At 39.6% G+C, this 144,179-nt stretch overlaps 2 protein-coding genes across 4 annotated transcripts; one reads left to right on the top strand and one right to left on the bottom strand.

The window, feature by feature from the left end:
* Positions 1-46,948: 46,948 nt before the first annotated feature.
* On the top strand, positions 46,949-60,539 carry LOC149289760 (pyruvate dehydrogenase E1 component subunit alpha, mitochondrial-like). The gene is made up of 12 exons (XM_089490269.1): positions 46,949-47,011; positions 50,847-50,861; positions 51,723-51,791; positions 52,414-52,587; positions 53,905-54,031; positions 57,817-57,908; positions 58,119-58,211; positions 58,700-58,855; positions 59,260-59,331; positions 59,415-59,482; positions 59,954-60,062; positions 60,375-60,539. The coding sequence occupies exons 1-12, from the start codon at positions 46,949-46,951 to the stop codon at positions 60,537-60,539; spliced, it is 1,203 nt and encodes a 400-aa protein (XP_089346395.1).
* A 6,321-nt stretch (positions 60,540-66,860) lies between these two features.
* LOC149289759 (mitogen-activated protein kinase kinase kinase 15-like) lies at positions 66,861-122,972 on the bottom strand. Of its 3 annotated transcripts, XM_089490193.1 has the most exons (30): positions 122,786-122,972; positions 105,026-105,165; positions 104,183-104,206; positions 96,141-96,334; positions 93,880-94,048; positions 93,487-93,593; positions 89,958-90,128; positions 89,374-89,486; positions 88,813-88,972; positions 88,239-88,389; positions 85,866-85,973; positions 85,250-85,299; positions 84,521-84,616; positions 83,102-83,189; positions 81,738-81,871; positions 79,844-79,971; positions 79,293-79,423; positions 78,007-78,112; positions 76,558-76,715; positions 76,070-76,253; positions 72,230-72,410; positions 71,670-71,844; positions 70,798-70,983; positions 70,214-70,319; positions 69,609-69,816; positions 68,259-68,398; positions 67,924-67,932; positions 67,619-67,683; positions 67,451-67,527; positions 66,861-66,939 (listed from the first exon to the last, which is right to left on the bottom strand). In XM_089490193.1, exons 2-30 carry the CDS (start codon positions 105,146-105,148, stop codon positions 66,861-66,863), a joined length of 3,621 nt encoding a protein of 1,206 aa, XP_089346319.1. In that variant the 5' UTR covers positions 105,149-105,165; positions 122,786-122,972. The 3 variants fall into 3 exon arrangements, with proteins under 3 accessions (XP_089346319.1, XP_089346318.1, XP_089346317.1); XM_089490192.1 differs by lacking the exon at positions 67,924-67,932 and having other exon boundaries at positions 67,619-67,725; positions 68,286-68,398; XM_089490191.1 differs by lacking the exon at positions 67,924-67,932 and having other exon boundaries at positions 67,619-67,725; positions 68,286-68,398; positions 72,230-72,408; positions 76,059-76,253; positions 122,786-122,969.
* Between the last annotated feature and the right edge of the window lie 21,207 nt (positions 122,973-144,179).

The raw sequence follows: 144,179 nt of genomic DNA, 5'->3' as shown, positions 1-144,179 counted from the left end.
TATTGAGCGCCAGCTCAGCCATTCTTGCTTTAGAAATTTTCCAGTGTTGGCTCTTCATAAGGCATGAAGAAGTGAAGGAGCTGAAACTCCAACCAGATTCCTAAACAGACTCCAGAGTCACCAAAAAATCTGGGTAAAATCTGGGCAATCCTTAGCCACATCTCCAACACACCCTATAGCAAGTGTTCATCTTTGGGAATTTGAACTGCTGGGAGGTAATTACCTGTATCAGTTTCTTCCTAACATCACTAACCCAGCTGCTGATAATTCAGCAATTATACACACATGTGAACAATTTCCCTAATGATTTATTCTCACCAGACCATTCTATCCTGACATAATGGGTACTACACCAGTATATATTATTACCACATGTGAGGATGCAATTCAAAATCCAACCAAAAAAAAAAATGAATGCTAAGCCTGAAAGGATTTTCCAAGGCAACTGAAGACCTCCCTGCTTACTTGAACATCGGGTTGTCCCTCCAAGCCCAATTATTTTTTAATTAATATTTCCATTAACTGTAATTTTGAAAATTATCAATGCAATTAAATTCTAGCCCAGAAAACACAAATTAGTGACTTTTATAACTAAGCCTTCAATGATAGCATGTCATCCATATTTGGGATAATTTTACTTCGCAGGACAAATTACCGGTATTTCATTAGGAGAAAATTCCATATTCACCTAATATTTTGATACAAAGAAATTAAAATACCCTTCATTAATCATCCTTTAATATGTATCTAGATCATCTTATTTATGAATATGTTTTATTTAGCTTTCCACTTCTACTTTCTAATGCAAAACCCCCATTATAACAACATTTACTTACAAACAGAACCCTATAATTTGAAGGACTAATTTGTCCAATTAGTCAAAACAACCAGATAAATGAGTGCTGGAACAAATCCTAGTGTTTGTATTTAAAACATTCATATACCTTAATGCTTTTCCACTGCTAAAAAGTGTAAACTTAAAACACATTGGGCTGGTGTGTAAATATTTCCATCTATGAGAAATGTTTCCAGCATATAAAATATTATAGCATCACTAATAGTTATTCTTTACATTCCATGTATTGCAATTCAGATTTTATTAATACAGAGCTCAATTAACTCATGATATCAGTTCATCTGGATAAACTAACCTGTGAATTAGCAGGTACGTCTCCCACGTTGCGGCCGCTCAGATCATCCTTCCTCGGTCTGCTCGTGAAACCCTATCCAAATAATCCCGGCTATAATGTTAAGGTATGTGTGTTCTGTTCCAGCCTGTAAAATCACACAATAAAGGAGTTCTTGAGGTCTGATTTTACATCGATTACTCTGCTTTGTGTATGATTGCCCTAAAGTTGTGTTAAGCCTGTGTCTGATATTACATGTGTGTCTTGTTCTAATAGCTGCCTTGAAAATGTTTCTCAATACCAGTTAACCTGACTTCAGTATGTCCCAATAGTTGCCTGATGACAGGTTTCCGTACTTGTGATCAGCCAGGTATAGATGGTGGGGATCGTCCCAGTTTGTGTGTGTGTGTGTGTGTATGTGTGTGTGGCTGGCGGTGCTGGTCTGTCTGCACTACCCAGATCGCTGGAAGGACACTCGCAGGCTGATAGTCCAAAGAGCTGCAGCAGCTGGAGGGAGCACGGAAAGGAGGGGAAGGGTGTGTCTGCCACACTCCAGTCTGCTTCAGTCATTATTGGCTCCAGCTGACACTACTCTAATGCTGTAGAGGGCACCTCTGCTCTCTGCACATCTGACAAACGTCCAGGTTCTCCTATGTGGAGTAAGATAACTTTACAGTGAAGTCATAGTGGTTCCCAGGGGTCTCCTTTTGGAAGAAATGTAACACTCACTTGGAAACAGTCATCTTCATGAAGAATTAGTGTGTCATTCATCATAAGGGGAAATACGATTTATTAGCAAGCAGAGCAGCAACATTTAGTTGTTTTTTTATATACCATATTTCCATGCAGAAAAATATCTAAATATGCTAAATATCACTTAAAATGATAAAGCATTTTTGTAAAGCATTAGAACCACAGTGCTTCTTTATACTTGCAGTGACTACTTTTTCAAACTTTACTTCACTTTTCATACATTTCTCACACTTAACACACAGTAGTAGGTTTTTCTTCATTTTTTGGGAATGCAGGTGAATAGGCTACTAATGAAGTCTAATCATAGCCGCCTTTCTCCATCTTTACACATCCTCAGACCAGGTTAGTGGACTGAAAATCCATGACCATGTTTCATGTGTTTGCTAGTAATCCTAGCCAAGTTGATGGCCCACATCAGCTTGCTCAGTATTAGCCCTCTTGAGGGATTCTGCTCTGTAAGATTGCTTTAAAGAGTCTCAGTCTCTGTTAGTGAAACAGGATGATATGATGTGGAGGTACCCAAAATGGATGTCCTTTCTAGCCATGACTTTGACCTTGCCCTCTATTTTGGGTAACACTTTTACTTCACTGTTTGACGTCTCCCTCTAACACGTCCAATATAAACTGGCAGACTTTGTGAGACGTTTGATATTTGCCAAGGCTGAGAAAGGAGGGAAATCTAGTGGTCTTTTTGCCCAGGTCTAGTCGGTGGCTATTCCAAATTACTTCCAAATTAGTATTTACCAAAACCATTAGTTACCAGATGCTACCGTTAGTGGCCAGATGTTTTACTAGGTCTTGGCTTTTGAAGACAGCTGGCCTAGCTGACCTATTTGAGAAGTATTCAGACTTTCTTAATTTATATACCTCCCACCTGTTTTACCTAGATTTTATTGCCAAAGGGAAAGTATGCCACAAGATGACAATGTAATTGTTGGAATTTGGAGGGTTGAGAAAATACAAGAAGACTTAATGAAGGGGGCACCACCTGGTATTGGACCTAGCAGACACTGGTCACTCCAGTATGATCCATAGGATAGGCCCTTGGTCTGAAAAGGCTTCTTAGACTTGGACAGTTGCGTTATAACCTAACATAAGTGGGTTTTGTTGTGGGTAAAAAAGGCTGTCCTTGCTTCTCCAAAAATATATTGTTAAGATTTCTCGGGCAGATTGGAGGAGGCATATTTTTTTCAATTCAAAAAATGGGACAACTCTGTCCAATCTTAAACATAAAACTGCTTTATTGATCCAAAGAATTCCACAAAAGCCTTTGTGATCTTCCGAACATTTAGTCTCAGAATTTTAGGCCAGGGGGCAACAAGACAATTTATTCTATAACATGTTGAAAGGAAAATACCAATTCCCTTCTGAAACATAATTTACCCTTAGTCTAATGAGTGTTTTAAGGAACAACTCCGGGGAAAAATAGAAACCATGTATATAGGTATCAATCATCTGACTGCCCTGTTCAAACAGGAACATCAGGCCATCTTACTTTAGTGTGACGTTGTCATTAGTCACACATAAGAACCCCTCTAAAACTTAGGATCTCATTGGGCTGGTGAACAGTAAAGTGAACAATATACATTGCATAACAATGCAAACTGGTGGAGTTGGTTAAATTTTATCTGAATGGGTCACATGTATAATACAATGGCTTGGTATTATTTTCCACAATGTTATTACACGTCACAGGGTTATAACAATCTGTGAGAAAATATTGTGTTTGCTTATAAAGTATTACATAGTCTTTATTAAATGTAAATTAATACAGTCCTTGTTGACAAGTGATTTGGATTATCTCTTTGAATTGCTGTTAGGGAAGTTTTATATTTGGGAGTGTTGTCTTATAATTATAGCATATTTTGTGTTTTGTAAATTTTTTTGACCACTCCTGAATATTTATTTTATACATAAGTTTGATATCATTGTATTTTTGCAACAAAACAGTGTTAAAAGGAAACTAGGAGGAGTGCTCTTAAGATAAGAATAGTAAACATAATTTAAACGTGCAGATACAAAGATGTACGTAGAATATAAACGGAAAACACACAGGTTTATCATTTAATTGAGCAATATGAGAGCATGTTACTTGTGGGCTTAAATGCATATAGCTTTTGCTGGATACACACGGGCAGGAGCTGCACAGTTATTAAGAGCTTAGTCATGTTATTAATCAGCCACTGGCCTCTACATGCCTGGTCAGATAAATGCTCAATAAGAATAAGGAAGACATGGAAAAAAATCTTACTAATAGAAAAATTGGGGTCTAAAAACTGGGTGCGTCTTATACAGTGGTGGTAGATTTTTTTTTCCTTTTTTGTTTTTTAACCGGAAAGGGGACTTGCTGCTTACATCACATTACATGACTCTGCTCCGTTCCTGTTCCTGTTCCTGTTCGAGCAACGCAGAGGGCAACAGCGGCTCCCACGGCAGCAGAAGATCTGCAGTTCAGGTAAGGGTGGGGGAGTAAATGAATGAATGTATGTATGTATGTATATGTGTGTTTGTGTTAGCATGGATCAGGGAGGCGCATGTACTGGCTGCCTGAGCATGATAGGAGTGTGATTGCTAACAATTGCTAGCAGAAAAAATCAATCACACTCATATCATGCCCAGGCAGCCAGTACAATAACTTTATGTAATATTTTTTTTTTTTATTTCAGCCCCCAAAATTAAGGTGTGTCTTATACATAGGAGCATCTTATACTTGGGGAAATACGGCACATTGTATCATAAATTATGGGGCATAATTACAATCTTTTTGTTTTCTAAAGTAAGTAAGAAGTTACAGAAAAATGGGTAACAACAAGAGTTTTAGGAGGAACTTCCATCCCTACAGTAATTGATTTCCAAGTTCATAAATACACTGCTCAAAATAATAAAGGGAACACTTAAACAACAAAATGTAACTCGAAGTCAATTACACATCTGTGAAATCACACTGTCCACTCAGGAAGCAACACTGATGAACAATCAATTTCACATGCTGTTGTGCAAATGGAACAGACAACAGGTGGAAATTATAGGCAATTAGCAAGACACCCCCAATAAAGGAGTGGTTCTGCAGGTGGTGACCACAGACCACTTCTCAGTTCCTATGCTTCCTGGCTGATGTTTTGGTCACTTTTGAATGCTGGCAGTGCTTTCACTCTAGTGGTAGCATGAGACGGAGTCTACAACCCAAACAAGTGGCTCAGGTAGTGCAGCTCATCCAGGATGGCACATCAATGCGAGCTGTGGCAAGGTTTGCTGTGTCTGTCAGCGTAGTGTCCAGAGCATGGAGGCGCTACCAGGAGACAGGCCAGCAACAACCCAGCAGCAGGACCGCTACCTCCGCCTTTGTGCAAGGAGGAGCAGGAGGAGCACTGCCAGAGCCCTGCAAAATGACCTCCAGCAGGCCACAAATGTGCATGTGTCCACTCAAACAGTCAGAAACAGACTCCATGAGGGTGGTATGAGGGCCCGACGTCCACAGGTGGGGGTTGTGCTTACAGCCCAACTTCGTGCAGGACATTTGGCATTTGCCAGAGAACACCAGGATTGGCATATTCGCCACTGGCGCCGTGTGCTCTTCACAGATGAAAGCAGGTTCACACTGAGCACATGTGACAGACGTGACAGAGTCTGGAGACGCCGTGGAGAACGTTCTGCTGCCTGCAACATACTCCAGCATGACCGGTTTGACGGTGGGTCAGTAATGGTGTGGGGTGGCATTTCTTTGGGGGGGCCGCACAGCCCTCCATGTGCTTGCCAGAGGTAGCCTGACTGCCATTAGGTACCGAGATGAGATTCTCAGACCCCTTGTGAGACCATATGCTGGTGCGGTTGGCCCTGGGTTCCTCCTAATGCAAGACAATGCTAGACCTCATGTGGCTGGGGTGTGTCAGCAGTTCCTGCAAGAGGAAGGCATTGATGCTATGGACTGGCCCTCCTGTTCCCCAGACCTGAATCTGATTGAGCACATCTGGGACATCATGTTTCGATCCATCCACCAACGCCACGTTGCACCACAGACTGTCCAGGAGTTGGCGGATGCTTTAGTCCAGGTCTGGGAGGACATCCTTCAGGAGACCATCCGCAACCTCATCAGGAGCATGCCCAGGCGTTGTAGGGAGGTCATATGGGCACGTGGAGGCCACACACACTACTGAGCCTCATTGTGACTTGTTTTAAGGACATTACATCAATGTTGGATCAGCCTGTAGTGTGGTTTTCCATTTTGTTTTTGAGTGTGACTCCATATCCAGACCTCCATGGGTTGATAAATTTGATTTCCATTGAGAATTTTTGTGTGATTTTGTTGTCAGCACATTCAACTATGTAAAGACGGACATATGTCATACCATTAGTTCATTCATTCAGATCTAGGATGTGTAATCTTAGTGTTCCCTTTATTATTTTGAGCAGTGTACATCAAAGTAGCACTGTAGGTGGTGATCAGAAAAAATATATATACATCTCCTGGGGAAAAATGGTCAATATGCACACCTGGCAACTTGTTGAATTTGCCTCAGAGTCTATCATTACATAAGTTATGGTGGGTAAAAGGTGATGGAAACCCTTCCACTAAAATTTAAGGGGTAGTAGAAGTATTATTAAACACTCATCTACAGACACCAGACAAGCCAGAAGGCTTGCTTTTCCCTCAGAAATCTCATGGTGCTTTCACAACCACAAGGGATTCTGGGTAGGCACATGCAAATATTATACCTTATTTGCATGTGCTTACCCAGAATCCCTTGTGGTTGTGAAAGCACCATGAGATTTCTGAGGGAAAAGCAAGCCTTCTGGCTTGTCTGGTGTCTGTAGATGAGTGTTTAATAATACTTCTACTACCTCAGAGTCTAGGGATATTCAACAGTGTGTTTAGGACTCTGGGTCTCTACCAATGTGCCTGAAAAAGTAGTGTGGGGTTGTGTATGCTTAGTAGGTGAAGCCTAATGAAGACTATTAAATTACTGAGAATCAGCACTTCACACAATGTAGACACATTTTGTCTACTCAGCAGGTGCAGCAACACACTTCTGTTTTCAAATGTCGTTCAGAGCCTACATAAGGCCAAAATCAAAGCACAGGCTTGTGCCGAAGGAGGGTGGCTAATGATTGCTGCCTTGATAGCCATTTTTAAAGTTCTCAACATTTACATACAGACAGGGCCGGCCTTAGGGGTGTGCGACCTGTGCGACCGCACAGGGCGCCATGGTTGCAGGGGCGCCTGACTGGGACTTAGATTAAAGCATCGTTTTGGTTTTTTTTGTGTTTTTTTTAAAACTTTATTTAACATCATTCATGTTAAATAAAGTTTAAAAAAAAAACGATGCTTAAATCTAAGTCCCGGTCAGGGGCGCCGAGCGGTTGCTCGTGAAGTTCTCGGCAACCGCTCGGCGCACCTTACTCTCCGTGACTCCGTCGCTGTGCCGGCATCTCATGTTGAGCGCCGGACTATTCCGGCTCTCAACATGAAATGCCGGCACCGCGGCAGAGAGAGAAGACGGATGCCTCCCGCTCTCACCGCAGGACTCCGGCAACAAGGTAAGTGGGGGGGGGGGGTGTAGTTTGAAGGGTGTAGTTTGAAGGGGCAGAGGGGGGGTGTAGTTTGAAGGGGCAGAGGGGGGGTGTAGTTTGAAGGGGCAGGGGGGGTGTAGTTTGAAGGGACAGGGGGGTGTAGTTTGAATGGACAGGGGGGGTAGTTTGAAGGGGCAGAGGGGAGGGGTAGTTTGAGGGGCATGGGGGGGTAGTTTGAAGGGGCAGTGAGGGGGGCGCCAGAGGAGTAGTCCGCACAGGGCGCCACAACGCCTAAGGCCGGCTCTGCATACAGATCACTCATTATTCAAACATTTGTGAATACAAACACTTTCATTTAAATTTCCTCTTATTTTCCAATATATCCTGGGCCTGTTATATATAGTATTCAATAAAATGTTGAGATCAAAAAAACACAATGCTTTGTACTCATTTTTTTTTACTTAAAGAATTTTCCTAAAAATGGATGGTTATTATTTGTTTGTATGCCCTATTGGTGGTATTAAGAAAAAAGTAAAAAAGGAGTTAAAATGTGAGTCATTGCAAACAGTGGGTATCTAATTTCCTGCAGGCAACCAGTTAGCAAAATTAATCTGTAATCTCAAATAACATAGCATGATCACTTCCCTTTGCTCACAAAGTGACATTCACGTGTATTTACCACCATATCCAATCATAGTGAAGCATAAATATTGTGAGATGTACCTTTATTATGTTTGATATGTCACATAAGGATAACCAAACTGACTTTTAATCAGCCACTGGCTGCTTAAATATCGCAAATTATTCAAAAGAAAAAAAATGTGTGAACTTAAACCAGAATAATGCAAAAATGTGAGCAATTTACATGCAAGCCTGGAAACGCTCATGGTTTTTAACCCCAACGCTATAGTCCTTCATATTCTACTATGATTGAATGCTATTTCCAGTGAATGACCTGTAGATGATTTTTAAGAGAGCTATTGCTAGAAATATTTGTTTGCTGTAAATAGGAGGTCTCTAAAATAGTGTCTTTGTATTGGGTTATTAAAGAGTTAATATTGAAATAGAGTTTCTTAAAGCCCCTAGCAAAACAGGATATTTTTGTTAAAATGTATTACAACAGTCATCTGGAGGGGGAAAAAAACATATATTAATCAACAGAAAATTATATAAAACGTTCATCTCACACTCTTTTAAGTAGCATATACCATTGTTTGTTTGTTTTTTTGCCATAGTATCCCACTACATCAGGCAAGGTCACAATGAAATGGCTGTTATGACAGTTGGATGTGATGTCATAATGTGATAACGACTATATAACTGTTTGGGGAAAATATTTGAGTGTTGGTTACAAGAAACAAACCAAGTGATACTGCTTACCTCTCCTGTTTAACTTGTGGCCAGCTAGGCAAGAAATGTTAAATTAATATTATCTTCTACATTTTTCAGTATAGCGTGGCTGTGTCGCCAACACTGCTGGCAGTCATCGCATGCTGGCTCATGTTGTGTGGAGCCATCATAGCCATGTGCCGTTATAAGGTGGGATTTCGATAATATAATAAAATGTCAGTATTATTATGAAAAGAAAAAATGTCGGTGCGCTAAGCTAGTCTCAGGCTCAAATAATACAAATGTGTAATACGAGGCCTACCAAACAGGTGTAAGCATACTGCATGAAACAGTGTATTGGATGTACAATGTATACAAAAAACAAAAACTGTCTGCGCTTCTTACCCTAATAAAGTTGGCAACAAAGATATAAACATAATATAAATGAGAGGTTTTGGTTATATGAATTGGCCAAAGCATAATTAAGCTCACCCGCCACGTCAAGGCACACTCTCAATAGGGGTGAGAACCTACTCTCATAGTGGGCACACAAAGCAGTTTATACTGCTGCCAAAACCTTATTAATGTGTTGGGGAGGTGCAATTAAACCTCCTCCTCATTAACCCCTGGACAGCAAGCTGCACCCAGACTGATGAGGAGCCAACAACCTCAAATATGTGCAAACAGGGAAAAGAAAAAATGTGTGCCCACTATGTAGGAGGTGAGAGTAGGTTCTCACCCTATTGAGAGTGTGCCTTGACGTGGCGGGTGAGCTTAATTATGCTTTGGCCAATTCATATAACCAAAACCTCTCATTTATATTATGTTTATATATTTTTTGCCAACTTTATTAGGGTAAGAAGCGCAGACAGTTTTTGTTTTTTTGTCAGTATTATTATATTTATGGATATTGCTTTATAGCTGTCATTGAACATATTAGGGAAAAGTAACGGATGAATAGGGAATGTAGTGGGCTAAAACAGTAAAAGGGGAATTTGTTTGTTCCTTTTAGAGGTTTAAGGTCGCTGTTAATATGTTTTCTTTGTGGCACAGGCTTGGTCAGGCTTAGTGTGGCATTAAGGCTAAATATATATCATCATCTATAACACATCAGAGGGAGTGCAAGACATGCCAATTGTTCTACAAACACTTCAGTTTCCTGTGTTTGTTCTATCAATGGCCATCTATCATGAGTTTTGACCTCGTGGACATTTATATAAGTAAACAAATCAGTCTAAGTACACATGGACACTTGTATGATATGTGATCATCTTGCTGTTAAAGATAAGGTATACACATGATGCAATTCAAGAGAGAACATTGTTTTTACTGATACGATATACAATATAAACTGACAAATTTTATATAAAAAAAATATATTTTCTGTGAGCTGAGGCTCAACGCCACAGAGATCTAACAATGAAGAATGAAGGTGACTTTAAGAAGCAAATGTACTACGCAGGGGCATTATAAAAAAATTATTTTTTACAATGTTCACAAAAGCCCATTTGCTTTTTTTTCCTCTAACACAGATAAGATAAAATGTACCGGATGTCCTCTTTCTGGTTGGCTACTAATTTTCCATCTTTTTAAGTTTCCAATATATTTTAGTTATACACAGCTCTCATGAAATGATCTCGCTGTGTGATTGTGATGGGGTAAATCTGTAACAAACGAACAAACAAAAAGAGAGACGATAAACTGGGAACATACACAGCCATAAAAAAAACAGTTTTAAACTGCAGAAACTAAACAAAAATAGCATCAAGCATGAATATATAACAAAAATGTAGAACAGTTACAATACGTCTATGCTATTGCAGTTTGTTAAAGATATGCTCTGTACAATGACCCGCCACAGCCTTTGTCAGGAAAGTCTGTGAATGATTTCATCTTACTAAAGTGAATGTGGCCAAGTGATAAGGGGGAGAATGGCAGACAGGAAGGCAGGTATTCACAGATTGATGCATTCAAGACGGGAGAAAATGCATAAATCAACAATACAATAATAGTATTAGAGACAGAAAACCAATGGATGAAGGGTCTGTACAACATGATAGCTAGACAGTACATTTGTACTAAAGCATAGACAAGTCCCCTTTTACGGCCATGCTTATTTTTAGCAGGTGCACGTCAGGTTTACCAGTGACATATTTAACTTGAGCACTGCCCTAGGTGTGGGCATTTGTCCCCTATACGACCGTGTCCTTGCTGTGGAACTGCGGTACGACTTAATTTTCTGGTGTTCATTTACTTAAAGGTGATTAGTGCCCTTTAAAGCAGTCTGTGAATGCTGAGAAGATCTTCCTTGTAACCGCCCCACTGAGCAGCAGCACTGGTTTTGAGGTATGGGGACTGCTGCCCCCCCCCTGTACCCACCACCCAGAATATGTTGCTAAGGCTTACAAACTCGATACCTTTTAGGGACAACAGCCAAGCGGCTAAATGTAATTACTGTCGTTATGTCATTACTGTCATTTTTCAAGGAGGCAGACCCATTGATGCAAGATTGCTGGACTATCGTGCAAAGGAATACACCCCTCCAGACCAATGTGGTGTTTTTTTACCCAAAAACTGGTTCCCCTTCAGGTTAAACTCTAGGGTTGGAATGGCCATGTGACTTCACAATTACATTACAACCCAAACAGAATAGAACAAGCCTGATCAGGAATGCAGATATACGAGATGGCAGGAATCCGCCAAAAACTGCTACAGGAAGCAATGAGTCAGGAACGTCAATACAGCAAACTGGGTCACAACAGGTGCTCAAAACCCAGGAGCCACTGCTTCTAGCAAACTAGCCACTAGACCACACATAGCCAAACTTTTGACTCACTGGAATTCTGATATAGCGGATAACAGCGGAAAGAATTCTGTTTGTAATCAATTGTATTGAACTTACCTCTGATGTGAACAGAGTAGATGCCTTAACTGGATTTCCAAAAGAAATATATGGCAACATGAAATGTGTGGAGTTGTGAAAACTTGAGTTTGAATATCTTTAGGAAATGTAAATGCTGTAAAATGAGCAGCAGTATTTTTTCTCTCCTTAGAACTCACTGAGTCAACATTCAACAATGTCTAAATGGCCAACAGACCCACCTTAATGCAGAAGAGAAGTGTACAATAAGTTAGCCTTCATTGAACCCAACAAAACCTATCTTACTTATCACCTGGAATTCCAGTGCATAATTGAACTTGGGAGTGTCCTGTATGAAATGTATGCTTTTGTGTTTCTAACAAGAGGGTTCAGGGTCATTAAGCATAGCTAACAGGAGAACCATAGATGTATGCTGGCTATTCTTGTCTTCCAGGTTGATTGTTAGTGTATTCTTGTGTAATATGGGGCGATGAAGATTTACTGGGTGATATGTAAGCAAGGGACCAGTAATCTCACTGCCAATCATAATAAATGTGTTAATATCTGTCTTAAAGATGGAGAGTAGACCTCTGTCAGGGATGGACTGGTGGTCACAAAGCAGCCATGGCACTTTAAGGCCAGTGGCGATTTGATGACGTGCATCTGACTTCTGGATATGCGCAGAGACATGCTACATTTCCGTGCCACAGTTCCCTGGTGTGCCAGTTAGCAAGTCTGGGCCTAGTCTCTGTTGGGTACAATTTACAATTACATATATACAATCAATTTTTATGATACTCTCACAGTTTTACAATTTTCCTACTCAATGTTGCGACATGCTCAGGGGCGGAAACCCCTGAGTAGAGTTGACTGGCAACCAGACAGCAGGATGTTGGACAAGACAAATCGGGTCAGCAAACAAAATCAAGGCAAGCCAGGTAAGACACAAAAGGGCATCATACAGGGAACTCAAAGTGTAAGTGGATTATAGAGACAGACTCTCAGGAGACTAGTCTAAATAATATTTAATGGACCATAAAGCATGAGTCAAAGCTCTCTTTTTTATTATTCACATATATATTCACATGTTCAAAACAAGGCAGAGAGCAGCATAGAATTGATACTGTAGTTTATGTTCTTTTTAATTAAATTCACATACACCAAAATATTGTTGCACAACTACTGACTGTGACAATAACACTTTGACTCCAATGATAGTTGATGGGTTGTGCCCTAAAACATGATGGTGCAGTATAACACAATGAATAATAATAATTGGTGATGAAAAATATAAAACTATAAAACTATGTTTTTTTGAATAAAAGAACATTATTTGTAATATTTAACCTATTAATAATATGGCAATGTGCATTTCCTTGAGGATCTGCAAACTGCTGTGTAAATATAGGCTCATTATTTATATATATATATATATATATATATATATATATATATATATATATAATATATATATATATAATATATATATATCTTACCAAAATAAGTCCTAACTTTAATATTTGCTTTATTTAATAGTAACCAATATCTGACTCTGTATTTCAGACAATAAAATACTAAAGGAAAGTGAATATAAGTGTAGGTGGGCTGAATTATATTCAGTATGTTCATGCAGCTCATCTAGTTTTCAGAGAGCATCAGGTTTAATGTATAACCTACACAAACTGATTGTTGATAACATTATCATAATGGAGTCCAACTCAGACTAACATCAAGTAAAAGGTATATGTTTATCATAATACAAACAAATATGTATGACTACAAGGTAATACTTTGTACCACATTCACAACAGATGTATAGGCACCCCAAGAGTGTATACCGTGCCTACCCATTGTAGAAAACTGTGCAACATTTTGCTGAAATGTGGATATTTCCTTTATATGCAATTTCAACTGAAACTGATATATTTGCCACTATTACACAATGCTTTCTCCTGTGAGATAAATATGGGTTGTAATTTCAATTCACATTTGATTTTAGTTGTCCAAACGGCCCTAAAAAAAATATCATTATGTGAAAAACTCAATATTTTTCAGAAATTAGCCTTAACTATGCTAAAACTATTCCTAAAATGTAGCAATTTGTTAATGGAAGAATTAATTATAGCTCAAAGTTGAACTAACCCCCAAGGATCAGCCTCGATGATATAACTTTGAGCCAATTAGTTGCAAAGGCTTTCTGGAGAGCGGATTAATTTTAATCATAGCGTGTAGTTACAACGGGTTAACCCCTACTGTGTTTTAGAGCAATTTATAGATTGGAGGTTGAGTGGTTTTGGGCAACATCTTTTTCCATAAACCATTTTTGTTTTCAGACTTTTTTCATTCAATTTCCCCAACAGCTAAAATCACAATATATGCAACTGGTTTGTATTTTTATACCTAAGACTCCAATAGGAAAATATTGAAAGTAATAGGAAATAATATGAAAACTATATGCATTTTGACTTTGACTGCTTGCTGATTTTATTATTTTGAGTTTAGAACGTAACATTCTGATGTCAATGAAATACAATCGCTTACAAACATTACCTTGGAATCACTTTTGTTAAGGTTGAGTACTATCAATGGGGATTTACTCTGCATAGCAGATAAAATTAGATCTGACATAACATCCTGGTTCCACTGCTGTGCTTAGTAGAAAGATGAATTCCCTTAATATGCTTGAAACACAAATGTTTAATTTAGAGTGAACTGGTACATCTGTACAAACGTCTTTGTTGTCATCATGTTTTGTTTGATTTAATTTACTGAAAATCAGCTTTTTATGCATATAGTATTGCACCCCTCTTATCCCCTAAGGCCAGTATGGTTATGAAATATTAACCCGGGGGAGGGTAAAGAGGCTACTTATCAGCCCCCTAACCTCCCATCCTGTACCCAGTGGTATAGGACAGGAGTTAAAATAACAAAAATAACCTTACTGAAGGTACGCAGCTCATCCCCTGCCTTCCGCCATGCCCTCATCCCGAGCATTGGATAGACCTCCTACCATTGAACTTTAGGGGTGAGACTGTATGTAGAGTACCTTTTATTTCACTTTTAAGTTTAGCCCAAGTCACATTTCACCTTGCAGATCCCCGATGATGCAAAATTGATTTGAAACTAAATTCCAACTTGCATTCAGTTTAAGGGTTAATTAATCTGAGAGTTGCTTGCTTTTTTTTACTCTCATCAACACAACTCTCCTGAAGTCACTGCATGTGAGTGGAGTGTTAATTTATGCAATGCAAATGTTAGTTGACAATAGTTACTTTTGTCAATTCCCATTCTACTTAACAGACTTCATTTTTTGAAAGGTAGGTATTAGGTAGGTAGACTTTATAGCAAGAGAATAGGTTAAGTCTCCTGATACCAAGTAATGTTATTGTAAATGTACAATTTATCAGCTGCTAAAAACTGTTTAGCCTTTATCTGGTATACAGAAATGTAGCCTATATTTAATCTAAATAAGATGTAATGTAATTTTGTTCAAAAATGACACATTAATATTTTTAATCAGGAGATATACACCAAATAAATTGTGGCTAAACCATTAACAAGCTGAAACTTAAATACATTCTTTTAACTAAATAGTTTAAAGATTCACATTCTCAAGTACAAGTAAAACATTTGAGCTGGTATAGTCAAGATCTAGTATGATTGTTAATGTAATATATAATTATTTAATTGAAGTAAGACGTATTACGGACTTAATTCTGTTTCCCACAGGCAAAATGTCAACAAAGGAATTCTATAACATAACAGAAGCTACTTGTTACCCTCTTTTAGTACTCTAATGGTATAAAGGGTAGGGTCGAGTGAGTAGCATTCCTTAAACTACTTACGTAGAATTATTATTTATCCTGGCTTTTAACTAATTCTTTGCTTAAGGCAAAATGCTAAACACTGGCTAACAAGGTTAACCCATTAATATAACGCACTCTATAAACATCGCAAGTCATAATATGAAATCTTTATTTTTACAACTAGAGAAGCAATGCAGTTAAATGTTAATTAAAAAACGGTTGTAACTTTTTTCAAGTTACCAAGGACTAAATTTAGTTAAATTACGCACTCAGGATATTTGAAGATAAATTTTTACACTAGATTTTGATGGGTTTAATCAATTTTTTATACCCAAGGTAAAATAGCTAGCTGTCAAAAATAAGTTGTCCTTCTTGTTTAAAAATAACAATATTATGTGCATCAGAAACCCTCCAAATGTGTATATCAAGGGGGCTAGCTATCCTATATCAGATATCTGATATTTTGAATTATCTCCAATGGATTTTCAAGTACTAAACAAAAAGTATAGTTAGTTTTAATAAGTAACTTTAATTATGCTAAAAGTCTCACTCAATGGAGTTTGCCAGTTTGTCTTATTAACTATAACCTACAACAATAGTGTTAACTATCAATATTTGTCTGTATCCTACTGTCCTATTCTGCCTATTGTTAAAAGGTACTTAAGTAGTCCAAATTATTTAAATGAAGTCCACGTGTTTCTCCCAGTACATTGAGGCTAAAGGATTAACCTGACCACAAAATATATGTTCCAATCATAAATAAATTAGGTTATCTAGTAGGTAGTTTTGGACAAAGCCAAAAGATTTTTATCTATGGAATATTGAATATGATAGGTCCGTCTAACGAGAGGACAGTTGGAACATAAGAAACAATATTTAGGTCACAGTTCCAAGTCAAACATTAAAATCCAATATGAGACATAGAAAACAAGTGCTCAGGTCATTAGAACACCAGTCTGCAGAAAATCACTTCCAAGTACCGCAGATAGTATCTGGAGGCTATGCATGAAATAGATGAGAAATGGTCTCTAGACCAGTGTATGCATGTATTTATTTCAAGAATCTATTTTTGCTGATTCTTGTGTTAAAAAAATAGTACATTCTTCCCTGTTATTTGCTGGCCATGATTTGATTCGCAATGAAGGAAAAATCAGTGGCTTGGTACTCTTAAATAGCAGAATAGTGGCTTTATTAGCAGTGAATGAGGGTCCACAGAAAGAGGTAGATGGAAATTAGATATTATTTCATAGGTGAAATCCCTCCTTTGCAAGAGGTATGGGTTTGACGACTGAACGTGACTTTCTGCTTATCTTATGTTTGACTAAAGACTATGATACTCAATAATACCAGCTTCATTTTCCTAAATGTCTTCTGGAATTTAGAGAGAACCTGTCTCGGTATTATGACCCTTTATCCATTGCAACAGTGGACCCTGAGCCAAGAGACAAATATAACTTACATATCTGGCATAATCAATAACTGACAATGGCTCACTCTAAAACTAACAGCTTCTGTAGACATTGTATGTCTGACCTTGTTTTCCATTTAAAAAGTTAACAGACATCATAAACAGTCTGTTAAAGACTGCAGACTCTTACTTATGATGTACATATTACCGGTAATTAAATATGTCCATTTCCCTTGACTCTTTTTAAAAGGGATTGCAGTGTAAGGCATAATATGTATCTATAGAACTTGGTGTAACTATGTATGAGTAGTTTTACTCCCATGTCATTTAATGACATAACAGGTGGCAGGAGACATGTTGGGCTGCAATAGGGCCAAGGAACAAGTTTGTCCAGGAGAGGATTCCGCAAAACAAACAAAAAAACCCACAAACTGGAACAGAAAATTGTGCCTTTAATTGGAAAGCATGAGTGAGTTTGTCCCTTTAATTGTGTAACCAATAAAGACTTATCAGCAATTAGCAATAGTCTTGTATAATGCTAATCGGGCAATATTTAGAAGCTTCTGTTTCAAGGTAACTTATAATGGCTTAAAAGTCATTGTACAACTGATAAGGAAAACATTTTTTTTCCTTTTGCATTCATTGCTATAAAAAGGTAATGGAATTATCAAAAAGATTTGATAAAAATAATTACAGGATCAGACAACTGGAATGAACTGATAAAGCTTAATATCCCAGCCCTGAGAAACATTTAAGCAGTCCTTTTGTCAATAGCCAATGCCACTTAACCCATGTGTCAGCATCTTAAAATCAATATATGCTTTTAATATTTTATGCTCGTGTACCATTAAGGAGTTCTTGTACTGTAAGGTTTTTTGGCAATGACCTTGATGGGATATTTTTGTATTTAACAAACTTGCAATGTTCTTTTTAAATAACCACTTAGAATTCTCTTTGGTTTAAAGATTAATTTATGCATTCATTACAAAAAACTGGAAACTTTTGGTTCCCACAAAATGTAAATTATATTCTTCCACAATGTTCCAGGAAAGGCTAGGCATGAAACAAAGGCTTTCCTTTGTAAGCATTTTTTTTTTCCTTTTTTAAGAAAAACTCGTAAAGATTCAATTTATTTCATTCTGCAAATAAAACACTGAAATTCCAGTACAAATCTTTGCACCAATGTATAGCGTTTATAGTGTTTTATTAGGAATACTAAGTGCTGTGGCTTAGCTCATTGCTATTTGCTTGGGGTTGGCACGCTACATTCACTAGTAGGCTTCTGTGGCAGTTACAAGGGACCTAAGAACAAGATATGAAAATACTGAAGGCATGTGAGGCATTAGTTTAGCAACCATGCAGACTAATCCAGCTATACCTTTCTGACCAATAAAAAGAACTTTGCTGAGTGCTCATCTCAACTGGTATTTCTGCCCTTGGAGGAAGTATCTGGCCCCCATGCAATCCTGGGCCTGACCCATGCTCAGTCTACTTCTGGAAAGAACTGACGTACATGGCAGCACTATGACAATCATCAGGCATCATGGTATGCCTGCTTCACACTACATGCAGTGCATTATCCCACTCCCCCCCTGATTCAGGCATCAATGACCTGAAGTACCCTCGATATCCGGGCCAGGCCCCCCCCAGCCAATTTCCCTTAATCCAATAACGACAGATACCAGAACTAGAGTTGAAAAGGCCACAGCCAATTTTATTTATTAGTCATTGCCACGCAACCTTATGCCCAACACCTTGTTGCGTTAACAGGGCAAAGACTGCCAAACTGAACACATAAATATAATAAATAACATCAGTAAACATAAAAAATTAACAAACCCATACAGTAAAAGAAAAAAAATATTTGATCTCCTGCTGCTTTTGTATTTTTGCCCACTGACAAAGAAATAATCAGTCTGCTGCTGCTGCCAGCACTTCCACCGGGGCTTCTATGACTGAGCACCGAAAGGTCATGTGATGCCGGCGCTCCGTCATAGAAGCCCCAGAGGAAGTGCAGGCAGCAGAGAGGAAGATCCGGCTGCCAAAGAGGAAGATCCAGGTCCTCTGCAGTGCTGTGGCGGACCTGGATCATAGTCCTGGAGTCAGACCTCTATTTGGGGTCGTATTAGAAGACGACCTTGAATATAAGACGATGGTTATTTTTCAGAGCACTTGCTCTGAAAAAAACTTGTAATGGAATGGTATATTCCAAATAAATCTCCTTAAAGAGAGAAGAGATTAGGAAACGGAACAAGCTAAATGCTTTACAAGGAAAAAACTATTACAAGGTAACAGTTATTGAATGTATTAAATGCATGAGGGCTACAGCTAATTGAATTGTTAGGGAGGAACAACTTACCCACTGCACACACTGTGCCAAGGCACACATAGGGCATTAACTGTATGGTGCCAGATTTCCCCTTTACGTCAATTTGACTAGACTGTCTAGGTGCACGTTTTCAGTTAGATGAAAACACTACCTAATAGGAAGTGTCAGCAGGTGAGATATGGTGGCTTCCATTTGCTATGTTAACACAACCCATGTTAACAATAAACAAAAGCAAGACATTAGTGATAACATGGGAAAAAGTAACAAATGCCAATAACATTATCTCATATTACCTGTTACTTTTTTCTTATCAGCTTTGTTTTCTGTAGAGTTGTTTAATAATTGAATGTTCTTGATTTCTTATCTTACTGTAACAAGATAAATATTTCATAAAATATTTGGAGTCATGACACTTTCCATTCCATTGAACACAGAAAACACTGAATTTGAAATTAAAGGGAATATGTTACTAAAATATTACAATCCTTTACTTGTTCAGCTTCAATATGAAACTTTGTTATCCATATTAACTGTGTAGATGATTGAAATAGAAGCACTTTGCATCACATATGACATCCACAAGCAAGGAACTGCTCCATTGTTGTTAAAGCTATATGGTGTATACTACTGCTACTATGACATTTATTTATCATAGCTTATAACTAATTTAGCATTTAGCAATTCCAGAACCAATCACCCATTGTGTCATTAATATTCTGTTAAATATGGGAGCTTATCTAGGCCTGACCAAGAGCAGTACCTCACCCAGTACCTCATATTACACACATCCATGCAAAAATCGAGAAGATGACATCATACAACAGCATTCTACCTATGAGTCAAGTAAAATTGGCCCATTTTTTCTTGAGATAACAGCTCAATCTGCCCCTGATAGAGAGGAACAAGGGCTTCTGCCCCCCACCCGGGTCCTGCCGCTGAAATCAGCGTATCAGTTTGTAACTAGAAGATTCTAGAACTGAGTAATACGTCTTCACATCTACATCACACCTATACCCTTTTTCAGAATAATTATATTGTCTGCTAATGTACTTTCATTTTAATTATAATTCTAAGCATTACCACAAGGTTTCAGTAAGAAAACAAAATAATAATGGCTAAAATAACTATTATATACGTAAGAGTTATACGTCTTAATATTTTTAGCAAGGCTGTTGGGTCACTAACAATATATACAATTTAAGAACCTCATTTATCTGACAGTTCTACAGCTTTTCATTCAGTTGGATTGACAGATCTTTATTTGTGTTCATTACTTTCTTCAATTGCTTGTCTAACTTGTAGAAATTTCAAGTTTGTTCTGTATCTTTTGGCAAAAGTATAAAAAGCTTTTTTTTTTCTAATGCTCAAAATGTTCCATTTGGCGTCAATGGCTACTTCTGAGATGTGCGAGCAAACAAATTTCAGAGCTAATTAAATCCTGGAAAATCAAAGCAAGTTTGAACCATGAATGCATTATTCATGTCCAGAGAACTCAAAATACAAAAGTAACACCTTAGGAATTTGCCCAGATTTGCACACATAACTGTGGTAGCAATATTGGTTACTGTAATTAATTATTCTACACTTTGACTGCTTGTAAGAAGTAGTGGATATCGACGCGGGATGAGAGTCAGCAGATTGGATATATTTTGGTATTCTAATTTGTCCATAATTAGAGGAATCTTGTCAGAATAAAAGAACAATGTGAAAACAGGAAAGTACAGCTAGGCATGTCGTCGGGGCCGGCCCTACCATGGAGCAGAGTGGGACAATTGCTCCAGGTGGCACTTTTGAAGGACAGAGGGGCGCCGAGTGGTTTTCGCTTACCAAGTTGTCAGTACCCGCTCGGCGCCCCTCTCTCTCCTCTGCGAGCCCTCTAGCTCGGTCTCGGTGCCGGCTTGTAATGCTGCGCGCCAGAAGATGACGTCATTTCCGGTGCTCAGCATCACAAGCCAGCACCGAGAGCAGGGAGACTCGCCGCAGGACTGCTGAAAGGTAAGTACAAAGGGGGTAGATAATAGGGGGGGGCGGCAGAGGAAGGGTAGATAATGGGGGGGGCATTTTAAACTTCGCCCCAGGCGGCATTATGCCTTGGGCCGGCCCTGCATGTCGTACTACAAAGTACGTAGCATGGGCCAGTTTTAAGTAAACTCTAGACAAGGGGTCTGTTGTTGAAGGTGGATCCAGGTTATTGCAACCCCAGTGAGGTAAAGACTGGCAACGAATGATGAAAACTTACTGATGTATAGCGAATATGTGGCCACTCAATTACGTGAAAAGTAACACAGGTTATAAAACAACCCGTGTCAATCTAAGTCAAGGGTTAACATACAGCAAAGTCATGCCAGGTTGATGACCTATTCCTGGTAAGGTCAGTTTTGGAGGGATAGTACAGCATGATTGTATTTCCATAAGCACTGAGGCTTAGAGCAACATGCATTGGGCATCAAAGCCCAGACTAAAGTGATCTAGTACCTTCTTGTTTAGATAATAACCACTGGAAGGAAGTGTGGAATTGTTCAGGGTGAGATGCACAATTGCCTCAGTGCTAGTAAATATTCTTTATGCAGGGCAAGTCCCGTCTGGGAGGCAAGTGTTCAGTGAAATTACGTCATCCTGCATTAGAAGCTAAGTAGCTTCAAACAATCAGGAGTGGATCCAGGTGCTGTCAAACATGCTGATATGGAGAACACGTGTGGTGTAGAGTTTGGGGGAGTAAACTAATATAGGGGGAAAAACCTAACCTATACTTGCCTTATGCCATAATCTGCCAGGCCACCCCTGACTAAGGGTCACCCTCTGTCCATTGCAGGTGGTCATGGAGGAAGTAACATAAGGGGCAGAGTAGGGCTGACATACTAAAGCAACAGTGTCTTAGTCTGTCCATTCTCATCTTGTCATTCCCCTTAAATACATGTATATTTTTAAGCGCTGCGTAAGTTGTTGGCGCTATATAAATAAAAGATAATAATAATAACAGGACGCCTGTGGAGGTGGGTTATGTGATCTACACAGAGAGGGTTTATGAAAATGGCATGGGAAGATGGCACAACTAGCCCCTGGTCCAATCTATATTAAGGATAGCATTTGATAACCTAGGAAGCAGTAACTTTAGTACAACTTTAGTATAAATGTCATTCTTTGCTGTCATATGCTAAACTATAGCTGTACAGAAAAAAAAGATATTTCATAGACTAAATTATATGAAGCAGTGACATCAAAAAAGTGTAATAAAAAATACTATTTGACTATCATTTCAGGATTTACTAGACTATGGTTAAATTCTAGATATTTTTCAAGCTGCAACTGGACATTTTTGACCTTACATACCTTATACATGCAAAAAGCAGATGCCTCTGATGTCATTCTTGGCATATATAATTGCTTAAATAGGCCCCAAGTCGAGACTGTAATGCAGAAAATGGTTTCCTAAGAAAACTCCGGGGCTGAGTGATATTGAACAAACAGGTCACTATGTGGAGCTTTCCCGTTCATACCTCAATGATTACTACAGATCAGTACTGGTCGAGGCACATGGGAATTGCAGTGAAAACCAGGTTTAATGAAAGTTTACAGAAATAGAATGCACTTGAATCATTGTATGGATTTTACTTCAGTTTGGCCTTTTCTTCTGGAAAATTGAGCAGAACTCACACCTAAAATTTACTTGGCTTATATTGTCTTTTAAATCAGTAATAATAATGCCACGGTAACCAAAGTAAACATTATTAAATGAAATACAAATGCTACACTTTATTCTACATTTCAAATTCTGCTAATTGCTAGAAATTACCAAAGCATTTCATGTTGTGCTTCAAGTTGCTGGTAATATAATTATAACAGGGGTTCATAACTTTACTACAGTGAATACATAATTGAATGAATGCCCTGTAAGTCTTGCTAAGGCTTTAAATTAATCCAAACTGTTCACTTAACATGCAAATTTCCTTATATAAATACTTGTGGAAGGAAAAAAATATTGAAAGACTATTTTTAACATGAAAGTGGATTTATGGTCATCTTGGGTGAAGCATGGCTTTATTTGATGTTATCCATTTGCTTGAGTTCCTGGTTCCAAATCTATACAACATATATATATATATATATATATATATATATATATATATATATATATATATATTATTTATATCAATTAATTGACAGGGTTCTTCATAGAACTACTATTTAGTGCTGGACTACCTTCCCCTTCAGCTCTCCGCTGGTTGAATGCTGAAGATGGAATGGTGGCTACCCTTTCACAAGCCTCATCAGATAGACCTCACCCTAAATTTTCTGGGGCAATTTCTCCTCCCTCTACCAGTTTGGCAGTACTCCCCGCACTTCGAGGCCCACATGGCAGATGCACAACCCTGCCCATCATGTGAATGTGGATCTCTCTGTGCATATTTAGCATCATCAGGATGCCACCGGGGGGTAACAGTGTGCTTATCATACTGAGGCTGCGGGAGCTGTGCCCATATCTTTAAGTCCACATGGCTGCGGGGGGCACAACAGCAGCCGTGCCTTTGGCGGGAAATAGGAAAGGGTGCTGTTGGTAGTTCAATAAAGAACACTGCAAGTGGGTGCCATCATGTAGATATAATCATGAATGTTTGGGCTGTGGAGGGAACGATTCACTTTCCTGATGTTTCAAGAAATCAAAATCTTCCCCAATTACAGGATATAAAAACAAAGGGGATAACCGTGGTGAACGTCAGCCTGGGCGAGCCAGTTAACCTGAGATCAGCCTTATACTTTCTAACAGTTGTAAATGAGAGAAAAATAAGTTGCTTTAGGCAGAATAGCAGGCCCCTTTCGGACTTCACCAATTCCTGAATTGAGGGTTCTTTCTGGGGCATTGTGCCTTAAAAAGTGGCGGGAAATACAGGATTATTCATTACCTGTCATTTCCTAAGGAAGCATCCATCAATGAATGCATTGTTTAAAAAAGCCCTACATTAGGTCCTTTTCTATGGGAAGGGAATCATTATGCCCAAGGCAGACATAAAAGCTGTGTTTTTGGCTCCTTTCTGTGCACCCTAAGCATATCCACCTATTGGGGTTTCGAGGGAAAGACAGCTTCTACATTGACCATTTCCTCCCAATGGGCTCAAACCTTCAGTCGTTTTGTGGACTGGGTAATCACAAGGGGTCACGCATTTCATCCATAATCTATTATCTGGATGATTGTTTGTGCATTAGCCCTCCAGATTCATTACTTTGCAATATATTGTTACAAGTAACTGAATGCATCATGACTTCATTTGAGTTTCCCTTGTCACAGGAAAAAAACCCAGAAAGGGCCATCTAAGATCATGGACGATTCCATGATTAAGATGATTGGGCACTGGGAATTGACACATTTTAAAAGTTATGTTACTTATATCTGATTTAACGGAATGTTTTTGTACTCATTTGGTTTTGTTTATGAAATGGCCTTTCTACATCCCTACACATCCTGTATATTATTTGGCAGTTTGGTTCAGCTATTACACCTCACTCACTTCACTCTTCTATTTCGTCAACATAATAATCTGATCCCACATCCCATACTTTCAATCATATCCAGACTCATTATTAAATCTCTTAAATAAACTTAACAATGACATGTAATTGGAGGAGCTGGTGAAAATAGAAGATGAACTGTGAAATATGTCCCACAATGTCTGTGGTTTGAATACTAAAGGCTTCTGTCTCCTTTCATTTCACCTAATTTTTGCATTGCATTTGAACAAAGGTGATCTAATCTCCATTGACAATAGTGATGTAATATAATCCATGAGAAAATAGGGGTGGTAGAACACATATGAATTAAAAATACATCAGGTAGATGCTTGAGAAAAAGTACATTCTCTCTGATACTTGAAAAGATAATTGCACATATTAAGCACAAGTAAAAGTCTGCACTTTGCCAGATGTTCACTTTTGTTTAATGTCGCTGAGAAAATAACAATTGATTTTCTGATGTCATCACATAAGACACAATAATAAATAACAAAGACACGGTTTGCTGAGTTAATTGTGAGCCCCTTTATCACATTGAGTTTGATAGTTCAAATAGGGATGACTCAAAGGGTTAAACCTTGACCAGAAAAAGGGCTGAAATGAGAAAAAGCCCACAACCACAAAAGTTGTATAGCAATATTGGACGGTAATATTTTCTCCTGAAAATATTTTGTATGTTTATAATATATGAGATTCTGTAACAGTTATTAAAATGTCAGTAGGTGCCCCCCCCTCCTGAAATTTCACAGAGGCCCACTGGAGCAGCAGTAGGGGATGAAGAAACAGTAGCCTGTTTAGTGTAGGTTAACTAGACATAGAAAGCTCTATGCTCCTTCACAGACACAGAGTTCACGACTAGGCAGAGATACAGTTTGCAGGCTGCAGACACAAGGTAGTTTATTTAAAACATGTATTGCAGCTAGGGTTAGTTAATACTCCAGCTGTTTAGACTACATTTCCCATCACTCTCAGTCAGTCTGGTATGTTAAGCAACAAGTGGAGTGCCAAAGGATAGCTTTATATATCATTATGTATTGGTACTGCAGTTAATATGGAACGTACATCTCATGATTCTCAGCCATCCATTTGGTTAACGGAATATAATAAAAAAATCTCCTCTAACTATCCTCTTTGTTTGTAATACCTCAGAATGTCTGTGCTGTGCATAACAAATCTACACTACACAACATGATGTTGCGCAAGATACATTGCTAGTAGTAGTATTATGGTAATAGTAGCTAGTAGTCATAGTAACTTGGGGGGAGGCTATACTAAGACTGCAGTACAAACACTAACTTTTGTTGACTCCATCTACAATAATATTCAGCCAGCCATATTTTTAGGCTTATACATACACATTCATGCTCAGCCACATACCGACATTCATGCTCACATACGGTTATACATAGACATTCATGCTCACACACATACCCCTGCACTTTCTGAAAAATGTTAAAGGGGCACAAGGAGACAGGAACAAGTGGTTGCAGGGGTTGCTTGGGCCCCTCTAGAAAGAAGGGCCCCATCACAGTTGCAACCCCTTTAGTTAAGACACTGCCCACACACTTTCATATCAGTGTCCAATATAATTTATGTGGAGTCCTTTTGTGCCTGTTTTTTCTTCATGCTACCTGTCTCAAAGGTGGAAGCGCCTCCTTACACAGTGAATCAGTGCCAGTAGAGTACAGGAGAGTAGGACAGGCTTCAGTTCACCTCTCACGAAATTCCAATCAAGGGATTATAGTATAGGGTTTTCATACACCTGACATTCTCAGAGGTAATTGGTTCATCTGAATCTTGTTTATTCTGACACACAGGCAAAAGCAAAAATTGATCATGGTTCTTGTATGAGGAAGCTCAAATCCTGACAAAAAAAGGTGAAATTATTGGTACCTTGATGGTTGTTTGGTTTTGTCAGTAAGCAGAGTAGCCATCTGACTATAGATTGGACACTAATTGTTTAGTTAGTACTCACAACAAGCAGGGTTTATTTTCATTTTGTTTCTGGTTTTTCATTGGTTCAACAAGGTCCCATGGTACAGAGATCTACTTAATCTGGGAATTTATTTTGACAGGTACCACCTTTGTATGTGTTTTCTTTGCCCCCCAAAAGACTGTAGCTACCGAACATCCAAGAAGTTCACAAAATTCTAGAGTGTAAATTGTCACAATATATGTGCAGAATCTGTTTTCTATCAATTTTTGACACAGATTTCAAACTGGCTGTTTTTTCTTCTGGCAATAATATTATACTTATACAAATACTCTATATTTGAACAACATGGCTTGCAGTAGTCATTGTGTTTATGCCACTATTATCAACAAATTGTGTATGAACTAGCAATGAACGAACAACATAATCTATACTTAAAATGTTGATCTGAATTAAGTAATTATTATATGTTATCATGGAAGCACAATAGTCATTGGCCACATTTTGACCCTTGTTTAGGTTCTTCAATTTAGTTATCAATTGTTTTTTGGATCATTATGATAGCCAAAGTATATGTGTTTCTGGTTAATTTAGTATGTAGCTTTCCTAATGTCTCAAGTACACCCGCCATTGGTCATATTTATATTTTTATTAATTACCGTATTTGCTCGATTATAAGACGACCCCCCAAAATCTGAATATTAATTTAAGAAAAAAAGAAAAAGCCTGAATATAAGACGACCCTATAGGAAAAAAGTTTTACCAGTAAATGTTAATTCATGTAAACTATGTAAACTATTTTTTTTTTAAATAACAGCTATGATTGAGAAAAATATTTTGTTTTTATTTCTTTTTATTTTACAACCTGCCCCCCCAGTTATGCACATCTGCCCCAGAAATGCCTTATACCCCCTATATGCCACTGTGCCCCATGATATGCCTTTTGACCCCCTATGTGCCACTCTGCCTCCAGAAATGCCTTATACCCCTCTCTGCCAGTCTGGCATTTAGGGGGTTAAAAGTCATATTATGGGGCAGAGTAGCATATAGGGAGGTATAGGGCATTTCAGGAGGCAGAGTGGCGTATAGAGGGTTAAAAGGCATTTCACAGAGCACTCTGCCTCCAGAAATGCCTTATGTCCCCCATTTAACACTCCCTCCCCCTCCCTCCTCCAAACTTACCGGAGCTTCTGAGTCCCTGGTGCGTAGTCCAGGCAGCGTGTAGAGCTCTACACGATTCGCGTAGACAACTTCCGCTGCAGCCGGGGTAGAGGTGTGGTTAGCAGCGGGGGGTTGTCTGCGTCCATCGTGCAGACCTTCCCCGGCTGTCAGAGATCACGGGGAACTCTGCATCGCTGCGGGGGATCTGGATCTTAGTCTCATAGTCAGACCTAGTTGAGCATTTGCTCTGGAAAAAACCTTGTCTTATAATCGAGCAAATACGGTACTTTATAGATATCTTTTGATGCCTCTCACCATCAAATCACAAAGCAATATTCAAAAACTACTATAGTAGCTTTTGATAAATATTGGAAAAATCTGCATTTGTAATCATTACAATAAAGAATCTTAGGTGGTGGTAAACGCTATAAGTACCAGCAAAATCCCACAGAAAGCCCTTTTCACCATGACCCACTAGACTAGGGACTAATAACAGACACACTTAATTTACTTTCTGTATAAGGAAAATTGATATAGCTATATTGGTCTGAGACATGATGTAGTCTTTATTAAAGGCGGTACCTTTTATTTGGCCAATAGAAAAAAAATATACAGGGTCACATAAGTGTTCTGAACCCCGGAACCCCTGAATCTTCTAAGGTTGCAAAAGTGTATGTGGTTCCACAACTCTCTCTCATTATTAAAAGTCTTTAGTTAAAAGTATCACCATCAACTAAAGGCTCCACTTTTTCCTTTGTGGAAACTGTGTTCGTGTCTCTGTCCAATTTCTTGATTTAGTACAAACAATACATTTCGATTTTTAATATGAACATAAAATCCTTTGGACAAAATAATTATACTCTCCCCAACTCTGAGAATATCCTCTTGACACATCTTGTATCACCCATACTCTGGCCATGCTACATTTGAATTATTTAGAGTGTTATTGATATTGTGATACCATGCAATGGGATATTTTATGAAAATATCTTGGCTTTAAAACAATAACTGGCACTTCTAAACATTACATTAGAAACGGAGTTGTCTCTTGGCTACAAAATCTAAGCAGTGGAATTATAATATATATAATCCTCCAAGAGATCCCACTGCAGTGGTAACAAAAGTAAAATAATGTCTTTTGTGTGTGCCAGGCTTTACTAAACTGAATCTGTCACAGTTGCTGAGTTTAAATTATTTCAGTGTGGTAGTCAAAGCCATTCTTCTTAGTACTTAGAAAAGAAATAAATTTCCATGCTCTGCACAAGCTTATGGCATGCACCAAACATAATTTTACAGTGAATAAGCACCGTCTTGGATTATTTTTACTTTAACTGATGGCCCTTCATAACTAAACTATGGTATTCCAATACCACTTGGCATTCAGCGGATTGATGTGCAACTAGCACCCGAGACAAACGCCTCACGCTCCCAACGCTGCACTCTGGGCAGCGCTGAGGCAGGCGGCGGCAACGGCGGCAGCGGCGGGGAGCAGAGGAGTCCTTGATTTCTGTCAGTCAGGGGGGCCCAAGAGTTGCCGAGCGGTCATTTTCAGCAACCGCTCGGCACCCCTTGGGCCCCCCTGACTGGCAGAACTCCAGGGCCCGGTCGCAGTCGCGACCCCTGCGACCCCAGTAGTTTCGCCACTGCTTGGGGACATTATGGGAAGCAACATGGTTGCAGTTTAATGATTTCTCCACCCATTTTAATTTTGTCATGCTTCATTTTAACCATGCTCCATGTATTGCATGTCTTCTAGTTCCAGTCTTATACCCCACTTCAAAACCTTTGTCCTTGTAAATATTTTTTTAGTAGTTTGGCCTGTCCCATGGAGCAAGCTGAAATCTGATGCTAAGAAGTTACTAGACTGAAAAAAATGCCAAGAGGTCAAACACCAAAAAACACATAAAAAACAAATGAAACACATTTGATGTACCCTCCTTTTCTAATAGTATCAATGGCTACCAATATATGGATTTGTTCAATTGTTCTCTCAATCCTCCACTATGAAAATTATGCTCTTTGTTTCCAGGCACACTGAGGTGCTCTCATAGTCTCCATAAAGACCCTTCAATCTGCAATTCACAGAAGAATAACAAACTGCATTAGACTAAACATTATGCCTCACTGCTTTTTTTAAAGTTTATATGCGTTGACAGAATCTAATAAATCTTAAATTGCACATGTTACACGGTACAGATCAGTCTAGCAACCAGTTTTTCTTTGCATTCTTTCTTCCTGCTGTGCCTATATCGCTAACACAATCCAATGATACAGTACATGCAAAAGATAACACTATAAAAAAACACTATGTCCATGATGCTGGCTGAGCATCATGGGAAGTGCAGCAACAGTAAAGCTGCAGATGCTAGCTGTGAACTAAATCATTGGAAGAGTAGTCCACAGCAGCAGAGATTTTTTTTAAATTAAAAAATGTTAGCCTCCCTCCCAGGACCCTTACACACTGCTTTTACACACACCTGCCCATAAACACATATATACACATACACTGCCTTTACACACATATACACTACCCTTACACACACACCTGCCCATAAACACACATGTACACGCACACTGCCATTACACACACACACACATGTACACGCACACTGCCATTACACACACACACACACACATTTACACGCACACTGCCCTTACACACACACACATACACGTACACTGCCCTTACACACACACACATATATACGTACACTGCCCTTACACACACACACACACATACACGTACACTGCCCTTATACACACACATATACACGTACACTGCCCTTACACACACATATATACGTACACTGCCCTTACACACACACACATACACGTACACTGCCCTTATACACACACATATACACGTACACTGCCCCTACACACACACATATACACGTACACTGCCCCTACACACACACCCACACACACATATACACATACACTGCCCTTACACACACGCATACACGTACACTGCCCTTACACACACACATATACACTGCCCCTACACACACATACACATACACTGCCCTTACACACACACATACACTGCCCTTACACACACATATACACGTACACTGCCCTTACACACACATATACACCTTCACTGCCCTTATACACACTGCCCTTACACACCAGCTAACAAATCCCTATACTGCTCTTAGACACACAAGCTTACAAACACACACATACGCTGCCCTTACACACCTTTCTCCCCATCTCTTACTTCTTCCACAATCCTTCATCCTGTATCCTGCATCCTGTGGTGGGGGCGCAAGATCTGTCACGTCAGACCTCGCTTTACTGCTCCCTCATCACTACACGATGGCTATTGTTGCAGAGTGCAGGGATGACGTCATATCCCTGCGGTTGGCATTATTTGCCAACAGGTAGTGACAGAACTCGCGCTCCCTAATGGTGAGCCGACTAGAGGGAGATGGCAATCTCCCAGCTAGTCTGCAGGCTGCAGCTGCTGATTGAGCGGCTGTGCGCCCCCTCGCAGCCTCACCCTTCCTCTGCCCCTGCAAAATCGGGACTGTCCCGCCTAAATCGGGACAGTTGGGGGGCATGTGTAACTATGTGCACAGGACTTGCAGATATGTAGTAAAAGGCTCTGCTGGAAACTCTTGCTTGTTCCTACTCCTATGTTCAAAGGGATAATCAGTTAAATATCTTATTTGTGAGAAGTTGATTTTCTCAAATTGGACTCAATGCAATTTCTCTGAACAGATTGGTTACTCTGATTTAATGCACTCAAATCAACTTGAGTCAGATCGACCAACCAACTCAGTCAAATTGACCTGGACAACTTAACTGTCAACTCTTTGCAACTTTGTGAACACTGTATATTAGTGTTTTATAGCCTTAAAAGTTACAATAATGTGCAACAGTATATATAGGTACACTTTTCCTTTATCTATACTTTGACTATTAAAACTGTTTCCTTAATTATTATTCATGTTCTAGTGCATTAATATTACTATTAACAATTCCAAAATAAAAGTTTAAGTTTAATACAGTACTTGAGCACACTTTACAAACTTATACAATTACACACACTTATACAATTACACACGTTTAACCATAAAGATAAAAATGTTAATCTTAAGAAAAAATCCTGTTACCGATTCTCCAAGGTTTTTAGTTTGTTTGGCAGAGTTTCCTTGGCGACTCACTGGTCGTACTGAGAGAACTGAGCCAGACAACATGTAATGGAATTCATTTCCTCATGAGTCAACGCCTAGCTGAGAAAAGAGGCATAAAGCAAGTAAATAAAATCCCAATATGTTATGCATGGTGATAGATGTTACAGGGATCAAGTTACAAGAATACTATGGCTCTAATTTATTGACTGGAGAATGACTACTCTGCCAGCTTTCATGACCTAAATGGTATAAATACCAGATCCCACTATCCTATAATGTATAATAATACATCATTAAAAATGGTTGACATGGGATGCTCAGGAATATGCATCCTCAAGAGACATGGTAGCTGAACTCATCAGAATGGGGATTACCCATGTTTAAAACTAAGAGGTGCTAGTTCTCATGTTACTTTATAAATGAAATAAAAATACCCATACATACATACACCATCTCCCTTACCCACATTCACTTCTGCCTCCTGCTTTGCCATAACTAAAAGCCCCCCTCCACACCCACAAAATGTGCACCTGGTAGCATATACGCGATGAACCAACAAGTCATAGCAGGTTAAGTCACCTGGAATTGTGAAAATGCAGCAAAACTATCTTATCGTTTAATTTCTTGTCCTAATGCTATGTCCCCAGCAGTCACCAGACACTCCAATTTAACAACTGGAAAGCAACAACTTGATGGGGAGTAATAATTATCCAAATCCATTCCACAAGAATTTGAAATGGCTGCTCCAGGTTTTACAGAGGCATATAACAAAAGTGAATTAAATCCCCAAAATAGGCAACTCCAATGAATAAGTGTGTATTTAATACATTTTTTTAATAAAATTATATTAAAAGTAGGAATTTTTGAGTTTACCAAAAAAGAAACAAGAATTCCAACAACATCTATTCCCTAAATTAAAGCAATTATCCTGGCTAATTTACAAAACCTAGTTTCACTAGAGGCTGTATCCTCCCTAAAAAGTGTAATTTTTATCACCCTCTACAACCTAAACCCAGTTTATTACCAAAGATATGGTGCCGTGGGCCTGGAACAGGAGCAGAGCGCATAAGCAAACCAACAGTCAGGAACAAATCAGACAAGGTCTCAAAAATCTCTGGTCAAAACAAGGCCATTGACAGCAACAGGAGGGCAGTCAGTGGCCAGTTGGCCTGCTGTAGCAGCTGCGGGCAGAGAAATATTAATGCCAGCATGCTAATGGGCTTCTGGTGCTGTGATAGTGTTTGTGTTGGCATGTTATAGGCATTCCTGCAAACTGATTACTGGGCCAGCATTTAATCTCTGGTTGAGGAGAGTGGAATTAGGTTTTCACCCTCCTCACACCCAGGTTATGCTCACTCCTCTTGTTCTTTTACGTCTATTGGACTAGACCAATTCCTTAATGTAGCCAATCCCCCTTCTTGTTTTGAGTGAGTGCTATGGGGGTAGTACTGGGAAATTCACCAGTATCGTTACACAGAATAAGAAAACATGAACGTTCATAAGCAAACTTGGATTGAGGGTAGAAAAGTACAGGTCATATAAGGGCATTAACATCAGAATTACAACCACGCCACTGGTCTTCATGAAATGTTTTTGCAGCAGACCAGTAGGGTGGAGGATATTTAGTTTGACAATCAGATATTGATTGAGTAGGGAGTAGCTATTGTCAAATTCAGGGTGGAATCCTCTTCCTGGAGCAGTGAACTCACACTAAGCAGGCCATATTGCTGCTGGAAATATGTCCAAACAGCCAGATGTGGCTGATTTCCCTTTCCACCATAGACCTGAGGACTCTTTATTTACAGCCTTTTAATGCAAAGTTTTACATGGTAATGCCTTCAGAATTTTTTTATTTGGATTGCTTGGACATCTCTCAGCATGATGTTATTTGCTCTGATGAAGAATTACACCACACACAATCCATCTGGATCCAGTTCATATTGTTAAATAGCTGGACTGAAATGAGCAAAAAATTATAATTGCAGTCTTTATATTAGTTACCTATAATTATTCATCCTTACTATTATAATGCAGATCAAACTGGACCTGTCTAAACAAATTACTGAGACAATGCTGTACAACTTTCAACCAATGTTTAAATCATTAATCTAGATGTGGAGCACAGGGTGAGAACCAGGTCTGGATCATTTCCCACTCTGAGCAAATTATAAATGTGTCAATCCCCTTGCCACACCCATGCGAAGACCCCAGATGCATTTGTAATGCAGGATGAGTCCCTCGGTCTCAGACCTGCCAGATGGTTTTCTTGGAAATCAATAAATACCAAAATATTTTAATTGTTGCTTTCTAACTTAGTGGGACCTCACACAGGAGACTGAATTTCACTATTACATATTTTTTGAAGCAGAACGGTCACTTTTCTAAATCTAGATAATTTGCGTTTAAGTCAGCAAAAGCAGGCACTTTAACTAGCTTATGCATACAAGTGTAGTGCAAACGTTGGTAGAAAATGTTTATAAACCCATTGATTATGGTTTGTAAATTCCCATTGGTCATAGTCTGATGTCAAAGGTATATACAAGTATATTGAATATCATCATTTGATAATTACTAAATACTATTGGAAAGTTATGTAATGCACACTTGAGAACTTCTCAGACTCTAAAAAATGATTGAAGAAGGAGAAAGGGAAAGGTGCTGGCTTTGTGATATTTCTGAAGCTTAGAAATTAATACTGCGGTGGATCCTGGGATAAAGTCGACAGCGTGCTCCGTAAGTAGAGATGAGGAGGTAAGTCCCAAGTCCTGGACCTATTTCTTTATATCCAGAATTTCAAGTAGGCAGGATTGAGTGGGGACACGTAATATTGCGTCGCATGACCAAGCAGGTGCAGCGCAGCTGCATTAGAGACAGGGTAAGTGACTTTGTGTGTGTGTGTCTTGGTATGTTAGTGTGTGCGTGTGATGTATCTGGGTATGTTCGTGTGTGAGTATGCTAGTTTGCATGTCTCTGGTTATGTTAGTGTGTTTCTGGGTATGTTAATGTGTCCGTGTGTCTGGGTATGTTTGTGTGAGTGTGTGCATGTCTGGTGGTTGTGTTAATTTGTATGTCTGTGCTGTGTTAGTGTGAGTGTCTGGGCATGTTAAAGAAAGAGACTGGGTGCCCATGTGTTACTGTTGAATGTCTAGTTATGTTAGTAACATAGTAACATAGTTCATAAGGTTGAAAAAAGACCAAAGTCCATCAAGTTCAACCTATATACCTATTGTGTCCCTACTGTGTTGATCCAGAGGAAGGCAAACAACCCTTATGAAGCAGATGCCAATTGCCCCATACCAGGGGGAAAATTCCTTCCCGACTCCAAATATGGCAATCAGAATAAATCCCTGGATCAACGTTCTGTCCCTATTAATCTAATATCCATAACTTGTAATATTATTGCTTTCAAGAAATACCTCCAGGCTCCTTTTGAACTCTTTTATTGAGTTTACCATTACCACTTCCTCTGGCAGAGAGTTCCATAGTCTCACCGCTCTTACTGTAAAGAACCCCCGTCTGTGCTGGTGTAGAAATCTTCTTTCCTCTAGCCGTAGAGGATGTCCCCTTGTTATAGATACAGTCCTGGGTATAAATAGGTCCTGGGAGTGATTTCTGTACTGTCCCCTCACATATTTATGTTATTGTGAGTGCTTGGATGTATGTCCCATGTAAGTGTCTGGTGGCATTATTGTGTGTGTTTTTATCTGTGGTGTGTAAGTGGGCATGTTAATGAGAAAGACTGGTGTCAGGATCCACAGGGATTTGAACCAGCAACCTTGTGGATTCCAGATGAATCACCTATCCACTATTCCACCAGGTGGATCTAGGGTTGCAGTTTTCTTCTGCCTCTCCTTGGCAGACACATAAATAAATCAGCAAGACATGATTGTTAAAGGGAATCTGTCACTTTAAAAAAAAACAACAAGATCCTAAGTATATGTTACTATTATTATTATTTATTGTTTTATATAGAGCCCGGGTGGACAGGACAAAACAAGTAGTATGTAACATAATAATTTGACTTACAGAGACAACAGGTTAGGAGGGCCATGCACAAATGAGTTTACAGTCTAGAGGGATTGAGGGTGCATTACACAAGAGGCCTTCGTTAGGGATGGACCAGCCACACTAGTATTGGAGGAGAGGGACTAGGAAAGGAAGCTAAAGGAATATGGGACAGTGTTAATGTGCTATGTTGTAAGCCTCCTTAAAGAAGTGGGTCTTGAGGGATTTTTTGAAGGAATATGGCACAGAGAAAGACGGATAGGCCGGGGAGAGCATTCCAGAGGATAGGGGCAGCCCTTGAGAAATCTTGTAAGCGGGCATGAGAGCTAGAAATCAAAGGAGAGGATAGAAGGAGATCATCGGATGAGCGGAGAGACCGGTTAGGAGTGTATTTAGAGATGAGTGAGGAGATGTAGGGAGGGGAACGGCTGTGAAGGGCTTTGAAAGTAAGAGTAAGAATTTTGAAATGAATCCTGAAGCGCACAGGCAGCCAGTGAAGAGACAGAGGGGAGAGACGTTAGTGAAGCAATGGGAGAGGAAGATAAATCTGGCAGCAGCATTCATGGTGGATTGTAGAGGCATGCTCTGTTAGGAAGGGACGGATGCTGTTTTTAAAATGTGGGGGGTCAACAAAAGTTCGGAGTCAAGGGTGACACCAAGACAGCGGGCATGAGGAGACGGGGAGATGATAGCACTATTGACATTGAGGGAAACTGATGGGGGAATCTTAGCATTGGAGGGAGGGAAGATGAGCTATACGGTTTTGGAGAGATTGAGTTTCAGGAAACATGCAGACATCCAGGTAGAGACGGAGGCAAGACAGTTAGTTACATGATCTAAGACAGAAGGAGAGAGATCAGGAGGGGATAGATAGATCTGGGTGTCATTAGCATACAGGTGATATCGAAAGCCAAAGGATGCCAAGTGAGGAAGTATATAGGGAGAACATAATGGGGTCCTAGAACTGAGTCTTGGGGTACCCCCAGTAGAGGTGTAGGGGAAGCGTTAATGGAGATGGAGCTGCTGAAGGTACAAGCAGAGAGGTAGTAGATGAAACAGGAGAGAGCAGTGTCACAGAGACCAAGAGCATGAAAAGTCGGAAGGAGAAGAGGGTGGTCCACAGGGTCAACAGCAGCAGAAAGGTCCAGTAGGATTAGCATGGAGTAGTGGCCTTTGGATTTGGTAGTGAGTAGGTCATTTGTAACTTTAGTAAGGGCGGTCTCAGTAGAGTGTCGAGGGCGAAAACCAGATTGAAGAGGGTCATTTGTAAAAATTGATGTAAAAATTGGATTCGGTATGGAGACATAAACTAGTACAAAATGTATTTGATATGCTAACAGTATTCAAACAGTGGCTGTTTTTTCAGTTCCCACTGAACTAAAGGGACTTGTGAGTTTCTTTCTCTTTAGGAGAAATAACAAACAGACACAGAATATTTCAGTACTGAGTCACTGTGTCTTTAAGAATTACTCAAACCATAAATCTCTGTAGAAAAAAAAAAGTTTTATATAAAAATCTTCTCATTTAGTAATAGGTGGGAAAAGAATGAAGGACAAACTCCAACTTAATGAGAAACAGTATTTTGAACAGCAAAACAAAACAAAAAAACAAAACAGAAAGCCATAGCATTCAGATTCCTGCTAAAAAATATGACCAATTAATACCCAAAACAAAGCAAGAGTTCAGCACATATCTAAGGCATAAATATTGGGGATTCCATCACACTATATGGCCATACATTGCTTAGTCCGCCACTATGTCAAAGTACCCCAAGTGAGGTGAGTTTTATATTGCTTAATTAGTGGGACTTCATTGTAATTTAACCCAAATGAGACTCTCAAGCAATTAACAGACTTCTCCAGACACCATTAATGAGGCACCTGCATGGCAGGTGGAGCTGCTCAGCCATGATGTTTTTATGCTTTTTAGTTTTTGCGCTCTCATTTATGTATATGTTTTCTGATTATACATATTTGCATGTTCTGATCAAACCTTAGGGTTCAGCAGCCCCGCCTGCTACACAGGTGCCTCATTAATGCATTTTCAACATAATGTTCTATATACGTAGACCCCTAAACACCATTAACACTCAAAGCATGAAAAACAAGCTTTAGGTTTCTCTGTATTAGAAACAAAAAGGTGACGATAATTTGGAATGTCCAGAATGCATATATGACCATACTGCCCCTTTAAGAACTGAACTTCTGAATGACCCCATCATCAGAAGCATTTAGCACATCTTCTCTATATCATTGCACTACACTTTGTTTAGAAAAGACCTTTGTAATGATCACTGATTTCAATGAAATGTTGATGTATTAGACGTAGGAACTTTAAACCTAGAATCATAACTCAAAAAAATGTATTTACATTTGACAAATCACTGGCAATATGCTTGGATCAGAAATAGAAAATCCCCACCCATGACAGCTAACTCAGCATTCCAGATGCATTAACTTGCTGGACCATGTGCAAATCCAAAAGGACAAGCCTAGTCCACAAGAAATACAACTCCCGGGGGCGAGATAGACCATTTTGCATAGAGAAGGTGTGAAACAAAGTCTCTTAATTCCCCAAAACATTTTCTTCAACTAAATTCTCTTAGCTTTAGTGACATCAATGTGAATGCTTTGTCTTTCCTAATTTTGTATGATCAGTGCTAGATTTAGGTATTGCTCATGCAAAGCTGATGAGATGACAGTCTTGAAAACTGGGACACCGTCCAGGACTGATGCTTGTCAGGACTGCCCCGAGAGATTCGGGATCGCAACCACCTTTAGGTTGAAAAGTTCAGTAAAAACCCTGTGGGCACCAATTGATTTTTCCATGCTTTGTCATGAAACAGCTATCTCTGGAAGGTATGCATTAGATTAACTTTTTATGTGTTTGTATTTGGGGTGCTGTTTTGCTTTCATTCCATACAATACATAAGTACCTTAGTGACAAACTATTAGGAATATAATGAGACTAAATCCTTAATATACTTATTTGACTTAAATGTTTTTTCAGTAAATTACAATATTATGAAATCACTTGAACATAACTGCACCATTATACTTTTAGTATATTTACTACAAGCTTGCACCACTTAAAGAAATATTCAAGGCGCTTCAAGTAATAGCCTTTATCTTTCTTTAGGGTTGGTAAAAGTCACTGCCAAATTAGGTCACCTACATATATGTAAAGGCCAAAGGGTGATAACCTAATCATTCTGATAATATTATGCCTCAGTCCCATCATTCCAAAGAGGAACACACATATCTGGGAATTTGTCAGGTTGATCCAGAGTCTCCAGGTGAAGCACTGGTTCCCCAGGTCTCTGGTTTAGTATCTTCAATTACCAACAATTTAAAGACTAACTATGACTAGTCCTGCCCTCTGCTCACAGCCACTACCCTAGGAGCGGGGGGCTTTGGGTAGTTCCCAGATATGGGGACACATTGGTTTTATGATGTATGGTTAGAGGAGTGGATATTATGGTCTTGGAAGCTGTGTATGGTAAACCCAGCATTATTGATCAAAATCTCCATTTATCAACACAATGTGCGACTTAAAGGGACAGTTCAATGCCCCAGATAGCCTCAACAAAGAAGAACGCATGGTAATTTTTTTTAAAGTAAAATAAAATAAGACTTCAGGAGTTCCTCCCCAAACACACTTCATGCATGGAAAATAGCTTCAGGGAGGGCAAAGAGGCATATGGGGAATACTGCATTATGTTCTGTCTCTCAAGCATCTGTAAAGGGGACACTACATAAATGTAATTTCTAAGCTATCATCTGCATTAAAGTGCATATGGTGAGTGGAGTGTCCCTTTAAATAAAGAGTACCATTAAAGTCCTGAAACTCCTTAAAGTTAGTTATACTTAAATATGAGTCATTCCTCTGGAGAGAGAGAAATTGTGTACAATGATTTATGAGACCCATTCATTATTTTCTGGAAATGAATGGCATTTAAGCAGTCTGGAGCTTTCCATTACTCATCTATTTAAATTCACACCATTAAAATCATGTATTTTCTTCAAAGTCTTAATTATTCTTATTTAGGAGTGAAGGTGCAGGGTCTCTGTTAATAAGCTGCTGGCAAAATACATCAGGAAACATTTAAAACCAGTTTGGCGAAGAAGAAGAAAAAGTATAAAAAGTATGGGTTGATGTCCATTCACTTAAATATATATAAGAATATTTACATATAGTTTTACGTCCTTAAAACCTCAGTATTAGACTTGCGCATTCGTCTTCGGGCGAACATGAAAACGAGCACGAAGAGGCCGTTTTTTTGTTCGTTCCGAAGACACGCCGAAGAGAATACAGTGCCGGCAAAACGTAGGAGAAGACGAAGACTCACAACCACGTCTTCGTTTTTGCCGCGCAGCCGCCAAAATTTCAAACAGGAGTGAGCTGATCTCGTCTGTCCAATCAGCTCACTCTTGTGACGTCACGCTAAGGGTCTCGTCCAATGCCTGTGCTGCTGTTTTTTGAATTCTGAAGGCGCCTTTATAAGACCAGAGCTTGCCTGAGAGATCCATTCATTTTTCGCTGTGACTGCTTTGGCAACACTGCTGTGCTGCATCCGAGCGTTACAGAGAGAGATTGTTCTGTTCTGTGTGAGACTGGTAAGCCTTAGCCTGCCATTTCTCACAGTGTACTTCATCCTCACTTCAGTGCTACTTAATATAATTAATAATAATAATTTGATTAATTTAATTTTTTTTATTTAATTTGTCATCAACTGTAGTGTAAGTGCTGTTGAGTTGACAGTGCACCCAGTGCCTCAGTGGCACTGGGGTGCCCTTGCCCTGGGCTGGCACTAGTGCCTATTGCCTGTCCTGCTTAAATAAATTAAATAGAATTTATAAATAATAATTTAATAGAATCTATAATTTAATAGTTCATTATTATATATATATATATTTGTCAGTCATATATATATATATATATTCTATAGTATACTAGTGTAGAGTGAAACAGGTGAGTGGGTCGCCAATTGCCCACTCATTCGCCTTTCCCAATTCTGCTGCTGCTGCTGCTGCTGGTGGTGGTGCCAGCGTCTCTTCGATGCCAGTTCGCTTCCTGGCCTCAAATGTCCCTAATGGTAAGGGCAGTTTCTCCCCCCTGGCTGCCTCTGTCTGCGGTGTGGCAACGCCTGCTACCTCCGCCGGAGTGGCCAGCTTACGCTAGGGCCTTGTGTCTGAGCTCTGGAAGTCCGCTGCCAAACGTCTAGGACTGACAGTGTTTGGGTGCTTTGCCCTGGGGTGAAACAGGTGAGTGGGTCGCCAATTGCCCACTCATTCGCCTTTCCCATTTTTCAATGCTGCTGCTGGTGGTGGTGGTGCCAGCATCTCTTCTCTGCCAGTTCGCTTCCTGGCTAGAGTCATGCCCAAAATGTCCCTAGTGGTAAGGGCAGTTTCTCCCCTCTGGCTGCGTCTGTTTGCGGTGTGGCAACGCCTGCTACCTCCGCCGGAGTGGCCAGCTTACGCTAGGGCCTTGTGTCTGAGCTCTGGAAGTCCGCTGCCAAACGTCTAGGACTGACAGTGTTTGGGTGCTTTGCCCTGGGGTGAAACAGGTGAGTGGGTCGCCAATTGCCCACTCATTCGCCTTTCCCAATTCTGCTGCTGGTGGTGGTGCCAGCGTCTCTTCGATGCCAGTTCGCTTCCTGGCTAGTGTCATGCCTCAAATGTCCCTAATGGTAAGGGCAGTTTCTCCCCCCTGGCTGCGTCTGTTTGCGGTGTGGCAACGCCTGCTACCTCCGCCGGAGTGGCCAGCTTACGCTAGGGCCTTGTGTCTGAGCTCTGGAAGTCCGCTGCCAAACGTCTAGGACTGACAGTGTTTGGATGCTTTGCTCTGGGGTGAAACAGGTGAGTGGGTCGCCAATTGCCCACTCATTCGCCTTTCCCAATTCCTTTTTCATTTCCATTTCATTATTTTCCTTCTGATACACAACCAACCAAACATAACACACACAATAACACAAATAACACAGTGACATAACACATAACACACATAACACATATAACACAGTGACAAGTGACAACACACATAACACACATAACACATACACGTACAATGCAAAAATCACAAGGACCTTTCCTCTTGTTATTTGTCCTGGCCTTCATTTCTACACTCACTAGCATTAACGCTATAACTCACACTTCATACTATAACATTTTTCCATCCACATACCTGCCAACAGACCCAACTTTTTCAGGGACAGTCCTGCTTTTTTCCAGTCCTGTCCCATCTAATTTAGCTAAACTAGGTATGCAAATACACGTTGGTAGTTATAGCTCGGTAGGTAGCACTAGTATAAACATTAAATAAATATAATAAAGTACTAAATAATAAATCTAACTTTAAAATACATTTAAATAAACCCCTAATTTTTTTTTAAAACCCATTAAAATTAAATTATTATTTAGACATAATACATCTTTAACCAAAGCAGTGCACTGCTACTAATCTTAAACATAACCGTACATTAACCCTAAGCTATTTTTTAGTTCTTGTCCAACATTTTTCCATCCGCATACCTGCCAACACACCCAAGATTTTGGTGGACAGTCCTGCTTTTTTCCAGTCCTGTCCAGTAAAAGTTGGGTTGTTGCAAAGTATGCCATTGTAAATAGGTAGCAAATGTTAGGCATGTATTACAAGTGGTCCAAAATCAATTTAAAAATGTAAAATAATCCCTATTCTTTTATTAAACATCTATGGATGTGTGATTGTGTATGATAAACGGAGGCCAAGTTCCTTGGAGCATTTGTCTCTAGGTCATTTTGTGTACAGTACACCTCAGTAAGTGTGCAACTCTATTGGTCGTTTCGGCAGGGGGCTGGCCTGCCATCAACGAATGAAGTGCGTTCTGCAATTCACTAGTTGATGCCAGACCAGCCCCCTGCCGAAACGACCAATAGAGTTGCACACACGTTCCTTCACGGCAGCTGCTGCTGCTCCGATGTGTTGTTAACCCCGTATTAACCCCTGCAAGGCAACCGGGAAGGAAACGAAGATTAAACGAGCACGAAGAATGTCCGCGAATATTCGCCCGAAGAGAAGACAGGAACGGGCGAATATTCGCGGAATACGAAGGTTTTTTCCCCCCCGAAGACGAGCACGAAGACGAACACGAAGAGCCCCCTGGTGCCCAAGTCTACTCAGTATGAGTATGGGGTAGGCAACTACATTGCTCATGGTGGACATTTACTGGAGACTACGGTGGACAATTTCATGATGTTCTGTGGACCCTCAAAGACCTTGCCACGGACACTGGTGTCCTTGCATGGATTTCTTGCCCATCCCTGGGGAAAACTATGTAATTATCTTCTTTGGGACAAGTTAAGTTATTTGTGAAAGGCTAAAATATGCAAACTATGCACCACATCACATGAGCTAATGGTACCATAGAAAATATTATAAAACATATTTTTTCCTAATACATCATCATATAAGCCAAACCAATTAATAAAAGTAACAAACATTACATTTTTACTAAGCAGAAATCCTCAACCTCCTTAGTAAATTAATCCAAAATATCTGGTTGTACCTACATGTAGATTGCACAGAGGTAAAATTACACATATTGTAGGGTAAGCATTCATGCCACAGGGATAACTTTATATTATAATTATATAAAGTTATATTATTAAGTATAGAGGTATAAAATACATATTTTCACAAATAAGACATCTTTTTTGTACTTCTGCCATACGCAATTTTCTAGGTTAGGAATCTGATGATCCTCATCATCAATCTGGATGATGATCATGGTAGTCCACAAGAGCTCATCTACACTTTTTTGTTATTAATATTATTGTTGATTATTTGTTGATTACGTTAATATGTATCAGCAAGAACGTGTGACTTTTTCCCAATAAAGGTCCCACCACTAGGGACCAGGCAAACAAGTTATGGCGTAAGAACAACTTTCCAATATACAGTACATATATGATAAAATACCTCAGTTAACCAGAAAATCTGGTCCCTGGATCTCACCGACAAGGGCAATTTCTTCCGTCCCTGTAACTTGAGCTTTAACAAAAGCTTAATCGTAAAAGAGAAATTTTCCCTCCAGCTACTGCCTGTTTTTAACGCTTATTTTCCCTTATTTAGTTGCCCTTTGAAGCGTCATGGCAAGAGGTATAAAGCAGAATAGTTGGCGATATACATTATATATATACATTCTAGTACAAAAATGAAATCCAAGTCAAAAAGTCAGAGCTAGAATGAGATGTGATCACATTGCTCCCTCACCCTGGACAAATAATATGAGATAAAATTGTACACTATACAAGGACAGACTAGGGATTCAAAATGGCTATGGCACTTTAATGAGAGTGGCCGAGAAATGACGCGTTAAATCAATTCTTACATCTTAAGCTTTTGGGGCTAACTCTTTTTGTGGCAGTAATGGTAATTTCTTATCCTATGAACAGTTGCTATAGAAACCACAATCACATTGTAGCAAATAATTATGTTAATGAAGTCCACCACAGAGGATTAGAAAATTAATTTAGCTATTGCTTGCAATATTCTAAGTAATGCTGCAAAAGGAAAACAAGACGATTATGGCCCACTGGTGAGTGAAGTTGCTAATTATGATGAATCACTTCTGCCACCTACTGGACTGATGCAGCATTTTCTTAGTATTGTGAACCATGAAGGTGCACTCCAGGGGATTTGTTATTGTATAAAATATGATGCAAAACAAAATATTGTCATAGTAACAGCCTATTGAAGTAGTGCATGTCACAATAAAGCAGCGTTGTTGCTGGCTGTGACATCAGCAGAAGCTTTTCATTAGTTGCTATGGTAACAACATCACCATTCAATCTTTGCACCGAAATTACTTTTTGCATATAACCCCCAACTGGCTTATTGATCCTAAAAGCAAAGAAATGCTAATGTTATTTAGTAAAATCCTTTTCACGAATAGACCATCTTTTCATGTGTTTTTCTGCTTGGGCCAAATAGTTATTTGCTGACCCAGTCTATGTTTCTATGCTTAAAAATCAAACATAGCTAGATCCATCATTTTTCTTCAGGAGGACCACACCGGCGCTAAACAGCAAGAACAACAAAAAGGTAAAAAACTACTGGGTCTTGAGGTGTCAATTCAATGTTTGTAAGGTTAATACTATACTGTAGTCATTTCCCTTCTGTTGTTCTTGCTAACTGTCTAACACTAAGTATGCTCTCATCGTCGGACCAAAACTGATCAACTTCCCCCTGGCTTTGTGCTATAAGGAACTATAAACGTGGCCATTGGATTTGCATTTGTTGCAACCACGTAAGTGGATACTTCTCCTGTACAAATACAGGAGTACAATATGAACTGAAAACGTATCCCAACTGTAATACTAAGAAAGTCATCTATCTTGTAACATGCCGGATTCCGTATGTGGGTAATTAAAGAGAAGGACCCGAAATCCCAGTAGGCAGACCCTTCAAATTACAGGTGTCTATCTTGTCAAATCGAGTGTGTTAAAACATCAGAGGTCAAGATAAAGACAGATTCCTATGCCAACGGGAGGTCGTCTGGATCTTTGAACCTGGTACTAGGAAACCCCAGGGCCTTAACTCGGAGTGAGATGTTGGTAATTGTGTCACTACGTATCATTGAATCTAACCAGCTGCAACACTTGGCTTTGGTTTGATCATTATGCTTTTGATGGGTGTCTGAGTTTGGTGACAGTGTGTGTCTGGGTATCTTAGTGTGGTGACTGTGTGTCTCTCGGTATGTTAGTTTGGTGACGGTGTGTGTCTGGGTATGTTAGTTTGGTGACGGTGTGTGTCTTGGTATGTTAGTGTGGTGACTGTGTATCTGCATATGTTTGTTTGGTTATGGTGCCTATATGGGTATGATAGTTTGGTGACGATGTGTCTGGGTATCTTAATGTGGTGACTGTGTGTCTCTCGGTATGCTAGTTTGGTGACAGTGTGTATCTGTGTATGTTAGTGTGGTGACTGTGTGTCTCTCGGCAGTTATGGTTAATGGGGTGTTTAGGGTTAATTTAGGGGCAGTTAGGCTTAATGGGGTGTTTAGGGTTCATTTGGGGGCAGTTATGCTTAATGGGGTGTTTAGGGTTAATTTTAGGGGCAGTTATGCTTAATGGGGTGTTTAGGGTTAATTTGGGGGCAGTTATGCTTAATGGGGTGTTAAGGGTTAATTTTAGGGGCAGTCATGGTTGATGCGGTGTTAAGGGTTAATTTTAGGGGCAGTCATGGTTGATGGGGTGTTTAGGGTTAATTTAATGGTGAGGGTTAATTTAATTAATTTAATAAAGTTAGCTTAAGGTGCAGTTGCAGGTAAAGGGGAATGTAAATCCTGGGGGCAATGATTATTAATGTATTTATTTATAACAGTATGGTGATATTATCTGAATGATTCGAATCCCAATGAAGGCAGAGAGTAGTTCAAAGACTGTAAGATTCGGATCCCTGTAAGATCCGAATCTTTGAACGACTCTCTCCCTTCATTGACATCACTGGAGTAGGCAGGGGGGAGGATTCATTGAGTAATGAAAGGGGCGGGGCCAATCGTTAGTGTGCCTGCACGGAGTTACTGGAAAACAGTAACTCCTGTGAGTCACACTGAGTGATCCGAAGATTCGGATCATGAATCGGATCATTTCAGTGAACGAGTCGAAATGATCCGATTCACTTTAATGATCCGAACTTCCCATCACTAGAAAGAAGGCGTACCGCTATATATATATATTTAAGAGTTTTAAATACTAAAGCAGCACGCTCAAGCGGCCAATGGCTAATGAATCCCTCCAGTTTGGTGGTCTGATTCGTATAGCATTGTATTGCTGTTCCAAAGCTCTGTTTCAACGATATTCACTAACGACGTTCTTCAAGTACTTTTCTGCAAAGATTGAGACGTGAAGGTAAAGCCGACTTGTGTCTCTAGTATGTAGATATCTATGGCGAGAGACCGTGTTGGGTAGGCGCGGTTCTGACGTCTGTAGTACGCGCCGTATCACTGTGTAGGCCTCTCAGAAGGTTACCGGTAGCGGGTCAGGCTTGAGGTCGTTCGTGTCACTGGGTTTGGATCACAGCTAGAAGTCGGACCGGCCGCCCATGCAAAAGATGTTGTCTCTCCTGTCCCGTGTGCTCCAGGGCCCTGCCCAGAAACCTGTCACTGTAAGTACCCCAGGGGAGGAAGAAGGGCAAGTGGAGGTGGGCAGAGTGCTATTGCAGACCTATGTGGGGGCAAACCGTAACACACCAAAACCTGTCATGCAACGTATATTAAATGCGTAGACTTAATGTGAGCTATTCATGACATGTTATGGGTATGTTTTGCACCCCGAATGACATTTTCCATAATGTAATGTTATATATCATACCATGTTAAAGCATACTGTAGGAACCATGTAAGAATTCTCCTAAATAAATCTTAGGGCATAAGCATTTTGGGAAGTGGGTATCTTTTTACTTCTCATATCCGTTGTGTAGAAACACAAGTGATCCCTTCTACTTTCTCAAAGTAGCCCAAAATTCTGCGTGCTCATATGCAACAAATGAACGTATCTGAATGACTGGTGATAGTCCGCACACGCATGAGCATTTACTGCCCGCTACTTATTTCAGGTATGACCAACAGTCCCGCTTTTATGGCTGTACCCTGTTACATGTAGATGATGTCTATCATGATCCAACCACGCAAAAGCCTTGCTGACTACTTTTGTGGCACTTGCTGTCATTATACATACGTTTAGGGATATTTGAGGTACATGTCAGAAATAATACGGGTCCCTTTACTCCGGATTTCCGGCAGTGTTTACATTTTAACATTAAATATTGTGACGTTGACTAATGACAACAATGACATAGTGACAATTACCAGTACATCACAGTTTAACTAACTTGACCTCTGCTCTCATCTTATGATAATGCTCTAAATTGGGAATTGGCAGGAGATTTGCACTTTTAACTCACCGACTTCACTTGGCAATAAATATATAGTTAAATTGGTGAGATTTTGGTAAATTACCTTAATTAATGAAACTGTACATTACACGCGGCCAGCCTTTCTTACAAAGAGTTCAAAATGTATAATGAATTTTGACAGTCGATTCCACAGCTTTCTTACTAACTTCTGCTTTGGTTAATAAACCCCTCTATCTCCATACCTATTTGCACCATCATGCATAAAGCTGGGGTGGGGGTGAAAAACTCGCAATTCTACCTAAACAATTTGCCTATGAGCATTGTTTTTCAGCTATAGTTAAATAGTGCATATTTTGAGAAAAAAATCCTAAAATCCTGAGATTTTCTATACATTACCACATTTGGTGGAGTGATTTGTCTTGTATTGACAAATCATCTTGGTGGATTCCAGATAACAATTTATACATTGGGACTTTTCCTTCAGGATTTTTTTTGGGCTTGAGGTGGCTTTACGTGACATGGCTATGGCTGAGCCGTGGCCAGGCACTGGACAGCATATGTGCTATTGTTGTGGAACGCTTGTGCTGGAATTATTTCCATCATGTGCAAGTCACATTGTCCTTTACAAGTCTCACCTCTCAAAACATATCTTCACAACAATATGCGCATATAAGAGAAAGCCGTAAACCATCTGCCTATGGGAGCGGCAAAATAACTGACATTCCGTAGACGTTGGGCCATGAGACATTCATCAATGTAGTGAGTTTATAGTAGTCCTTTGAAACTATTCTTGGAGATAACCCACCTTTTTTCTTTCTTTCTTTCTTTCTTTCTTTTTTTTTTTTTTATTATTATTCTTTCTTAAAGGGGAAGTCCCATTGGAACTTCGAGCTTTTAATGTATACAGTGATATAGTCTAGCATTGAAGAAAAACCTGGTTTTATTTCATTTTGTTCCAGTAAACTTCCTTTATCTGCATACCGGAAGGCTGCCATTTTTCATACTATTTTGGCTGACTTTCCCTTATTAAACTCTTCACCGAGCTTTTTAGGGCTGCAACTAACGATTATTTTAATAATCGATTAGTTGGCCGATTATTTTTTCGATTCATCGATTAATCGGATAAAAATTGTTTTTTTTAAAATTTAAAATAATGTAATAAAAAACGTACAATTTACACTTTCATCTCTTTATCACAATGGCCTCTCTCTCTCTATTCACCTTCTTATTTTACTGACATAATAATAAAAGCTACAAGAACCCAAACAGTGTTTCTCAAACTAGGTTTTAATACAAAGTTATTAGGAAATATTAATTCATATGTTAACTATTTTTCATATTTAATAAAAACTATGAGAAGAAAGCCTTGTTTAAATTTTTTTTATTTACCAAACTGCCCCCGGTTATGCACATCTGACCCCCAGCTTGCCACTCTGCCCCCATATATGCCTTATACCTCTTATATGCCAGTGATATGCAACTGAGCCCCCTGATATACCTTTTACCCCCAGATATGTTTTATGCCCCCCTGATATGCCTAATATCGATATGCCTTATACCCCCTTTATGCCCTGAAATTCATAATACCCCCATACACCACTATAACTCACCCATACACCACTCTGGCTCCTCCCCCCTCCCATACACCACTCTGGCTCCTCCCCCCTCCCATACACCACTTTGGCTTCTCCCCCCTCCCTCCCATACACCACTCTGCCTCCTCCCCCTCCCATACTCCACTCTGCCTCCTCCCCCTCCCATACTCCACTCTGCCTCCTCCCCCTCCCATACATCACTTTGCCTCCTCCCCCTCCCATATACCACTTTGCCCCCTCCCATACTCCACTCTGCCTCCTCCCCCTCCCATACATCACTTTGGCTCCTCCCCCTCCCATACATCACTTTGCCTCCTCCCCCCTCCCATACTCCACTCTGCCTCCTCCCCCCTCCCATATTCCACTCTGCCTCCTGTCAGCCACGGAGGTTCACAAGACACCAGGGAGCCGGGTAGAGAGGCAGAGTGCCGAATGGTAGGGGGAGGAGCCAGAGTGGTGTATGGGAGGGTGGCTCCCATACACCCCTCTGACTCCTCCCCCCTCCCATACACCGCTCTGCCTCTCTACCCGGCTCCGTTACTGACAGGAACTTTCACTGCAGCTTCATAGAAGCCTCAGCGTAAGTGAAGGTGAGTAACGGAGGCTGTCTGTGCGAAGCAGACCCCCACCGGCTGACAGAGAGGATGATCCTCTGTCAGCCGGTGGGGGTCTAAACGATGCGCACAGACAGCCTCCGATACTGCCCTTCACTTACGCTGAGGCTGCTATGAAGTCAGTAACGGAGCCGGGTAGAGAGGCAGAGTGATGTATGGGAGGGGGGAGGAATCAGAGGGGTGTATGGGAGGGGGAAGGAGGCAGATGGGAGGGGGGAGAGAGACGGAAGTGAGAGACCGGCCGACAGTGAGGGGAATCCAGGTCCCCTGCAGCGTTGCGGGGGATCTGGATTCTAGTGTTATAATCCGATCTCTGTTTGAGGTCGGATTATAATTTTTATAATCGATAAAAATCGATTCGATTAATCGATAATGAAAATCGTTGACAACGATTTTCATTATCGATTATTATCGATTAGCTGTTTCAGCCCTAGAGCTTTTATTTTTTTTTTTATTTTTATGGCAATGCTAGTGAAGGTCCCCTATAGGCTTTCATTAGCCAGAGTGTTCAGCCAGGTAGTTAAGACTGAGTAATTCTATTATTTACAAGACAGTATGTGTCTTTATAGTAGGTTGGGCTAAAAACACATACACCTAATACAATATCTTAATTTATTATTTGGGTCTTCAAATATAAGACCCATTTTTTATGTAATCCTTTGGTGGGCTTTCCCCTTTAAGACATAAAACCTTTTTGAAAGTGAACAGGTAATCGGGCATTAGAGCGAAAAGATTTAAAGTCTCCAGAAAATAAATGTTAGTGCAGTAATACTATTTGTAACGTTAAGCGTAGTGCGTTATCACAGGGCGCATCTAAATCCTTCCTTCCTTGTAAAATATTTTCTTTTTTTATGTCCTGGGTTTGCGGCTGCTTAGGGGGCCACAAGTGAGGTAAGTTAGGATATAATTTTTTTTCCTGACTTTCATTTCATTGCTTGGTCCTTGTGCATTTTTTCTCGTGTCTGCTTTCAAATGTGAGCATGAGCAAAATACATTTTTTTACATTAAAAATGGATTCATTATTATTATATGGAAACTTCATTTCCTGTTCTTGCCATAAGAACCCGCTATATTAGTAAGTCTTGACTTCTAGACAGGCCCTTAGCCAGTTCTCGGTAAAGTAAAAACAGTATCGTTGTGAGGGCTAGGCTAAAACGGCCATCACCTAGGGCCCCAAACTTTGCTCGTGTTCATTAGAAATGACAAGACCAACGTTCAGTGCCATTCACTGCTAAAAATCATTTGCTGTTTAACACATGTTGTAGTTCCAGGTCCCCTAAGAGTCAGATTAGCCAGGGTCTCTGATCCTCATTGGAATGCCCTTGCTATCTTTATATACATTTATTTATTTTGTCTTGGCGAGATTAGCTTAACAAAACCTCCATAAAATAACTTTCTGTTTCCAGCCTGGCTTTTCCATCTAGATTTCAGCAAGTATATGACTGTAGAGGTTCTGTGTAGCAGAAGAATGTATGAGGTTGTGAGCTGCCAGTTTGTGCTAATCAATAATGAACATGTTTATATTTTGGTAGCACATGGCTAATAAGCATTGTTGGTCTTGCCTCAAAACACTGTTATGGTACAATGTTTGGAAATGTATGATTCACAGACATTTAATGCATTCTTTTACATGTCTAATATGGACTTTTCATTCATTCGCAAATGTCTTATTTCAGAATATGGTTACTTTCCAAACCTGTAGCTTGATGTCCAGTTTAATTGCGTAAGTTTTGTTTTCCCTGTCCTTTACAGGCAGTTCGTGTTATGGTGGCATCTCGTAACTATGCAGACTTTGCATCAGAAGCTACGTTTGATATCAAGGTAATACAGTAGACTTTGATATATCAATGAAATATCATCCATACTCTAAGTAATTATTTTAATCATGTTACTTTCCATTAGTGAGTGCTTGGTTCTAGACTGAACTATAAAACAAAAGAAAAGGACACTGGTTTTAAATGGATTTTGCATGTGATAATTCAAAGATAATATAGTTAAGACTAAGTTAGGATGTAAGCAACTGATTACATACCGCAGAACAAAATCATGTGGTTGTGTGTTCTTGATAATTACATTTTTGGGACACACGTTTCTTTGCTTCTGCATCTTCTTAATGTACACTCGGAAATTGACATTCTGATATTTATGAGGCTTCCCTGGAAAGGTCCCTTTTTTAAGGGACAAAAATAGGTCATGTGCAAAAGAGGCCTTAATTGTTTATACACCGCATTTCTTCTGGTGATCTGGAAGGCAAACACCCCTGCTCTAAATTATAAGCTTCTTTGAGCAGTATTTATCTTGTATAATTATCATTCTATCAGAAATTGCTACAGCTATAGAATGCTTATATACACTCCCAATGTACAAGCGCTTTACATAGTTTAGAGTTTAAACAGTTATTTTTATGTAGATCAGGATGAAACACCTTTTTATTTCCTCGTAGAAATCTGATGTCTATCGTTTGGATGAGGCTCCTCCAACTCAGGCTGTCCTCACACGAGAAGAGGGCCTGCAATATTACAGAACTATGCAGACCATCCGGCGCATGGAGCTGAAGTCAGATCAGTTGTACAAGCAGAAGATCATTCGTGGGTTCTGCCATCTTTATGATGGTCAGGTAAGAAGAGTTGCAAAAACTATGTACCAATGAACAGTGCAACTCTTTGCACAAAAGTCTTAAACATAACTCATTTTGCCTCAGCCTTTTTCACTTGTGGAATAAGATCTCCAACAAGCCAGTCTGCTCTTGGGCAGACCCAACAATATAGACCCATGGTTAAACCACGTGATACTGTGACAATATATAAAATGAGGGCAAAGCATCTCTCTCGGCTAGGCGTTGACTGATGTTTTGTTAGGACTACATAAATGACATGGTTTTGTTATGTAGCAGCAACAGGTTCCACAGAGCTTTAGGTGTAGCATATGCAGAAATTTGCCAATGGCTTGTAATGCAAAAACAGAAGGAACATGGTTATATGGGCTTTATAAGACTAAGCAGGGGCTATCAGAATACATCCTTCTCCACCAAGTCACTATATTGGTAGGTGCCTTTTCCTTATTACTCTTTTTATGTATATTACACTCACAATGATGAGCTTTCAAAGATACTGTTCCACCTAGAATTTTATTCTCACCTTTTCTAAAAACTTAAATGATTATGTACTAGTCTTGTGTGCATATTAAATAAACCTATTCATGTTTAGAAAAAAACGTACCCTTTGTCTGTGGTTTCTTATTCAGAACCTTTCATGGGGGCACTTACTGTTTTCCCCTCTGCACTGCTCTGCCTGCCAGCCAATGTCTGACATCCCCGACATAGTGTTTGCTTGAAGGTAGTTTAAAGGGGACTGGAAATGGTTGTAGGAGGTTATGCTGCTGTGATGCAATTCATAGAGGGTGACTTTGGAAGAATGGCAGAGCTTGATTGCCAAGGAACTCTAGGATCTCAATACATCTTTTAATGCAGAGGTAGTGAGTATAGAGAAGAATAAAATGACAGATGAGTTTCTTTTGCTTATCTTTACATTATGCGGCACTTATCTGGTGATATTTTATGATGCACCCTAGGTGGAACAGAATAAATTATAAAATGTTTAAAGGTGATAGAAATGGATATGTCCAGCAACTAAAAGAAGGCATGTGGTTTCTTTGACTGTGTATCCGAATTGTATAATCAGAAAATACAGATGTAAAATTTTAGTTCCAGCAGCTTTTAGAATGGTGAGGCCCGCAGTTGCTAGTTTCTGGTTTCTTAAGAAGTCCATTGGTTATCAGCTCTCTGCCTGCTCATCATTTTGCTCTATTAACACGTTGAGGTGAGGGAAGTAAGTAACATCTCTAGCATATAAAATACCAATATTTCAATAACTCAAGGAATACTATTGTACATTGTGAACGTTTTCTGATGTGGTAAAAAGTGTCTCTTTTACAGGAAGCATGTTGTGTGGGCATGGAAGCTGCAATCAACCCTACTGACCACTTAATCACAGCTTATCGAGCCCATGGTTACGCCTACACTCGGGGTGTGTCTGTGAAGGAAATCTTAGCTGAGCTTACTGGTAAGTCCCATGAGGTACACTCACATTAATTGTGGTGTTTAAATGCGTCATTTTTAGGTTTTCTTACTCAAATTTTTTTTTTTTGTGATTTCAAATGTTTGTAGTAAACATATACTTGACTGGGAATTACAGATTAACAGTACTGTTAATACACTTCTCCTGCAAACCCTTAGTTCTCATGACATCTCAAAACCTACCTCTTTGACCATTCCTTAAGCGTCTTCTTCTACTGTTATTCTCTGTTGGTATGCCCCAAGGTTCAGTTCAGCGATTTCTACTATGTTGACAACATGGACTCTCCTGACCTCTTATTCTCTCATCTAAATAGCCTCACTTCTGTATTTATGAAGTCACATACTTGGTTTCCACCATGTAGCATCTGGTTATTTCCCAAATCGTATTTGTTCACAATTCCTGATATCTGTATCGCTCTTGGGAATTCTATAATCTACCCAACGGTCAGGTTTGCTGCCTTGGTGTTACACTTGACTCTGCAGTCCCCTTTAAACCTTATATCCAGTCAATCATGAATCCTGAAATTTGACCTTTCCCCACACAAGACTATACTATATCACTAATCCATTCCCTTGTGATACCCTGACTGGATATTTGCAGCTCCCTAGTTACTGTCCCCTCCAACACCTATATATATATATTTTTATACCATCAGTCTCCATCTGCAGCCCCTCTGTGACAGTAGCTCTGGTGGCTCCCTGTGCCCTCAAAAATTAAATATAAACTCCTCACCACCAACTACACCTTTTCGTGACACATGACTTGTCTCCTGAGCTATCATCACTTGTTCCCCATACGTGTATCCAGTATTTTACCTCTGCCCTTCTTTCATACTTTCTCCTACTTATTCTACAGTTAAAATGTCACTAAAAGCCCACCTATGTAGAGCATTTTGGAATCTATTGCTAGTATCCTCAACATGCTTCCTGAAGAAACCATCCACCCTCCCAACCTTTTGAGTTCTCCACGCCACTGATTTCTCCGCATCGTATTAGCTACAAGAAATCATCCTTACTCTTCCTCTCATTTCCCTCAACCTCATAATAAAAACTGTAAGCTCGCTAGATCAGACCCCCTTCTCTTTCTATACCGATATGCCGAAATGTATTTTAGTATTGTTGTCATTTTTTTTGTATACTGTTAATTTTCTGTCTACCTCTGTTGTAATAGTGCTGCTAGAGCTTTATAAATCAATGTAATCTCATAAAGGAAACCGGTTTCTGACTATAAGTAAGGATAATTATCTGTCCCAAATGGTGCAGGACCCGACCAGAGGGGGCGCCCTACTGGACTTAATATTAACCAACAGACCTGACAGAGTAACTAATGTGCAGGTCAGGGGGCATCTAGGAAATAGTGATCACAATATGATACATTATAACTTGTCCTTCAATAAGGGAACTCTTAGAGGAGCCACAAGAACTATGAACTTTAGGAGGGCAAAGTTTGATCAACTAAGAGAAGCCCTTAACACTGTAAATTGGGAAAATGTCCTCAAAAACAAGAGTACAGACACTCAATGGGAGATTTTTAAGAATATCTTAAATTCTCACTGTGAAAGGTACATACCGTATGGGAATAAAAGAGTCAGGAACAAGAGAAAACCAATGTGGATAAATAAAAATGTAAAGGGGGCAATAAATGGCAAAAAAAAGGCATTTAAGCTACTAAAACAGGAAGGCAGTGAGGAAGCACTAAAAAGCTATCGGGAAAAAAATAAAATATGTAAAAATCAGATAAAAGCAGCAAAATTGGAGACAGAAAGACTCATTGCCAAAGAGAGTAAAACAAACCCCAAAATGTTCTTTAACTATATAAATAGTAAAAAGGTTAAAAATGAAAGCGTTGGCCCCTTAAAAAGTAATGAGGGAGAAGTTATAGATGGGGATCAGGAAAAAGCTAATCTATTAAATATATTCTTCTCTGCTGTATTCACAGAGGAAAATGAAATGCCAGGTAATATACAGCAGGATGAGATAAATGCCTCAGTACATGTCGCCTGTCTAACGCAGGAAGAAGTGCAGTGCCGCCTAAAAAAAATCAAAATAGACAAATCACCAGGTCCAGATGGCATTCACCCCCGTGTTCTAAGGGAGTTAAGTAATGTAATAGACAGACCCCTATTTCTAATATTCAAGGACTCTATAGTGACAGGGTCTGTTCCCCAGGACTGGCGCATAGCAAATGTTGTGCCAATATTCAAAAAGGGGACAAAAAGTGACCCGGGGAATTATAGGCCTGTTAGTTTAACTTCTGTTGTGTGTAAACTGTTTGAGGGTTTCCTAAGAGATGCTATTTTGGAGTATCTCAATGAAAATAAATGTATGACTCCATATCAGCATGGGTTTACAAGGGATCGGTCCTGTCAAACTAACCTGATCAGCTTTTATGAGGAGGTGAGCTCAAGACTGGATCGGGGTGAATCGCTGGATGTCGTATATCTTGATTTTTCCAAAGCATTTGATACGGTGCCACATAAAAGGCTGGTACATAAAATGAGAATGCTTGGGCTGGGGGAGAATGTGTGTATGTGGGTAAGTAACTGGCTCAGTGATAGGAAACAGAGGGTGGTTATTAATGGTACATACTCTGAGTGGGTGACTGTTGCTAGTGGGGTACCACAGGGGTCAGTTTTGGGTCCTATTCTTTTTAATATATTTATTAATGACCTTGTAGAGGGATTGCATAGTAAAGTATCAATCTTTGCAGACGATACTAAGCTCTGTAACGTGGTTAACACAATAGAGGACAGCGCACGATTACAAATGGATCTGCATAGGTTGGAGGCTTGGGCTGGGATGTGGCAGATGAGGTTCAACACAGATAAATGTAAGGTTATGCACATGGGGAAGAAAAATCCAGGCTGGGAATATGTATTAAACGGGAAAACACTGGGGACGACTGACATGGAAAATGACTTAGGAGTTTTAGTTAACAGTAAATTTACCTGTAGCGACCAGTGTCAGGCAGCTGCTGCTAAGGCAAATAAAATCATGGGGTGCATCAAAAGGGGCATAGATGCCCACGACAAGGAAATAATTCTACCACTGTACAAGTCACTAGTCAGACCACACATGGAATACTGTGTACAGTACTGGGCACCAGTGTACAAGAAAGATATAGTGGAGCTGGAGAGGGTTCAAAGACGGGCAACCAGAGTAATAAGGGGAATGGGAGGATTACAGTACCCAGAAAGATTATCAGAATTGGGGTTATTTAGTTTGGAAAAAAGACGGCTTAGGGGGGACTTAATAACTATGTATAAATATATAAGGGGGCAGTACAGAGATCACTCCCAGGACCTATTTATACCCAGGACTGTATCTATAACAAGGGGACATCCTCTACGGCTGGAGGAAAGAAGGTTTCTACACCAGCACAGACGGGGGTTCTTTACAGTAAGAGCGGTGAGATTATGGAACTCTCTGCCAGAGGAAGTGGTGATGGTAAACTCAATAAAAGAGTTCAAAAGGAGCCTGGACGTGTTTCTTGAAAGCAATAATATTACAAGTTATGGATATTAGATTAATAGGGACAGAACGTTGATCCAGGGATTTATTCTGATTGCCATATTTGGAGTCGGGAAGGAATTTTCCCCCTGGTATGGGGCAATTGGCATCTGCTTCATAAGGGTTTTTTGCCTTCCGCTGGATCAACACAGTAGGGACACAATATGTATATAGGTTGAACTTGATGGACTTTGGTCTTTTTTCAACCTTATGAACTATGTTACTATGTTACTATGTTACTATGTTAATGTTCCTAACCAGGAAGAAAAGGAGGCTGTGCCAAAGGGAAAGGGGGATCTATGCATATGTACGCCAAGAACTTCTATGGTGGAAACGGCATTGTGGGGGCTCAGGTATAAGTTGTTTGTGTGTTTATAAACTGGTATCAGTCCTATACAATTGTGAGGATCACGTAGAAGGCCCTTCTTCACCGACTGCTAAATATTGCTTTGTCACTTAAGACACCAGTAGTTTTCAGAAGATTTGTGAAATACATTTAATGCTGCCTCCCCCGTGCGTTACTAAATGACCTTACCTGACCTTGTTCCATTCTTATCCCCTAGGTTCCTCTAGGAGCAGGCATAGCATTGGCCTGCAATTATTTTGGAAACAATGAGATATGTTTGGCTTTGTATGGTGATGGTGCTGCTAATCAGGTAAACAGTACTGCCAGGTGCACGTGTATTAGTCATATTTATTACCTTCAATTATGTAGCTAAAAGGTTTATTGTTCCTTAGTTCTTGCACAATTGAGATGTATGTATAACAAGTTTGGTATCTTAAAGTTGTGGAGACCTTTCGTTCAATATTGTATATAACTTTTTTCCCTTCAAATATGTGGCTAGCTAAAATACAAAAAAAATCATCCCCACAGGCAATTTGGTGTAGCGAATGAATGTCCAGTAATTCCTAGGGCATGTTTGTATTTCTAACTCTTTAGGTAAAGCAGCCTTCCAGTAGACGTGGTTAATATTAAGGGAGGGGTTTTAAGCAATAACAAGATAGGCATTTGGCTATTCTGAATATAAGACATTTATAGTACACAAGATAAGAGAAGTCTAATCTCAGAATTTCTATGACAGATCTGTAGTAATTTTTGTTATTTATAAGTTATTTGTAAGTATTTTTTTTTCTTGGTTTTCAGGGTCAGATTTTTGAAACCTATAATATGGCTGCTCTGTGGAAGCTGCCCTGCATCTTTATTTGTGAAAATAACCGGTACGGTATGGGTACATCTGTGGAGAGGGCAGCGGCCAGTACAGACTATTACAAACGTGGAGAGTTTATCCCAGGCCTCAGGGTGAGTAGTACATTCAAATATAGCTGGACGTTCCTCCTAAAGGATACTCTATATTCAAGAGTCTTCAAATAATACCATTGTTAAAACAGGATCTCTGTTCCTTTTTAATTGTTTGAAGTCGGTTATTAGTGTGCTACAATAAAATAATTATAACTATTCTTTTAACTGCATAATTTTGTAGAAGCTACAAATTAAAGGTTAATATTTATTTCTTAGTACAGCGATAAACATTTAGTTATATGCTGCATTTAATGTTATTTTAATGAATTAGAAATACATAGAGGGTTTTGTTCTTTTAAAGGGAATTAAAATTTGTAAGAATTAGGAAAGTATTCCTTAATACACTTATAGAAATTTTGTTTTTCTACCATTGTATGTGACTTCATAATAACTTTCTCTTGTAGGTTGATGGCATGGATATTCTTTGTGTCAGAGAAGCTACAAAATTTGCAGCCAATCATTGTAGATCTGGAAAGGTATGTTGTTTCTGATATATCTGGTTTTCGTATGCATTTTTCCATCATATGGACAAAAAATGTACATATATTTTCATTATCAGGGTCCTATTTTGATGGAACTTCAGACCTACCGTTACCATGGACACAGCATGAGTGATCCTGGAGTAAGGTAATTGCTCCTATACTTGCTCCCGTACCACTGGAAACAAATTTGCACTTTTTACCCAATCATGTGCTATCAGTAGCAAGAATCATTTTATAAATTATCAATCCAAATAGACCTTGTAAACCTTTAAAATGTATAGGGTTGCTTGAAGAGATGCTTTATATATATATATATATATAATTACACAAAAACCCAGATTTGCAGCAGGAGATCTGACACCAATTACAAATATTGCCTCTTAAGCACTTAACATTTTTATGCCTGTTTGGTTTCACCTCCTATATCCCTTGATATTACTGTATAATGCAATGCAATCAAGGTGTTTTTTTTATTTATTTATTTATATATAATGCGTCTGCATCTTTTTCTTTTGTAGTAAATGGTGTGTGTATGTGTATATGTGTATATATATATCTTGGCATGTAGACTGTCCTATCAAAGACTGATCAACATGTTATCTGTATATTTTTCCAGCTACCGTACCAGAGAAGAAATTCAGGAAGTAAGGAGTAAAAGTGACCCAATCACTCTTCTTAAAGACAGAATGTTAAACAATAATCTATCTAGTGTGGAGGAATTAAAGGTAACGTGTCTCACAAATTCTCTCTATATACAGTCTCTTCGCTCTGTTTGTCTTGAAATCTCCCTCTTCATTACACCTCTCCATCTGCCCATGCTACTCTTCACATTGGGCCCTTTCTTCATCCTCAAATCTGGTCCGAAAGAATAACATCAGAATATTTACATGGTGAAACATATATAAATCAGTATACATCTGTTGGACTGTTGTGTCATTCAGATCATGTTTGAGAAAGAGGAAAGAAATATTACTAAAATGATGGGCATAACTACTTTTGGTAACCTGTGTTGTTTATCCTGTTTTGCTTTCAAATAGGAAATTGATGTTGAGGTGCGGAAAGAAATTGAAGAGGCTGCCCAGTTTGCCACCACTGATCCAGAACCACCACTGGAGGAGCTGGCAAACCACATTTATCACAATGAACCAGCCTTTGATGTCCGAGGAGCAAACCCTTGGATCAAATATAAGTCTGCCTGCTAAACCCCACTTTATGTTCAGTCTCTCAGTTAGCCTGTTACTCTATTGCCCCTGGTTCATATTACCCTGTCTGCCAGTGTTGGGGTCATAGTTTGACTTCCATTTCAGACCTTCCATTTTAAATGTTTTTGGTATGTTACTTGGTCAGATAAACACCAGCCCAGCAACTGCTTATGTTATACTGATGAAGCTTTCAGAACCCCTCTCCTGGGTGTGAGCCACCTTGGTTGTCCATACCATTTTTTTTCCCCAGATATATTATTTATAGTAAAGCTACCATTTTAAAAAGTATCCAGAAAGCTAATCATGTCATACCATGTATGCATCATATTTCATTAAAATTGGGCTTGATATATAAACTATGTATTTCCTTTTTTTTAATTGAAAAAAATGATATAATGCGTTTTAGTAGTTGAGATAACACTATCCTATATATCAAAGAAAATGTTCTCACAAAATGTCAGTTTTAGTAAATATTTTGAAGTCTCTGTTACAGTTCCATTTTAATGATCGGTTTAGTGAATTCAGAGTTGTAGAACATTTTTAATTTTTTCAGGGTGTGTATGTATGTGTATATACAGCATGTATACATATTAGCACTGTGCGAACATTTAGACAGGTATTAACAAATGCTGTAAGGTAAGAATACTTTTAAAAATAGCCGTTAATGGTCTATTTTTCTCAATTTAACAAGATGCAAAAGGAAATCTGGACCCTATCACCTCATCCAAGCAGTCCTCTCCTATTGTTTCACTTCCCCCTCAACCACTGACTAAATTATAAGCTCGCAAGTGTAGGGCCCCCTTCTCCTTTTGTACCAGTTTGTTACTGTGTATAACTTTAAATGATCCCGCTGATTGTAACAGCGCTACGGAATTTGCTAATGTAATGTTTTAGGCACTGTTTTTTAGGATGTACCGGTACATCTATAGGGACTAGAAGGGGTTGATTCTATTTCAAAATAAGGCTCCATTCAGATTCAGCACATATTTAGAAGATACTGTTGGTATGTTTTATTGTAGAAACACAATATTAGCATTGTCAAAGTGCAATATACTATATAACAGCTCATACATACAGTATCTCACAAAAAGTCTAAACCTTGGCATCAAAAGTGAGTGCACCCCTAAGTGGAAATGTCCAAATTGGGCCCAAAGTGCCAGAATTTTGTGTGTCACCATTATTTTCCAACATTGCCTTAACCATGGAGTTCACCTGAGCTGACAACATCACGGAGCTGGTGGATGTTAGAGACCTTGGGCTTGCCGCCACACGAACCAAATAAGTTTATTTTGGTCTCATCGGACCACAGGACATGGTTCCAGTAATTAATGTCTGCTTGTCTTTAGCAAACTGTTTGCGGGTTTTCTTGTGCATCATCTTTAGAAGAGGCTTCCTTCTGAGACGACAGCCATGCAGACCAATTTGATGCAGTGTGTGGCGTAGGGTCTGAGCACTGACAGGCTGACCCCCCACCCCTTAACCTCTGCAGCAATGCTGGCAGCACTCATACGTCTATTTCCCAAAGACAACCTCTGGATATGATGCTGAGCACATGCACTTCTTCGGTCGACCATGGCGAGGCCTGTTCTGAGTGGAACCTGTCCTGTGAAACCGCTGTATGGTCTTCCCCACTGTGCTGCAGCTCAGTTTCTGGGTCTTGGCAATCTTCTTATAGCCTAGGCCAGGGGTAGGCAACCTTCGGCACTCCTGATGTTGTGGACTACATCTCCCATAATGCTCTTACAGTCATAATGCTGGCAAAGCATCAAGGGAAATGTAGTTCACAACATCTGGAGTGCCGAAGATTGCCTACCCCTCAAATCTGCTCCGCCCCTCATCTGCGAGGGAGTGGCTGTGTAAATTTAGCTCCGCCCCTCATATGCGAGAGATTGGTTGTGCAGATTTACCCCCGCCCCTCATCTGCGAGTGAGTGGCTGTGCAGATTTAGCTCCACCCCTCATCTGCAAGGGCGTGGTTGTGCAGATTTAGCCCTGCCCCTCATCTGCGAGTGAGTGGCTGTGCAGATTTAGCTCTGCCCCTCATCTGCAATTAAGTGGTTGTGCAGATTTAGCCCCGCCCCTCATCTGCGAGTGAGTAGTTGTGCAGATTTAGCTCCGCCCCTCATCTGCAATTAAGTGGTTGTGCAGATTTAGCTCCGCCCCTCATCTGCGAGGGAGTGGCTGTGCAGGTTTAGCCCCGCCCCTCATCTGCGAGTGAGTGGCTGTGCAGATTTAGCTCCGCCCCTCATCTGCAGGTAAGTGGTTGTGCAGATTTAGCCCCGCCCCTCATCTGCGAGTGAGTGGTTGTGCAGATTTAGCTCCGCCCCTCATCTGCAATTAAGTGGTTGTGCAGATTTAGCCCCGCCCCTCATCTCTGAGTGAGTAGTTGTGCATATTTAGCTCCGCCCCTCAGCTGCAATTAAGTGGTTGTGCAGATTTAGCTCCGCCCCTCATCTGCAAGGGATTGGCTGTGCAAATTTAGCTCCGCCCCTCATCTGCAATTAAGTGGTTGTGCAGATTTAGCCCCGCCCCTCATCTCTGAGTGAGTAGTTGTGCAGATTTAGCTCCGCCCCTCATCTGCAATTAAGTGGTTGTGCAGATTTAGCTCCGCCCCTCATCTGCGAGGGAGTGGCTGTGCAGATTTAGCTCTGCCCCTCATCTGCGAGGGAGTGGCTGTGCAGATTTAGCTCCGCCCCTCATATGCAAGGGAGTGGCTGTGCAGATTTAGCTCCGCCCTCATATGCGAGGGAGTGACTTGAAGATTTAGCCCCGCCCCTCATCTGCGAGTGAGTGGTTGTTCTTTGCCATGAGGTGCCATGTTGAACGTCCAGTGACCAGTACATGAGAGTGTGAGAGCGATAACACCAAATTTAACACACCTGCTCCCCATTCACACCTGAGACCTTGTAATACTAACGAGTCACATGACACTAGGGAGGGGAAATGGCTAATTGGGCCCAATTTGGACATTTCCATTTAGGGGTGTACTCACTTTTGTTGCCAAGGCTTAGACATTAACCCCTTAAGGACAATGGGCGGCCCCAAAACCCATTGAAAACAATGCGTTTTGAGCCCGTACATGTACGGGCTTTGTCATTAAGGGGTTAATGGCTGTGTGTTGTTATTTTTAAGGGAACAGCAAATTTACACTGTTATACAGGCTGTACACTCACTACTTTACATTGTAGCAGAGTGTAATTTCTTCAGTGTAGTCACATGAAAAGATATAACATATTTACAAAAATGTGAGGGGTGTACTCACTTTTGTGAGATACTGTATATGTGGAATTTCTGAATGGCCCAAGTGATCACCAAAGCTTCCTTGTTAATTTGGGAATATTTTTTTAAAGAGGGTGTTAATGAGTTTGATGCGAAAGCTACGGATTGTTCTGATCCATCATGCATGACATGAGAAAGTACTGCGCCTTGTCCATATGGTTATGCATCACATGCTATCACTAAGGGTTTTTTCAGGTCATAATGTACAAGTACTTATGATTTAATAAGTAGTTTCTTTGATTATATAAAAACGGTTTGATAGTCCCCATTTTGTATTATTCTCCAACAACCGAGGTTAAGTAGTCTCAACTCTAAACTGAGTTACATTATTTGGAATAGAAGCATGAATTAGAATTACATTATTTGGAATAGAAGCGGATCAGCTCTGCACTTCATCCGCGAGTAAGTGGCCGCCCCTCAACTTCAAGTGAGTGGCTATATAGATTTAGCTCTGCGAGGGAGTTGTTGTGCAGATTGTGCTCCGTCCCTTATCTGAGAGTGAGTGGCTGTGCAGCCTTATCTCTGCCCATCATCTGTGAGTGAATGGCTATGCAGTTTTAGCTCTGCCCCTCATCTGCGAGGGAGTGGCTGTGCAGATTTAGCTCCGCCCCTCATCTGCGAGACGTATTTTATGGATTTAGCTCCACCCTAATCTGTGAGGGAGTGGCTTGCAGATTTAGCTCCGCCCCTCATCTGCAAGTGGTTGTGCAGATTTAGCCCCGCCCCTCATCTGCAAGTGGCTATATAGATTTTGCTCTGCCCTTCATCTGAGTGTGTGTGCAGCCTTAGCTCCGCCTCTCATCTGCAAGTCAGTGGCTATATAGATTTAGCTCTGCCCCTCATCTGCAACTCAGTGGTTATATAGATTAAGCTCTGCCCCTCATCTGCAAGTCAGTGGCTATATAGATTAAGCTCTGCCCCTCATCTGCAAGTCAGTGGTTATAAAGATTAAGCTCTGCCCCTCGTCTGCGAGTCTGTAGCTATATAGATTTAGCTCTGCTCTTCACCTGCGAGTCAGTAAGATGATGAAACCTTTGCTAAACCCCTTACCTGCGGGTCAGTGGCTATGTAACAGAATTCTAATTTGGGTGCAGTAAAAGATGATTTTGTAGGTTCACTTTTAGTCCGTGCGGATGGTACAGTTCTTTGTACAATTTTGGTATAGCCTCTCTCTTTATTTGCATATGGACCTGTGTATCATTTTTTCCTAACTCATCATCAAAACTTAACAGAATTTCCTCTTGATGTTCAATGTTCAGTTAGTTTTAAACATGATTGTAATCGGTATTTTGAAATTCCTAATGCTTTTATCCATTCTCTTCCATATAAGGCTAGGTTTCCACTTGGGTTTTTGTCCGGCGTTTTTTTTCTTGATGAAAAACGCCAAGAAAACTGCCACTGCATTTTCCTGCGTTTTGGCGTTTTTTTCTGGAGTTTTATCTGGCGTTTTAGCCTTTCTGTGGAAATTGCTTTTTTTGACCTTAGGCAGTTTTTCCAGCCTTTACAAGTTAGAAGTTTCACCCAGCTAAAAGGGATTAGGATAAATGGCAAGTATCTGCCCTCTCCTGATGTCATTTACTTGGTAGACCCTTTTGTCACTTTTCTGTGGTTTGTAAGGCATGCTTTATTCCGAATGTCTGCGCCTCTGGGAAGATTGGCCCCAAATGATGGTGCAAATTGTTTGCTGTTGCTTTTGGCACGCAGGATCCGGTCGCGTATGTTTGTTTGTAATGGCATGTTTGTTCCAAATGGTGTAAAATTCAATATGAACCAGTCCAGGACTTTGTTTTGTGTGAAACTGTTTGTTTTCAGCCTATTTCTCGTAGGACACACAGATACTGGGTCCATCCTCTGCATTGTAACTGTGGAAAAAACGCCATAAAAAACGCCAAGGCAATAAACCCACATAGCTTTTTCATGGCGTTTTTTCTCTCCCATAGACTTCTATTGGAGAAAAAAAGCCAAGATTTCTTGCAAAAAACGCCAGAGTGTGAACATGCTGCAGTTTTGAAAAACTGCCACAGAGCCCAAAAAAGCAGAAAAACGCCAAAGAGGACTGAAAAAACGCCAAACAGAAAAACGCCAAGTGGAAATGGCATTTTGCGATTTCCTATTGAATTACAGCTAACATCTGGCTGCAGCCGTTTTTCACAAAAAAAACGCCAGGTGGCGCTATTGGCGTTTTTATAGGCGTTTTTAGCAAAAAAAAACCAAATGGAAACCTAGCCTAAGAGTGGTCCTCCTCCTTTCTTTACAATATAAATACCGGTATTAACTATTTTAGTTATTTCACATTGTGTGACCTTTGCACAGCCCATAGGCACAAGTATTTCTTTACAATATACCTATACGTAAAAATTAATTTGTTCCACCTCAGCAGTGTCTAAATCCATTGTTAAGTATTTGCCATTAATATCTGCTCCATTTCAGTTGATCCTTTATCCGATGTACAGTATATATATATATATATATATATATATATATATATATACCTGTTTTTCAAACACATGTGCTTGCAGGTTTTCTTAATGCCACAAGGTATGTTTTAACATCTTCCCCCACATTTAGTATAAAATTGGTATCTTTCTGTTATTTAGAGTGTTTTTTTGGAAAGGATCTCCCTAACTGCCCTGTTATAGACATTGCCCACAAACCATGATGGTGGGGCAGCTATGCAGAACAGCAATATTGTACCTGAAAATCTTGCTTAAAACAGGGCACCTGGAATATATGTCGAGTGACATTTGACATTTTTTAATAAAAAAACATAAGATGTGCTATATTTTATTTTTTCAGTGTCCTACCATAATCTACTTTCACTTTTGTATTTCAGCAACATCAGTTCTTTAATCAATAAACAGTTAAAAAATGCACCAATATCATTTTCTGACAGCTTTAGCAGAGAACATTTTTAAAACATCTACGCTTAGAAAGACACATAGAAGTCTTTATTTATACAGAGATATACAACATTTAAATAATTTAAAGTTTGGAATGCTTTGGTACATTTTGCAAATGCCACCATGTCAAGCTATTTCTAAGGTCAATTGTCCACGCCAAGGTTTTTCTGGGACTTCCTGTATTTTGATATCGCTCTCCAGATTCTACAAAGATGTCCACCCCTGGAAGACACAGAAGATAAGTGATGGCGCATCACGTCGCCTTGAAAACACTTCATAATAAATAGTTTGAGTCATTTGGAACAGCTATTACCCAGGAACATTTAATGTATTTCACTTTTAAGCCACTGTCCACAAACTAAAGGGGGAAGTCTGTTAAGGTGCCGTTGACAATAGGTCTCACGGTGGGATACTCCAACATCTAATGACTAGCAACTTATTTATTATTACCATTATTAATATTGGTATCAGTATTGGTCCAATGACAATAGTTTAAGAAGTAGAGCAAGCAGATGGGAGCAATATCAATCTAAACCAATGGTAGACGAGTAGTGCTTATTTAAGTTACAGTATCTTCTGGCCAAAAAAACTGGTCCCAGATGTAACAAATGAACTCATCTAGAGTCCCAAACCAACCAGTGAGCACAAGCTATGTATCATTATATGTTGACTCGTTTGTCAGTAGCAAGTCACTGACATTCCTCATGTTTATGGTATAAGCAGCTGTTCATACCTGAGTCTTAAGCTTTTTAGATCATCTTTGGTGAGCTCATTCAGGACATCTTGAAGAGTATATTCTTCTTCAATGAACTGTTAAATCAAATTATAAGTGATGATCAGAAAGAGAAATGAAGAGGGTGGTATGCACACAGGAGTATTAAATCAGTCAATGATCAGTTACCTGCTCCATTATATCTTCTGTTGCCCCTTGTTGCCTCAACCAATCAATGAGCTCTTGGTCTCTGACTTTTCCAAGAGATACGTAAGTTGTGGTAGTTTTTGGAACATCTAAAACAGAATTTGGTAGCAATCCGATTATTCTGTGTTTCTTTGAACCATTCTGCTAAAACAACAAAGCACCCCCCTGAAGTCTAAATCTACTAAGACTGAAATGCTATATTTTCTATCAATATTATCTATCCCCCTTCATCACACTACCAATGATGTACTCAAACATTTCACAAGTTTGATGTCAGCCAAATTTACATAAAAAATCTGTGGCCTTCGGTGACGTAACAAACATCTGATGAAGCCCTTCACCAAAATGACTGCCCAGCCCTGGTTAAGGTAAAACACTAAAGGATCATCAACTATCCCATTGTATACTGCTTTTCCCTAAAAACATGAATATCTAAACCATTTTTATGGACTTCTACATATATGCAGGCAGGGTTACATGCTATTGGCACTATGATAATTTGTTACTGTTACCATTTGTGATTACGCCAAATGTTACACGATACATACATACATACGGGGCCAGCTCAGTCTTTTTAAGTAGCGGAACCTGGCAGTGTTGATCTTTCATAATGAATAGTGACCTGGTAGAGTTGAATGTATATATTTACCATTAGGGTTGGCCTTTATCTGAAGAAGGTGTAATTCATGGTTTCTCTGTTCCAAACATTGCTTTAAAAGGTAATGGTATTCTCTTTCCTTTTGCAGTAGATCTTCCAGTAATCTATGAAAAATGTATAGGAGAGTAACTACTATTACCACGTTCTGGGTTGAGTTCAGTCACCAGAGGTGTGTGTGCGTGTATATATACCGGTATATATATATATATATATATATATAATCATAAGCAATTGAATAGCAATTATCCTATGCTCTACAGAATTTAAATTGTGAGACATTTTATCTCAAATAATTTAGGTTAATACATGTTTGTTTGTTTTTAATTCCTGCGTTTTCTTATTAAATCCAGACAACTTTTCTGGAGTCTACCTGAAAATGTAGAAACAAGGATACATTTAATTTAAAAAAAATTCCTCAAGATTTTGCCACAAAATTGTTCAGAAACCCACAGCAAACGAATGAAAATACGCTGCTCTATTTCCATTTGAAATAAAATATTCAGCCAGCAGAATCCTTTCCAGCAACTTGTGGAGGATTATACAACAGTCAGATATGCAACTACAACCCAGTAAACCACTAAGTGAGTTTTAAAACCAGAGTTATCGAAATAAACTTGAGGAAAGTTGGATGATTCTCAAACGCACTGAGAAGTCATTATTCCTGCAGGAGATGATTCCCTACAGCTTCTTCATGCACCCACGCAGTTCTGCACCGGCAACAGGGCCGGCCCAAGGCAAAATGCCCCCTGGGGCAAATTTAAAAATGCCGCCCCCGCCCTTATCTACCCTTCCTCTCCCTCCGTCCCTGCCGCCCCCCCTTATCTAGCCTTCCTCTCCCTCCGTCCCTGCCGCCCCCCCCCCCTTCTTGTACTTGCCTTTCAGCAGTCCTGCGGCGAGCCTCCCTGTTCGGTCTCGGTGCCGGCTTGTAATGCTGAGCGCCGGAAATCTTCCGGTACTCAGCATTACAAGCCAGCACCGAGACCAAACAGGGAGGCTCGCCGCAGAGGAGAGAGCGAGGGGCGCCGAGCGGGTACTGACAGCGGCGCCCCTTTCTCTCTCTTTCGCTTTAAAAAAAAAAAAGGGCTTGGGGCGGCGAAGTGCCGCCCCTTCAAGAGTGCTGCCTGGAGCGGTTGCCCCACTCGGCTCCATTGTCGGGCCGGCCCTGACCGGCAAGCAGTAGACAAGTTAGTTGAGAAGCTGTCAGTGCCATTATTTCAGGTTTGTCCCCAGAGAGGACTATGTTCACCAGACCGGATATTAAATCATAAATGCGCTGTTGTGTCTTTTTATGTTTAGAACCCTATAAAGTTTTACCTGTTAGTTTCTTGCCTGAGTTTGCCAAGCTGCAGGGTCAGTTGCTGGCCTTGTGTGTCATGGGAAACCACCGAACTGAGAGTGCTGACTCCAGATGTAATTACCACTTCTTCAGCGTTGTTTTGCTGCACCGGTTGATAATCTTCATCCTCAACTTCTTTTTCAACCCCTTCGCTCTCAGAAGCAGGGCCCAAATGGGCTCTAAGTTCTATGTGGAAGGTAAAGTTACAGCACGTTATAGTGATTGATAAACCAATGAGCCGGTTGCCGGCTAAATATGAAAACATCTCCCCTCTATCTAAAAGAAAACTAAATATATAAATATATGTATTCTTACAATATACTTGTTTTTTTTCTTTCTGTAGCTTTCAGCACAGATTAAACTTTTTGTCTGGTGCCACAACGTTATATGTTGTACCAGTCATCTTTCCAGTGGTTACCACATTGTAGGTACAGAGAAAAATGCTTCATATCAGCCGTACAAAAGTAAAAATTTAGATATGTTTTTTTTTCCCCCTTTTCACTCATCCATAAAAAAACAGTTTTTTCTTCTGTTAACAAAATTCTCAGCATCTGCACACAATTCATTGAAGGAATGAACCTACCAGGAATAAGGATGGTGACAGCTGCCTGAACCGCCCGACGAATCATATTATCCATCGCAAACATCCAGTGAGGACGAATTAAATGGTTCCTCAATACTTTATTAACCTGTTAAGATATTTAAAAAATCATAAATGTTCAAAACCAAGGGTTTTCTTTTAAATTGATTTTCATAATTGCTACTTCATTTGGACACAAACAAGTATTTGCAGGTTTGAGTAGATTTTTTTGTTGATATCTGGGATTTATTACATTAAGAAATTGCAAGGTAACTAAAGAACGTCAGCATCCAGAGTCAAGTAAACCATCAATCAGGTCCTAGGTATCAAATTAACAAGCAATCAGTTCATAGACAGGGTAATGGAAGAGACAACATATTACACGCCACAGTGGGTACACACAGCATACAGTACATGTGAGTCATGGCAAGGCCTAGAACATTCCAAGGTGCAGAAAGTTGTTCTATGGTATTATATTATCATTATCTATGAGATTGTATTTCTTGCAAATACCAACTTAGAGGGAACTGAGTGAACACTGAAAATGGCAAAATAATAGTTGTCTTCCAAGTCTCGGGATCACCTACCGCATCCTGAAATCCAAATAGCACGAGCTGAATCTGGTTGATGGATGTGCTATCAAAGTCAAGATCCACTTTAAGCTTGGATATGGTGGAGGCCATGACTCTGTGCTCAGGGGAACGAATGAAGTCCCTCAGTATGTTGATGATTTGTTTGATATGGGTGACTGACAGCTGCACATCTTCTGAAGTCTGAAGGATGTAAAGTAAAGCACAGTCCAATCAATCAAAACGTGTACAAAATTGACGGTACCACAAGCAACAAGCATTAGCATCTCCCATTAAGCTTGCACAAGGGATGTGATTCGGTCGCACTGTGGGTTATAAAAACATTACTTACTTCTGGAGCCTTCATAGTAGAGTGTGTAAAACCATACAAACAAAACATACAAAATGATAGCCACTCAATAGCCTGTCCTACGGTGTATCCCTGCTCGGTAGCATCTCAGGTTTTATCTCAGTTTTAGCTACAAAGGAAGGATCCCCATCAACATATCTGTCTGATATTGGCCTAAGGGCAGTCCAGAACCTGAAATATGAGGCAAATTTCCCTTGCACGAGGGAACCAACAACTCCAGACACACATTTCGACCTTCATTGGCCTTGTCTGTGAGGTCCATTTGGTATACCTCTAGGCACTAGAGAGCAAGGAGGTCCACATCTGGATGCACCTTTCACTTGGGGTGGGCCCCAAGAGATCTCCAAAGGGTGAAATATCATACAAAACAAGTTGGAGATGAACTTATAAGGACAGACAGTTGCTGAATAGCTTGTCCTATGGAGCATTCCTGCTCAGAAGCATCTGAAGTTTTGGCTTAAGCCATTGTAACATATGGCTACCTGTTTCAGACTACACTTTCTTCTTAGCCATCTCTTACCTGAATTAGACATTCTTGGAGATTTGATGTCACTTTATTCTGTTCCTCCTTGAGGATTTTGTAGAGTATCGCCCGGCGTTCACTGTCCTTTCTCAGGAGAAACAGGCCGGAGTCTCTCTCCTCTGGAGATGGAGGAGTGCTTCGGTCTTCTGATACAGAGCTGTCATCTGGAACACTGAGTCCAAGATAAGGAAAGATAAATGTGTACTGTAAAAGAAACATGACTTAAGGAAGTTCTGAGTTTTATGCGCATGTCCCTAGTATAAATTCAGAGATACAGTGTCTGGGAAGGGATATATTCCTCTCCTGCTATGAATGTGATTAACCATGTAAGAGGTGAAGTGTAAGCACACTAGTGCAGTATCCAGTCACATTCCAATAAGCTCCAAGGAGGCAAAATCATCAAGTATGGACCATTTTAGACTTTACAGGGGCTACATAAACTAATCAACAACAACCAGCTATTAAGTTATTAATAGGGGAGGTATATGTTAATGTGGAGGTACAGTATATGTGATGCTGATCCTGAAAACCGGAAGATCTAAAGAAAAAAAACTTACCTTAACAAATTTGAAATGAGCGGCTTGCCTGTTGGAACTTCTGAATTGGATCTTTTGGCCCTTTCAAAGAATAGCTCGTGCTTTGCATCTGAGTCTGGAGATACAGATCCATGCTCACTGCTGCTACTGCCGGCCAACTCTCCAGGCACTGGTAGTGGGAGGGATGCACTGCGGTTGTACTCTACAACAAGAAGAGAACTACCCATGTAACAATCTAACAATCTACGATTATTACACCTCTGTTCTAAACTGTCTCTACCAACTAAATTAATGCAAGGGTTTTTGTCAGGACAAATTCACTTTATATATTGAATTTAACAATGTAATTAAGTATAAATGCAAGAGATCCTTTTTCAAATACAAATATATCACTTTGTGCCCGTTTGTATGCTTTGCTAAGTGGAGGACAGGCTCTGCAGAAGACTCCAGTCACGGCACTATGTTTTTAGGAGCACTAAGCAATACTAACACAAATGATGAATAACTATAGACCAAGAAATCTGTAAAGCCTTACGAGGCCTGTACTGAGCTTTATCAACAAGGGTTAAAGGTGCTGTAAGATGTTCTTCCCAACTTTCTCAGATTTTTATATGAATATGTACTGATATTATATGCATCTTAAATAAGCTTATTCCTTTCTTGAAATAGCATACCAGTTTGCTGTATTTTCTTATTGAAAACATTTCTTAATCATATCTGTCTTCACTGCACAGCCTGCTCATCTGTGACATTACAGAAGGGGTGTTACCTTTAAGATCTTCTAGTTTAAAACGACCTCACTCTCATCACACCTATCACACATCACTACCTCACATGTATCATACTCATGTCACTCCCATCACACAGTACACCTCATACCAATCACACATCACTCCCATCACACATCACTCCCATCACACCTATCACACAAAACACCTTGCACCTATCACACATGGAACATGTAAGGTTTTATACATAGACTCTATACATAAAAGGCATGCAAATTAGTAAAACAATCTTGAAAATGAAAAATGTGGACTATTCTTCAATGAATAATGCAGCTGGACTTTCTGAACACCTTCAATGTTTCTCATTGAGGACAAAAATTAATATTTAATTTAAGCACTGTTAATTTATATCAGCCCTGACTTTTGCAGCTTAGTATAAATAGGATTTGAAAATAATTTGGTCATAAAAACCGTGGGGTCTCAGTTGATGGTAAATTTGTATTGGCAGAAATGTTTAGCATAGTTTGAATTAGATAATGGAGTTTGGTGAACTTTACCAAGACTAAGTATATTCTCAATTTCCCTTAACTAAAAATAAAAAAAAAAATGTTATTACTTACCTTGTGATGCTGAATTTCCTCCACCCACTGATTTCCAGTGAAAACATAGGTGATGCCATAGAAAAAAGTGAAACCAGTGAGTAAGTGCACACAGAATTATATTATGCCCCATCAAGGATATTTACACGATGGAACATTAGGACACACATTCCCAATTACACGAAGCTAAAGTAATCACTGGACCCTGATGGTAAAAATACAAAACTGTAATTTATAGAATTGTTTGAGAATGTTTTACTTCCATATACCTGTGACATCATGATATAACAAAAGTCCAGGGGGACTTTAGCCAATATGGTTTTATGCTTCTGTAGTTTCTCTATCTGCATTGCAAGCCATATTATTATATATTGATTTAATGATTGTTTTGGAAAGTGTTCGTGATTTGAGTAGTTCCTCTGTTAAAATCTAAATCACAAGGACTGATTTATTGTATTTGGGTATTTAATTCAGAGCCTCAAGACAACATGGAAAAAGATGTAGAGTCGTGTAAGTTTTCAGGAGCTTTGAGCCCATCTGCAGAAGTTCTGAAAGATTATCTACACCTACTTTTTTAATGATGGCCTAATAAAAGGTATTGCCTTCTTGAACCAATACAGGTATTTCCACTTCCCATAGGGAATTTTAAATGTAGAATCAGATTACTTGAATTGATTTAATTATTTAATTTGGCATCCATATGAGTAACAAAAACATAGGTTGAACTCAGTGACTCTTGCAATGTTCAAAGGGGTAATCCTTTCCACTTGAGTTTACAACTTGGCCTGATTGATCTCTTTGATCTCTTGTGCAGAGGAAATCCCGCCTCATGCCTTCAATCCCTCTCTTATTTACCATCATTGGAGATATACTATCTACATGTACCCTACATGTACCCTTTTCTACCCTTCGGGCAATATCCCCCTTGTGAGCCTTAAGCCTGAGGATGCAGTGAAGCCCAATGTATGGTTTGGGGGTCCCCAGGTTTGGCCTGTCCAGATGTCCATCACAGCAGTGTCTTATTAAGGGGTACACCGTGCACTCACTGATAATGGTGCCAGCAAATGCACTGAATTACACTTGGCGCCCTTAACGCACCCTTAAAGTGGTTTAAAAGTGTTGCAGTACCACTGATTCAGCTCCATGGCAAGCAGTATAGGCAATATATATATATATATATATATATATATATATATATATATATATATATATATATATAATAAATGGCCATTTAGTATGAAGGATTTCCCAAATCCGCTTAACGTTTTTTTGCTGTTTTTCAGGACATTTCTTTTTTTTTTTCATCGGGTGGTAGAAGTGGTCAGCCTTATGGCCACCGTCTCCCCTTGAAGTCTTCAGTAGCTACCCTGTATTGGGGGGGGGGTACCAAAAAGATCTAGCCCTCCATCTAGCTTTGCTATGGAGAAAAGCAAGGAACTGCATATCGCTATGAGGTGAGCAAGTTAAATGTCATAACTAACTGAAGATGAATAGTACATCTGCTACAGATTTTCATTACTACAGGCATCTCTTATTCTACATCTTGAACACATAGGATTTAACATAATATAGTACAAAAAGTGAAGGGTTTTGATTACTGCTAAGTATTCTCAAATATTTAATTACTTTGGATTTAAGTGAACTAAGTCTACACTGTGCCACTGTGTACTGGATTATCGTCTACAATAATTAGCTTTGCACTATGTGCTCCTGACATCATTTTTTTCACAGCTCATACAAGGTGTCTATCAAACTTGCCTGGCAGATACTTTATATAAAGATCTGCTCCTCATAGGACCACATACAGGTATTTTTAAAGAAAATATATTTCCTAGGACTGCTTGAGCAGATTATAGCTCAAGCAATTTACCTTGGCTATACCTTTTCAGCACTAGAAAATCTGAATAACTTAAAAATGTAATATAAACAATAAAATAGTGATGGTTTTGAGCATTGGTTTCAATAATGATTTCTTCTCAGATGTGAAAGCCATCCCATAAAGGCAATTTTCCACTTATCTAAAAGATGAATTGAACTAATATATGCCAGCTCTAAAAACAGGTAGTCCAGGCATGGTACTTCCCTTATAACCTTTCACGTTTGTATTGTGTTTCATTTTATTTTATTGACGTGCCTCACACATTTCTATTACTCCAGGCAAATACATCCTTCTTCTTGTTTGCCAGTTGCATTGTTTGAGGGATATTGATTTTTAGGAATATTTGACAGAATATAAATGGATGACTGCCGTATTAATACTGAAACAACATGGGTAACTGCTTACAAAGTCGACTTTAAAAACTATATTGCATATAATATTCCATAAATAAAATGGTTGCTAAATAGCCAGCTAACTTTTACATATGTTTTTTTTTTTGCCCGTACTCGCCCGAGCTTTTGACAATAAATCTATTGATCTTTACAATGGCTACCAATCAGTAAGCCATAAATTACAGATACATGATGATGGCTTTGTTATCCTTTCATGCATTAATTACACTCATTAAGCATGCAGGTAAGAACCGGAAGCTTACCCGAGGGTTTAAAAGCAATTTTGCTTTTCTTTCCCTTGTTTACTTGCTTCAAAAAGAAGTCCCGTAACAGGTCAGCTGCTGTTGCACGCTTAACGGGGTCAGGCTCAAAGCAAAGAAGAATGAACGATCTAGCTTCTGCCGACAGTGACTCCGGTAACTCTGGGTGGATTTTAAACATACCCACCTGCAAAGCACAGAACAAGGAAAGTACAGAATTAGAAACATAGAAGGTAACGGCCCAATCTCTGAATACTTTCCTTAGCCTCTGACCTTATCTTATATCTAGCTTCTCCAGAATGGTCTAGATTTGCAAATCGCTTCTTTTCATGTTTTCTTTTCTTTTAAATCTTATTTGGCTCTTGACTACCATATTTTATGTCCAGGATAGCCTTATGCCTTTCCCACTCCTAAGATTTATTTGACTAAATGAAAAAGTTACATTCCTAAAGTCTCAAACACACCAGAAGGGAAAAACCCACTCATTTTACCTTAAACATCGCAGCTTGTGGCTCACCCAGCTCATGGAATGGAGGTCTGCCAGTTGCCATTTCAATAATTGTACAGCCAAGGGACCAGATATCAGCTGGGGCACCATATCCTCTAGGCCCTTTATCAATAATCTCTGGAGCCATGTATTGTAAAGTGCCTGAAGCAAAGAATGCTTAATATGTAGAGGTTATAATGTACCAACATATGGAGAACAATAAAGTAAATGAGTGAAAGAAAAGCTGGATAGTTTGGCTGCTTATCGCAATGGGTGTATTGCCCTTTGAGCAGAAAAGGGATTACAAATCTCATAAAATAATTAAACTTTCCACAGCGGGTTTCCTTGCTAAAAACACGCCATAAGCCATACTGGAAGTATGAGGACACAGAATATTGTTCCCTCAGCAGGCTTAAAAAGGTACAGGCTTTTCCAGGATTTTACTCAAACTGGCTTAGAACCGGGGATGCTAATTAAAGCCTATCTTTAATAGGATTAAGCATCAAATCCATGCAACAAGTGACCTATTGAAAATGGCCGCCTCGCCTCAAGATGCTTGTTTTCTTTGGATGGACACAAACTAACCTGATATTTAACTACAATTATCAGGATCATCTATTTTTGATGGTATAGATGGATATGATATATCAACTGCATTTTACTATACAGTACTTTTGTATATTAGCAACTTCTAGTTGTTTCAGGAATTGATGGATTGTAGTATGGGCAGATGTAAATTGTTCACCACCTTGTACTTAATTGTATAACATCATTTGGACATAACATATTTCTTTTTATCCATCATGGTAAAAATATTATTAGCTATAGCTAACAAGGTTTGTTGGTAGACAAACATAATAATGTTCAAAAAAGTGCCCTGACCTTCTGTCTGACACAGAATGGTATCTTCTTTAGCCACCCTGTTCCATGGTTTTGTATGTTTTTATAATAATTATGGGGAACACTGCCAGAAACTTACAATACACCTGTCAGTATACCCACACAGTCAGTGGTTTTACCATATAACCAGATTAAACAGTGTACCACAGAGTACGAGGATGGTGCACACATTCCTCATTTTTATCAGTATAGAGCACTTTTCACACAAAAAAATAGGGATTCTTAGTTTATTTTGGATTATTGTTTTTGAACAATAATTTATTTCAACATTGGAGGCACAGTCAGAAACCCCTACTTTTAAAAAAAGACACCTATAGCCTCTCCCTATGCTCAGTCTGGAGTTATATCACCAACACTTAGAAATCCCAAATCCTGGGGGGAAAATAAAGGAATGGGAAAAGGGAAAATAATTAAGGTATGTAACATTATAAAATAGGGAATCAATGTTTTAATAAAACTAACTTTTGAATACAGAAAAGAAAGTGGCATAACACAATTAAATAATTTACTAATAAGCACAATCAGAACTATACAACAAAGATGGTGATCTCACCAGTAAATGTTTCAGTGCATGGGTTCACACCAGCAAGCCGCTTTGACGTCCCAAAATCTGAGATTTTGACTACTCCGCTGTATGTGTTCACTAGCACGTTATCTCCCTAAAAGCAAAATATAACGCACCTAATATATAATATAATAATATAATATCTAAAAATATAACACACCTAAATCACTTCCAAAACAGAGATTAAAAAAGTGGATAAAAGGTCACAGAAAATTGATTTTTAAAAACTTTTCTTAATACTTACTGGACCGCACTACTTTGGTCTGTTCGTTAAAGGTTTAGTTGAAATGACATTAACAATGTCAATCAAAAGATGGTCATAATTGATGTTAACCTACTATCTTTACCATGTCAACTAACATATGGCCACAATGGGAATTTATTTGGATTTTTGCAAATCCAGTGTGAATCACTTGAATTTAAGCAACAACCAGCTCTATAGTTGTGTGAAATGTGATGTTGCTCTCGGACTAACAGTGTTCTTGTTGTAAAAGCTCCCCCATTATCATTACCTACTGGTTGATATTACCACATATGGGTATATAAAATATTTCTGCAAAACTCTTTTTTTAATTAATTAGCTTTTTTAAGTAATATTTTAATTCATTTAAAAAAATAATTAAATGCAAGGTTTTAATTAAGAGATGAGGCTTTTCTGTTATTTGAAACCACAGGTGGTCTTTAGTGGTCTTTGGCTGATGCCCTGCCTAAACACAGCTCCCCTGTCTGGAGAAAGCAAAAACTGACCGAAAACTCTGGGTCAAACTTAAGAGTTACCGTGTATGTCCGTAACAAATGAATTAGAAAACATTACAACTGTGTCTTTGTGGCCACCATCCTATATGATAAGCATTGTCTCAATGTTCTCAAGTCGAGCATATAAGGAAAGTAGACTAATCTGAATGCTTTTCGGAGAAAAAAGTATTCCAGCCGTCATATACTATACATAATTATACGTAGAAAGACATCAAGTGTACTTTAACAGTGTGGCCCACATAAGGGCTCAATTATGCTTAGGGTCGTTTGTTATTTTATGTACATATAGTTTAATCATATTTCTCATATCTGGACTGTATTTATAGATGGAATCCATCTCTTTGGCCAAAGTGCAAATGAGTAAAACAGGCATTATAAGGCAAATTTCATTTAACCTTAATGAGCATATCAACATTTTCAAGAATAAGATTATTATACAGAATAATTACAGTTTTCCCACTATTTTTTTCTATCCAGGACCCAGCGTATTCAAAACTCAAAAACATGGTTTAGCTTACCTTGATATCTCTGTGTACAATTTGGTTTTCATGAAGATACTTCAAACCTTCCAAGATCTGCTTAGTATAAAATTTTATTGTGGGCTCCTTCATGGGACCCCATTTTGACCTCAAGAGGACTGAAAGACTCCCTGTTAAAATAATAGTGAGTTTCCTTATATGCTGTTCTATAATGTAAGTGTTAGATAAGTGAATATCAAGCAATAGACACATTTTAAATGGTTTAAGATGCTTTTAGTGCATACTTAGAAGGGATATTCGGAAACATTTTCTCTATACTTATGTTTAAATGCATGTTAACATCACTCAGTTAAATTGTATTTCAACATTTTTTAAGCATTTATGCAGACGTTATTTACATTGCACACCTAGTTTAAAACTAGCACTCCTTAATGGAATGGACGACTGGGTCACAAAACCGTTGAGCTAAATGTGTCAGCATCCATCAGACTCTTGGCCAAAATTTACATTTAATTAATGTGCCAGGTCCCTTTAAATGTTTAGTCAATTTGTTTTAAGTAGGTACAGGCATTATTAATTAATAAAAATACCTCCTGGCACTTGTTCCATAAAGATTTTAATGTATCCATCTTCTGAAACTGAGCCTAGATACTGGACTATGTTGCGGTGCTTGAGATATTTATGGAGAGCAATCTCTTCATGTAGGGGTTGGGAATATCTGTAAAGGAGAAGAAATTACATTTAGGACCATATTTAGAATGAAATTTCGAAAATAAGCTTTAAAGGGTATTGAGAGAACAGGGTCACATTCCACTGGATAAGAAACATTTAAAAATATATATATGTCAAAAAACATTGAGCCAAAGAAAGTAAACCTCTTGTTATGCAGGAATGTTTTTTCCTTATTCAAGGAAAATCTATCTAGGTTTTAAACTATAAAACTTTTTCATATTTATTATCCATGATTTCGTATTCTAAAGTAGAATCATGTTTAGTGCAGCTAATCAGACAGAACCAGCTTTGCGCCCTAAAATGTCCTTTTTCAATAGACTAACATCTTTACCATGTCAACTAACATATGGCCACAATGGGAATTTATTTGGATTTTTGCAAATCCAGTGTGAATCACTTGAATTTAAGCAACAACCAGCTCGATAGTTGTTTGAAATGTGACGTTGCTATCGGACTACATTATAGCAGTGGATTCTGACATTTATGTATTCAAAGAAGAGTCAAATCGTCCAATAAAAGACGTTTTAAGGGAAAATGGTTGTTATCTAAAAAGTACCGTATTTTCCGACGTATAAGACGACTTTTTAACCCATGAAAATCTTCTCAAAAGTCGGGGGTCGTCTTATACGCCGGGTGCTGAAACTTACCGAGCCGGATAATCCCACGAAGCCCCTAAAACTGCAGGGTATCTCTAAGGGAGGGGCGAGCGGAGAAGCCGCCTCCCCGGGGCCGGTCTTCAGGGCCGCGCCGAGGTAGGTGCAAGATCGTGATCTCCCCAACTAGCCCTGATCAGCGGGCGCCCGATGAGCAGGGCTGGTTGGGGAGATCACGACCTCCCTCTAACTAGCCCAGCATTAGGGAGCTCGAGGTCTGGCACTTCAGACCTCGGCTTCCGTGCTCCCTAATCACTATGCGCCGGCTATTGATGCCGAGCGCGGGGATGACGTCATGTCCCGGCGCTCGGCATCAATTGCCGGCGCGCAGTGATGAGGGAGCAGTAAAGCAGAGGTGACAAATGACAGACCTCACGCTCCCACAACTGGATGGAAGATAGAAGATGAGAAAGGTAAGAGATGGGGAGAAAGGGGTGTAAGTGCAGTGTTATATATGTGTATATATGTGAGGGCAGTGTATAAATGTGTATGTATGGACAGGCGTATGTTATTATGTGTAGATATATATATATATATATATGTGTGTGTGTGTAAGGGCAGTGTATGTATGTATATGTCTGTGTATGGGCAGTGTATGTGTATGGACAGGTGTGTGTAAGGGCAGTGTATGTATATATCTGTTTGTAAGCTGTAAAGGAAGGGTTGTGTGAGGGCAGTGTATGTCTATACATGTGTGTGTGGACAGGCATATGTTAGGGAGAGCTGACCCACCCAATCCAAGCAGGCTTTGTATACAACAACCAGCCAATCACCGGTAAGGTACATCGCTTGCTGTGATTGGTTGGCTGTTGTATACTGGGTAGAGGGATAGTCTTACACGGCGAGTATAGCCCAAACTATGTACGCCCAGTCGTCTTATACGCCGGAAAATACAGTATATATTTTTAAGAAGATATAAAAAAGAAATCTTAAAATTATAATCAATTTTCATCTTTTGTTTCTAGAAATACAAATGATTATATTAAGCCCTTGTTACTCATTGTACAGCACTGCATAATATGGTAATGCTATATAAATAGTAATAATAATAAAAAATATCATTTGACAGGACAACTATTTATTGCAGACTCTCACTCACCTACTGTCTCTCTCTGGTATCTCCTTGATTGCTATGCGGACCTGATTGCTGAGATCCCGGCCAGCATATACCACGCCATATGTGCCTTTTCCCAGAATGACTCTATCACCATTTTCATCGTAGTCGTATTCATACTGGAAAAAAGTATCGCACCAGACATGTCACGTGCAGTGTCCATACAAACTGTACTATATTTGAGATTTTATTTTTCCTCTGTTAATCCACTATATGTTCCTATATACAAATCAATAATTAGAGGAGTTTATTTGGCCTATGAAGCAGAGGTATGATTTTCTATTCTCAGCACAAATATTAATAGGGAAAAAATGTATTCTAATTAATAATAAAAATTATGCATTTTCTTCAGTTTGGCCTATACTAATTAAAGATGTTTTAGCATCCTTAAAAAAATAACTACAGCTCGTACATTCTGTTTTCAATCGGGGTGGCTGTTATGTGGATCACTGGTTTAATGGTAAGAGACTTCTTTACTTAATGGAAGTTGAGTTCTGAGCAAAATGTGGCAGAACTACCTTATTAGTTAATTTCCTTTCCTAATTTTACCAATCTTTCTGATAATCCCACCGTTACCAAGTCAGCAGCCACCAAAGAGCTAAAAATTGCAATAGAAATAATAATTTCATAGGGAGTAATAAAAATATAAACTCTAGCAACAGGAAGTTAAGATGGCTGCCTCCTGAGGTATATAAATAAAGCAGATTAATACATATAAATTGCTTTTTTTAGTCTGTAAACACCATTATAAACTGTAGGTCTATTTAGGGTTTGTAATGGCAAAATGTAATGTTTGGTTAAGTGCTATATCTCTTTAAACTGGTAAATGGAACATATCTTTGATTACTATATCACAACTCTAAGTGGGACACTCATAAAAATAATATATTGTGCTATACTGGGTGAAAAGCATGCGGCTTCTGTATAAATATTCCTCATTAAAACTGCATTATAGGAGGCTGTTCTGTCTTTGAAATATCCTTCCATGGAAAAAATATAAACTGCCGTGGGCGCTTTTTTAATTCTTGTAAAAGTCAACAACAAAAAAACATAGTGTGGGTGGCCATACACGGGTACCATTATATTTTTACGAGATAAAAGCTGTGCATTGAACACATGCAAACATAGAACTTAATGCAACTCAATTGAACATTGGTGATAAAATGTGTTTTTGCTGTGATTAGTGTTCTATATAGTCCATGTGGGTAGTAGCTGGATACACGCAGAATAGATTTTTGAATAGGATGAACAGGAAAAAAAAAACATATAAAAGATATATGTATATCACACAGAAAGGAAAAAGATATCAGGTTATCAGTGCACATAAAAGAATCCACTTCTACATTTACCTCTAATGTATCTCCATCTGCCTCTCCCTCCAGCTCCACCGTGCTGCCTACAACATCTGTGATAATCTCCTTGACAAGAGTGCAAAACCTGTCCATTGTAAACACAAATTATAAAGCACAATAGAAGAGATCAATAGTATATGAAAGATAACGCGCTCAAAGTCACAAAGGTAATCATTTGACTGAAGCTGGGATTTTACTAGAGACTGATCAACTTGGAGCTTTACCTCTGGTGACCCACTCTAATGCTCATTATCCAGGAGGGTAGTAGTTTAACTCCAACTAATGTGGTATATCTTAAAATGATTGTTTCTTGCTGTAGATGTTTTTATGTTTTTTTTCTTATGCAGGGTTGTATGGTAGAATGCACCAAGTGTAAAGGTTTTACTGAAAGGGTAGATAATCTATGACAGGTTCTTACAGTACAGTTGTCTCAAATCCACATTAAGTAACAATCATTTTCTTTACAGTGAAATGATTTTGAGTTAAAAAAAATCATATAGATTTGTATAGGTTTGGTATAGGTACAAAAAAACAGGACACTTAAAGCATTGTTGTTATTCTACTGCAGGGTTGTCCTACTGAAGGCCCATGGTAATGAGTGGCCACCAAAAGACTGCCTAGAAAATCCAGAAGTTCTACTGTGGAATTTAGTGGGATTTGGCCTTCGACAACCTGCAAATGACATAGGACCAATCCCAACTAACAGCTGGACAGGATTTCCTATGAAGCCGGATATTTAACCTGACAGAGACAAACCTTTAGATATGGTAAACATGACCCTGCTCACAAGCTTACAGCCTAGATGTTTCCCTTTCCCAATGCATAGGAAATTCCCTTCTAGACTAGAAGTAGAACAGTGATGTGTGAGTTTATAGCAGAAAAGGTACCAGAAGATAAATGGGGCATAGATAAACAACCCATGGGATGATTTGAGTTCTATTGCCCTATTTGATTTTCATGGGAATAACTCTGCATTGTTTGTGTAACTTTTGTCACAGGAACGCTGACTATGCTTCTACGCTTCTGACACTGGTGTGAAAAACAAGTTCACCTAGTTCTGTTGTCATAGTCTTTCCCATGCATTCTAGCCGTACTGTACAAAAATAAATACAACATTGTGAAAGAACTGCCCGTACGTGACTCTGGAGCAAAGATTTGGCCAATTGTATGCCTCTAGCTGTTGTTGGATTATCACTCTTAATGTATGAATCTTAAAGTGACATGTGTATTCTACACCTTCCTTGCATATGGAAAAAAATGAAAAAGATTTGTGCTCTTTACTAACAAATAAGGTATTATCACTTAATTAAAAAACAAAAACATTCCAATATGTGCAATATAATCTAGCTGTTTCATTAATAACACAATTTATATTATTAATTTAATTAAGTCACCAATTAAAAAGGTAATACCTACCTATTGCACTGATCCTCTGTAGAAAAATAGATCTGAAAATCGTCTGAATTATCATGGACGTATAAGAAGCAGCAGCGTTCATCAAACTTGGATATACTGCACAAACAAAAGGCAAGCATGAATTTTGGCTAATTTATGCATTTGCACATACAAGGTTTAACTCTTATGTTAAATTTAACTGTGCCTGAAGATGGGACCTCTGTGTCCTGAAAGCTTGTGTCACTATCCTCTTAGCCAATAAATATATCACTTTTGCTCCACTTTTATGATTTAATTACAAAAGTACCTTGACTCCTGGCAACAACTGCGAAATTATACCCACGTAAGTCTACGGTCAGACCAGCAATTAAAATAAGTAGCAGTATTTATTCTGCCATTCAGTGCATAATTGAAGAAAAAAACATGATAAATGATTTTTTACAGGTGTAAGAATTATAATCTGGGTCATTTGTAATGTGACCGCCCCAGAACATATATTCATGATTAAGCACACAACTAAATATATTACATGCCTCATAAAATTATTATTGTACAGACTTGACGTCCCAGAAATAGTTTCAATCATTTGTATAATTTCCTGTAATTATGAGTTAACAAAAGGCTTATAATTTAAACTATGAAGGCATTGTTTTCGACTGAATGATTCTTAGTGGCTAAATGTTGTATCCTACTCGTTTAAGCAAGAGAAGATTGCAAGACGCGCAAATGGTTCACCAGTATATCACATACCTTATGCCTCTTATCGAGGAGGCTGTGAAGTTCCATTCATGGATGCCTTTCTGAAATAAAGGACACAAAATTGGAACAATGAAAAGTCATGACCATTGCTATAAATAATGTGGTGTATATATAGCCTAATTGTGGCAATTTAACAAACAAAATAAAGTATTCCATATTTTACTGCTTTAATTACACATTCTCTGTGACTCAGGTGCCCCATGACCCTGTAGCCTATACAGAGAATGTAATTTATATACCAGTGTGTGTATATATATATATATATATATATATATATATATATATATATATACATACAGATTACATATGACTCAAACATAATATCAAATTATTTGCTGCAATTAATTTGCATATGGTGCCATGTCATGATGTCACAAATTTACTTTTGTGGTGCTAATAGTGTGTTTGCTAAACCTCTATACTAAATGTCCACAGTCCAAATCCTGATTTGGTCCATTTAAAGAGAGGTTTGAATTGTATAAGATAATTTGGCCGAAGGATCTATACACTATCATATTCCATAAGAGTTTTTTACAGCTCTGTAAAGTAAACAAGACTTATTCATTATTTTCATTGGCTTTACTATTATTTATTAATTTTTTCTTACCATTTCCACAGGAGACACGTGCCAAAGTGAGACTGTCCTTTCATCAGCCTCCTTATTTATCGACACATATGAGGGCTGATAAACCTTTGTGGGTTCTAATACAAGAACCTAGAAAAACACACAAAAAAAACAAACAACTGAGACCCTGACTCATTGAGTGGCCTCACCTTAAAAGAAAGAATGAGCTTGTTGCGCAGGTACTGACACTTCCACTCTAAACAAGATGTTCTGCATGAGGCCATTTGACCCAAAGTCATCATATCAGAATCTAATTTTGAAGATACGTCCGCAAGCATTACATGAGACAACAAAACACAAAACCACATGGAAAACAGCAGTAGAGGTAAATAGTAATATCTTCTCTATTAATATGGTTATAACATTTCCACTGAAGGGATGTATATTCCCTATTTTCTTCAGCAGAGGTCTTTAGAATATTTTTTTTTAACTAAAAAAGAATGTCATGACTCCCGTCTGAAGCTGTTTAAGTGAGAGTTTAGGTCCTCTGTGACTGCTGGGTTAAACCCATAAAAACACAGCAATGTTATTACAATAATAAAGCCTGCAGATAATAAACAGAATTGTATGCATTTCCTGTAAAGTACTCACCATGTAGGTTCCCTAATGCATTAACACACTATAGTGAAGTTAATACTTTGCCTGTTGAATGTGCTGATGCCCAGGGGGTTTGTTAGGTCTCCAAAAGTTCTGGGGCCCATAGCAGATTTGATAGCAGTGGAGTAAAGAAGCTCACACTCTTGGGCAGTCATACACATGAACACAAAATACATGTGTGTGTATATATATATATATATATATATATTTATGATAAAGCAATATTTACACAATATATCTAATTTACCATTTTACAAACTGCCCCTTTTGAGTCAACTACTTAAGCAAAATTTAGATGTTCTATTATAAGCGTTTGATGCAATTCCTCTGTTGTGCAGAATAAAAGTTTGAAACAAAAAAATCCTCAAAATATAACTAAATTATGGACAACGTTAAGACATCTCAGCTACCAGCATTTACATATTACACACACACACACACACACATGCAAAGAATGAATGCCTGTTTATTTAGGTTTCCTACAAGTAGGGGAGGGGATACAAACTTCAGTGCAATGACAGGTTAGTATGCCAGGAAAATTACTATGCCACTTTGCTTATGTGCAAGCTTTGTTATCCCTGCCCACCTTATCACATTGTCTATGGGACATAAGAGAATGACTCGGTCTAAATCACCTAATCTGACCCTGTGACTAATAAAGGTCTACAAAGGAACTGAAGTCTCCATCTTCAAAACATTGCCAGCATTTGCTCCTTCTTAACACAAGATCCCACTAAGGCTCTTGTTCACGCCCTCATTATCTCCCGCTTGACTATTGAAACCCTGTCTTAGCTGGTCTCCCACATAATTGTCTCGCCTCTCTACAATCCACCAGGAACGCTGCTGCCAAACTTATCTTCTTCACCAATTGCTTTACTAACGTCTCTCCCCTCTGTCAGTCTCTGCACTGGCTGCCTGTACGCTTCAGGATTCATTTCAAAATCCTGACTCTTACTATCAAAGTTCCCCACAGCGGTTCCCCTCCCTACATCTCCTCACTCATCTCTAAATACACTCCTAGCCGGTCTCTCTCTGCTATTCTGATGATTTCAGTTTGTCCTCTCCTCTGATTTCTAGTTTTCATGCCTGCTTGGAAGATTTCTCAAGGGCTGACCCTATGCTCTGAAATGCCCTCCCCAGCTTATTGGTCTTGCCTTTGGCCCTTCAAAAAATCCCCCAAGACCCACTTCTTTAAGGATGCCTATGAACTTACACGTTATCGCCAGAGGCGTAACTAGAAACCACAGGGCCCCAACTTCACCAAACATGCCCCACAATGCCACATTTCCCCCACAAAAAGCTTGTGAATGCCACCTTTGCCCCCAAGCAGCTTATCAGTGCCATCCTAACTTCCAAACACTCTGGCTGTGTCATCATTGTTCCCAAACAGCTGGTGTGTGGAAACATCGCCCTCAAATGTTGTCTGTGTCTTCTTTGACCCTTGCAACATACACCTGTTTACACATACACTTATACTCTTTAACACACACACTCACTCGCAGAAACTCCCTCCCTCAAACTTTTTGGCATCCAAATTCACAGAATCAATAAATTCCTCTCTATGCATCTGGTGTTTTACACAGTTCTTTGCCTTTCAGGAGATGTGTTTGCCCAACAGCATCTCCTACTCAGCAATGTGCATGCTTTGGTACTCCCTTACAGTATGGGGATCACGGGTGTTAACATTTCAACAGCAGCTAAATATTCCCAGGCCACATCACCTAGAGTTGAACATACAAACATTTATGAGAGTCTTACCGGAAATCGTAACCCGTTTGTGGACTCTTTTGTAGCCTCAACAATTATGTCCATCCAGAAATTTAGCCTCTCTTGTCGTGGAGAGTGTTCAGCATTCAGCTTCCTAAAACGCTGTATTAGTAGTAAATTCTGAACTACTGACCTCAAGTACCTAACATATAAACACAAATTAATGACCAGTATTGATTTTACAGTAATATTTACTGTCTATTTTAAACTTCTGTTCCTGTAAGATTCAACCAATTTTTCAAGACAGGGGATACTTAAATACGAAAAGAACATGCCTTAGGCACTGCTTCCATTACTTTATACAATAACTTGCTTAAATCATTTACTAAACTTTATAAACAAAGTATTTCAATCCCATCACACAGGGGTTTCTTTATGTGAAATCTCTACTAAATCACACTTTTGTTACTGCAATGCTTTATAGGAGCCCCAGACATGAGTAGGAAAAAAACGTTCTGGTTGACAACTTCCTTTTTTTCCAATATACGTTACGCTAAAACGTGTTATAGAAACATGGTTAAATAAAATTAACCTAGTAAGGTATGTTGATTCCCTGATCGCTTACCAGACTGGAGGTTTCAGCTTGAAGAGTCGTTCAGCTGCCTGGACAGCCTTGCCAATATCATTAGCCAGCATGCTCACAATGAAGAACTGACCAACATCCCAATAATTGTTCATTTTCTCCAGACTTCCTTTCCTTCCCAGTAGGCTATTCAGTCGTACACCTTCAATTTTTAAAAATATTTTTTTTTCAATTCAACTAGTTTACCATAATTAGGATAGACCGTAGATCAGGATTAGGACAAGGGGCCATGACATGTTTTAGTTGGTTAATAGCATGATAATGCCAGTCATCGATCATATGCATTTGTAAAAGGTTTATGTTTGGAGGTATGGGCTGTTCTTAGTCAAGAACAGAAATGGCCGTCTATAGTGTATAGTGCAATCTACAGCTTGGTAGAGAAACTTCAAAATATCAGAACGATGGGTAGCTATGAACAGGTATACACGGCTGTTGAAATCATTATTATGCTTAACCAAATACTTCAGTGTTGTTTGTCAATTGATAATTTTCTCTCCCACCTACATCACCCACCTCAATGTCTATCCAGTCTCCCACACTTACCTATTTTTCGGAGTTCTATGGAAGTTTCAAACTGCTGGCCGGCCACAATCAGCAGGACTGCAAGGTTGATTCCAGAATACAAAGATGGCTGCAGTTCAAAGCCTTTCCAATACCTGGCAGAAACAGTGGCTATTTACTCTTACCACAATAGAAAAGCATAAAAAGGACATATTTTATATATTTACACTGTACATGAATAAAACAATAAATTAGGAACTTAATCACAAAGCCTGTCATTATATTAATTTAGTGATGCTACCTAAGCATGTACTTTTTTCTTGCTTTGGAGATGTTTGGTTTAAAAGTAAGCCTCAGCAGGTTGTGATCTGCGACAAACCTATTGTAATAAATATTAAACTTACATAGGCTGGTAGAAACAATCTCTAATCCGTCGAAATGGTGAAATAATTTAACAAAAGATAAGAACGGGATGGTACTGTTGCATACAAGAGAAATCTGCTTCCTAGTTGTCAAAGTAAGGATGGTGGTAGTGGAGGAGGCTACTGGGGGTGCTGCCTCGGGTCAGCAATGGGCATCACTGAAGAAAATAAGTTGCTGCTGTGTTACCAAATCATGTTTCTTACCATTCAATAGCATTACCCCTGCTTTGGATATCTTTGCAATCAGAGTCCAAGAACATGTCTTTGTATATCCTTCCACAGAGGCAAAACATGTCTGGTGCTGGATGATCACACGTCTGCAATACCTGTAGCATCACATGCAGAGCCTTTTCACGGTCACCCGCATTATTTCTCCTAGAAATCGCACAGAAAAGTTACAGGTTTTATATAGCAAACTTGGGCAAACAGGTTCATTGGTGGAGGAAGGTGACCTAGGGTAGGAGGAAGTGACTACAAAGAAGGCAGTAAGTTTGCAGAAGAAGCCACCTGTCAGCTCAGAGAATAAATGTGCTGTCCCAGACCTCAGAAGCTCTAAAACCCAGAGATAAAAACATAAAGTATATTTAGTGGTCAGCAACCACTGAACAAAACTCTTCTGAATAATATATTATTGCAGGTTGTTGATATTTATTGAATTAAACACTTATTTACATGCAACCTTTGCCACAAGTCAGTTTGTGACATTTCTGCCCTGCTACATCTGCCCCAGTCCACTGTAAGGGCTATTAGTGAAAGTTTTTCAGGATTTCTTAGTTCCAGTGAAGGGTAATGTTAATGCTACAAAATACAGACATTTTAGATAATTGCACACTTCCAACTTCGTGGCACCAGTTCCCTTTGTGTCCCTTTCCTTTTCCAGCATGGCTGTGAACTTTGTAAAATTGAAAGTCCATAAAGGCATGGTTTGATGGGTTTGGTGTGGAGGAACATGAGTGGCCTGCACGCAGCCCTGACCTTATTGCCACCGAGCATCTTTGGGATGAATTGGAACGCTGACCGTGAGCCAGGCCTTCTGGTCCAACATCAGTGCCTGACCTCACAAACGCTATACTGGATGAATGGGCAAAAAAATCCAACAAACTCTATATTCTGGTGGAAAGCTTTCCCAGAAGAGTGGAGGCTGTTACATCCACAAAGATGGGCCAGCTCCATTTTAATGTCCATGATTTTGGAATGGGATGTCCAACAACATATAGTGTACATATATGGGACTATACAATGCAAGTATTGAAGAACTATACAAAGCACCTGAGCCATACCAACAATGCTGCATCACTTGAGTGAGATCGCTGGATTATCTAATTTACAATCTCTATGTTCCCCCACTTTCCAACTGACCTACTCAGGGATGGCACAAGTGTTTCTAGTCCCCAAGGGGATGTGTGCATCCAGGAGCATCTCCCCCCACTCCAAAGCAACAATCGCTTCCTAAAATAGGAAACAACCTTATAGCAGCAGCCTCACCAGATCAGCAACCTCAATAGCTACCCAACACTAACATTTTTTTCACTCCAACCTTACATTCTAATTCAACTTGTTTAACACTAATCACCCATGGACCTGATCTAATATTTAAATGTTTAAAATTTTTACATTTAAATGTTTCTATCATGTCTCCCCTCTCTATTAGCCTTTTAAGGGTGTACACATTAAGATCTGTAAGACTCATCATCATAACATGTGACATCTTTACAATTACAGCTCCATTTCTGTATTTATAAATTAACAACTTAACAGCTTGCATTAATTAAATCATGCTACGGCCTTCTCACGAAAAGGTCATTCTACAATGGTTAGAGGAAAACGCATTTGCCAATGAAAAGCAAATATGTGATCCTAAGCTTAAAAGCCACTTCTAAGCCTGCTAGTAATTATGACAGATTTCAAAAGTTTACTGACCAGTTTTCAGAGCAGCTTATGCTTTCTTGATCCCTTGGTATCCAGGCATAATGTATGGAGAATGGAGTGTGTTTACTTATCACTGCTAGTTAAAGGCAGTTCCTTTTCATTATTTTAGCAGTGCAAGCATCTTGGAAGACAATATTATTTCAAGCCAGCAGGTTTATGCAATCTCCTATATGTAGGTGGATGAACAGTGAATCTCACTATATCTCATTTTAACCAATGTATACTTGATCCTTGTCATGCATCTGTTTGAGTATTTACATAAGCCTAATTGGTCGCTTGGAGGTGTGAATTTGATGCAAATTCATACATAAAAGACAATCTCATTTTTCTTCTGCACTTTGTGTTATTAACCAATACTACTGTCCATGCTGAAGAAACTTTGAGGGCAACATCAGGTAACCATCATTTAACATACTATCATACTTGTACAAAAACAAACAACATGTTTTCCCCTCCATTCCAGAAGCCAGATAGCCATGGCTTATAAAATATTACAGCTGGCACCTAACTTTTTATAGAACCTATCATGCCTAGGTTTGAGTTGGCCTGTCCAGAGCCCTAGACCTAGGGTATCATAAAATGCACTGGGACTTCTGCTCTGAGGTGTGTTATCCAGAGGACAGCAACATAATATCAAATATGGAGAATATGTATTGTTGGAATGTATATTTAGAATGCCCAGGTGTTTTTGGTGGATGGATACCAAACATGCCCAGGGAGATAAATTCCTGTCATGAGTTATGAGAATGGCTACTTTGCTTAAACCCAGCGTATTTGATATTCACAAAAATGTAATTTTGATAAAATTATGGAGGTGTTCTGTACATATCAAGTGAGATTTGACTGACTAAGACAAACTGATACATTAGGTGGAGAGAGCCCTGCTCACAAGCTTACAATATTGAGGCTGTTATAACTTCAAAGTGCTTTAGACTTCAAATAACATCATTAATTGTTATATTCACATAAAAAGTTACAGGTGTTCTGTTTGGAATGTCAATTCAGCTTTCCCTTTACTAAAAAAGATGTAGCCTTCTACTATGTAGATTAAATCCTGTGATTCCATAAGCATTAAAAATCAAAAATCAACTATGGGCACATAGAAAAGAATAGATAACAAAAAAGACTAACCCTTAAATGCACACACCAACAATCATATGCACTCTTTTGCATATGATAGCTGCGTGGTCCCTTTTCAGGATGTCCCCCTTGAAAATGCATAGGTGGATTCTGTAGAATCCCCCCCATATGCATTTGTCCCTTTATGTCACCTCCACCCACTATTTTCTGCGCTGGAGACATGTTTGGCTAAACTACTTTATAATTGGAAGATCTAAAGGTTCAACTATCAATTTATTTATATATAGAATGCATACTTTTTCCCTCTGATGATGGTTCAAATGCATTAGCGTCAGTCATTATTAGAGAAGACAGGCCACTTTACCCTATTCTATCCATAAAGTAGACAATACTGAAGTCAAATATTAAACCTGAAAGATACACAGCTCATTGTGATAAGAGGTGGCCTCGTTTCCTTGTGACGTGAGATGCACAATGGGGCTTGAATCTGTCCTGCAGTTTTTTTATTGAGTCGCTACATTCAACCATTCTTCATTTATTTATTATTAGAGGTGTACCTGTGGTGCACAAAGTAAAAGAACTTGTACATGAAAAGGATGGCACCAAAAAATCGAACTGTTCCATGCAGTGACATTTTAATATTGTCAGAAGACTGTGCTGTGTTGCTCTAAGAAAAGCCTAGTCTTTATATTAAACACAATAAATAAGTAAAGCAAATAGTTACCGATTGAGGGCAAATGCATAATGAAACTTGATGTTGTGTTGATCTGCTAAATCACAGGTTGGGAGCATCTCAAGGGTTTCCACGAGTCTGACCATAGCATCATAATCCTGAAAGAAAAAAAAAACAACAATACTGAATAATTATCTGTTTTTAATCCTTTTGTTTTGTTTTGTTGGGGGCTTGCGTGACATCATACTATATGTACATCAGTATTCTCATCATGTCTGGTTCTAGAAGAGTGGAAGCTGTTATAGCTGCAAAGGTGGGTCAACTACATATTAATGTCTATGTATTTAGAAGTCATGGTGTAATGGTCAGGTGTCCCAATTCCTTGGTCCATATAGTGTATATTTGGAAATAAATAAAATCGTTTAGGAACTATAACACTCTTACCTGAATGTCTCTATATGAAAGAAGCAGGTTAATTACAATATCTGATGTAAGCAGCTCTGTGTTGTCCATGCGTAATTTTATACGAGTCAGCTCTTTGGCCAGTTCATCTCCTTGATATTTCTCTCTGGCCTTCCTTATATCATTGAGTAATGTTTCCTTGTAGTATGCACTGGGACAAGAGCAGATACATCAACTAAACTACAAGACAAAACAATCAAGTAGGTTTCTACTCCGTAGTAGAGACAGAAACTCAGCATTTCCCATACCTGGTCATGGTAGATGAACATATCGCATTGGAATACCATGTGTTATAAAACAATGTTTAATATTAAATTACTTATACAAGAGAACCACTAGATCTGCTTGGTGTATTATGTTACAATATAAAATACATAATACTTTACATACTGTTGTCATACGAGTGTATACAGGGATACGTCATTCACTTTATTAACTTATTTGCATCAAATGGAAAGCTTGATTCCTTTAGAGAAGAATCTGTGCTCCCAGTGGTGTCTCCAAAATCTATATCCTGTTCCCATTAAGCATTTTAATCATAAAGAAATAGATGTATAACTACTAGATGATAGATTGTAGTTTTAATTCGTAACCTTGGGAGCCAATGTAATGCTACATATGCATTTGTGTGTTTCCGTAACCCTTTGTGAGTACAGAGCCAAATTTAGCCGAATGCATCTTCTGCAGGACATTTAGCTGGGGATGGGAAAGGGCCAAATACCATTAAGGAGGTTCTGCACAATCTCCACAAGCATTGGCAAAAATGAACCACACGAAAATTTTAAGGGACCATGTCTTAAAGTGCATATGGTTTTGGAGTGTTCTTTAACCATTTATTAAGTTATTACATATATTTATAAGGTTAGGAAACAACATTCCTTGATAAGTTGGCAGACAGATTCCAAAATGTTCGAATAAAACTCAACAGCGACTCCACTTGATTTTTGGGCAGTTACAAGTCAAGCAGATCTTGAATACATTCAATGAAGAACCTTCACAAACACTAGCTATGTGGCTTTTAGTAAATACTTGAGTTGGTCTTTGAGTTGTATTATGCAACTAAAGATATGTGTAGTTATGTCTCCTGAGATAACCCCTTTAGAGGATAGATCCAACAATCTAACACAAGTTTGTTCTAGCCTTTAAATCATTCTTCTCCATGTAGTTGATTAACCGCAAATTCTGGCCGTAATAAACACATTTACATTTTCTGTTACTTTCCACTTTATATATAGCACCACAGGATTCCATTGCGCTATTACAATAGGAAAGATGGAGCTTGACATCTCCTTAGAGACCCGGGTGCATGTGTGTAAAGAAAGATACAGTATATGGTACAGCTCAAGGGCAAAACACATTTAGTGATATAAGTAACTGGTACACCGCCACCTGCAGAGTCTAAAAGGACAATCAAATTTTCCCCTCAGCAAATAAACGACGGCTTGACGATACAATATCACGCAGTCTGTTCACCAGAACTATAAAACCATGAAAACGACCAGTATCGCTAATGCCCTACGTGTTACATCGGAGAATATGGACTTCTTCAGGGGCTTCCTCTGCGATCAAACATACACATAAATACAAATGTGACCTATTTACTTCCCCCCATTGTCCGATTTTTGATGAAGGCCTTCTGATAAAGAAACCCATGTTCACAGCGTCCAATTCAATCTTCCTTACAATTAATACCATGTGTGCAAGATCTCATCGCAAAAGATTTTGTCCGGTCAGGAGACGAGTTCATGCAAGGTGATTGTTGTTCCTCAATCTTTATTGTGAAGTATGTTTTGCTGGTCCTCAATGCCCATTTTATATGTGATCATATTTAAATAAATTTGGTGGGTTTTTTTTCCCAACATCATACAGTGCTGTACATATACCTTTTTTTTCTTCCTATATAAGTACACTGGGGTCTTCGAGGAGACGTCAAGCTCATTTTTAAATCAAGTTTATAGTGACAGACCTGTTTTTTGTACAGAGTCTACTTTATATAGCAGAGTATTCATCTTTGCTTTTTTATTCTGTTCTTTGTTGTAAGAATAGGGAAGGGTTAAAACTAACAATTACATTAAAACTGACAACACCATTAGGGCATTCTGATACAGAAAAGGAAGAGGGACCTTCTCTTGCTGCCTTCAACCTTACAGGAGATAAGTATACTTAAAATGATACAATCTTATGCAGATTATATCAAATATCGACAGTGAATCAAGCTTAGTATTTGTACCAACAAAACTTACCATGATGTTACGTGGATGTCCTTAAGTAAGCTTATGAACCGGTCCACCAAGGGAACACATAATGGCCCCAAGAGGCTGTCCCAGTTTGGCTGCATGTACTCTGAGGCTCTCCTCTGCGCATCACTCTCGCAACAAAAGTAATCCCCGCAGGGTGTCGCAATGTATGAAATAAAGTAGTAGTTACCGCTGGAAGCCTTAACAAAACAAATGACAATCAAATTACATACACACTGCAAATAAAATGTTAACACAAGATTTACAATTAAAGAAATTTGATACAATTTAATATGTACCAACAATGTTGTCGCTTAAATTCCATGTTGGACTGCAAAAGAGGTGGCTCCAGTGCATGTACATGTTTTCTTCTGAATACATAAGATGTAGCTTTTAAGATTAAACAACAACAAAAAACGACTTCCAAAAAATGGTGACCTCCAAATAATAATATTACATATTTGTGTATTTAATCATAAAATATTACAGGTAAAAGCCACTTAATAGTAGGTGATAAACAATATGTTATGTAGTTAACACTTTAATTAGCTGCATCCAGTATATGGTTTAATTAAAGGACCAAAGAAGAAACCTGCTATGTCCGTCAATATTGCAAAACACAGAAACACAGAAATTAACAGCGGATAAAGTTCAGACCATCTAGTCTGCCCATTATTTCTGATATAAAGACTGACACTTTAATTGGTGTTTGTTCTTATTTTAGATTGAGGATTGCCACATGCCTATCCAACTCATGTTTCAATTCCCTTACTATATTAACCTCTACTACTTCTGTTGGGAGGCCGTTTCATTTATCTACCGCCCTCTCTCTAGAATATCAATATCCTTCTGGCTATGGGTTCTACAGAACTGTATACAATACTTTAGGTAAGGCCTGAATAGAGATCTGTATAGTGACAGACTATATTTCTTTCTGTTTCCAATGAATCTATTCTCTTGAGTTTTACAAATTATGCATGTTCCAGTGCAGGAATTAAATGAAAGAGTCACCTTATTGTCCCAGGCAGACCATAAACTGTAAGTACAAATAAAAATATGCATACATGGGACAAGGCTCGTGGTCATCGGTGTCTACAGGCCAAATCAAAATATACATACATGTGAGAAGGCTTGTGGTCATTGGCATCTACAGGCCAAATAAAAATATGCATACATGGGACAAGGCTTGTGGTCTTCTGTGTCTACGGGCCCCCAAAAAAATACAGACATGGGACAAGGCTCGTGGTCATTGGTGTCTACGGGCCCCCCAAAAATATACAGACATGGGACAAGGCTCGTGGTCATTGGTGCCTATGATCCAAATAAAAATATACATACATGGGACAAGGCTTGTGGTCGTTGGTGTCTACGGTCCAAATAAAAATATACATACATGGGACAATGCTTGTTGTCTTCTGTGTCTACGGGCCCCCCAAAAATATACAGACATGGGACAGAGCTTGTGGTCGTTGGTGTCTATGGTCCAAATAAAAATATACATACATGGGACAGGGCTCGTGGCCGTTGGTGCCTACAGGCCATTTAGAGAAATATCTATTTATCTAATATATTTAGAGAAGGAAGAATGAGACTTAACCAATAAGTTTCAATAGACAAGAAACTTTTGGAGATGGCCCTGATGAATATTTTCCTAAATTTTGTAAGGGAACTGGATTTATCTCCACATAAAGTTAAAACACATGGTGTTAAATAAGGTCATCAGGATCTGGGGCACACAAAGATGACAAAATCTTTGTGATTTATACTAAGTAAATAAAAAAAAGAAGCAGTTTGAAAGGTCTCAAAGAAAGGTCATGAGAAAAAATTAAGACACATTGTTTCTTTGGTTACCTGCTGTACACTAATTAGGCAAACGACAACATGTTATGTAACAAGCCAGAGGGGGTGGGGAAATCTGTTTTCTAAAATCATAGTGGAAACAAGCAACTTCAACTGAACAACATCAATCTAATGCCAACACGACTTCTGGACCGGTGCATGGCCGATCAATCGTAAAACCTCTTCAGTGGAGGGCGATGTACAATGGGTAGACAGGACATAACAAGGAGTATATAACATAATAACTTGACTTACAGAAACAGGCGAGAAGGGCTCTGCTCAAACAACATGTGCAAGTGAGGGCCGTATGTTTAATGTGTATTAATAGTATTAGTGTTCTTGATACATTCCTGAGTTGCTATTATCAGTGATTACAATGTATATTCTGGCTGGGTTGGTGACAGAAAATAGAAACTACCGGTATTGGTATGTAGACATAATAAGTAAAGGGTGGCCATAATTTGTGATTTTGGTAAACTTTTGGCAGCAGTTGGGTTCATGGAGCAGCAGTCTAATATGGCTGCTCACTAACATGGTAACCAATGTTTTAAAAAAAAAAATAAAAAAGTTAAGATGTCAGCACACTGGAAAAAAATGACTGATACTTGCTAACATGCAGGGATCAGTTACTGTGATGTCAAAAGGGCCCCCCATTTTAACCCTACCATATAAAACGAGATAAAAAAATAAAGAAAAAAAACCCACAATATTTTAAATAAATTATTATTTAAATAAACGTATTGTTATTTTTTAAAGAAAAAAAAATTGTAGGCCACAACTCCCATCACCACAATAATGATGAGCATGACAGAAGTTGTACTGTACGTCCTAAAAAGTGGGTGCACTAGGAGTACAAAAAGGGCAGAGTTCTTGTGGATATTTGAATTTGTACCTATATTTCATTCTTTAGCAAAATTATGGAATTTAACCTTATATAGGTGTGACCTGGACTGCTGTGTACTGTCATCTACATGGGCTGTGTGTACAACCTGTTGATCTATTGTTTAAATATACTAAGAAGGAGTAGGTTAAGACTGTTTTAATTGCACATGTTATGTGAAGCACAAGCTTAACTCATCCTGAAAAAGATCAATACGGGTTTCCCTAGGTAAAGAATAAACTGAACATTCAGCTGTTTCCTACATCTGACTAGGGCAAAACTACAATAATTACAAGAAGGGACCCCAGCCACTGAAAAAGTTAAAGACAACACTGCCTATAAGCAAACTAGCTGAACATAGCTAAGCAGAAATTTCTGCTTTTTAATCAGTTATAGGAACAACCAAATCACTACGAAAAGGGTTATTCTGCAACAGCTAACTATATCCATAACTTGATGACAGTATTAGCATTCAGTATGAACGTATTATTTTACTCGGACTGGACATAAAGCAAGATCAAAATACAGAGATACAGAAACTTTACACACAACAAAATTATTTATTTTCATTATAGGGACCAAAAAATACCAAGTTAAATTAAGATGCATGCTTGAGTGCCTCCACAATCTTTAAAAGAGAACTCCCTGTGGTAACATAAATTTCAGAACTCACTTTAATGCCTCCCTATGGACTATTAAATCGCAAGGAGAAATGTAATTACTGAGTGTGGGGGAGTCTAACGTCTTGTTAGGATGCCTCCCTAGCTCTCCGCCATGAATTCATTCTTCAAATGATAACCTAAAGATTACACACACCATCCTCGTAACATGATTTGTGACTTCCATTTCGGATGCAATCATGTGGAAGGGGAATTGTTCTCAACCCTTGTTATTTTTAATACTTAATGTTTTTGTTCCCACTCATTTGCACTCACCCTTAAGGTATTTAACCTGATTTATTACTTCCTTACAAAAAAGAAAAATGGATGCTGGTACGGAGTAAATTAACATGCAATGAATTCAACAGTGGTGGCAAAACAGTGATTTAATAAGTTGGTTATTGTAATGGTGACCCTAGTGACCAGCTAGATCTGGCTTAAACTTGCAGATAAAACACAAGATATTATATGCTATACGCACACCGAGGGACACTCACTTGATCTGGTTTTCTCCAGATCATGCTCCCTTTCAGACTTCTCCATCTACCCGTTCCCTCTGTCTGACCACCACCTTCTATCCTTTTCTCCAGTGCTAACCCCTAACAAGACAAACTTACAGCGTTCACCTCATACTTGTAGGCCATTACCAGACAATACCATTACCCAACTGTCAGCCTCACTTGAACCTCTCTTACCTTCCATGTTAACCCTTTCCTGCCCAGACACAGCAGCCTCTTTTTATAACAACACACTTGCTTCATCCCTCGACACCATAGCTCCAATTACTACAAGTTACCCCCGACAATTTAAACGCCAACCATGGCATACCAAAACCACACGGTTTCTTCAGAAGTGCTGCCGCACGGCTGAGCGTTATTTCAGAAAATCCAAATCCAGCGAAGACTTTACTCATTATAAATTCATGCTCCACACCTACAACTCTGCCCTCTCTCTCACCAAACAGCTCTACTTCTCCACTCTCATATCCTCTCTTTCTTCCAACCCACGACGCCTTTTTTCTACTTTCAACTCCCTTCTCTGTCCCTCCACACCCACACCCCAAACCTCTCTCACTGCCCAAGATCTTGCTGCCCACTTCAAAGAGAAGATCGAGACTATTAGAAAAGACCTCTCTTCCTTACAACTCCCTCCTACACCACTCAACACCACTCTCTCCACTCCTACTATACTAACTGCCTTTTCCCCTACAACTGAAGAAGAGATAGCCACTCTTCTTTCTTCCTCTCACCCAACAACCTGTCCCCTTGACCCCATCCCTTCACACCTTACAAAGTCTCTATATCCATCCCTTGGTCCATCACTTACCCACCTATTTAATCTTTCTCTATCATCTGGAACTGTACCATCTGCCTTCAAGCATGCGCTAATCACACCAATTCTAAAGAATCCTTCCTCAGATCCCGTCTGTTTGTCTAACTACCGCCCTATCTCTCTGCTTCCTTTTACCTCTAAGCTGCTTGAACGGATTGTGTACAACCGCCTCATTAACTTCCTCTCCTCTAATTCCCTCCTTGACCCTCTACAGTCTGGTTTCAAACCCCTTCACTCTACTGAAACAGCTCTAACAAAAGTCTCCAATGACTTGCTCTCTGCCAAAGCAAAAGGTCACTACTCTATTCTAATTCTACTGGATCTCTCTGCTGCTTTCGATACTGTTGATCACCACCTTCTTCTAGACTCACTTGCTTCTATAGGCATTCAAGATACAGCTCTCTCCTGGATCTCCTCATATCTGTCTAACCGTTCCTTCTCTGTCAACTTCTCTGGCAAGACATCATCGCCCCTTCCACTTTCGGTTGGTGTCCCCCAAGGTTCAGTCCTTGGCCCTCTGCTGTTCTCTCTTTATACTTCATCTCTTGGCAAACTAATCAACTCATTTGGCCTCCAGTATCACCTATATGCAGATGATACCCAAATCTACCTGTCTTCTCCTGATCTCTCTCCATCTCTCCTGTCCCGTATTACCAATTGCTTGTCTGTTATTTCTTCATGGATGTCACAACACTACCTGAAACTTAATCTTTCTAAAACTGAACTCATTATCTTCCCTCCCTCCATCTCCACTCCACTACCTGAATTCTCTATCACCATTAACAACACGACTATCTCTCCTACTAACCAGGCCCGATGCCTTGGGGTCATCCTTGACTCAAACCTCTCCTTCATCCCTCACATTCAGTCCCTCGCCAGATCCTGCCGCTTGCACCTAAAAAACATCTCTCGTATCCGCCCATTCCTCACCCAAGAATCCACAAAAACCCTGGTTCATTCCCTTATCATTTCCCGTCTTGACTACTGCAACACTCTTCTGGTTGGCACTCCACTGTCTCGACTCTCTCCTCTACAGTCTATCCTTAATGCGGCTGCTAGGCTCATCTTCCTTGCACGTCGCTCCTCTTCTGCTTCCCCCTCTGTGAAACCCTCCACTGGCTCCCAATTACCTTTAGAATTAAATTTAAGATCCTGGTACTGACATATAAGGCCATCCATAATACTGCTCCTCCGTACATTTCTGACCTCATTAGCAAATACTCTCCTACTCGATCCCTACGTTCCTCCCATGGGCTAAGGCTCTCCTCCTCACTCATCACCTCTTCCTTTTCCCGTCTACAAGATTTCACTCGAGCTGCCCCATATCTCTGGAATCTTCTCCCAAGGAACCTTCAGCATTCTCCCTCCCTCCCAACATTCAAGAAACATCTAAAAACCCACTTCTTCAGAGAAGCATACCATCTTAGCTGCTAGAACTTCCTTGTCATCGATACAACCCCCACAATACCTCTCACCCTTTCTCTATGCCTTATGTTTGTCACCCCATTTCCCTCTAGATTGTAAGCTTGCGAGCAGGGCTCTCTCCACCAAATGTATCGGTTTGTCTTAGTCTGTCAATTCTTGTCTTGTCATATCCCTTGAATTTATGTATTGTATTAAGCGCTGCGTAAACTGTTGGCGCTATATAAATAAAGGATAATAATAATAATAATATTAGCACTAGCTGAGAAACAATAAAAAGCAGAAATAGTTAGAGCAGGTTTATTTAATGCCAGAGATAAATCTATTGAGTATCGCCATACTCAAGAGAAATGGAGTCTTTAGTTGAAGTTGTTATCTTTTAGAGGGCCAACACAGAAAAATAAGTAAATCTACATAAGCTTTCAGGATCTCAAATGCCTCTTCTTCAGAATGCCATCTGAAGAAGTGGCCTCTGGAAGATGAGACTTTTTCTTGGATTGCCCAATGGACCATACCAATATGAAACAAAGAACGCAAGTAATTGAATAGCAATCCTTTGATATACTAAAATGAAACAAAAATGAGATAAAAAGAGACATTATGATATAATAATGAGTTCCCATTTATTTCAAGGACATTTTTTTAATGAAAAATGGGAAGGATTGTCTTTGATGGCAGTAGACTTTGCAGCGCCCCTCCCTGAAAAGGATTTAATTCCCACCATAATATATTTTTTTAAATAATGGGGTCTTTTCTGGCAAGTGAGGGTCTCAACCATGGGGGTCTACTCAAGGGTGTTCAGTACAGGTCATCATGAGCCAGCACACTCTACCTTGATAACCATCACTACCAAAGTACTAAGGCTAAAGATGCCCATATGTGTGTGCATATTTGAGAGGACACTAATGCTAAGGTCTACCCATTTTCTCCAGAGGGTACTATGGGGGAGACTGCTCTGAGTACACCAAAATGTTCTTTGTTCTGCTATTTTCTTTTTCCTTTTAACAACTTTTGTTTTGGTAAAAATGGTAAAAACAGTTGCCAGCTTCCTTTAAAAGTAAAAAAAAAATACAGAACGTAATGTCATAAGTAAACCAAGCTAGCTTTGAAGCTCATGGAATTTTGACATACTCAATAGACCCAATAGGATACACCTGAATTTAGGTACACCAATGATTTAAATATCTGTAACAGAACAGACATTTCTGTTAGCCACAGGGCTAATGATTTCTATAAATTAAATGAGAAAGCAAGAGTAAGTCTGATGCAGTTCTTAGTCGATAAAGGTATTTTAAAGCAACAATATAGTTTTAAATATTAAGCTGTTAGAGAAAAGGGATTTGGTAGGAATTACTTCTTAGGATTTAATGGAAGGCAGGCAATGAAACAAAGCGGCAGAAAATCCAAGCAGAATCTGTGTTGCGTAGCCACACTTTTCAGTAGCCGTTCAGCTGCAACTTTACAGATCTCTTTTCAGACTACACCTACAATATTTCTAACAAGTCTAAAACGACGAATGGTTTACAGTATATAAATTATCAAGAACGACTAAAGGATATCAACATGTATCGTTTGGATAAGAGAAGAGAAAGAATATGATATAAAGATTTAAATTCATAAAGAGATTCAACAAAGTGAAAGTATATTTTAATGGAGGAAAATGGGTTAGGACAAAAGGAAGAGGGTAAAGTAGACATGGAAATAATTTAAATATGGGATAGGCTTAATGCTAACTGTAATATAAGACATGGCCAAGTATCCAATTAAACTTGTATTTTTTTACAGCAACAATTAGCAAACTAGATAAGCTGAAAAAGTTGTTATCGGCAGTCAAACTCCAGTTTCCATGTTGCAAGACTAACAAATATGTTAGCAATATGAAACAGGTGTTTATTTATACCGTCTTGTCAATTTACCGTGTTCTTCTGTGACACCATATCCTATAATAAAACAGAAACGTAAAACTATCAGAACTCAACTGCAATTATATTATGACAACACTAGAGTGTAATAACTTATTAAAGATCAAGAATACTGTTATAATTGGGATATAATAACCTGGAAAAAAATTTATTAAAGGATATAGCCACAAACAGATTGTAGTAATCATATTACAGAAAATTTGCAATAGGGTCCCAACAGGGAACTGTAAGGATTGTAGAACAAAAGCTATGGTAAAATGGCACTGCAATTGCCTTAAAAGTGAACGATATGGAGTACGAACTTGTTCAATTTCTCATTAAAAAAAAAGTAATACTTTAGTTAAGTGTTTTACTTTGTAACAATATGACTATTATAAAATTGCATGATAATGGACTTAAAAAAGTGTTCACATAATGTCAGATTTCATTTAAAGTGCTGTAGAAACATATTTATTCCATGTTTTCTCCATTCTCTTACAAGTTCTATTTAATTGATGTTTAGATTCAAGATTTAGCTGGCAGTGATCGATCATGCCTGGGTGTATCGAGTGAAAGCGAACCCAATTATTAATTCAAATTGGTTAATTGTTTGATTTTGTAACTAAGGGGGCAATTACTTTTTCACATAGGGCCAGGCAGGGATAGATAGCTTATTTCCTTCTTAACATGAAATCGTCATTTTAAAAACTGCATTCATATGTACTACTACACTCGAGTTATCTTTATCTATTAAAATTAGTTTGATGTCTTCAACCTTTAAGTGTGACAACTATGCAAAAATAGAAGAAAAAAAATTGCCAGCTGCGCCAGATCATAAGATATTCCATGACATTTTACCTTAAGAGAGAGAGATGTGTCGGGGTCTGTGTCATGGTAGAGTATAACGTTATTTGCCATGTCAAAGCTTTCTCTAACCCCAAGGTGATAGAAGAGAGAAGGTTGTCTTCCAACGTCACTCATATCCACCACAGCTACATCTGCCAAAACAAAAACAGAATCAAATCTGAGGTCTACAAATACAATTTACGTAGGGTTCCTCTATAATTCTAGAATCGTATTCACCCTCCAAGAAACGACACTTAAAAAAACGTTGTTTTATTACATTCTTAGTACCAATGGAAAAATATGGATACCTGGAAAGGAAGTTGATAGACTTGTATATTTCTCCAACTGTGCTTTACACTTTAAATTTGACATATTCTGTAGGTTCTTACCACAGTTTGTATAGCAAAAGTACCAAGGGATTATGAAGAAGGTAAACATAAAAGATCATTTTTTTCTAGCGTGCACCAGCAAAAAATGCAAATGCAATTTAAAGTGACTTACATTAGTTCAATGTATAACATTCCTACATAGCTGGTGACACATATACATGAAGACTAGAAATTTTCATTAATTTATTGCACCCATATATAGTATAACTGGGGGAATCAGCCAAGACCAGGAAAAACATTTTAAATTCTAAGAATGTGGGGGTTTTTTGGTACCAGTTCAAGATGGTTAATTTTTGTTTTACAGAATACATCAGTGTGTACACATAATAAAGCACATGTAGGTGTCATGTATATATATCTATGACCATAGTCACCAATGCAATGGTTCTGCTGACTGGGTCACTACATTGCTTGCTATGATCATACCTGGAAACTCTGCGGGTTGTGGATGGAGACTCTGGGTTAAGTGTCGCTACTGCGGGCAAACCCCAGGTCGGGGGAACGGGACTCCCCACCCAATAACTCTCCAAAAATGGTGTGTGTCTGCCCATCAACTTCAGCGGGACCTCCTATCCGCATTCTGCAATGGGGTGCTCCAGAGAGTTCCCAGGTATGGTTATGATGATAAGACCTCTTATCAAACTTTACACCAGACTCACTTTCAGTACAAAAACTATTTTGTGAGTGGAATGTTCTACTACAGTATGTTGTAGGGTCTCCAACATCCTGGCCGGACAGGGTCTCTTTTTGTCGGCACTCACATCCTTGTTGACAGAATGTGACATCAGGTGTTTGACTAGGGGAAAATATGTGTGATTTTTGATTGGCTCACAGTGCAATTTACAGGTCTATGTCTGACTTGTGAAGATTGAGGATGGAAAAACTTCTTATATACTTATATAACGAAAAGATAAAAGAAAAAATGCTGCTTTTTACTACCATGACAGCATTTGTTACAGATTTATTGTAGATGTATGTTGTGGTTATATTTGGTCTATCCTACCCAAATACATTTGCATTTGCATGTCCAAATATATTTAAGCATAGAAGGTCCGTAAAGTGCACACACTGGGTTCAGTCATAGCAAAACACCGTAATGTCTACTATTTAGTCTTTAAAGGCCCGAGGCTGTGTAAGAAATTAGTATCTAAAACAATTAAACAGCAATTTCCCATGCCCAGGTTTTGGAATCAGGGTGGCACATGGAGCTAACTTCTCCTGCATTCCTTAATTTCAGAGATATTTTATGTAGTAAAATAAGGGTTATAATGTCGTGGACCATTAGGACCAAACAAGTACCCGTGGGTGCAGCTTGTCTGCCCACACTATGTTAATGTTTAACCCCAAAATCAGACCCATCATAATCCCAGAATCTGTTCTGTACCAACCCCAGATCCTACTCTGTGCTAATCCCAGAATCAGATCTGTACTGATCCCAGTTCCTGCTCTGTGCTAACCACAGAATTGAATCTGTAGTAATCCCAGATTCAACTCTGTGCTATCCCCAGAATCAGATCTGTACTAATCCCAGAATCTGCTCTGTTCTAATCACAGAATATGCTCTGTCCTAACCCCAAAATCAGATCTGTACTAATCCCAGAATCTGCTTTGTTCTAATCACAGAATATGCTCTGTCCTAACCCCAAAATCAGATCTGTACTAATCCCAGATTCTGCTGTTATAATCACAGATCCTGCTCTGTGTGAACTCCAAATTAATCCCAGTATCTGCTCTGTACCAACCCCAGATACTGCTCTGGGCTAATCTCAGATCCTGTTCTGTGCTAACCCCAGAACCAGATCTGTACTGATCCCAGATCCTGCTCTGTGCTAAACCCAGAATCAGATCTGTAGCAATACCATATTCTGCTCTTTGCTATCCCCAGGATCAGATCTGTACTAATCTCAGATCCTGCTCTGGGCTAACCCCAGAACCAGATTTGTAACGATCCAAGAATCAGATCTGTACTAATCCCAGATCCTGCTGTATGTTAACCCAGAACCAATTCTGTACTAGTCCCGGATCTTGCTATGTGCTATACCCAGAATCAGACCTGTCAAAATCACAGATTCTGCTCTATGCTAACCCCAGTTCTGTACTAATCCCAGATCCTGCTCTGTACTAACACCACATTATGTTCTGTATCATTCCCAGATTCTATTTATTACTAATCCAGGTTAATATATGTACTAACTCCAGATTTAGATCACTAACCCAGATCTTTCCAGTTTTCTTATACTAAAAACGGTTACAAAACAAACTGCTCATTTCTATGTTACCATGCTAGATGAAGACATGCTTCTGTTCTCTTAGACTTTTTGTTCAAAGAATAGTATAAATAGAATCACTTCAGCTTCAGTTTGCATTTCTTACCAGGAAATAAACAGTTATGGGAAATTCTTTCATTAAACTAGAACTCGTGGCTGACTGAGTTATTTCATTGTGAAGATACAATTAAAAAAAGAGTTACTTGTTATTATAGAATATGGTCTATACTTTTCATAATCAGGACCTGGGGTATAACACAAGTATAAGTATTCAGAAATAAACATCAATATTTTGGACCCCAGAATTTGGTGGAGTTCTTCATTGTAGATTGAGAACACAGCATCTGAGAGATCCAACGGCAAGCGGAAGGGATAAGACTTTAGTGACAGCCACAGATAGGAACAGAGCTATGAATCAACAGAGCAGTGTGATCCAGTGATGAGGACACACGTGTTTGTACAACTCAAGTAATATGCATTTACTTTAGAGACCAATTATATATTATGGAAAGATTTAAAGCAGCTAACATTCTATTCATGACAGTTCTATTACCAGAATGTTCATCTTGGTCTCGAAAGCTTGCAATTAAATAATAAATTGTATCATTTGAACTATACTTTTCTCCTGTTTTCTCAATTGCTAACACGGTACAAACCCTTTTATCAGAATGTTCATTAAAAGCTAAAATAGCTCTTTAGAGACATGACACAATTTAAATGTACGATTAATTATAAATCTCATTATATCATTGAATCTTCTTAAATAATAGGTTAATAGTAGATATAACTTTGTATGTCTTGAAGATAGGATTACTTAATAAGCCTACAATAATCAGGTGATTAGAATAGCGATGCTGCATACGAAAAAATGATTATGACAAGAGAACAGGTGAGACTAGTTCATTAACTTGTAATTGTTACCAAAGTAAGTAGTGTTAAATGATTTAACAGGGTTAAGCAATTTAATGACCATAATAGAGTAAAGTATACCTATCTTCACAAAAATAACATGTGTCACTTACTAGTAGCAAATGTATAAGTGAAAAGTTAGATTAGCTGAAAGGTTTTTGCTCTATACTCCTTACCAGCTCATACAGACAGAACAGGTAGTAAAAATTAAAAATATGAAGGGTGGCCTACTGATCTATCCAACCTGCCCAGGTACATTATGGAACGTATGCATTTCTCTCTTTTTATCTATCGTGATTATCTATTGTGATCTATCTGTCACATTTTGACATTTCTCTCAAAGGTTCTACATTCCCTTGACATCCATGGCATGGTTTCTATCCTACCAACATTTCTCTTTGTATTGTAAGCTAACATCTCATCAACTTACATTCTCTCTCTTCAGCAGGAGTACCCTAGGGCTCTGCACTGGGTCCACTACTTAGTCTCTGCATACTCTTTCCCTCCGGCAACTTTTAAAAATACTTTGGCTTCAACTACCATCTTTATGCAACTGAAACTCGAAACTTTCTACCCACGCCCTCACCATAAATTCAAGAGAAGGTTATACCTAGCCTTACAGCTGTCTCTTTATGTGCTATCATTTCATTACTTGTTTACTAGTTTTCTTTCTTTCCAATACACAATTAATTCATCCTTCTTACATTGAAGAATCTTCAGCTCGTATCCCCGTCCTATATCTAATCTCTGATATCCTGCCATATACTGTATATACACTGATCAACCATAACATTTTGACCACTGACAGGTGCAGTGAATAACACTGATAATCTTATCATGGCACCTGTCAGTGGGTGGGATATAATAGGCAGCAAGTGAACATTTCATCCTCAAAGTTGATGTGTTAGTGGCAGGAAAAATGGGCAAGGGTAAGGATCTGAGCGACTTTGACATGGTCTAAACTGTGATGGCTAGACGACTGGATAGGAGCATCTCCAAAACTGCAGCTCTTGTGGGGTGTTCCCGACCTGCAGTGGTAAGTGCCTATCAAAAGTGGACCAAGGAAGGAAAAACGGTGAACCGGCTACAGGGTCATGGATGGCCAAGGGTCACTGATGCACGTGGGGGGGGCAAAGGCTGGCAGGGCCGCGTGCCCAAATCCAACAAATGAGCTACTGTAGCTCAGATTGCTGAAAAAGTTAATGCTGGTTCTGATAGAAATGTGTCAGAGCACACAGTACATCGTAGTTTGTTGCGTATGGGGCTGCCCAGCCGCACACCACTCAGGGTGCCCATGCTGACCACTGCCCACTACCTAAAGTGCCTACAATGGGCACGTGAGCATAAGAACTGGACCACGGAGGAATTGAAGAATGTGGTCTGATGAATCACATTTTCTTTTACACCATGTAGATAGCTGGGTGTGTGTGCATCGCTTACCTGGAAAACATATGGCACCAGGATACTATGGGAAAAAAGAAAAGCCAGTGGAGACAGTGTGATGCTTTGGGCAATGTTCTGCTGGAGAAACTTGGGTCCTGACATTCATATCGTTACTTTAACACGTACCACCTACCTAAGCATTGTTGCAGACCATGTACACCCTTTCATGGACACGGTATTCCCTGATGGCATTGGCTTCTTTCAGCAGGATATTATGCCCTGCCACAAAGCAAAATTGGCTCAGGAATGGTGTGAGGAACACAAGTTCAAGATGTTGACTTGGACTCCAAAGTCCCTAGATCACAATCCAATTGAGCATCTGTGAGATGTGCTAGACAAAAAAAGTTAAATCCATGGAGGCCCAACCTCGCAACTTGCAGGACTTAAAGGATCTGCTGCCAGATACCACAAGACACCTTCAGAGGTCTAGTGGAGTCCTTGCCTCGACAGGTCAGGGCTGTTTTGGCGCCAAAAGGAGGACCTACACAATATTAGGCAGGTTGTTATAATGTTATGGCTGATTGGTGTGTGTATATATATAACCACTCTCTGCTCATTCTTAATACAGTCACACCTACTGTACCCTGGTGAAAAGTATATATGACTACACATTAGTAGAATTTTATCACAATTTTCTCACCAACCTTTAATATTTCATTTTGATGGCAAGTTATTTACTTTTATCACACAGGCTCAAAATAACAATTCTGCCCATTGCTTATCTGGCACAAAACTGTTTCTGTTTTTACCAAGTATCCAAAGTCGAACTAACTTATTTGTACCTAACTACATGTGTCACTACATTGGCCTTCTAGTAAATGGATGCCTCAAATAAAAGTTCTAAATAAATCCACATAATGCCATTTAATACATCTAAAAATATATACAAGAGTGCATAAAATGGCATTTATTGTTACTTGGTTAAACAAAAAGCACCCTCAAGGCTTGTATATTGTGAGCAAATAAAAAGCATGAGATAACCTTGTTTCTAATTTTGGAGCTAATTAAACAAATGAAAGAAAAAAATGTAAAACAGCTGCCCAAACTACTGAAGAATACCATCTTAACAAACCAAATAGGTACTCTGAGGACTCCACAACTGTTACTAATTATACTCTTTAGAACATGCAAAGGTGGGTGTAGGGTCTTGAATTATTATTAGATTGTGTTAATGAGCTACTTGTTTCTCAGCATTCTATAATGGGGAAAAGTCCAAATTTAAACATGATGGAATTAGACAAAATGAAGGCCCAGTTGTAGTGCTTACAATAATATCTAGGCTTCTGTGCCATTAATAAAATTTATTTATTAACCACCATCGGCGGTCCTGCTGACGTCAGGGGAGTTCCTGCTGATGTCGGTGGGCGATCCCACTGACCTCGGGTGAGTTCCAGCTGACATTGGTGGGCGGTCCCACTGACATAGGGGGGGTTCCCGCTGACATCGGTGGGCGGTCCCACTGACCTTGGAGGCGGTCCTGCTGACGTCTGGGGGAACACCCCCATGTAAAGGAACAAATTGGGCGGAGAGCGGGGCGTGTCAAGACCCCGCAACCCAGAGGATTCGGGTCTTGACCAGGAGAACCGGAGGAGCAGCGCTGACCCGGCAATCTCCGGGCCAAACCCGGAGAGTTCCCAGGTATGCAGATCACACTGGACTGAGCATCCCAACATTTACTCAATTAGTGAAAATGACCAGCTAATAGGAAGTGAATCTGTATTTCCCAGGGTGCTTTGTAGTTAACTCTTAATTTTGGAATAAAAGAACCAAATATTTGTGAAATTTGGCACTTGGGTGTATGCTGAGTCTTGTTCACAATTTTTCATGTGGAACTACTTATAATAAGCCCAAACTGTTTTGGACAAGTGAGTTTTGGTGAAATGTTTACTATCTGTAGTTAAAAATGTGAAAAAAAATTAAGCAAAAGCAGCTATAAGCCTTTGTTACATACATCTAATCTGGTCATCTTTCCAGATACTACCAGATTTCAGAATGTTACTTTGACATAATCATGGCTTTACTGCAAATACATGGGCAAGCAGAGGCTCGTCTTGCTATAGGAAGTATTCCCACGCAATGGGGACTTTGTTTGGAATGCAGCATTTATGCTTATGATCCCTAAATCAGACATTCTTAGAAAAGTATTTTAAGGGGCCAGGAACAAAATTCCGTTACACTCTTGTAACAAGTTCTTATCACATTCCGATTCTTTACAATAACTATTATGTCCATATGTTTATATCTCAGAAGACCAGATTGATTTTAGAAGTTTGGACATGGTAAATGAGATAATGATGGGGTAGTCATACTCATTTTATTCAATATTTCTTTCACTGCCATTGCATCCTGCAAAATTAGCAGAAAGTAACTTAGAAACTTTTCTCATTCATTCGCCACATGGCAAGGCTCCTGATAGCAAAGTCCATAAAGACATGGTTGTATGAGTTTGGTGTGGAAGAACTTGGACTGGCAGCATAGAGGCCTGACCAGAACTCCATCGAACACCTTTGGGATGAACTGGAACGGAGATTGCGATAGGCCTTCATGTCCAACATCAGTGCCTGACCTCACAAATGATCTACTGGATGATTGGGCAAAAATTCCCACAGAAACATGCCAAAATCTTGTGGAAAGCCAGTGGAAGCGTTTATAGCTGCAAAGGGGGAACCAACTACATATTAATGTCTATGTGTTTAGATTGCGATGTCTTAAAAGCCCCTGTTGGTGAAATGGCCAGGTGTCCCAATACTTTTGTCCATATAGTGTATATGCACATTCACTAACACTGCCCAGCTACCCACTACATTTGCTCCTTGCAGCAATAAACACAGCAGCATATCGTCCATGTCATTGGAGTGCCCGTACCTTGAAATTGTGGTGATTGGCATGAGAAATTTCTGCTGATTGCATTTGAAATTCAAACCAATAGAGACTTAGGATCCTTTTTAAGTTTTAAGCTAAACCTGGAATCATGTTCCAAGAAAACATCTGAAGTTCAGCTTCTTATATCTGCCATGCTACGTGCACATTACCAGACACCATTCGTGGTTACCCAACGATTATCATTACTGTGTTAGCCTGGGCCAGCAAGGGCTGACAGAATAAGCTTTAAAACACAAGTAAATGTTATTGCTTTAACACGATAATTACATACTAACTCTTGTTTCATATTCATAGAACACACCCTCAGATCTTTGTAACGCGTAACGTTTCCTTAAAGACGTTCCCATTAATTATGCTGATTGTCTTGGCTTGTGCTATCTATTGTACAAACCAAAATATATCATCTACATCTTATAAATAACATGTTTCCCTTGATCTAGGAAATACCGTAGATTGTTTTAACAAAATCTGGTATCGTCCTACAATAAAACGCTAAATATTATGGAGGTTATACATGCTATTAATCAGACTTCAAAAGCAAACTAGGCAAATCGTGGAGTTTGCTCACCGAAATGATGTGGTAGAAAAACAAATCCTTTATTGTATTAAAATATGTAAATCCACAGCAGCTATCCGATGGAGTATAAATAATGCTGGTAAAAATCTAACATGTTTCATGCATCCTAGCACTTAGTCATAGGTGCTATGATCCCACATTAAAAATTAATTGATGCGTGCCAAGGCAGTAAAATATGGTAGCAGCAGGAAACATCAAGCCCTTTTTTATTTATAAACCCTACGTGTCAAATTTTCCAAGTGCAAACCTTTTAAGAAAGCGCCCTTCGTTTGACTATTTTGCTTTAATAGATATAGAGTTGCTCCTTTATGTATCTATGTTACTTAATGCTTTAACATAATATGTTGGTTAAGAGGTAAAAACAAAGAACAATCCTAGATTTGCAGATGAAAGCAGATTGGAAAGAATGCACGTTGTCACCTAAAAATATGCCAGTGCATATCTGATCTAATCCATGCTGAAAAGTAGGTATTTTCGGGTTGAAGAGCTGGCATTTGCGCCACTGACTTTTCTTGGCAGTAGGGTTTCCTAGCCTAGCAAAAAGCTGTCCATGGTGTTAAATGAAGTAGCATGTGCTCCTACTAACTGTTTTGTGGCAGAAACACAAGTGATTTATCATGGAAAATTTTATCCAGGGTTTGGCTGGACTTTTCACACCATGTGACCTTGTGCCGACCCGACAGGTCACAAAGAATTCCTCACTCTAATTATGCTTCAGATAAGACACTCCAGCTATGGCCCAGTCAGCTAAATAAAATAATACTAACACCTAATAAACTACAGTATGCAGATCACATTATGGTCAAACTCCATTAAACACTTTCTTGGACACTTGGGAGGTGTTCTACTACTTTTAAAGTCATATAACATAAGTCCACATACAAAGGGGTCAACAGATAAATCACTTGATGTGGTAATACCTTGGAGGCACAAGTGAGACAGTTTACTGCTGGATCTTTAGTATAGTACGTTTTAATAGAAGGTAGAATGAAGTCCTAGATTTCACTTCTTACCTTATTATGTAGGCTCTCTACCTATGCCCTGTAATGTTTTATTGTTTTGCCACCACTTCATTCTGCGATTCTGAGCAATTCCGAGAAACTATACCATCTCCTTTTGTTATTGTCCTATGGTTGCAAAAGCTTATATTTTTACACTCCCATTATACTCTGCTATTTGAGAAGCTACAGTCGTGTAAATTTGATGGTTTTACATATCAGGACATAATAACAATCATCAGCAGGTCTAAACATTAAGTAAATACAACCTCAGATGAACAACAACACGTGACATATTATACCATGTTATGATTTATTTAATAAAAATAAAGCCAAAATAGAGTTTTGTAGTTGTAATAACACGAAGCCTCTTGGACATCAAACACAGGATCAGATCACCTATGATATAGTATGGGGTGCAATCACATAAATATTGACATACAACATATAAATCTACATTAACCATTAGGCAAGTAATTAGGCAAGTATTACCGCAAGAAAAGCAAAATGCATGGATTCACTACATGCAAATCATATTGGAAAAACAGGAACTAAGGAATACACGCACAAACTTTATGTAAGTTTTCCTGTTCTTCTGCCTCAAATAAAACCTACTTAGCAAACATTGCACCATGCACCACAATATGAATGTGCCATATGCCCTTTAAGGATCCTGTGGTTTACCACCCCTATAAGAATAAAATGGTGCCAGAACCAGAGCCTCTGATCGGCCAGTGTCCCTTATTATTTTATTAGTGTTAAATAATAACAATAAATCTTTTAAAAAGCATTACAGTTTGTTACATCCTCAAGATCTACAAAGAATATATGAACAGTTGTTCTGAGTACATAGGAATGTGGTATCAAAATAAATCCTGATCTCCATGGGGACAGAGCAGTCCTACGTCTGGCAAGTGAATATCCCTGGAGGACTGAGCTTGTAGTGCCGTAGAACAAAATAGCAGGAAGTGAAATTATCGCAATCCCAATAGTCTCCCAAGAGTCCATGAGAAGAATAAAAAGTGCAAAAGTCATGTATAGTGTATGAGTAAAAATATCTGCTCTGTGAATCATGAGAACGTTGTGAGGACATAGTAAGAGAATTAAATAATTCACACTGCATAGCATGAGATTTTGAGTTTTGAACCTGTAGACACGGTTCACTATTATTAATCATGGCTATTTTTACGTTTGTGTGTTATGCAGAGCTGAATGAGCCATGGTGGACTCAAGGCCAACTTCTGGATCAACCTGGATTGTCAGGAGGGGAGAAGTGTGAGTAAGAACCGAGCCACAAGGAGCAAGTGGCTAAAGCACTAAATCATCTTCTGTCATTGCGCCCTCACCTGGAGGACATGTGTGGGTAGACACATTGACTCAGCCCATGCATAGTCCTTGTATAGCCTGTGCATAGTGTTTATTATTGAGAGTTGCTTACCTAACTATGGCCAGCTTGCCTACCTCTACACATAATCATTCTTTAATATTAAGCACAATGGTCATTTACAGGATCCCAGACCCCTTACTGCAGTGGGTGGGGAAGGTTCTTGGGTTGAATTAAGAGGAAATTCTATAAAATGTTAACTATGCAATAAAAAGAAAGGTTGTTCAAATAGTTCATTTAACATAGGAGAAATGTGTGATCAATTCTCTACTGCTGCACTTCACTTTATCTTCCAATCCACTGTAGAATCAAAGTTTGTGTCCCACAATGTATTCTGAAGGTGGTAGAAGGCAGCCACTCGTGACCACTAACCACTTGTAGCCTGTCCACTCAATAATAAAATGCAAGACCACTCACACTATCATTGACAATTTAGGAGGAGGCTAGGTCGGCAACAGAAATTGTCCACATAAAAGTAGCTTACAACATCCTAGCGATAACGAATACATAACGTTCATTGCCTAATTAAAAGATTAGTAGGTTATTGCTTTGTTTCATCTCTCAGTCCTGCTGGAAACTTAGTTTAATTTGTAAAATAGAACTTCTCAGTCCCTGTGGTCCATGAAATGTTTTGGTTTTTTTAAATGCTGGCACTATAAGTCACTAAAAGCGACACTACAAGTTCCAGTAATGCTATTTTAGCACTGAGAACAGCAGAGGAACCAGAGGATTAGCTTTGATTGATTACCACATGCCAGTTAACAATTTTTCTTATGGAATAAACTGTCCTTGAATCCTTTGAAGTGAGTAATGAGTTATGTTGTCCTTGACATTATAGATAATAAGAGATTTGAATCTAAAAGCAAGACCACCTAATTAGATTTTCTGATTTATTTATCTTTCCATACTTAAAAAAATAGATTGCAAGATATACCTGGATCATAAAAGCTTGCTGCAGAAGTAAGTACATTCACATTCATTCACAATTTATTTTAAATGCAGCTGTGTCATTCTTATAGCACATAAAGCCTTAAACTGGCATAAGGTATGTGAATAATAGGCCCCACTTCAGTCAATTTTACTTATTTATTAAAAGCTTAGAAACTTAGAAAGCCCAGACATGGCTGAGGGATCATCCACAAGTCCACACTGTCTATTATGCTACAAAATACAAAGACATGCAATAAGCAGGGTGACACTAATAAGGGGGACACAGGGTACTTGCCCCAATAGGCTGATTTGATTTAAAACATTTTAACCTCTACCTCTCCCTCTACTTTTTCATGTTTTTTACTTGCAGCTGCACTACCAGGCCTAGCCTTAAAAATGGAGACTTCTTGTGTTCCTTCAGCCAGGATTGGATAGTGCACATTGAGAGTGTCTCCTGATAATAAGCACGTGGAATTCACGTTTATAATTATTATCCATATGTTATAGCTACTTGAACATCAGATCACTCTGATAAATAGACAGTCTTGTGTCTCTATCTTAAAGGGAGTGCACTAGAGTGACACATTGTAGTTATGAAATGCTAAGCTCATCATAACACAAGCACTTTGCAATGTGTTACCAAAACAATTGCATCATTTACTTCCACTATGCTCTAAACCTAGCCTGACTAATTTCCAGGCACTATAACAAATAGCCATGGAAATATGTGTGTGGTGACCTTTAAACTCATGCCGTTTTTCTATATCATCACCATACTTGGGAACTCTCCTGATTTGACTTGGAGTCTCCGGGTGAAGCCTTGCCCAGGGGCAACGGCCCGCTGGGCCGGCCCAAAATTCTCTACACCGGAAGCAGAAGTGCAACAGGTCACGTACCGTGATGTTACGTAACCCAGTGGTAATATTGCACTGTACAAGCAGGCATATGAAGAAACATCGGTCCAGGTAGGGTAGGGGTGTGAGGTATGGTGTATGGTGAATGGTGATGTGTGTGGTGAAGTGTGATGATGTAGTGATGTACAGTATGAGGTGCAATTAATAGAGTGAGATGTGATGCGTAAGTATGGTTTAGAATGAGTGTGTATGTGTGTGTTAGTGCGTGCTAATGTGAGTGTATATTTGTTTTCTTCGTGAGTGTGTGTATGTGTGCTATTGTGTATGTTGTGGGAGGAAATGGGCCACTCAGCTTTCCCTGCCCCTTGAGCCAGAAGGTGTCAGCCCTTCTCTCACTACTGTCAGTAGTGTCAGCTTCTTCTTTCTCTGAGCAGAGGGGCAGCATTTAGTCACGCCGACTGCCTGCCCACTTCCCCTAGCACTAAAGGCTGTCTGGGCCTAGCCCTGCTCCTATGTGCTGTTAGCCCTGACCCATACATGGGTAGCCTCACCTTGACACACAGTTAGCCCTACTCTTTCACAAAGTCACCCCCAACAGAAGACAAATAGCTCCCCAACCCTGGGATGACCCCTTGAATGATCATCACTATTCCCATCAACTGAGCGCCTCCTGGTTATATTCTCAGCTGATCTGAAGGTACAGTAGACATAAATATTTCTCACTACGCTATAGGTATGCCTAGTTGTAGATGAATATGTTTGCCATCAGAAAGACAAGAATCAACTTGTCTTGGGTAGAACTATTTAGCTCTCTAATATGGCCGGCAGCAGCATTTTTCAGCCTCTTTCCAGCAGTGTATTTGTAGCTTCTAATGAAAGAGAATCAGTAGAAGCTTTATTAAAAACTGCAACAGCTAGTTCAATCGAAGCTTGTTAAGACGTAGACACAAATTGTGTCTATAACATAAATGGTTTATAAAACACTAAAAGGTTATAGTGTAAAGGCACCATATCAGGATCCCAAGAAGACTAGCTACCTACAACTCGAGGGGTCAGCCTGCAAAGAATGTAGCGTCAGCATTTCCAGAGTGATTTGATATGTGTTATGGATGCTCATTTTTTTCATGGTAAACTTCACAGCCAGGGTACCAGTGTAATAAAACGATCTGAGAGGTTAAAAAAGAAATCATTAGTAGCATAAGATGCTGAAAATGTCTTTCTTTTACATTACATTTTACAATGTGGTTAAGTTACTACATAACAGATCAGGACGTAACCTTACCACGTTGCTAGAACACTTGGCAACATACCTGCACTGACCCCCATAACATGTCACATAAATCAGTTGTTTAGGACACCTGGTTATGTACACATGGTGCCACAAACTGTACACTGCTCCACTTCCTCACTCATCATATATGTTTGGGTCAGTACACAGCTTCTCAGACCATCAACGAGATAAATAACGGTTCTCTGCAGGAGATCTGTGCCATGACGGAAGAGATGACTGGTAGCTTACCCACTGGACCTCATGGAGAGAAGTCATTGTTCCGCATCATCCCATCATTATGTACAACGCACTCAGAGCTGCTGTAAAACCTGTTAAGCATTAAAGGTTGAAATACAGTCTAAAAGGCCAGTAACAGGCCAGAATTGCATGCTCCCTGCTTAAACACAGGTAGGAGAATCCAATAACGGACAAATCTGCTATACTGATTCATATAGCTGAACTTTGGAATATAATAAACCGTAGCCTTTACGTCTGTCCTTGACAACCGTATTGTTAACATAAGGGGCCTTTCGCATTTTCTGTCTCTTTTTAAGTGTGTCTGCATGTGTTGCCTGGCCTTGCAGAATCTGTTGGCGATACAATAAATATAATAAGACAAGCATATATGCCCTGAACACCCACAAAAGCCTGTGGACTCTGCTCCGCGTAAGCCTCCCAAACCTGTGGAGAAATGGTCGGTGCTCTGCGAACCAGGGGCCAGATTGGGACCCTCCAAATGAATATATACGCAAACAACAAAGGTAAGCAGCACTCCCATCAAGTGAATTCCATGCACTCTGCTGTGAAAACGAAAATTTTCTTTGTTTTACGCACATAATTGAAAGAGGCACAAAGCCAGACACGTTTAACGTGTTTCGCACCAGGCGCTTGTTCATAAGCCTCGTTCTGTAGCATTTTTATTAACATGGTCAGATACTTCTACTTCAGACTCCTCTACATAAAGAGTGCTGACAGATTAGTAGGTATGTAGTTGATGATACCCAACAGAGGCAGAAGAGAGCTCGTCAAATGTATGACGCCCGAAGAAGACGTTGGAAACTAGAACGCTAAGCAGAAGAGGGCCCATTCACGGTGCAGCAAGCATAATTGGACCTTGTTTCAAAACCTTGATCACCATGACCGACAATTGCCATGGTGACATGCCTTTTATATGTATAGCGTTCATAATAATTAAGCTGTGTGTCACAGCTGAGACAGGGAATATCAAGGTATCAGCTAACAGGCTTGTCTTCCCATCATTAGTACAGCTAGTATTAGCTATTTAACTTTGGCTTTCACCTTGCCAGTGCGAGGGGCTGAGGCACATCTTCCCCCATCAGGGAATGGGCCTGTATTCTGATTTTTGCTGTAGTTACACTTAAGTAACAATCTCGTTCACGGCTTGCACTAGAGAAATGTTTGCATTGGTTTGTTTCAGGTAAAACTATTCATAGATGCCTAGTTTAAGGTAAACCACCCATCCTATCACATGATATACTGGTAAAATGTTATTTTATTTCATTTATCTCCTTAAATTACCAACCAAATATTAAAAGTAACTTAGACCATCTAGTTATGCAGTTTCAAGGGCCAACACCATTGAGCTAGTCCTACAGGAAGCCCTTTCACTGATTGAACTTTGCACTATGCAGAATCAGTCCTTTTTGCAGAAGAAATGGCCATTATATGCTTTTAAACATATATAATAGCTGAGTGGTTCCTTAAAATGTATAAGGCGCCTCCCCGGGGGCACTAGGCAGAATACCTTGTATCTGTTTCCCCCTGATTTCATTGGGAGCACTTTTCTGCCACTGATTGGCTGCTTCGATCAGCCAATCAGAGGCACAAATTGCCCAACCGCATAGCGGGCATTCTGTATCCCTGTTGTAAGCATTTTTTATCAACATGCATGTGTTAAGATGCTATTGTACAGTAAATCACTTTACTGGGAATGACGGCTCATGGGCCGGATGTGGCACACGTTACCTGTACTGTCTGCGATCCTCACTAAAATATTTGTTGATTTATTATAATGATATATTTAAAGCATGTTCGTTGTAATTATTGAGCTGATTTATTACCACGATTAAGCTAGGATTATTAGGGAAAATTATCCTAACATCTTTATAATTGATATTTCTTCCTGTGCGCGTCTACGAACATAATTTATGTTCTGAACCATACACCATCGGGGTTTGGTGTAAAAGGTGAAACAGAACAGGTGCTTACGGCATTATGTAATGAGATATTCCCAGCGATCATACATTTTCCACTTATCTTGCTCTAACAATGTTTTCTTCTTTCTGTTGCATGTACTTTATTTTATATTATATAAAAATAAGCTAAATGTGGTTTTGGTGGGACTTTAATATTTTGTGCTATTGCCATAGCAACCATTAAGATGGTCCAATTAGAAACAATATTTCAATATTTCAAACCTATTGTTTGGTCTTCTTGACATTACTGGTAACGTTATTGTATGACACTATCTATGACATCACACACTTATACTATATAGAAGGAAATGTAGTTTAATAAAAAGGAAATAAATAGCGGCTTGGAGATTGTTACTCGAACATAGCTACTTGGGATTCCAAATGTTTACTTGGCATGACAATAACCGTTACGGGTTCAGCAGGTCATGCAGAACAGTCCTCAATGGGTTTTGTGCTGAGCAGTCCATGGCAGTTTTATGGGCCTCATCAATATAGTTGCACTGGTTCCAAGTGCAAGAAAATAAGCTAGAAATGAAATAAATGTAGATTTTCTTTTATTTATATACACTCAAAGGTGTAGCAGCTATTGATGTGCAGCTGGTGGATTGCAATATCTGCTGACCACAGCACCCAGTGGGGCACAGAGTGATAGACCCATCACCCAAACCTTTTCTGTGCAGTCTGGCCAATCGGATCTCTAGAAAAAGAACTCACTCGAGAGATCCCAAGGATTATATATCTTGTTCATTTATTAACAGGTATGCGTGATCAACCTGGTACACCTCACTTGTCATTCATTCTACAGTGAGGATGTTTGAAAACGTGGCTACCACCTGGCTTTAAGACCAAGGACTTATTAAGGTCTGAATATTACATCTGGAAATACAGGCAGACTAGAGAGTTCTTATCTGCCTTCAAATTCTATGTTTTTAAATGTCAAGCGGAATATCCACTTCTGTATAACTGACCTGAACATTTAGAACAAATTCCAAAAAATGCTAAAAATCTGTTACCAGGGTATATAGAACATGTACTGAGCCTTCAACTGTTCTAAGAATAAGGTGAAATTAAGCTACTATCACTTTAAATAGTTAGAAGTATAATGTGTGCTTGAGGTTTCACAATCCCAATCCTTTGAATACTGGCCACTGAACACCAAAAGCTGAATATTTATACCTACAAAGTAGCAAGTAAAAGCATGCATGTTACCTAAGCCCTACGGAATATGATGTCGCTCTATAAAACAATAAATAATAATTGCAGTAATCCAGTTTCCTTTTGTATTTCCCTGCTGACCCCCCCCCCCCCCGGATCATACAAGGCTTTGTGATATACATAGGGGGCACCTATACTAATGAGGATTCTTTCTGATCTACTGAATACCAGGATGTCAATTGTTCCCTGAGTGTTCCTTTAATTGTCCCCAATGCCCCAGGGAAGGGAGGTGACAATTGCCTTTTTTGATTAATGACCATAAGGAATGAATAATAATGATTATAAGGAACATTATCTGCAAAAAGTGCTTTTCCCAGCAAATAATGAACCCAGTGTAGGTACAAGAGGTCTGCAATACTTCTGGTAACCCTACTCCAGTAGTGCCTCACAGCTGTAGAGTATGTCTGGCACTGGCACACATAGACAGTTGGATTTACCTGCATCATAGAAGGTGTCCAGCACAGCCGTCTCCCCAAAGTCCAGCTCCCCGAAGTTAACGCTGCTGAACTGGGCGCTCTCCCCCTCGCATGCCCGGCGCAGACACTGCAGGGCTCCAGCCTCCGGGCTGCCCCCCAGGGCTGATTTCAGGCTGTCATTGAGGACATAAACTACCCGAAGTGACCTCTGTTTGCCCAGGAACTGAGCACACTCTATAGGGGTGTCTGGCACAGGTCCTGCTGACAGGGTGAGCTGCTGATCCATTCCTGACCATGGCTGATCCCGGATGCACCCTCCAGGGTCCTCCTGAGCTTGGACAGCGGAGGGGACACAGTTCTCCATGACTGCGATTATAAAGGAGGCAGGAACACCCTCTGGGGCAATGATGTGTTTAGCACCAAATGCAAGCAGATTTAGGTCACCTCATCTCTTTGGGCCACACAGGGACACACGATCAGCGCAGGTAAGTGATCAGCAGCAGGGTGCAAGCATGTGAATGGAGTCGTGAAGAGCAGTATTTAACATGACCGGCTTAGCTTGTTGGCGTTGAGTTCTAGAAGGCGGATCCGAGCAAGTTCTCCAAGTAAGTTTACTTACTGCTCCAGAGGCAGATCTAACTTGTGAATGCACATGTTTAGAATCTCCGTGTAAAGCTTTCTAAAGACAGCTGCAGGGTCCCAGATAAGGCTAGGTCTGGGGGCAGATGCACACAAGCTGGAGGCAATTTCAGACTTCTGGAGTATGTCACCAACATGCAGATGTGAGAAGATAGATCCAGGCTTTGGTTTTTTTTCCACGTTTGCAGTTAAGCACTGAGCCAACTGACAAACACCGTGCACACTGTATGCAACGTCTGCCCCAGCATGTCTCACTAACAGGCTCACCCACCCCGCATGCTGCCTTCAGAACTTTGGGCTGGACAGCAAGTAATTGCTTCTCCAGTAGCCGGAGGTTCTTATCAGCCGGGGTCTGTCTGCAGCTTGATGTCTTGTCCTAGAGGTCAGCAGGGCGGAGAACTGTTCCAGATTCCCCTCCCTTTCGTAGCACCTCCTCCAAATCTAGTCCTTTACAAATAGGGCAGTGTGAGATTCATCAGGAAAGGCAGTGTGAGCTTCATCGGGACAGGGCAGTGTGAGGTTCATCGGGACAGGGCAGTGTGAGGTTCATCGGGACAGGACAGTGTGAGGTTCATCGGGACAGGACAGTGTGAGCTTCATCGGGACAGGGCAGTGTGAGATTCATCGGGACAGGGCAGTGTGAGCTTCATCGGGACAGGGCAGTGTGAGCTTCATCGGGACAGGGCAGTGTGAGATTCATCGGGACAGGACAGTGTGAGGTTCATCGGGACAGGGCAGTGTGAGCTTCATCGGGGCAGGCAGTGTGAGCTTCATCGGGACGGGCAGTGTGAGCTTCATCGGGACATGCAGTGTGAGCTTCATCGGGACAGGGCAGTGTGAGATTCACGGGACAGGGCAGTGTGAGATTCACGGGACGGGCAGTGTGAGCTTCATCGGGACATGCAGTGTGAGCTTATTCAGGACAGGCAGTGGGTGATTTTATGACCCCCTTTCTGCTTTCACTCATCTCTGACTAATAGGGGACAGGAGGTATGTTGGGAGGGACACTTTTGAGAGGAGGGGGGTACTTCCATTGAATACTTCTAACTTTAGGAGTGGTGATGATTAAAAACAATTGACAAGTGCAGACACACAAAGCCATGTCACTGTCAGGGGCACCAGTGTAAAGGCAGGGGGCCAGTATAAAAGCATGCACAGGTTTAACCCTTTATGTATCGGAGAGCAGATCAACTTTATAATTGTATTTCCAGTGTTTTGTTTTGATAATTTTGATTTTAATTACAATTACTGCCAGGGCCGGACTGGGACTGAAAAGCAGCCCTGGAAAAATTTGGAGACCAGCCCCATATAGTTTATCTCATGGTGAAGCTCTTATACCCACACGCACCCCTTATACATACCCGCGTCACACTATGTGCAATTCTTTTTATCTCATTATTTGTATTAAAATGCCAGAAAGCAAAAGTGTTAAAAGGCCCTAATAAATTAAATACATTACACATAATAGGATCAAAACATTTACTACTGCGAACATTGTTAGATGAAAGAGTTCCATTTTATTTAGTGGAACAAAACACTGATCACATTATTCTTCACGATATTCTGGTAAGAAACTTTTATTTCTTTATTAATTCATGTAGACTATTTTTTTCCATATTTAATAAAAGCTATGATTGAGACATATTTGGTTTTTATTTCCTTTCATTTGACAACCTACCCCCGAGTTATGCACCTCTGCCCCCAGGCTTGCCACTCTGCCCCCCTGATATGCCTTCTAACCCCCTATATGCCACTCTGCCTCCAGAAATGCCTTATACCCCCTATATGCCACTCTGTCCCATGATATGCCTTCTAACCCCCTATATGCCACTCTGCCATATAGGGGGTTAAAAGGCATATCATGGGGCACTCTGCCTCCAGAAAAGCCTTATGCCCCACTATATGCCACTCTGCCTCCCTGATATGCTTTATACCCTCTCTTTATACCCTCACTCTGCATCCAGAAATGCCTTATACCCCTATATGCCACTCTGTCCCATGATATGCCTTCTAACCCCCTATATGCCACTCTGCCATATAGGGGGTTAAAAGGCATATCATGGGACAGAGTGGCATATAGGGGGGTATAAGGCATTTCTGGAGGCAGAGTGGCATAAAGGGGGTTAAAAGGCATATCATGGGGCACTCTGCCTACAGAAAAGCCTTATGCCCCCTATATGCCACTCTGCCTCCCCAATATGCTTTATACCCTCCTATATGCCCCTCTGCCCCATGACATCCCTTTTAACTCCCTTTATGCCACTCTGCCTCCAGATATGCCGTTGACCCCCTATATGTCACTCTGCATCCAAAAATGCCTTATACCCCTATATGCCACTCTGGCATATAGGGGGTTAAAAGGCATATCATGGGACAGAGTGGCATATAGGGGGGTATAAGGCATTTCTGGAGGCAGAGTTGCATAAAGGGGGTTAAAAGGCATATCATGGGGCACTCTGCCTCCAGAAAAGCCTTATACCCCCCTATATGCCACTCTGCCTCCCTGATATGCCTCAACCCTCCTATATGCCACTCTGTCCCATGATATGCCTTCTAACCCCCTATATGCCACTCTGCCATATAGGAGGTTAAAAGGCATATCATGGGACATTTTTGTTTACTTTATATGGCAAGCCGATCCAGCTTGCCATATTAAATAAAAAATAATATATGCCACTCTGCCATATAGGGGGTTAAAAGGCATATCATGGGACAGAGTGGCATATAGGGGGTATAAGGCCTTTCTGGAGGCAGAGTGGCATGAAGGGGGTTAAAATGCATATCATGGGGCACTCTGCCTCCAGAAAAGCCTTATGCCCCCTATATGCCACTCTGCCTCCCCGATATGCTTTATACCCTCCTATATGCTCCTCTGCCCCATGATATACCTTTTAACCCCCTTTATCCCACTCTGCCTCCAGATATGCCTTTTGACCCCCTATATGTCACTCTGCATCCAGAAATGCCTTATACCCCTATATGCAACTCTGGCATATAGGGGGTTAAAAGGCATATCATGGGACAGAGTGGCATATAGGGGGGTATAAGGCATTTCAGGAGGCAGAGTGGCATATAGGGGGACACACTTACATACACACACATGCCGATTTTTTTTGTTTTTAACAAATACAAAGAACATTATACAGTACAAAAAATACATTATTTTACTCACCTTCTACTTGTCTTGACTTCCTGGTAGCTGCACACTGCTCTCCTCTATGCTGACAGGATGCCACTGACCTGACATCCGGTGCTGCAGCAGTCTGAGTGCGAGGGGGCGGAGCTTCCACCTCACGCTGCTCCCATCACTATGCAGCCATCAGACTGCTGGGAATGTAATCTAAACGGCCGGTGCGTGCTGATGCCGCCGGCCGGAGCTACTTTAACACTTTTTTTTAAATTTATATGGTAAGCTGGATCGGCTTGCCATATAAAGTAAAAAAAAAGTATTAAAGCAGAGGCGGCCGGCGGCATCAGCACGCACCGGCCGTTCAGATTACATTCCCAGCAATCTGATGGCCGCATAGTGATGGGAGCAGCGTGAGGGGTGAAAGGTCAGTGCGAGGGGGCGGAGCTTTCACCCCTCACACTGCTCCCATCACTAGACGGCCATCGCACACGGCTGCTGGGTGCTGATGCCGGCCGGCCGCATCAGCACCCAGCGGCCGCTTTGGTTAGATTTCGGGAAGCCTGGGGGGCAATTGCCCCCCTGCCCAGCCCGCCCCTGGCACCGAGGGAGGCGTTCATTGCCATTTGCAGCCGCTCAGCGGCTGTCTTCATGGTAAGTCTGCCGGCCGCCCAGCCCACGGACCTTCCGGCCCACCTTGAAATTTCCCGGTATCCCGGTGGGCCAGTCCGGCCCTGATTACTGCCTTCTCTATGTATTGTGTATTTAATGCTAGCTTAGGGAATGTGTTGCTATTTAAGTTAAAAAAAAAAATAGTCTGCGCAAATACATAAATTTGGCCAAGTTCTAAATAAAATAAAAACAACACCACGCGCACATATACATACAGAAATATACAGCATAGGGTATGTTCACTGACCCCAAGAGAGTCCTAAAGGTCGGTTGGCTGCATCTTAACTTTACATGCATCATAAAAAAAAAATCACTAATTCACATCAATATGTAGTGCATTATACAGCGGTATGTAATATAATGGTACTATATAAAAAATAAATAATAGTAGACTAAAGGAACCAACACAGAAGCAACTGTCTTTCAAGTTTCCTTCCAGTTGGGCAACTTGCTGTTAACATCTTTATAATATAAAACATTATCATCAGGATAGGGCTTGGAAAGGGGCAGAGGGGCAATTGCATCCGATGTTGCTCTCGTGTTTAAAGTTGGCCACTGCCTAAACCCGTTTCTTAAGTGTTAATTGGAATTTCAACCATCAGTGTTTCTAACGTTAAAAGTACTAAAAGCAGCATTTACTTCCCGACTGGATCCTTTCAATCCTTTCCGTCTTTGAATATGCTTTATATGTATACCATTTTTGGAAGGGGAAAAACATGGCACCTATTTGAGATTGCAAAGCTTATCTTGGAGATTTAATGCACTTATGCCAAAGGGCTGGAACCCCATCCTTGTCTTTCTAGCCAGTTTCAAGTGGCCAAGGCCAAGGTTCCGAGTGTGACACATATGATTTGTTACAAGTACTCAGTCTCACATCGCTTGCAACATAACTACATCAACTAACTCCTTCCCATCATCTGATTTCCACATCATACTACTTAAACAACTGTTTCACTTTGAAGCTCAAACTTAGGTAAAGTTATCTATACCATAGTCCACTCTATATGTTGCTGGTAAGTCTCTAAATTTAACAAACAGCTCATATTTATGAAACAGCTCCTTCATACGAAGGTCATCATAATAAGGAAAATGCAAATAGCAGCATTAACTCAAGAGAAGAAGGAATCTTAAGTTGAATACCATTCATTGGGCCAAAAAACAAGTATTTAATAATTTTAATATCTAACATAGCATAAAGAAAAATTAGCGATGGAACATTGTTGTACCCTAAAGCCTGGCCCAGACTGGCTATCTGGCAAATACTGGGTGGGCTAAACAAACAAACTTTTTGCATCTCGTTAAAATACTGGAGATAAATACATAAAAGGTTCCTCATCTAATCTTGAGATAAAGGTTGGCCCAGGACCAGTAAGTTCACCAATTGATATGATATAACAGAGTAGGTTAGCAGTTAAAACTAAAGTGCCTTCCTATCATCTGGCTATAGGTGTATGTCACTAGCAGAGAGGTACCGTAATCAAAACGCCTATGGTATACTATCATGGTTTATCAGACACTAATACTGGGTGGGCCACTGGCTAACAGAACCACACATTCATCCAATCTGCCTGCATAACAATTTTAAAGTGGCAGGACCGCCCTGTCATTGCTGGTCCGAACGTGCCATAAACTAATCTTTGTAGTGTTTACTGGTTAATATAACGAAAACCATGAAAGCACCGCCTTAACATGTTCTCAGGATCTGCATGATTACTTCTCCCCATTATGATATCTTGGTCCTATTGTCACACTGCCAGTGGTGTGATGGGGAGATGGGAGAGAACTTAAGGACAGGAAATCAGGCACACATGTCTCAGCTTCTCTTCAAAAGAAGATTGACAAAATGTGCAATCTACTGTATAAAACACACACACACACATATATATATATATATATATATATATATATATATATATAAAACTGTCATGGAATAATGTAGTTGTGGAAAAAGCTGTGGCTGCTCCCCTTAAAGCAAGCAACCGAGAAATGTAAACCTGCTTGGTTCACTGAAAAACAAAGACAGTTTACTTCACTGATCCCTGAAAAAGCAGAGGCTGCTAGTAAAAAAATACATTCTGTTTTTTTTGTGTCGTAACAAAAGTATGCCTGCAACTTTAATAAAAAATAATAGTTATGAGATTTTTCAAGGGAACCCCTAGGCCACCTTTTAATATGTGACATGATGCAACAAAACAGCTTTCAAATGTAGATTATTAACTCGGTTCTCAATTGTGTTAAAAAAAGCTAACCATTTAAATGCCTTAGAGGAAAACAATGTATGTATTTGCCTCATATAGCAAAAACATATGGCAAGCAAAGGGTTTAAGAAGGGGCCAAACTGGAAAGGAGCCATTAGTGTTATAAAACTGTAAGGCGCTAAAAGCAATAATAGGAGATTTCTTAGCCTATTCTGCTTGCCAAAAACTCAGATATGTCAATCAAGAAAGCTATTATAGAAATAGGATTAAGATATTAAGAAATTTTGAATTGAATTCCCTGGAAAGACTTTGAATGTGATTAATAGCCTGTCACTATTAATAAAGACATAAAAAGTTATGTTAGGATACCATGACTAGGTTCATTTGAGATGTATAGTTTAAGTGACTTAGGAGGGTTACCAGGAACTTACATTTTACTCGCCAATAGGACTCTCAAGAACTATTTATTCATACATGAGAAGATTGCCAGTGCTCCTTTCAGCCAGTGCTCCTCTCAGTCTGGCTCAGGGGTTCTCAAACTGCGGCCCTCCAGCTGCTGCAGGACTAGATCTCCCATAATGCTCCTTCAGCTAAGGGGCTGGCTGAGGAGTATGGGAGATGTAGTCCTGCAGCAGCTGGAGGGCCGCAGTTTGAGAACCCCTGGTCTGGCTCTTACACAGCCATGCTCTCTGGAGTCTGACTGCCAGGAAGTGATGTCATCCCAACGCTCTGACTTCCACCTATGTGCAGGGAGCTGGAGAGGATGCATGCCTGCCCCTACAGAGAAAGGACTCGTGATTTCACAGCATCTCTAGCTGAGCCGCAGAGGAGAGGCCCTGGTCACTATCCTCACAGGTGTTGTTGCTAGGGTTGCTATCTTCTCTTCAAAAAAATACTGCCCATAGTTGTGAGTTGGCGAGGGTGGACAAAAGGGGCAGACACTAAATGTTGCATGACCCTACAAGATTCAGGCTCCTCAGTACAGGTACTCTCTGACAGTGGTACACAACAAATCCCATTAAATACTGAGCCAGACACAGTGTGACTCCTATTATTATATAGTGACCTAGACACTGAGGGTGGTACAGTGCAACTCCTATCATTATATACAGATCCAGACACCAACCGAGGTACAACATAACCCCTATAATTATATAGTGATTCAGACACTGAGGGTGGCACACAGTTACTCCTATCTTTATATAGCAAGCCACACACAGACAGTGGTACAGCATTACTCCAACCACTATATACTGAGCCAGGCACTAATTGTGGTAGGCTATAACTCCCATTACTATATAGTGAGCCAAAAAATGTATAGTGATACAACTTAATTCTTTTTCACTCTCACTTCTTACCCACAGACTCTCTCACGTTCACTCTTACTCTCTTGCACTCTTATACTCTCTCTCTCACTCTTACTCATGCTCTCACACTCTCACCCTCTTACTAACTCACTCTGAGAGAGATGGTAGGTGCAATCTGTGTCTCTGATGGTTCTGGCAGCTAAAGTGGGAGCTCCCCCTTTTAAGGAAGCTCCCTGCTCCCCCGTCACAAAAAAAATACCAGCTTTGCATTGCTGTATTTAACTTATGCCGGCACCAGATTCAAACGGCTGATTACGAGCAGGTGGCGACCCTAAGTGTTGCAGGCTCACGAGGCAGCTGCTGTGGGCCCTTGGGAATGACTGGACTTTTGCCCCGCTTTAAACATGGCCCTGGGTGGAGCCCTAGGGATGGACATCATATCCTGGCACTTAACAGAGAGAACGGTGATGCAGAGATTAGCTACGCAGACATTAGCTACAGATTAGCTAGCACTTCCCTGGGTTAAGTCTAGGGCAACCTCCAACCTAAACACACCACTCAAGACCACACAACACCTAGGAGAGCAAGGTAGGTTGTGTGTGGCAGACAATCCTGCCTTGGGCCTGGTCTATATATATCACTGATCATACGTCTCACATAGAAATGGAAACCTTGGGGTCAGCAGACCTGAGAAGTTACCATAAATTATGTGTGTGCATGATTATTATTATTTATTGCTTTATATGGCACCATCACATTCTATTGTGCTGTACAATGGGTAGACAGGACATAACAAGTAGTATATAACATAACAATTTGACTTACAGGAGCAACAGGTGAGGAGGTCCCTGCTCAAATGAGCTTAGGATGGTGAGATGTCACAACTGTCTAAACCCCATGAGGTCAGTTGTGTAATGTCTAAATTAAGGATTTCTCTAAGGATGGGGTTTGGATTCAATGTCATAATAAGATAACTAATAACCCCCCAAAAATGTGTCATGTGAATGTGGATTCATTATGTACTGCTGTCATGCATGCAATAAAATATTTCAAAAATGATAATGAAAATACCGGTAATAAATATTATATTCCCTTATATACTGTACATCATTGTCTTTAAAGAGCATAAATGCCATAGCCTGCACTGCAAACCAGTACGTAACCCATTCTTGTCCAGTTATTGATCCAAAATGGTAAGTGTGAGGTTTTGGTATATGATGGATCTGTGAATCAATGCACTGATCAATGTACATGTGTATTGTCTAATCAATCTGAAAGGCCTTGTGTGACCGCATGCTATCCCTGTCTATTACCAAAGAGATTTTTCTAAATTAGAAAAAGCTCCTGTAACAACAATTGACCTTGACCGAAATGTCTCAAAATTGGTAAGCCTGTCCCACTGGCTTCTCAGGATGTCTCATGTGGCCAAACTTTTTCATATTGTGTATATTGTGCTTTTTCTATCCTGTGTAATATAATATTAACACAACAAATAAGGTTGAAATATCTGGGTAGTCTGGTCAATATGGTTCCATTAGCCAAATAGCAACATGTTAAGAACAGTAAGGGATTATGAAAATGAGTAAATGAGTAAGTCGGGAGGTTTTAATTATAATTGGCACCATCCGATGTTCATAGACACAGTTTATTTTTACGCTTTCCTTTTCCTTGTTATAGACCATATAATCAACATTCAGAATAATATATGCGGCTGTGCTGGTAAGGCACAGTGTAAAGTACAATAACACCAAAGGGTTATTGAACCTACTGAAATCTGCTCTTATAGTGTGCTTTGGATCCCAATGTGTGCACCTGGCTTTGACATGTAATATGTGTTTATTTTCTGCAACTCACATCAGACCATACATACATGATTGTTGCTATATACTTAGTAGTGATGTCCGGATCATGAACGAATCGTTCATTTGATCCGATTCTTTTTAGTGATCCGGATGAATCGGTTCAGTAGACTCAGCAGTGATTATTAATGTATTTATTTATAAAAGTATGGTGATATTATCTGACTGATTCAAATCCCAATGAAGGCAGAGAGTCGTTCAAAGATCCGGATCATTGTAAGATCCGGATCTTTGAACGACTCTCTGCCTTCATTGACATCACTCGAGTAGGCAGGCAGGAGGGTTCATTGTAGTGATGTCCGGATCATGAACGAATCGTTCATTTGATCCGGTTCTTTTTAGTGATCCGGATGAGTCGGTTCACTAGACTGAACGATTCGTTTGTAGCGGTTCAGTCTGTGAATCATGCAGCTGTAACCTGATCCTAGAGCTGTGAGTCATCTGCAGAGCACTCTGGGGTCAGGTTACAGCTCATTAATTCACACAGGAACGATGACTCATAGAGTCGTTCAAAGAGTCGAATGATCCGAAGAGTCGAATGAACCGAAGAGTCGAATGAACCGAAGAGTCGAATGATCTGAAGAGTCGAATGATTCGAATCTTACAGGGATCCGGATCTTACAAGGATCCGAATCTTACAGAGATTCGAATCATTCAGAGAATATCACTGATACCATACTTTTATAAATAAATACATTAATAATGTTCACACTGCCCCCAGGATTTAGATTCCCCTGAGTTTGCCCCCCTTTACCTATAACTGCACCTACAGTTAACTTTATTAAATTAAAGAAATTAACCCTCAGTCATCAGCATAAAATTAACCCTTATACCCCATCAACCATAACTACCCCTGAAATTAACCGTAAAGATCCCATTAACCATAACGGCCCCTGAAATTAACCCTAAAGACCCCATTAACCATAACGGCCCCTGAAATTAACCCTAAATACTCCATTAACCATAACTGCCCCTAAATTAATTGCATGTACTCCAGATAAATTACCTAATAAATTGGTATGGTTGATGGGGTCTTTAGTGTTAATTTGGGGGCAGTTATGCTTAATGGGGTGTTTAGGGATAATTTAGGGGCAGTTATGCTTAATGGGGTCTTTAGTGTTAATTTAGGGGCAGTTATGCTTAATGAGGTGTTTAGGGTTAATTTGGGGGCAGTTATGCTTAATGGGTCTTTAGTGTTAATTTAGGGGCAGTTATGCTTAATGAGGTGTTTAGGGTTAATTTGGGGGTAGTTATGCTTAATGGGGTCTTTAGTGTTAATTTAGGGGCAGTTATGCTTAATGAGGTGTTTAGGGTTAATTTAGGGGCATTTATGCTTAATGAGGTGTTTAGGGTTAATTTGGGGGCAGTTATGCTTAATGGGGTGTTTAGGGTTAATTTGGGGGAAGTTATGCTTAATGGGGTCTTTAGTGTTAATTTGGGGGCAGTTATGCTTAATGGGGTTTTAGTGTTAATTTGGGGGCAGTTATGCTTAATGGGGTCTTTAGTGTTAATTTGGGGGCAGTTATGCTTAATGGGGTGTTTAGGGTTAATTTGGGGGCAGTTATGGTTAATGGGGTGTTAAGGGTTAATTTTAGGGGCAGTCATGGTTGATGGGGTGTTAAGGGTTAATTTTAGGGCAGTCATGGTTGATGGGGTGTTTAGGGTTAATTTAATGGTGAGGGTTAATTTAATTAATTTAATAAAGTTAGCTTAAGGTGCAGTTGCAGGTAAAGGGGGATGTAAATCCTGGGGGCAGTGATTATTAATGTATTATTTATAACAGTATGGTACATTCTCTGAATGATTAGAATGCCAATGAAGGCAGAGAGTCGTTCAAAGATCCGGATCTTACAATGATCCGGATCTTACAATGATCCGGATCTTACAGCGATCCGGATCACTGTAAGATTCGGATCCCTGTAAGATCCGAATCTTTGAACGACTCTCTGCCTTCATTGACATCACTGGAGGCAGGGGGGAGGATTCATAATGAAAGGGGCGGGGCCAATCGTTAGTGTGCCTGCACGGAGTTACTGGAAAACAGTAACTCCGTGCAGACACACTGAGTGATCCGAAGATCCGGATCATGAATCGGATCATTTCAGTGAACGAATCGAAATGATCCGATTCACTTTAATGATCCGAACTTCCCATCACTAGTTCATTGACTAATGAAAGGGGCGGGGCCAATCGTTAGTGTGTAGTGATGGGAAGTTCGGATCATTAAAGTGAATCGGATCATTTCGATTCGTTCACTGAAATGATCCGATTCATGATCCGAATCTTCGGATCACTCAGTGTGACTCACAGGAGTTACTGTTTTCCAGTAACTCCGTGCAGGCACACTAACGATTGGCCCTGCCCCTTTCATTATGAATCCTCCCCCCTGCCTCCAGTGATGTCAATGAAGGCAGAGAGTCGTTCAAAGATTCGGATCTTACAGGGATCCGAATCTTTCAGTGATCCGGATCACTGTAAGATCCGGATCATTGTAAGATCCGGATCTTTGAACGACTCTCTGCCTTCATTGGGATTCGAATCAGTCAGATAATATCACCATACTGTTATAAATAATACATTAATAATCACTGCCCCCAGGATTTACATTCCCCTTTACCTGCAACTGCACCTTAAGCTAACTTTATTAAATTAATTAAATTAACCCTCACCATTAAATTAACCCTAAACACCCCATCAACCATGTCTGCCCCTAAAATTAACCCTTAACACCCCATTAAGCATAACTGCCCCCAAATTAACCCTAAACACCCCATTAAGCATAACTTCCCCAAATTAACCCTAAACACCCCATTAAGCATAACTGCCCCCAAATTAACACTAAAGACCCCATTAAGCATAACTGCCCCTAAATTAACACTAAAGACCCCATTAAGCATAACTGCTCCTAAATTAACACTAAAGACCCCATTAAGCATAACTGCCCCCAAATTAACCCTAAACACCTCATTAAGCATAACTGCCCCTAAATTAACACTAAAGACCCCATTAAGCATAACTGCCCCTAAATTAACCCTAAACACCCCATTAAGCATAACTGCCCCTAAATTAACACTAAAGACCCCATCAACCATACCAATTTATTAGGTAATTTATCTGGAGTACATGCAATTAATTTAGGGGCAGTTATGGTTAATGGAGTATTTAGGGTTAATTTCAGGGGCCGTTATGGTTAATGGGGTCTTTAGGGTTAATTTCAGGGGCTGTTATGGTTAATGGGATCTTTACGGTTAATTTCAGGGGCAGTTATGGTTGATGGGGTATAAGGGTTAATTTTATGCTGATGACTGAGGGTTAATTTAATTAATTTAATAAAGTTAACTGTAGGTGCACTTATAGGTAAAGGGGGCAAACTTATGGGAATCTAAATCCTGGGGGCAGTGTGAACATTATTAATGTATTTATTTATAAATGTATGGTATCAGTTATATTCTCTGTAAGATCCGGATCCCTGTAAGATTTGAATCATTGGATCATTCGAGTCTTCGGATCATTCGAGTCTTCGGATCATTCGAATCTTCGGATCATTCGAATCATTGAACGACTCTCTGACTCTATGAGAAAACAGTAACTCCTGTGAACAAGTCGAAATGATCCGATTCACTTTAATAATCCGAACTTCCCATCACTAATACTTAGGATATAGATTTGTTTGTGAAGGGCCCTCCTCACCTCTTGTTTCTGTAAGTCAAATTGTTATGTTACATACTACATGTTATGTCCTGTCTACCCATTGTACAGCGCTATGGAATTTGATGGCGCTATATAAAATAATAAATAATAATAATAATATACTTAGATAGAAATTTGAACAGGGTCCTCCTCAACTGTAGTTTCTGTACATCATCTTGTGTTATAAACAAATTGTTATGTCCAATCTACCCTTTGTACAGCACTGCAGAATATGATGGCGCTATACAAAACCATAAATAATAAAAATAGTAATAATAATATAAAGGACCCACCTGCAAAAAACTGCATTTGAATTTCACACTTGAGCAGCCTTATTATTCTAATTGAAGTGTATGTCAAATTTTAACTGAAGCTGAAATAAAATATTTTTACAAATATTCAAAATATAGAAGGCCATTGTTTGAAGATAATCATTACTTGGTGTATTCTGGAAATACCCATTAAATGTCACTCATAGCAGATAAGCCATATGGTAACAAGTGGGCAAAGCAAATATATTACTTATCAGCAATCACTATTTTTATAATACTTGACTTTTTAATCTCTAATTTGCAGATGTATATTGTAATAGAAGTTGGAATAAACAAAAAAGAAAGGTTTATATCCTTGCAACATGAATTACTACATAGACAATAAAGAACTTGTATTTATTGTAAGCTAATTCCAGCAGGGCCATATTTATCTTTTATATGGCGCTATATAAATCATTAAATAATAATATTTTAATCACAACACACTACTCTAATAACATATATATATATATATGTTTGTTTAGGCAGACCTTTTTATTAGTATATAATTAAGTATATTAGTCTGTGGTGGGTTTGATAAGCACAGTCTAATGCATGTTCCAAAGCATTTCTGTGCTTGGAAAATTGTGAACATTATAATTAAGGCAAACATTACATCTTATAGCCAAAATAAATAATGCGGACTTTGAGACGTTTGCAATTATGTATTTAAGATTCTACCAATAATATTTTATTATTTTATTGCTCCGGAAGGTTTCAAGAAAGAAAATGAATGTTAATCCATGTACAAAGAAAAACTGTCAAACCTAACAGTGGATTGCCATGCAAGATAGAAGATCAAATACTGGACTTAATGACGTGATATGGACATGCAGGTACATACAGGGTCATCTCACGTATGTCAATAAGGAATATTGAACCTGTCACTTGTTATGAATGACATGCTGGTCAGAGAGAATGATTGGTATATGAATTATTATCCAAAAAGCAAACAAATATAAAAACTAGCATAAAAAGGGGACAATCTCAGTTAAATGAGCAGTGTTTCATGTCAAAATGTGACTTCTTTACATTAATAGCGGTCTCCTGCCCTGCTGGGTCTCTGCACATGCGCGTTCACACATTCTCAATGCATTGCGCCCTAGAGAGGTTAACATGAATGGAAGGGAGAACATGCAGAGTGTTTTACATAGAAATACTCTTCGCAACAATGGAAAATCACAGGTACTTTTGGCATGATTGTTCCTTTTATGTGTTTCCCCACAGCATTATGTGCCAAATTGACTCTTTATATATATAACACAGGCCTGGACTGGCAAATGTGAGGTTGGCTAGAGCCTAGAGCCTATTACCTCCCATCTACCTTCATTGCTGCATGTGCTGGCAAACGCTGGCCTTAAAGTGCCAGGATCAATTTTAATCCCCAGTCAGCCCCAATAACCATATTAATCTCCATAACCGTATCTAGAGTGGGACAGAGTTGTAGCAATGCCCCAGCAACAACACATTCAGGCACCAGTGTGTGCTGTTCATTGCCTGTGCTTGTCATCACCTTCATTTGAACTGTCTCTTATTTCCCTAACCTTTTTTGCCCACACTCTCTTTTCCTGCAAATTCACCATTTTTACCTCTATTACCCTCAATTACCCAGTTCTCACACACTCACTGATGGTCAGACCTAAAGAAAAGCTTTTGTTCTATAATTGGGAGGAGTAATCTTTGGTTCTACCCACTCCTCCTGTTGGCTCTGCCCACTCCTTTCTCTACCCATTGTTAGCTAGCCCCATGTACCTAACTTGTCTTTGCCCTTCCTAGTTCCCATAATGAGCAGGAAGGGTGAGCTCTGGGGGACCATCCATAGGAAGTTCCCTTTTCCTTTTCTTATCTGAATACTGCACAGTACAAATAATTGCTGTTCCACGAATCCTTGGTGAGGTTGACCTCATCACCTTGCTCCATTTCCTCTTGCCATTATGACAAAAATACTTCTTAGTTTGGTGTTTTGTCCATGAATCTCTATTCACACTCGATCATCCAGGTTGCAGAGACAGGCGTGGAGCACTCTCAAAATGCTATACCCCAGGGACCCAAAATACACAATTTAATATACGAGCAAACATTCCAAACATCTCTGGGGCTAGCCAACCTGCATAATATTTGAGGATATATGCTACGTCCATTACTGTTCCATGGATTCTGTCATGCATCTTCGCCCCAACACAGACCTGATACGGTGAGAGATCATTGACATCAGTGAGTGCATTCTTGACAGTCCATCAGCATTTCCCTCCTTGCATCCCGCCCTGTGTTCCACAGAAAAAAATATAGGATTGCAAAGAAACCAGTGGGTATTATTTTTCTCTTTATTCCGGCTCATCCACGTTAGTGGTGCGGGGTCTGTCACTAGTCGAAAGTTTCTCCCTAATAGTAATATTTGAGAGTGTCTACTGCCCACTTTATAGAAAGATGCATCTTCTCTACTGTAGAGTAATTTCTATCTTGTGGATAAAACAATAAAAAATAATATTATTATTATTAAGTAAGCTTTTTGCTCAAGTACAATATTGAGTGATCTTTCCCTTGACTTTCTTGAGCGACGACTGCCCCAAGTCCAAGATCAAATGCATCTGTTTGCAAAATACCGTATTTGCTCGATTATAAGACGACCCTGATTATAAGACGACACCCCAAAATCTGAATATTAATTTAGGAAAAAAAGAAAAAGCCTGAATATAAGACGACCCTATAGGAAAAGTTTTACCAGTAAATATTAATTCATGTAAACTATGTGAACAATTGTTTGTTAATAAAAGCTACGATTGAGAAAAATATTTAGTTTTTATTTCCTTTTTTTTCAACCTGCCCCCCCAGTTATGCACATCTGGCCCCAGGCTTGCCACTCTGCCCCAGAAATGCCTTATACCCCATATATGCCACTGTGCCCCATGATATGCCTTTTAACCCTCTAAATGCCACTGTGCCCCATGATACACCTTTTAACCCTCTATATGCCACTGTGCCCCATGATATGCCTTTTGACCACCTATGTGCCACTCTGCCTCCAGAAATGCCTTATACCCCTATATGCCACTCTGGCATTTAGGGGGTTAAAAGGCATATTATGGGGTAGAGTGGCATATAGGGAGGTATAGGGCATTTCAGGAGGCAGAGTGGCATATAGAGGGTTAAAAGGCATTTCTGGCGGCAGAGTGGCATTAATGGGGGTTAAAAGGCATTTCACAGAGCACTCTGCCTCCAGAAATGCCTTATGCCCCCCATTTAACACTCCCTCCCCCTCCCTCCTCCAAACTTACCGGAGCTTCTGAGTCCCCCTGTGCTTAGTCCGGGCAGCGTGTAGATCTCTACGCGATTCGCGTAGACAACTTCCGCTTGAGCTCTACACGCTGCCCAGACTAAGCACCGGGGACTCAGAAGCACCGGTAAGTTGGGGGGGCATAACACAGGAGGATCCTGGTCCCCTGCATCGCTGCAGGGGATCTGAATCTTAGTCTCATAGTCAATCCTATTTGAGGTCTGATTATAAGATGGCCCTGATTATAAGACGAGGGGTATTTTTCAGAGCATTTGCTCTGGAAAAAACCTCGTCTTATAATCGAGCAAATACGGTAAGTTCTTTAGAAAAATCAAACAACACTTTTTGGGCACAAATTTCTTCTTTTAATTTTCCAAAGGCCTTTTCAGTCTTTGGGACCATTTTACTGCTACAGGGCTTTTGATTTTGTAAGGTAATTTAAAGCAAAGCCAATTCTAATACCCAATTATGCTCAGGAAAGTTCTCACCTGCTCCTTAGTAATTGGTTGTGGCCAATTTCATATGGTTTTCATATGATCAAGGTTTCTAGAAACTGGGGTTAGGAGTTAAACAAGCAGCTCCAATTGAGATGGTGAGATTCCCAGTCTTCACTATGTATTAGCACATTATCCAAATCTTCAGCCAAAGTTTACTACATAAAGCCTCTATATACTGCTATACCCCAGGGAAACTACTACTATTTGTTTTATAAACTACAATACATTTTTTCTATTTTGTTCTGCTCCTAACCCTATATCAATTGCCCAGATACTTCGGGCTCTGGCTCCGGCTCCCTACTGCAGCCTTGGTCCGGTCCTGTTCTTAAACTGGACTGCCCTATTCCTGATATCTATGTTTTTCTGCCTGCCTCTGACTTCCAGTCTAATTTGTCTTGCCCTTAGCTGGGAGTGCCTTATTCCTGATTTTATGTGTTTATCTCCTTCTTGGACCCCTAGATTTTTTTTTGTCCTTATACTCCTTGTACTTGCGTTTTCTTGTTTGTCTTGTACACCTGGTTCCCTATGTGGCTGGAGTTACTTATTGACCTATAGCCTTTTAGGGTATGTCCCTGGATGGAGTCTCTTCTGAGGTGTGTGGAATATTAAACCTCCTGCCACTTCTACTGGCTGATATGGAGCTGCAGGGTCTGCTTATTCCTGTCTGGTATCTGCACTCTTCCTCCGTATTCTGGGCTATTGTTTATGGAAGCACGGATCCAGTGACAGGGTGGGCACTTGCTTAGTTCCTTCTCAGCATCCGATTGCTAGCAGTCCACCTTGGGTTGTACCTATGGACACTAGCCTATCCTTCTTATCTGGCTCATTTGCCTCTGGAGGTCTGTGCTGGAGCCAGGCGCATAGGGTGTGGGTACTGCCTCAGACACATTTATGACTCTGTCGGAGTGGTTGCCATGCTGTATAGTGTGTTTACCAGTCTGTCTCCAGTAAGTTGCCAGGCATAGGTTCATTTGGAATGTGGGCCGGGTACTACTTGCCGGTAGGTTCTTCTTGTAGGTTTTTGTTTTGCCTAGTGTCCTTTGCTACTTGTCCTTGTGTTTTGTTCTTCGTGTGTGGTTTTTTTCCCCTCTGTCAGCTTTGGTCTTTTTTGGTCCTCTTGTTGGTTGTGTCCAGAGGCCAATCCATAGAGGGAGGGTTATGTTAGGCTCCATGTTCTACTTAACCCTCTGCATATTAGGCTCCCTCTCAAAACACAGACCCCCAGTGGGTTGTGACAGATTAAGGAAGTATGAGCTAACGCATTGAGATATCCATTGGAGATTGGCAGACCGAAGAGACAACCCACAGTCCCGTCAATGCAGATTCTATGGAAAGAAGAGGGTGCCTGACACTGTCTGGTGCACCAAACCTTGTGAGTAAGTTCTGCTTTTTTTAAGATGCAAAAGGCGTATTTTCTATTTTTCTGATCCAGCTGCTGGGGGGTTAAAGTTAAAAGGACTAAAGGGTTTTACTCTTCTTTCCTGTTCTCCTTTTCTCTTCCCCTTTTGTGCCGGTTTCCTCTCCTCTGTCCCTCCTTTCTCTCTCATCTCTCCCCCTCATCTCTCCTTTTTTTCTCTTTTTGTCTGTTTTTTCCCTCTCCGTTTTTGCCTCAACTAAATTCTCACCTTCTTTAGATGTCACCCTGACCACAACCCGGATGGCAACCCTAGGTAGGCGCATGCAGAGACAGGAAATGGAGTCAAACACCTCTGTACTGGCTTTTTTATTTTCAAATGCATGGTAGAAGGTCTGGTATTTAGGTTTAGCATTGAACAAAGAGCAATACCTATTTAAGTGTTACTAAAACTTTATATATATATTTATACACTATATACATATATATATATAAACACTTCCTGTTCTTATTTCCTGGCTCGAACGCTTGGAATATACCTATCCAAGCTACACATTTGATTTCTGCATGCCCCATTTCACTGGCATCAAACCATCCCCATTTTTTATTGTTTGTTATCATATAAAGGCAATTATTCTTATTAGCTGTTTTCTTAAAATAACAGTGTCTTCAAACAGGAAACAACTATGATTGCCAATTGGAAAATATATCTTATAATTGCCTTTATTTGAATGTGAATTTCTAGATTGTAAACTCATTTCAGCAGGGCTCTCGTTATCATTTATCATATGTCAAATTGTTATGTTATGCACTACTTGTTATGTCCTATTTATTCATTGTACAGCACTGCCGAATATGATGGCGCTATTTAAAACAAATAAATGATAATAATAATATGAACATGTCTTGCTGAAAGAGAAATGTTAAAAAAACATTCTACTTTTGTTACATACCCGGCGGGTAGACCCTCCGGTCAGCAACCGCAGCCGTCACGAGGTAGGGGGAGACCCCCCCCGCTTTGGACCAGCAGCAGCAGCCTCCGCGAAGAAGGGGGAGACCCCCCGCCTCTGCACGGCAACTCCAGCCGCAGCCGCCACGAAGAAGGGGGAGACCCCCCCACTTCGGAGCAGCAGCCGCAGCCGCCGCGAGGAAGAGGGAGACCCCCTGCCTCCGCACAGCAGAGGCAGCCGCTGCCATGACGAGGGAGACCGCTTACCTCCACGCTGCGTTCCCAGCAGCTGCAGCCGGGAGACAGGTCCTCTTCTGGAGTCCGGACTCGTTCTTCTTCACGCCACCTAGTGGCGCCGGCAGTTACTACCTCGACTTATATGGGGAGATTACGAAATCGCCAAACACAAGATGGCCGCGCAGGAAGTGACGTAACGGCACTTTGAATATTTGGCGGGAAATCTCCAATTAGTGCCTAAACTCCTGTGCCTATTTAAGAGACTTCCTAACTCAGAGACATTGCCTTCTGATGGTAGTGCCTATCTCGGTAGTGCCTATCTCAGTACGCGTTCCTGTTGTTTACCTGTTATTTGACCTCGGCTTATTCCACGACTATCCTGCTCTCCGGTATCCTGACCGCTGCTCTCTGGACCATCCTTTGCCAGTCCTACCTGACTTCAGTGTCTCCTTCTACGCTGTGACGTGACAACTTTGCACAATTTTATATATATATATCAATGAATATAAAAATATTTCCAAAATTTTATTTTAAAATTCTGTTTTAGAAGAATAGATTTACTAGCACAAAGTTGTAATAAATTATTGACCAGGCAATAAATTATGTTGAACAGGTGCTTGAATAAATGTGTTAATAAAACCACTTTTAAATGTATTGTATTGTATTGTACTATACTAGTAATATACAAATATATTTTTTGAAATAAAAAACTTTTTAGCTTTAAGTTAAAAAGGAAATAATGTTGATTTCTTCCTCTTGTGTGAACAAGTGACCTCTTTTTACCTCTTTCTGTTATATTTTAGATAAACCCATTTCTGTGTTTCTCGCATTATTCTTACCTGGGCGACTTTTTATTAAAAAAAATATGACTATTCCCCCAATACAGTCTATAGTCCTACACAAGCTAAAAATACGTTGTCTGTATACATATTCTATTAAGACAATATATACATGTATGTTTGTATGGATTTGATTGTTATGCTTAATATCTGCATTGTTTTTTTTGTTCTTTTTCTCTACATTTTCTGTTTAGGCAAATCTTAAAAAATTTATTTTGTATTCAATGTAATGTTTTATATTAGCAAATTAAATGAATAGTATAAAAAAGAGAGGAGTGAGGGTGAGTCAGCAGCTACATAAAATACATACTGTATGTGGGGAGGATTGGGGAGTCTACTGACAGGGGGGCAAAATTGTTAATTTTTTATTTAATGTTTTTTTTACTACTATTATCTTTCAATGACCTGCATGACCCCTCTGTGAAAGCACGAACACAGGCAGAGAAGCGGGAGGAGAATAGA

Source organism: Sceloporus occidentalis, unplaced genomic scaffold, assembly GCF_023333645.1.
Source record: "Sceloporus occidentalis isolate IW3139 unplaced genomic scaffold, rSceOcc1.0.p SCAF_43, whole genome shotgun sequence".
NCBI lineage: Eukaryota > Metazoa > Chordata > Lepidosauria > Squamata > Phrynosomatidae > Sceloporus > Sceloporus occidentalis.
The sequence above is the reverse complement of the archived record's forward strand: the minus strand, read 5'-3'. Positions and strand labels throughout refer to the sequence as shown.

Excerpts from the sequence above, each read along its gene's own strand:
- LOC149289760 (XM_089490269.1), top strand. The coding sequence starts at position 46,949 with ATGCAAAAGATGTTGTCTCTCCTGTCCCGTGTGCTCCAGGGCCCTGCC. Across the intron at positions 52,588-53,904 it reads GCCATCTTTATGATGGTCAG|GAAGCATGTTGTGTGGGCAT; the intron begins GTAAGAAGAGTT and ends TCTCTTTTACAG. Across the intron at positions 58,212-58,699 it reads GTGATGGTGCTGCTAATCAG|GGTCAGATTTTTGAAACCTA; the intron begins GTAAACAGTACT and ends CTTGGTTTTCAG.
- LOC149289759 (XM_089490191.1), bottom strand. The coding sequence starts at position 105,148 with ATGAGTGACGTTGGAAGACAACCTTCTCTCTTCTATCACCTTGGGGTT. Across the intron at positions 96,335-104,182 it reads TGGTGTCACAGAAGAACACG|GCTTCCAGCGGTAACTACTA; the intron begins GTAAATTGACAA and ends TGTTTTGTTAAG. Across the intron at positions 67,528-67,618 it reads CAGAAGATATAATGGAGCAG|TTCATTGAAGAAGAATATAC; the intron begins GTAACTGATCAT and ends TTGATTTAACAG.